The sequence below is a fragment of the Trichosurus vulpecula genome, chromosome 1, assembly GCF_011100635.1.
Source record: "Trichosurus vulpecula isolate mTriVul1 chromosome 1, mTriVul1.pri, whole genome shotgun sequence".
Taxonomy (NCBI): domain Eukaryota; kingdom Metazoa; phylum Chordata; class Mammalia; order Diprotodontia; family Phalangeridae; genus Trichosurus; species Trichosurus vulpecula.
Window position 1 is genome coordinate 12,162,714 of NC_050573.1, and position 104,049 is coordinate 12,266,762.

At 42.3% G+C, this 104,049-nt stretch overlaps 1 protein-coding gene across 1 annotated transcript; it reads right to left on the reverse strand.

The window, feature by feature from the left end:
• Positions 1–5,068: 5,068 nt before the first annotated feature.
• LOC118855542 (solute carrier family 5 member 4-like) lies at positions 5,069–62,408 on the reverse strand. The gene is given in 16 exon segments (XM_036765665.1): positions 5,069–5,218; positions 5,221–5,282; positions 5,966–6,068; positions 7,640–7,855; positions 8,299–8,314; positions 8,316–8,465; positions 18,586–18,736; positions 22,057–22,164; positions 30,143–30,278; positions 38,374–38,594; positions 40,909–40,989; positions 42,895–43,000; positions 54,293–54,397; positions 54,816–54,875; positions 61,473–61,577; positions 62,343–62,408. Coding segments are annotated over 16 exon segments (1,785 nt in total). The 5' UTR covers positions 62,358–62,408.
• Between the last annotated feature and the right edge of the window lie 41,641 nt (positions 62,409–104,049).

Here is a 104,049-nt window from a genome sequence, read left to right on the forward strand (position 1 = left end):
TTTTAAAAAAGCCAGGCAGTATCATAATAGAGATTCTCATTTTCACATGCAATAGTGTTTTGTGCTATACTTTGTGTACAGAAAGAATAATTTCTTCATGCCTGTTAAGTTCAGAATAAAAATATTTTAAGTAATAAAGACCAACCAGAGCAGCAGAGAGGACCAGGGAAGACCTCTTACAGAAGGTGGGCTCTGACTGAGCTTTGGAAATGTCCAGAGACAGTTGGTGATGTGGGACAGTATGGGGCTCCAGAATGGAGAAGCCAGAAGCCAGAGCAGAGATCACAGACTGAGAAAATGCTGCTGAGGATGAAGTCTAGCTTAGGAGGTGTGAGGCTCTGGGACAGAGGCAAGGGTGAGAGGTTATTCTCCCTCTAGAGAGAAGAATTTCAGAATTCTTAATGTTGGAGGTGGAGTACTTTGTGGAAGATGGAGAGATTCCTCCCCACTTACAGGTAGAGCACTACTTGTGTGACCTTAGAGAAATCACTTAACCTGCCTCAACGTCAGTTTCCTGATCTGTAAAATGAGGGGCTGAACGTTATATGTCTCTGAGCTCTGTTCCAAACCCACATCTAGGATACTATGACTGTCATGTACGGAGTGGAGGAGCAGGTCATGGGAGTGAAGAAGGTGGGAGACCAGGCTGTCCAGCCTGCTCAAAGGGCCATCAGCAAGCATGTCAAAGTCCCCAAATATAAAGGCAAAGAGGACATGGAGAGGAAGACCTTGAGCCAAGTGCTGGATTTGTGGGGCCAGTAGGCAACTGCTGGCCAGCCTGAATGGGGTGATTTATTGTATAAACCCCAAAAGGGGAGAGGTAGTTGAGTATGGTGACAGAGGAAGGGTCTGAAAGGGCTGATCAGGAGCAAGGAGCATTCCCACTGCTGGGGGCAGAAGAAAATGTGCCTCTAACCCTGGAAAGGATGACCAGGAATGTAGGCTCTCCTGATGGGGCTGGGGGTAGAGGAAGAACCAGGTCTCTGTGGAAGCCAGAAGATGGAGGGAGTATAAGAGAAAGAGGTTTGGATCACGAGGAGTTTGTAAAAAGTAGAATGGGTGCAAAATTTAGAGGGGAAGAGGGGGATGATTTGGGAGTGATGTACCTGGAGTGGGTGGGGATGACAGAAAGAGGTGAGGGATTATTTTCCTGGCTCAGGAAGGTAGAGGGCCTGGGGCAATCTGTATCATGTGACTGGAAAGATGAAGGTGTCATTTGTGAGCCTCAGCATGGGGAGGAGCTAGCACATTCTACCTGAGCCTTCTACTCTCAAGCGTGCTGCGAAAGCCTAGATTTTGAGTGGTGAGAGATCTTAGACACCATTTAAGTCCAGCTTTCTCACTTTGCAGATGAAGAAGTGATGGCATAGAGATTTAAGAAACTAGGCAGTTAGGTGGTGCAGTGGATGGAACAGTGGACCTGCAAATCTGGAAGATGTGAGTTTAAATCCAACCTTCAGCTGTCATGTAACCTTGGGCAAGTCACTTAACCTGAATCTCCCTCTTTGGGTGGGCACATCACATGAGGTAGAACAGGAATTCTGTTCCTCACTTTACAGATGAGGAAACAGATTCAGGGAGGAGGAAACATAGATAATGGCCATTGTCCCCACCACAACTCCACCACTTCCCTTCATCTATTAGAGCTCAATGCTCCCCCCACACTTCTCTCACCCGTGGCATCTCCCTGGGCACAATCTGGAGCCTCATGGCCCTGGATTCTCAGACCATAGCCCAGCCTACTTTCCCCACAATTTTTTCTCATGAGGTTGACCAATGACCTCCATCTACAATACCCTCAAGTGACCCACCCAGACTTGTTTGAAAACTCTCAGCTCACCACCTCCCTTGGGGCAGGCCATTCCACTATTAGTTAGCACTAGATGTGAGGATAGTTGTCCTCACATTAGGCTCCATTGCTCCTGCTTCTGCCACCTGGGATCAGGCAAAACAAGATTAATCCTTGGTACTGACATAAAATGGTATCTCCAGGTATTAAGGTTCTCTTAGTTGCCACATCTAATGGCCTCTTCTTGATCCTTATTCTCCTTGACCTCTCGGCATCATTTGACACTATTAGTCACTCTTCTTCCTCGATAATCTCTCCTGTCCAGGTCTTCATGACCCTGTTCTCTTGATTCTCCTCTGACTGATCTGACCCTTTCTCAGTTTACTTTGCTGATTCTTCATCCATGTTACATCCACAATGTATGGGTGTTTCTCAAGACTCATTCTTAGACCTCTTCTCTCTCCCTCCCTCTGTACTCTCTCACTTGGTGCTCTCTTTGGATTCCATGGATTTAATTATCATCTCTATGCTGATGATTCCTAGACCTGTTTATCCAGTCCTAGTCTCTCTCTTGAAGAAAAGTCATATGTCAACAACTGTTTTGGGATAACTCAAACTGGATATCCCATAGTCATCTTGAACATACCCAAAAAAGAATCCATTGTACTTCCCATTATCCCTTCCCTTCTCTGAAACTTCCCTTATTCTCTCAAAGTCGCTACCATCTCTCAGTCACATGGGCCTGAAACCTCGGCATCATTGTTTATTTCTCTCAAATCATGGAGCTGATCAATTGCCAAATTTTGTCATTTACTTCTGTACAAGATCTTTCTTTGACATCATTGTTTATTTCTCTGACCCCATAGAGACAATCAATTGCTGAATTTTGTCAATTATTTCTCTCTTTCTTCAGTTGTTTCAGTCATGTCTGTCTCTCTGAGACCCCATTTGAGATTTACTTGGCAAAGATACTGGAGCAGTTGTCCATTTCCTTCTCTGACTCAGTTTATAGATGAAGAAACTGAGGCAAACAGGGTTAAGTGACTTGCCCAGGGGAACACAGCTAGTAAGTATCTGAGCCCAGATCTGAAGTCAAGTCCTCCTTATTCCAGGCATGGTACTCTATCCACTGTGCCATCTAGCTGCCCAATACCTCTTACACATCCCCTTTGTGCATTTACTATGTGCCAAGCACTGTGCTAAGTGCTGGGGATACAAAGAAAGGCAAATAAAGTCCTTGCCACTGAGGAGCTCACAATCTGATGAGGGAGACACATGCAGAGAACTATGTACAAATAAGTTGGGTAAAATGGACATATCCTCACAGGGAAGGCACTATCATTGAGGGAGACTCTTTCTAAGGTCACCTTCCATGTATTCTGTATTTATTTTGTATGCTGTATGAAGTTGCTGATGACCCGAAGAACAGAAGACAGATACACTGTGAGTGTGAGGAGGCTGTGGCTTATAATTCATGATTAATTATGTGCAAGATGTTATCAGTGATAGGAATGATTGGAAAAGGAGGTGGGCAGGTCAAGCATCCATGGCAAAGCATGATGTCCAAGGGCAGCTGTGTAATAGTGAAGGGCCCAGGGAAGGGAAGGTCTCTAGCACCTTGGATTGATAGGCCTTCCATGGGGGGGGATTTATAGGAGAATGTGTAGATGCTTAATAAATACTTATTGCTTTATTAGTGAGAAGACCTGAATGGACTGTGATCAGCCTCAGTGGTAAGTGTATGCACTTGGAGAAGGCACATATAATGTCAAAGAGTACTGTAGGATTTAGTGGATGTTAGATTTATTTGAGACAACAGTTTTCATAGTATCACAGATTCTATATTTACAATATGGGGTGGGGTTTCCCCCTCCTTACCGCAGGGAGTGATTTTTTATAGAACCTCATATTCGAATACTTCTTATTGGTTCTGAGACATTTTGCTTCCTGTGTCTCAGAGAACAAAACTAGGTTCGATAGATGGGAGTTGCCAAGAGGCAGATTTAGGCTTGAAGTGAGGCAAAGATGTTCCTTCTGCTAGAGTCATCCAAAAGGCTGCTTTGGTCAGTAGTGAATTTCCCATAACAGAATGTCATTAAATAGAAGCTGGATGAGTCAGGAAGGGTTTAGAGGGGATTCTTGATCAGGTATGAGCTGGAGAAGATGTCTCTGAGAATCCATTCCATGAAACCCTTTTTATATACATTCTCTTTCTCTGTCTCAGTGTCTCTATGTCTCTGTATATATTTTTTCTCTCCCTCCATCCCCTCTCCTTTTCCCTCTCTTCTTTTCTATCTTCCTTCTTTCTTTCCTTCTCCTCCTCCTCCCTTCTTCTTCTCCTCCTCTTCCCTTCTCCTCCTCCTCTTCCTCCTCTTCTTCCTCCTTTTCCTGTTCCTCCTCCTCCTCCACTTCCTCCTCCTCCTCTTCCTCCTCCTTCTTTTCTCCTCTCAGTACAGATGTCCAAATGTGTATGAGGTTAGGAAGAGGCAAGGGGCTTGGGAATAGGCATTACTGTTAAAGCTACAGGTGTTTGAAATGGAGGTAGGGATGGAAGAGCACAGACAATGTTTGAGAAAATAGGATGGAATTTCCAGTTCAGGATTTGTCAAAATATTTAATACCAGTTGAGTGGCTGACCAGTGAGATGAGATCTGGTCCTCTGATCTGTTTTCTGTAGATTACCATGGTAAGGGGAATGAATGCCAGGGGGGCTGCTGCTGTTAGAATGGGAAGCTCTGAGACTCTTTGATTTTAGGAGAGACATTGCTGGACCCAAAGAGTTTGGCAGCTGGCATGTGGGTCACATTCTTGTCTCTGTCCCAAGGGTGGCATGCCTTCTCTTCTTTGTGCCCAGGTAAACAAGATTCCCTCTCAAAGCTATGATGGTGTGTGTGTACTATACGGGGTTGGAATTCATATAACCTTGCACCCTAGGCCACAAGACAGGAAGTGGCCAAGGATGATTTCATGTTCAGTCCAGCCTCTCTTTAGATGCATGCCTGAGTTAAAACATTCTGAAGCTCCACTTTTACCCACAAATAGATGTAGTAGTAAAAAATCAGCTGCCACCCAGCTATGAAATGACTTTCTAAGGATTTAGGATCAATGGGTCCTATTAAGGAGTTTAGGGACCCCAGGTTTGCAGATTTGCCCATCTATCTCATCAGCTTTCAATTATGCTTGTTTGTTGCCCTTCCACAGCCCAGTGAGGGGCTAACAGAGGAAAGGAAGATTGGTATTCCAGGCTTAGTTGACCTGCTCTGAAGCCCCAGGCAAGACTCAGGCAAAATAAGCATAGTAGAAGACACCCACTGCCATGACCAAGATGGCATTGACATTCACCACGTTCCTCCACAAGGGTTTTTCGGATGTGTCTGTCAGTTTCTTCTGCAGAGCAGCCTTCTCCTCCTCGGTCAGCTTGGGGCCTTTGTCTGCAGCCCACAGAATGCATTCCAGCCCCTCTTGCAGCACCCTTGGGATTCCTCTGGGCCATCTAGAGGAAAGGGAAGAGAGGCAAACAGTGAGGGAATGTGCTCACAATGGGCATTTCTACAGGGCATTTCAAGTTGGCAAAGGGCTTTACCAAGATGCCATTTGAGTCTCACAAAAGTGCTGGAAGGTGGGCAATACATGTATTATTATGTCCATTTTGCAGATGAGGAATCTGAGACTCAGTGAGTTAAGGTGACTTCTCTGCGGTCACACAACCAACGGGTGTCAGAGGCAGGATTCAAACTCAGCTCTCTGTGACTCCAAGAACACCATGCTAGCCAGTGCATCCTGCTGCAGTGAGCTCTAAAGGTGACTGGGAGGGAGCTGCTTTTCTGGCAAGTGATAGGACCCTAACAAAAACATAGCTGTTCCCTGACATTAAGGAAGCAACTGGAGGAAATGAGCCAGAAGGGAAAGGGCCCTCCAGAGTAACTTCAGATCTCAGGATCCTTTTCAAAGTTTGTACACCTTAGCGCCAGAAGGAAAAAGGGGTTTCCTTTTTCAAGGTGGCCTTGAACAGATGCACAAGGGGGCCCCAAATCCTTCTAAGGACAGACTTGTCTCAGTAGGTGGGAATTTGGCTCAGCCAGTGTGTCAAAAGGTAAGTCTTTCCTGGAAGTCAGGGCTTCTGAATGCCCAGGGGAGCTGGGCACACAGAGAGACAAACGAACAATTAAATGTCACCTTCTTCCCCTTGGTCTCCAGCTTCCTCTTGTCCATACTGCTCAGGATTCAGGTCTATGCGTTCTTCCTGGTTATTGTGGAGAGCCCAGCAAAGGCGGTACAGCTGTCCAGAGAGCACAGGCAGGAGTTAGCCATGTGACCATGGCAATGAGCAGCTCTTTCCACCAAAGATATTAGAATGAACCTCAGATCAAGTGCTGCCTGCCTCTGGGAAGCCTGCCTTGATTCTTTCCCTGCTCTACCTTCTTAGGGCCCTCTGGCTCTATCACCTTATATTCTAAAGACTCTTCTTGCTCTTCTTCTCGGAACCCTCTAAGAGCTCACATTCTGTGTTCTAAGGTCCCTCCCCACTCTATCATTCTATGTTCTAAAATGTCTTGTAGGTCTGACATTCTATGTTCTAAGAGACCTCCAAGAGCTCACATTCTGCCTTCTAAGGGCTTTCTCAGATTTGGCATTCCCTGTGGTAAGAACCCTCCCAGCTCTGGCATTCCCAGTTCCAAGGTTCCCCCTTAGCTCTGACATTTCCTGTTCTAAAGTTCCCCCTCAGCTCTAACATTTCATGTTCTAAGGTTTCCCCTAAGCTCTGACATTTTCTGTTCTAAGACCCTCCAAGAGCTCACATTCTGTGTTCTACGGGCTCTCCAAGATTTGACATTCCCTATTCTAAGGCCTCTCCCAGCAGTGACATTCTCTGTTTTAGGGTCCTCTAAAGCTCTGGCATTCCCTGTTCTAAGGTTGCCCCACAGCTATGACATTTTGTGTCTAATAATCCTCAAAGAGCTCACATTCTGTGTTCTATGGACTCCCAGACTTGATATTTCCTGTTCTAAGGGCTATTAAAGCTCTCATATTCCCTGTTTAAGGGTCCCTCCAAACTCTGGATTTCCCTGTTTTAAGGTTTTCTTTCACCTCTGATATTCTACATGCTAAGCACCTCCCAGTTTTGATGTCATATGTTCTATGAAATTTTTCCTGACTTTGAGACTCACTTTAGCTTTTTACAACTTCTTTCTCTGGTTCCTGGTTTTGCCCTCTGGGGCCACATAAAACAAGTCTTATTCATCTTCCATGTGTCTGTCCTTAAATTCTTGAGGACATCTATCACATCTCTCCCCTACCTCACCCCCAAGTAGTCTCTTTTCCCACCTCCATATTCTCAGTCCTTTAAACTTACCCACATTTGGGACATGAACTTCAAGCCCTCTGGCACCCTGTTCACTTTACTCTGGATGGTCTGTACTTTATCCACATCCTTTTAAAATTGGGTCTCCCATCACTGAACACAGTATTCCAGGTGGAGTCCCAGATACTTTACTCCTCTCAGTGAAGGCTAAGAAAACCCCAGCTTTCTTGGCAGGTGGATCAAATTGCTGCACCATAGAAGGCTTTCAGTCCACTAACCTCCACCCCCCAAAAAAAAACTTTTTTCAGAGCAACTTCTGTTGGGTCATGCCTCCCTCCTCTTGTAAAGTTGATCTCTGAGGACCCAAGTGTGAAGCTGCACACTTATCTCTACTACGTTTCATCTTATTATAGTCCAGATGTGACACGCAATGTTTTGAATTCCCCCTGTCCCTGAGAGTCCACGGTTATATGACTCAAAGCCTTCCTGATCCCGAATTCATAGCTGAGGCATGATTCCAAGATGAGTAAAGGCAAGCTCATACTTACATGTATGTCAGGAATAGGTTTTGTCAACAGAGAAATACCAAGTGCAACGAAGACAGTCAATGTGAAGAGGACGATGGCGAAATAGGAGTAATGCCATCCACAGATGATGTTGGGACACTGGCTGGGGACCATGCAGGTGCCTGTCCCATAGGAAAACTCGGCAATCATATGAATTAGACCAATCACAATTCCAAATATCAGTGCCCAGAAAGCCCCCTGCCAAAGAAAGCAAAGGAGAGTGGTTTCAGGGTGTTTTCAGCACAAGGGACCACGAACCACACAAAATGCATCTTGTGGAATGGAAGAATTATTGAAAACCAGAACTACAACAATGACAACAAAAAACAACATAAAGCTTTCATATGTGATTCTAAGAATGTCAAAATTAGAAGGAAAACTGAGTCCAACTGTGTTTGTTGTTCAGATGAAAAAACAAAGTTCCATATAACTGAAACAATTTGCCCCCAAGAAACCTGACTCCTAATTCAGGGCTCTTTCTGCCATACATTTATAATGGATGATTATTAGTATTATGTCTTATTGCTGTGAAAAATTTGGATTTGGGGACATCCATGAATGGGGGAGGAAGTGGCATTCAGTGGCAATCAGTTAGAGTCGTGACCATTTCTACACACTGAACTCTCCCCATTCTGACTCACCTGCTCGTTAACTCTTGCAGAAGATGGCAAGCAGGAACACGGCTGCAGCGGGGGATCCAATGTAGCTGGATATTGACTGCATATACTGGATGAGTTCACCATTTTGACCTGCCTGGACTATTGGGACCCAAGCAACGCTGAGGGCAATCAGGATGATGTTGAACAACCTATAAGCACATTTCGATCAATAGGATTATGAGCTATAACTAAGGCTAATAAGCCCCCCGTTGTGGCGGGCACATATTCCCTAGGAGGACCCTTCTTCTTTCCCATGGAATCTCATGACTTGTATTGCAAAGTACTCCAACAGCCCCTGACATCATAGGAATTAGAAAAGGGAAAGTAGGCTCTGGGAGAGGGTGAGGAAGTGGTATCCCTCGTTGTCGTTGTTCATCTTTGTTCTTGAAGAGGGCCAATAACATCACGAAGGTGGTGTCTCAATTTCTGTCCAAACTGGATTGAAGTCAGGCAGAGCTGCACAAAGTCGTCAGTCTCACTCTCCCCTCCAGAGTCATCTAAGTCCAGTGGCAAGACAAGAGTCAGGACGACTGATGATGCCTGGGATGTAGTGGATGGCCTTGGCATTTCTGAATTAAGGTCTTTCCCGGGTCTCAGTTTGTCTGAAGCAGCACCCATTTGATATCTATGGGCTAGGCAAGAATTGAGACAAAAGATGGCCTAATTTTCCACCAAAACAATATCGGTCTGGGTGGGAGCTTTCATGGAATTACCAATAATATTTCTGGTCATGGGGATTAAGGAAATAAGGGGAAGGGATGAAGATGGGTTTCCCCTTCTCCACACAGTCAGGCTACCTTTCCTGGTGGCTGCCTGACTTCCTCCCAAATGCCTGTGAGCGTTCATGTGGATTCTCTGGATAATGGTCAGTAAAGACATTCTCTCCTTATTGCTTATTTTTATTCCTTCAATTTATCTTCTTGTCTTATTGCTATAGCTAGAATTTCTCATAAAATAATAAATAATAGTGGTGATTATGAACATCTTTGCTTTACTCTTTCTTTTGATATTTTTTATTTTTAGTTTACAACACTCAGTTCCACATAACTTCGAGTTCCAGATTCCCCCCCTTCCCCCTCCCTCCCCAAGAGTTATGGAATCTGACATATCTTTGACATATAACTTCACATTGAACTTATTTACACAATAGTCAAGTTGTAAAGAAGAATTATGACCTATGGAATGAATCATGAGAAAGAAGAAACAAAACCAAAAAAAAAATAAAAAAAAAACAAACGAGAAAAAAAGGAAAGGGAAAAAAAGGCGAGCCTAACGTGTGCCTCAATCTGCATTCAGAATCCATAATTCTTTCTCTGTCTGTAGATAGCTCTTTTCATCACGAGTCCTTTGGAGCTGTCTTAGCTCCTTGTATTGGTGAGAAGAGTGAAGTCTATCAGGGTTAGGGATCATAGAATCCATATATCTGTGATTGTGTATAATGTTTTCCTGCTTCTGCTCCACTTGCTCAGCAATATATTGTGTAGGTTCTCCCAGGTTTTATGAAGTCTGCATCATCCCATTTCTTATAGCACAATAGTATTCCATTACCTTCATATATCACGACTTGTTCAGCCATTCCTCAGTTGATGGGCATCCCCTCGATTTCCAATTCTTTGCTACCACAAAAAGAGCCGCTATAAATATTTTTGTACATATGGGTCCCTTTCCCACTTGTGTGATCTCTTTGGGATACAACCCTAGAAGGGGTATTGTTGGGTCAAAGGGTATGAACATTTTTATAGCCCTTTGGGCATAGTTCCAAATTGCTCTCCAGAATGGCTGGATCAGTTCACAACTCCACCAGCTATGTATTAATGTTCCAATTTTCCCACATCCTCTCCAGCATTTATCATTTTCCTGTTTTGTCATTTTAGCCAATCTGACAGGAGTGATGTGGTACTTGATAGTTGTTTTGATTTGCATTTCTCTAATCAGTAGTGATCTAGAGCATTTTTTCGTATGCCTATAGATAGCTTTAATTTGTTCCTCTGATAACTGCCTGTTCATATCCTTCGAACATGTCTCAATTGGGGAATGACTTGTACTCTTACAAATTTGGCTCAGTTCTCTATATATTTTAGAGATGAGGCCTTTATCAGAGACACTAGTTGTAAAGATTTTCTCCCAATTTTCTGCTTCCCTCCTAATCTTTGTTGCATTGGCTTTTTTATACAAAAACATTTCAATTTAACATAATCAAAATTATCTATTTTGCATTTTGTAATGTTCTCTATCTCTTGTTGGGTCATGAATTTTTTTCTTTTCCATAAATCTGATAGGTAAACTATTCCTTGCTTTCCCAAATTGTTTATAGTATCAGCATTTATTTCTAAATCATGAACCCATTTTGACTTTGTTTTGGTATATGGTGTAAGATATTGGTCTATGTCCAGTTTCTGCCCTACCATTTTCCAATTTTCCCAACAGTTTTTGTGAAATAGTGAGTTCTTAGCCCAGAAGCTGGATTCTTTGGGTTTATCAAAGAGTAGATTGCTATAGTCGTTGACTACTGTGTCTTGTATACCTATCCTATTCCACTGATCCACGACTCTGTTTCTTAGCCAGTACCAGGTAGTTTTGATGACTGCTTCCTTATAGTACAGTTTAATATGTGGTATGGCTAGGCCACCTTCCCTAGCAGTTCTTTTCATTAATTCCCTAGATATTCTAGACCTCTTGTTCTTCCAGGCGAATTTCGTTATTATTTTATCCAGCCCTGTAAAATAATTTTTCGGTAGTTCAATTGGTATGGGACTGAATAAGTAAATTAATTTAGGTAAAATTGTCATTTTTATTATATTAGCTTGGCCTAACCACGAGCAACTGATATTTTTCCATTTATTTAGATCTGACTTTATTCGCGTGAAAAGTGTTTCATTATTATGCTATATTAGGAAGGCAGAATTTATGATTTCAAAGAGAATCTCATATGTGCCTAAAAGGTCTGGAACCACAGGATATAAGGAATTCTCTAGGCAGAAGGCAGGAGAACTAAAGCATGTATTTACACTCCACAGTAACAATCCCACAAACCAGCATCCCCATTTTGATATTTTCATCAAAAGCTTCCAGGCCCAATAAGTCCGCCTCACAAGGGTAACCAGGAGGCCACAGAGAAACGAGATGGTATAAGGCAAAATCATATACATGCTATCCCTCTATGGTAAGAAGATTACCCACTATCCTCCAGTCAGCTCTGCTACCGGCAGCTCAGCTTCGGCTGTAGGCGTCTCTGGCTCCAACCGGAAAAGGAAAGGAGGATCTTCAAGCTGTCCTCTCCCCTCTTATAGAGTTTTTGACGTCATCAAGCGCTGCCTGAACGACCAGGGCTGATTGGTTCTTGACTTGGCCCCTCCCCCTAGCGTAGACCAGGATAACACACCTCCCTTCAGCCAGCCACATGACTCATCACACAGGAAGTTCCCTGATCCTCGGCAGGGCCGCTGGGCCTCCTGCCCCGGAAGAGCAAGCCCCAGTGTCCAGGGATGCTCAAAGAGGTAAGCTGAGTCATTCAAAGAAAACAAAATCCATTCTGGTTGCACATGCTCATATAGGCCCTGGGTTTGTCTTGACAAAATATTTGACTCCCAAATATTTTATAGTGTCTACAGTAACTTTGAATGGAATTTCTCTTTCTATCTCTTGCTGTTGGGCTTTGTTAGTAATGTATAGGAATGCCGAGGATTTATGTGTGTTTATTTTATATCCTGCAACTTTGCTAAAGTTGTTTATTATTTCAAGTAGTTTTTTACTTGATTCTCTAGGATTCTCTAAGTAAATCATCATATCATCTGCAAAAAGTGATAATTTAGTTTCTTCTTTTCCTATTCTAATTCCTTCAATTTATTTTTCTTCTCTTATTGCCACAGCTAACATTTCTAGTACTAAATTGAATAGTAGGGGTAATAATGGACATCCTTGTTTCACCCCTGATTTATTGGGAGTGCATCTAGTTTATCCCCATTACAAATAATGCTTGTTGATGCTTTTAGGTAGATGCTGTTTATAATTTTAAGGAAGGCTCCATTTATTCCTATACTTTCTAGTGTTTTTAATAGGAATGGGTGTTGTATTTTGTCAAATGCTTTTTACGCATCTATGGAGATGATCATATGGTTTCTGCTATTTTTGTTGTTGATATGATCAATTATGCTGATAGTTTTCCTAATAATGAACCAGCCTTGCATTCCTGGAATAAATCCTGCCTGGTCATAGTGTATTATTGTAGGGATAACTTGCTGCAATCTTTTTGGTAATATTTTATTTAAAATTTTTGCATCAATATTCATTAGAGAAATTGGTCTATAATTTTCTTTCTCTGTTTTGACTCTCCCTGGCTTGGGTATTAGTACAATATTTGTGTCATAAAAAGAATTTGGTAGGACTCCTTCTTCACCTATTTTTCCAAATAGTCTATAAAGTATAGGAATTAATTGTTCTTTAAATGTTTGATAAAATTCACATGTAAAACCATCTGGCCCTGGAGATTTTTTCCTAGGGAGTTCATTGATGGCTTGCTCAATTTCTTTTTCTGAGATGGGGTTATTTAGGTATTTTACTTCCTCTTCTGTTAACCTGGGCAATTTATATTTTTATAGATATTCATCCATATCCCTAAGGTTATAAAATTTATGGGCATACAATTGGGCAAAATAATTCCTAATTATTGTTTTGATTTCCTCTTCATTGGAGGTGAAATCACACTTTTCATTTTTGATACTGGTAATTTGATTTTCTTCTTTCTTTTTTTAAATCAAATTGACCAAAGATTTATTAATTTTATTGTTTTTTTCATAAAACCATCTCTTTGTTTTATTTATTAATTCAATAATTTTCTTGATTTCAATTTTATTAATCTCTCCTTTGATTTTCAGTATTTCTAATTTGTTATTTAATTGGGGATTTTCAATTTGTTCTTTTTCTAGCTTTTTCAGTTGAATGCCCAATTCATTGATCTCCTTTTTCCCTATTTTATTCATGTGAGCATTTAGAGATATAAAACTTCCCCTAAGAACTGTTTTTGCTGCATTCCATAAGTTTTGGTATGTTGTCTCATTATTGTCATGCTCTTGATGAAGTTATTCATTGTCTCTATGATTTGTTCTTTGGCCCACTCGTTCTTTAGAATTAGATTATTTAGTTTCCAATTAATTTTTGCCTTATTTTTCCATGGTTCTATATTACAAATAATTTTTATTGCATCATGATTTTAAAAGTATACTTTGATTATTTCTGCCTTTCTGCATTGAATTGTGAGGTTTTCATGCCTTAGTACATGACCAATTTTTGAGTATGTGCCATGTACCACTTTTTTATCCCCATTCAGTTTTCTCCAGAGGTCTATCATATCTGCCTTTTCTAAAATTCTGTTCACCTCCTTAACGTCTTTCTTGTTTATTTTGAGGTTATATTTATCAAGTTCAGAGAGGGGGAAGTTGAGATCTCTCATTATTATAATTTTGCTGTCTATTTCTTCTTGTAACTCCCTTAATCTCTCCTCTAAGAAGTTGCATGCCATACCACTTGGTGCATATATGTTAAACAACGATATTGCTTCATTGTTTATGGTGCCTTTTAGCAAGATGTAATGTCCTTCCTTATCTCTTTTAATTACATCTTAATTAGATGCTTTTGCTTTGTCTGAGATTAGGATTGCTACCCCTGCTTTTTTTACTTTAGCTGAGGTGCAATATATTTTACTCCAGCCTTTTACCTTTACCCTGTGTGTATCTCCCTGTTTCTTCTTGTAAACAGCATATTGTAGGATTATGTTTTTTAATCAATTCTGCTATGTGCTTCCGTTTTATGGGAGAGTTCATTCCATTCACATTCACAGTTATGATTACTATCTGTGTCTTTTTCTCTGTCCTATTTCCCCCCTGTTTATGCTTTTATTTCTCCCTTTCCCCTTCCACTCCTCAACAAAGTTTTGCTTTTGACTGCTGCCTTCCTCAGTTTACCCTCCCTCTTGATTCCCCTCCCTTGTCTTATCGTTTTCCACTTGCTATTTTTCCCTACATTCTGACCAGTCCTCTCCCTTTTTCACCTTTCCCCTCCTACTGTCTGTAAGACAAGTTAGATTTCTATACTTATCAAGGTATGTTATTCCCTTCTTAAACCAAATCCGATGACAGTAAAGCTCAAATACTGCTCTTCTCCCTCCCTTCTTTCCCTCTACTATAATGTGTTTTTGTGCCTCCTCATTTGATGTAGTTTACCCCTTTCTACTACCTCCTTACCTCTTCTCCCAGAATCCTCCCTTTATATCTATTAATTATGTTTTTATCCTTATATGAGTTATTTTATACAGACATCCCAGTCTGTGTATCCCTTTCAATTGTCATAATAACTGTCCTATTCTCAAGATTCACACACACACACACACACACACACACACACACACACATATATATCTTACATAAGATGATATATTCCTATATAAAGATGTAGATAATTTACCCTTATTGATTAATAAGGTTTGTGGGGACTTTTCCCACCTGTTTACATTTTTATGTCTCTCTTGAGTTTTGTATTTGAATGATTCCATTGAGTTCTGGCCTTTTCATCAGGAAGGTCTGTAATTCCCTTATTTCATTGAATGTCCATCTCTTTGCCTGAAAATTTATGCTCAATTTTGCTGGGTAGTTGATCCTTCGTTGTAGTTCCATCTCCTTTGCCCTTCAGAATATCATATTCCAATTTCTCCTTTCATTTAATATAGAAGCTGAAAGATCCTGCGATATTTGATAATTCCATGATATTTGAATTGTTTCTTTTTGGCTGCTTGCAGTATTTTCTCCTTGACTTTGTAATTCTGAAATTTGGCTATAATATTTCTTGGAGTTTTCAATTTTGGATCTCTTTCAGGGGGTGATCGGTGGATTCTTTCAATCACTATTTTACCCTCTGGTTCTAGGACTTCTGGGAAGTTATCTTTGATAATTTCTTTGAAGATACTGTCAAGGCTCTTTTTTCATCGTGGATTTCCGGTAGACCAATAATTCTTAAATTGTCTCTCCTGGATCTATTTTCCAGGTCAGTTGTTTTTCCAATCAGATATTTTACATTTTCTTCTATTTTTTCATTCTTTACATTTTGTTTGACTACTTCTTGATGCCTCATAGAGTCATTAGCTTCCACTTGCTAAATTCTAATTTTTAATGAGTTGCTGTCTTCATTTTGCTTTTGAGTCTCCTTTTCCAATTGGTTGATTTTACCTCTCAGGGTGTCATTTTCTCTATTTAGATTCTGAATCTCTGTAGCCGTTTCGCCGATCTGATTTTTCAAAGACTTGATTTTGTCAGTGGTTTTTTCCCATTTTTCATTTTACCTCCCTAATTTGGTTTTTAAAATCCTTCTTTAGCTCTTCCAGTAATGCTTTTTGGGCTTTAGACCAGTTCACTTTCCCTTTTGAGGTACCAGATGTGGGTATAGTGTCAATGCTATCCTCTTTCGAATTGGTATTTTGATCATCCCTGTCTCTATAAAAAGAATCAATGATCCTTGGTTTTTTTGTGTTCTTCTTCATGTTGGGTAGCTTTTTCCCTGGCTTTCCAGTGGATTTCTGCTTTTGTGGCAGGTTTCTTGTTCTGAGGATTGTGAGTCTAGTTACTGGCTTTGTGTATTATAGTCTTCAGTCTCCTAAGGTGTGGAGGAGGGGTCTGGCTGCCTGAAGTCTCCTTTTGCCCTGGGGTGCTCTCCAGCACTGTTGCTCTTCAGCAATGGTCTCAGCTGTTTGTTGTCTGTGCTGGTGTCTGCCACTTCCCCTGGCTGTGCAAAGGTATGTCTGGGCTCCTTGTGTTGACCCCTCTGGCTCTGCTCCTCTGGGAATCAGGAACTCCCACTGCTCGGGCTACTGAAGCCCCACTTCTGTCTCCTCTATTCCAGAATTTTTCCCGAGGAATTTTCTGGGTCAGGGAGGGAGGGATTAGAGCTGTTTATCTGGTCATTATGTCTCCTGGAAATTCAAGAAGACTTGTTTCAAACCTTTCGGCTGCAAGCCTCAGGAGTAGATTTCTCATGACCAGAGGCATTTCACTGCTGCCTCTTGTCACTTTGACAGACCCATGTCCTGTGTTGAGAGGCCTGGGGATCTGTGCCGGTTTTGGGCACTCAGCTTTCTTCCAGCCTGGATCTCTGGCTGGTTTCCGAAGCTGCTTCTGCTTTGGTACTGCCTGGTGCAGCTCTGCATGCCGAGCATTTTCCCAGCCTACAGTTCTGTCCCTTCAACCTTTCAGACTCTCCTGGCTTGGAAATTTGCCCCACTAGACTGCTAGCGGCTTCTAACTCTCTCAAATCTGCTCAGATTCACTTTTTTAGAGGTATCTGACAGAACTTGTGACAGAGCTCTGGTAAAAAGCTGCTTTCATGTGGCCATCTTGGCCCCACCCCCTTTGCTTTACTCTTTATGGGAAGGCAGCTAGCTTATCCCCAAATGAAGGGATTTTTTTCAAAAAATACCTTACTAGCTCCTAAGGGAGTATTTTAAAACATTTTGAAAAATTCGTATATATGGAGTCCATAAAAAAATACATTTGGGATTAGGAGACCTGAGTTCAAATCTAAGCACTACTATTTATTAACTGTAACCTTGGCCAAGTCATCTGACCACTTTAGGCATCAGTTTCCTCATCTATAAGATGAGTGGGTTGGATTTGAAAATCTCTCAGTTCCTCTACCACAGCTCTGAAATGCTATGGTCTGGGATTCAAATCTTCCCTATTTCTGTTAAGGCACCAACATCAATGGAGTTCTCAAAGCTTGAAATCTCAGCATCATCCTTGAGTCTTCCCTCCCTATTGATTTCCACATGCAATCAGTTGCCAAGTCTAGCTGCTTCTACCATATCATTCATGTGCACTTTTAAAAAATTATTTCCCCCCAATTACATATAAAGACAATTTTTAATATTCATTTTTAAAATTTTGAGTTCCAAATTTTCTCCCTCCCTTCCTTCCCTCCTCCCTCTTCCAAAATGGCAAGTAATTGGTTCTAGTTATACATGCACAATCATGCAAAACACATTTCCTTATTAGTCATGGATTCACTTTCATTTTCCTACTGAGGCTACCACTAACCTAGTTTGACCACTATTCCCTTTTATTTGGACTATGGCAATGGCCTTCTATTTGGTCTCCCTGACTCAAAATCTCTCTCCACTCCAAACTATCCTCCAAAGATCAGCCAAACTGACATTTCTAAAACACAGATCTGACCATTACACTCCCTCCTACTAAAAAAGTCTTCTGTAGCTGCCTATTGCTTTTAGGATCCAGCATAAGTTCCTTGCCTTGTCATTTTTAAAGCCGTCTACAATCTGCTTTCCACCTACTTTTCAATTTATTAGCATACAATTTCCCTTAGCACACCCTCTATTTTAATCAAAGAGGTTGGATAGCTAATCCATACACATTACATTTTATCTTTAGTCTCTATGTCTTTGTATTACTGGTCCACTATGTCAGGAATACACTCACCGTTCACCTTCACTTTGTAGAATCTCTAGCTTCCTTCAAAGCCCAGCTTAGATGCAACTTCTTCCATGAAGGGTTACTTGATTTCCCCCTCCCTCCAGGCATCAGAATACTCTTCCCCCTGAAATCACTTTTTAAATACTTTTTATTGACTAATCTGGGCATATAGTGTATCCCTCCAACAGAATAGAAGATCTTTGAGGAAAAGAACTCTTTTTTCCCTTTTTATTTTCTATCTGCTAGTACCTAGAAGGAGTAGCTTACATATATTACACACTTAATATATGTACATTAAATTTTGGAATGAATTTCTAACTATTTGAGATTATAGAGCTAAGAAATCTTAGGCTAAACTTTCTATAATATAGCTGTGCATCACAAACATGGCTTCCTAGGTCTTGCTAGCCTACTTCTTCTATCCAGAAGGCCATCCATCTCATTCACTTCTGTATCGCTTATAAGATGCATAGGTTTTAGGGAAGAGAATTCCAACACACACTAGCCAAGATGTTCACAGTGCTATGTGAGCTAGGTAAAGCAGTGGACAGGACGCTAGGCTTAGATTCAGGAAGACCTCAATTCTAATCCTTCTCCAGACACTGACTAGCCACATGACACTTGGCAAACCACATATGCTCTCACAGGTTCAATTTCCTCATCTGTCAAGTGAGAATAAATATTAACAGCACCTACTTTATAAGGTTGTTATGAGGATCAAATGAGATAATACATGTAGATCCATTTATAAACCTCAAAATACTGTATAAATTCTAGCTATTATTATCAGCTCTGTTACCTTCCTGCTAGCAGGAGCTCTCTCTCCGATGCTCGCTTTTGGATTTTGGTGTAGATGTCGATGGTGAACAGCGTGCTGGCACTATTGAAGATGGAGGTGAGGGAGCTCATGAGTGACGCCAACATGGCTGACACCATCAGTCCCCGAAGTCCTTGAACAACAACCGAAAAAGAGAAAATTATCTTCTTCTGCACTTAGGGGCCAATGTTCATGTCTTTATGTTGTCCTTCCACAGTTTCTGAATCTTTGAGAATAATCCAAGTACAGAATGTCAGAGCCAGTAGTCTTAGAATGGAGAGTGGCAGAGCTAAGATAGAGTTTAGAAAGAGAATGTCAGACCTGGAAGGGACTTGCTATATGGAATGTCAGTATTGGAAGGGTCCATAGCACATAGAAGGCAAAACGAGGGCTAACCCATACTCAATTTTTATTAGCTACCTTGATTGCCTCAGCAGCTAGGGGACACAGTGGATAGAGGGCTGGGCATGGAGTCAGGAAAACTCATCTTCCTGAGTTCAAATCTGGTCTCAGACACTTAATAGCTGTGTGACCCTGGACAAGTCACTTAACTCTGTTTGCCTCAGTTTCTTTGGCTAGAGAATGAGATGGAGAAAGAAAACACTATTGGATTCATGAAGAGCTGGATACTAATGAAGACTGACTGAACACACACACACACACACACACACACACATAACTTCAGTGTTTATACTTTTGGGGAAACCTTTATATGAGCAATTTTTGTTTTGGAGATTTCCTGAAATAATTTCAGATGAGTTCGATGACCCAAAAATGACTCCAGAGACAGGGCATGTTCTAGACACAGCAGACATCTGGATTCTAGCCATTCTGCCTTACTAGCTGTGCGAGGCTAGAAAAGTTCCTTCACATATTTGAACCTTGGCTTCCTCCTCTGTGAAATGGGGTTAATCATACTGAATCATACTTATGCTACCTGCTTCACAGGAATAATTGGGAAGAAACTACTTTGTAATCTTAGAGAAATGGGAGACATGATTATCATGAAGCCATTGCCTCTCTCTGAGATTCACTCCTTATCTGTTTAATGAGGGCTTGGACTGACGGATTTCTAAGGTCCTTTCTGTACCTCAGAAGTCTATACAATCTGAGCCCATCAGCTTTGTTGTTATCCAGGCATTCATGGACAACTGTTATGGATCCCCTTTGACATCATATCAGAGGAATGGTCTGATTGACCTCTAGTACTCTTGGTTTCTATGATTAGATGAGTTTATAGGGATGCTGATTTTCTCTCTCTACTTTTTTCAGATAAGTAAAACATATCAGACCTTCTGGATTCTCCTGATGACTCACTGAATCATGGATTGAGACCTGGAAGGGACCTTGGAGGCCATCTGGTTCAACTATCTCATTTTACAGAGAAGGACATTATGAGGCAGACAGAGGTCAAGTGACTTGTGCAAGGTCTTAGAGCTCTTTAGTACCTGCAGGCTTTAAAGCAACATCTTGGGTTCAAGTCTCATTGAAAGTAAGGGAGAATAATTTACTCTCAATGCGGGAAGCTAAAATTTGTCCGGGGAGGCCAAGAAGTTTGATGAATGGTGGAGGAGTGGACCTGATAGCTGTGTTCATATATTAGAAAGCCAGTCATAAGAGAAAAGGATTAGTCTTATTTAGCTTGGCCCTAGAAGGCAGAAGCAGGATCCATGGGTGGAAGTTACAAGAGGGCAGAATTAGGCTTTGTGACAATAATTTTAATACACCTTACTCAATCCATGTTTAATCAGTTCATTGTGATTTGATGGCTATCAGTGACTATGTTAGTGAATTAAACATAATAGAATTGTTTAAGTTAGTTATACATATATTAATATGGTTACAAGGGTTATGAGTAATTACTATATATTAATGATTATTGGAAATGTAATAAAAATGTAATTGCTACACTACTCCCCCTCAAACCACTCTGTAAAAATTCATTTGTTGGTACAATACACCTCACCCCTGTGAAGCACTGCTGTCCACTCCCTTGTGACCTTTGCTTCAAACCCACAACTTTCTTGGACCCTAAGATAATGTTGGTCAAACACTAGCTTTTTATGACTTGTGGAAGTCCCTTAGATGCTACTGAAGGGATCTTACGACCTTTGCTGAGATGGCCTGAAGTTGATGACCTGCTGTGGAAGGTCTCATGATCTGTGAAAGTTGTGTTGACAAAGTGGTTATGATTGATGGGCATTTCCCTTAGCCATGCATAAGATTTCCCCACTTCTTTGGGGTAAATTATCTCACATAAAGGAGGCAATAAAAAGCTGTTATAATGGAAGAGAAAAGGGGAGAGGTGTAAGGGAATGAGTGAACCTTACTCTCATTGGATTTGGCTTAAGGAAGGAATAGAATACACACTCGATTGGGATGAAAATCTATCTTACTCTACAGGAAAGTAGGGGGGAAGGGGATAAGGTGGGGGGATGACAGAAGGGAGGACAGATTTGGGGAGGGGTAGTCAGAAGCAAATATTTTTGAAAAGGGACAGGGCCAAAAGAGAAAACTGAATAAATGGGGATGGGATAAGATGGAGGGAAATATAGCTAGTCTTTTACAGCATGACTATTGTGGAGGTACTTTGCATGATGATACGTGTGTGGCCTGTATTGAATTGCTTGCCTTCTCAGGGAGGAGGTTGGGGGGAAGGAGAGGAGAGAATTTGGAACTGAAGGTTCTAAAAACAAATGTTAAAAACTGTTTTTACAAGCATCTGGGAAATAAGATATACAGGAAATGGGGCATAGAAATCTATCTTTCCCTACAAGAAAGTAAGGAAAAAGATGATGGGGAGGGATTGAGGTGATAGAAAGGAGGGCAGACTTGGGAAAGGGGCAATCAGAATGCCATCTTGGGGTGGGGGGATGGGAGAGATGGGGAGAAAATTTGTAACACAAAATCTTGTGGAAATGAATGTTGAAAACTAAAAATAAATCAATGAAAAATAAAAAGATTTCCCCATTTCTGCAACTGATCAATCAATGAGTTGTAATGTTCTCCTTCTATTTTTAGTTCTTTCCATGTATATAAAAGTAGCTAGCACCCAAGGGGAGGGGTCCCTGATCATACGGAAAATCTGGGACCCACTGGGACCTCTGGTATCCCTAATAAATTGAATATGCTTGGAGCTCATTCTCAATGAATTTTGTTGCTGGTTGGAATTTTATGGCCCACAGCTTGATGTTAGGAAAGACATCCTAACAATGGGCATTAACCCAAAGTGGAACGGGCTGACATTGGAAGTTTTTAAACAGAGACTGAGTGACTCCTTGTTGGGTATAATGTAGAGGGGGTTCTTAATGTCAGATTGGAATAGGACCCCTGAGGTCCTTCCCAGCCCTGGGACTCAGTGAAAAAGGGCTCCAATACTTGCCAGAGACCACTGAATTCACTGCTTATGACACCCTATGGTGGATGACATGAAGATCCCACAGAGATACTAACCATTGGGCATGAGTTCTATCACCAGCTTTGAGTAGGCTATATTGGTGCAGCCTGCACTGGTGCCACAATGTTGCTCACATTCTGAAGGTACAACACAGGCGATTTCATCTGTGGAAAGAGCCAGAGAGAATTCCTGTCAGCTACAGTCTAAGCAGTGAAGAGAGCCAAGTCCTCTGGTGAAGTACCTGGAAAGGAAACTTCTGAGTGTCTGCCTTGGCAGGGACTGATGGGCTTCAATATCCTGGGGCCAGGACATTCTGCCTAGCAGCTCCCAAGTAGAAGTGACCCTCTTGAGACATGTGCCCAATTTGAGATCTGGGGATAACATCTAATAGGGCAAAAAACCCTGTCCCTCTGCTTCCCACTTTTTCATTGAAATCTCCCAGGATGTCTTGACAATTAAACACATATTAAAAACATATTTTATTGCTGTCCTTGTTATACCCCTTGAAGACTTCAAAATTTCTATCCTCTCCAAGCTAAATATTCGCATTCAAAAAAAAATGCACTCTAGGACCCAGAAAATATATATATATATATATATATATATATATATATATATATATATATATATGTGTGTGTGTGTGTGTGTGTGTGTGTGTGTGTGTGTGTGTGTGTGCGTGTGTGCGTGTGTGTGTGTATAGATGTGAAATTTGGGGGGCTTTGGCTCTTGCTTTTAACCTCTTTGCCAGTGTTTTTATCTCCCTGAATTTCTTTTTAACTGCCTTGGGAACTGGTTTTAATGGGGTATTTTAATGTATTTTTATCAAATGGATTATTTGTTTGAACCCTTGGGCTCTGATTGACACCTTAGGCTCTAATTGCATCACATGGGGATTAGAAACCCAACACTGGTGCAGCCTTAAGTTGCTAAAAGAGAAATCTTTCCCAATCCCTCTGTGATCCTGGGCTAGTCATTTTCTATCAGTGAGCCTCAGTTTCCTCATCTGTATATCTGTGGTGCCTATCTCCCTACCTCCAAAAGCTATTGTGAGGCTTAACTTGGTAAATATGCCATGTAAGTGAACTTCCTTTGTCACTTAAATCTCATTGTCAAAAGGGAAAAAAAAACCTGTGGCCCCAAGGCAAGATAACTACCAGAAGACTTAATGTCAACAGATTAGAGCTCTGCTCTGAACTGGAACAGTTCGTTGCTAACTTGGAGGGAAAGCAGAACCAACACATGGTTGGCAACAGCAGAGGAGAAAAGGAGTGGGCAACTTTCATAGATTTGGTGTGCAGCACTGCATTTACTCATCGGGCCAGAACACTCGCAAACATCAAGACTGGTTTGATGAAAATGATGAGAAAATTCAGAAGCTGCTAAGAGAAAAACAAGAACTCCACAGGGTTTACCAGCGGGTGAGTTCATTCATCTCTAAAAAGTCAGTGTTTAACTCCATCAAAGGCAAATTACAAGTGAAGCTGAGAGAGATGCAGGATTCTTGTCTCAGTAAGAAGACAGATGAAATTCAGTTTTATGCTGATAGTAACAATCCAAAGTGCTTTTATGATGCCCTGAAGGCTATTTATGGGCCAAAGACCTATGGTACATCTCAACAAACAGTGCTAATGGAGCCGCATTGATTAGTGATAAGGAATTGATCCTGGAGAGATGGGCTGAACACTTCTACAATGTTCTCAACAGAACGTCATCAATTAATGCTGAAGCCATTCACTGTCTACCTCAGGTTGAAGTCAATTTCTTTCTTGCCAAATTCCAACTGAAGACGGGGTTTTGAATGTCATTAAGCTTCTTTTCTATGCCCAGGAATCTGATGCTGATTCTATTCCAGCTGAGATACACAAGGCAAGGTGTCCGCTGCTCATACAAAAGCTGACTGAAATTTTCTGGGTTACATGGCAGAGGGGGTTGTCCCCCAGGAGTTCAAGGATGCCTCCATTTTCCATCTCTATAAAGGAAAAGGAAACAGGTCCTCCTGTGACTGTCACAGGGTGAGGGTGGGGTCCCTTTGTTAGTCATTGCTAGCAAGGTTCTTGCCAGAGTCCTCCTTCATAGACTGATCCTTCACCTGGCAGATGGTTATATACCCAAGAGCCAGGGTGCCTTCAGAAAGGGCTGAGGAATGGTCGATTTGATGTTTGCTGCCAGACAACTCCAGGAGCAGAACAGAGGTCTGTACACAATGTTTGTAGATCTAACTAAAATCTTTGTTATTGTCATTCATGAAGACTTATGGAAAATTATGTCAAAATCTGGTTGCTCAGAGAAATTCATCATTATTGTTTGCCATTTTCATGACAGCAAACTTGTCCAGGTCCTGTATATGGACAATGCTCTCACACTTTCCCAGTCACCAATGGAAGCAGAGTTGAGTTCTTGCTCCCATGCTTTTAAACATTGTGTTTTCTGCACTGTTGTCAGATGCCTTCAATGAAGATGAAAATAGCATCGAGGTTAGCTACTGCACTGATGATAAATTATTTAACTTGAAAAAGCTACAACCAAAATAAAGTGGAGGGAGAGTTTGGTATATGACTTTTCATTTGCAGATGATTGTGCATTCAAAGCAGCCTCTGAGGCTGAGATGCAACAAAGTATGAATTAATTCTCTGCTACTTGCGCTAATTTTGGCCTAACAATTACCAGCAAGAAAACAGCCAGCACCACACCATCCATATGTAGAATCATCAGTTACCACAAATGGAGAAATTTTGAATGCTATGGATAAGTTCACTTACCTTGGCAATATGTTATTCAGGCATGTACATGTAGATTATGAGGTTGATGCACACTTTGCCAGAGCTAGATCAGTTTTTGGGAGGCTCCAAGTAAAAGTGTGAGAGAGAAGAGGTAGTTCTATGTAGCCATTGTCCTGATGTCATCATGGTGTGCCATGGAACCTGAACAGTATGCTAGTAGCATGCCAGGAAACTGAATGACTTCCATTTGAATTATCTTAGGAAGATTCTGACAATTATCTGGCAGGGTAAGTGACCAGACACTGAGGTCCTTTCGGGAGCTAAACTGCCAAGCAATCAAACTCTACTGCAGAGAGTGCAACTCTGAATAGCTGGCCACGTTGTTCAAATGTTAAATGCACACTTGCCTAAAAGACTATTTTAAAGAGGACTCACACAAGGTAAGCACTCACATGGTGGTCAGAAGAAGCAATATAAGGACCCTCTCAGAGTCTTTCTGAACAACTTTGGAATCCATTGCATGACATGGTAGACACTGGCAAAAAATGCATGGCATCAAAAAGGGCACAGTGCTCTATGAGGGAAGCAGAATTGCAATAGCTCCAAAGAAACCTGAGATGCACACACTCCAAATGTTCATATGGAATATTCGTGCTCGCCCTATGGTAGAGCATTCTGAGCTCATATTGGTCTGATCAGCCACAGTCTGACACCCTGTAACTTGCCCCAAACATAGTGATGCCATTGTGGTCCTCCTCAAGAACAAAGGAAAACTGCCAACTACCACAGAAGTGCTGCTCAAAATGTTTGTTGTGTTGAGAACCTTCATCTCTGCCATTGGCCTTTCTGGGGACTCTGCTGATGCATGAGATTGCTAAGTCAAAGAATATGGCCAGTTTGGTCATTTTTCTTGCATAATTCAAAAACTGCTCTCCAGAATGGTTGGAGCAGGTCGTAACTCCACCAACAGTTTATGCATACCTGTCTTCACCCAGCCCCTCTACCACTGATTGTTCCCATTTTCGGTCATCTTTGCCAATTTTCATGGTTTGATATAAAAATCAAGTGCTGTTGTAATTTATATTTTCTTTGGGATTTAGAGCATATTTTCAAATGGCTATTCATAGTTTGAGATTCTTCTCTTGAAAAACTGTTTACTCATATTATTTGATCATTTCTCTATTAGGTAATGGCTTTTGTGTTATTCCCTTATACAGCATATCTTGGATGTATATGGTATGTGACTTTGTGTTTGCAGACGATTGCGCATTCAAAGCAGCCTCTGAGGCTGAGATGCAACGAGGTATGAATTGATTCTCTGCTACTTGCACTAATTTTGGCCTAACAATGAACACCAAGAAAACAGAAGTTCTCTACCAGCCAGCATCACACCATCCATATGTAGAATCACCGGTTACCACAAAAGGTAATCAAAGCAATCAGTGACAGGTGATTCAATTATTTATCTCACTATACAATTTCTACTCTTATTCTATTTCTATTAAAATTAGTTACAACAAAAGGTATTTAATTTTGTGTTCTACACACTGTCTATTTTGTCTTTCATGATTTCCTCTGCCTTTTGATTGGTTAAGAATTCTCCCCTGAGGGGGGTGGAGCCAAGATGGTGGCTGGAAAGCAGGGACTTGCATGAGCTTCCCCCCCAGGTCCCTGCAAACACCTATAAAAATGGCTCTGAACAAATTCTAGAACTGCAGAACCCACAAAATAGCAGAGGGAAGCAGGACTCCATCCCAGGACAGCCTGGATGGTCACTGGTTAAGGTCTATCACACATACAGCTGGTAGCAGAGTGGAGCAGAGCCCAGCATGGGCTGTGCCTGGACCGACCAGACCTGGAGCCAGGTGGAACAGGCCCAGCACCCTGAATCAATGAGATGTGGCAGTTACCGGACTTCTCAACCCACAAACACCAAAGACAACAGAGAAGATTAGTTGGAAAAGCTGTGGGGACAGAGTGAAAGGAGTTTGCAGTTTGGCCACTGTGCCAGGGGCATCAGAGGTGGTGCAGCTCTGAGGACAAAACCACAGCTGCAGTTCCTTCAGGCCCCAGGCCCACCTGGTGGGAGGAATTAAGTGGTGGATCAGAGCCAGAGGGCAGAGCCTGCTTAAGATCTGAGTCGTGGTCTGGGTTGGTGGTTCTTGTGGGAGGAGGAGTGCTGGTGTGGCATAGCTTGCTGTGTACAAATAGCTCTGGAAGCAACAGCACATTCCCTCAAGCTTGGAACAAAGTAATCTCTACTCTACAAGCAGTCATACCCTGTCGAAAAACTCAAGGGTCAAGTAGTTGGTTGGGAACATGGCCAAGCGGCAAAAACGGAATCAGATTCAGAGTCAGACTTTGAAATCTTTCTTTGGTGACAAAGAAGACCAAAACATACAGCCAGAAGAAGTCAACAAAGTCAAAGAGCCTACATCAAAAGTATCCAAGAAAAACATGAACTGGTCTCAGGCCATGGAAGAGCTCAAAAAGCATTTGGAAAAGCAAGTTCGAGAAGTAGAGGAAAAATTGGGAAGAGAAATAAGAATGATGCAAGAAAACCATGAAAAACAAGTCAATGACTTGCTAAAGGAGACCCAAAAAATACTGAAGAAAACAACACCTTAAGAAATAGACTAACTCAAATGGCAAAAGAGCTCCAAAAAGCCAATGAGGAGAAGAATGGCTTGAAAGGCAGAAATAGCCACATGGAAAAGGAGGTCCAAAAGACCACTGAAGAAAATACTACCTTAAAAATTATATTGGAGCAAGTGGAAGCTAGTGACTTTATGAGAAATCAAGATATCAAGAAATAGAACCAAAGGAATGAAAATGTGGAAGACAATGTGAAATGTCTCATTGGGAAAACCACTGATCTGGAAAATAGATCCAGGAGAGATAATTTAAAGATTATTGGACTACCTGAAAGCCATGATCAAAAAAAGAGCCTAGATATCATCTTTCAAGAAATTATCAAGGAGAACTGCCCTGATATTCTAGAGCCAGAGGGTAAAAGAGAAATGGAAAGAATCTACTGACCACCTCCTGAAAAAGATCCCAAAAAGAAAACTCCTAGCAATATTGTTGCCAAATTCCAGAGCTCCCAGATTAAGGAGAAAGTACTGCAAGCAGCCAAAAAGAAATAATTTGAGTATTGTGGAAACACAATCAGAATAATACAAGATTTAGCGGCTTCTACATTAAGGGATCGAAGGGCTTGGAATCTGATATTTCAGAGGTCAATGGAGCTAGGATTAAAACCAAGAATCCCCTAGCCAGCAAAATTGATTATCATGCTCCAAGGCAAAATACAGATTTTCAGTAAAATAGAGGACTTTCAAGCTTTCTCAGTGAAAAGACCAGAGCTGAATAGAAAATTTGACTTTCAAACACAAGAATCAAGAGAAGCATGAGAAGGTAAACAAGAAAGAGAAATCACAAGGGACTTACTAAAGTTGAACTGTTTTGTTTACATTCCTACATGGAAAGATGATGTGTATGATTCATGAGACCTCAGCATTAGGGTAGCTGAAGGGAATATACATACATATATATATATATATATATATATATATATAGACAGGGGGCACTGTGTGAGTTGGATATGAAGGGATGATATCTAAAAAATCAAATTAAGGGGTGAGAGAGGAATATATTGAGACAGGGAGAAAGGGAGAGATAGAATGGGGTAAATTATCTCACATAAAAGTGGCAAGAAAAAGCAGTTCTGTAAGGAGGGAATTGGAGGCAGGCAAGGGGGAATGAGTGAATCTTGCTCTCATTAGATTTGACCTGAGGAGGGAATAACATACACACTCAATTGGGTATCTTACCCCACAGCAAAGAAGGAAGAAGGAGATAAAAAGGTGAGACGATAGAAGGGAGGGCAGACAGGGGGAGGAGGTAATCAAAGGCAAACACTTTTGACAAGGGACAGGGTCAAGGGAGAAAATTGAATAAAAGGGGACAGGATAGGAGAGAGGGAAATATAGTCTTTCACAACATGGTTATTTTTGGGAGTGTTTTGCATAATGATATATATGTGGCCTATGTTGAATTTCTTTCCTTCTTAGAGAGAGTGGGTGGGGAGGGAAGAGGGGAGAGAATTTGGAACTCAAAAGTTTTAAAAACAGATGTTCAAAAAAAGTTTTGGCATGCAACTAGAAAATAAGATGTACAGGCAATGGGGCATAAACATCTATCTTGCCCTACAAGAAAGTAAGGAAAAGGGTATGGGGGGGGGAGTGGGGTGACAGAAGGGAGGGCTGACTGAGGAATGGGGCAATCAGAATATATGCCATCTTGGAGTGGGGGGGAGGGTAGAAATGGGGAGAAAATTTGTAATTCAATCTCTTCTGAAAATTAATGCTGAAAACTAAAAATATTAAATAAATAAATAAATAAATAATGAAACTCCAAAAAAAAAAATAAAAAAGAATTCTCCCTTGAGCCAGAGTTTAGACTGCAGTTTGGGTTGGTTTTTGTTACTGTTTTTAATCAGAAAGAGTGCCCTTTTCTCCGGAACCTTATGATCTGGGGATACATTTCAGACCATGACTCATTAGTAATATAACAAAATAACCCTGCAGAATTCCAGTGAGGAAAACCTCTGTTAGCTACAATCCAACTGATCTGCATCAATAAAGTCCCTAGAAGTTCATTTCCCATCTTCAAGTTCCCACATTCAGACCCAAATCATAACAGAATAGGTCCATGCCATGAATTGAGTAGAATTGCCAACTTCCAGCTGTGTGCTGGTTTTTCTGCTTCATCCCCTGCTTATCTGCCTGTATACCTACATCCCTCACCCCCAGAACTTTGAACCTTCTTATGGAGGACCAAGGCCCCTCTCTTCCACTTCTTTCTACTAAAGCAGGGAAGTTGGCACTTTAAAAATATGAAAAAAGAAATAACGGGTGTTTTTGGGGCCACTCATGATCAGATTGAAAATTAAATTAGTGTAGATGTCCTGTTCCACAAGGGTTCCATCACAACCTGAAAGTACCATACAGATCTAGATCAAGAAGCAGATCTAGAACCCAAGGGGGCCTTAGAGGCCACTTGGTTTAACCCCTTAATTTCATGGATTAGGAAGCTCAGGACCAGTGATGAGAGTGACTTGCCAGGTGGTAAGGGACAATCACATGGCTAGTAAGTTATAAGCTTAGATCCAAACTTGGGTCTCATTGACCTCAGATTTAGTGCAAGAATCTTCCCTTGTGCTATATCCTTCCAACTGCAAGTTCCCCTGAAAATAGTCCAAACCCCAAAATAAGATCTTGAAGAGAAAAGGATTTGCAGAGAAACACATGATAATAACACTCATAACTGACCATGAGGTAGAGAAGATGTATGACGAACACTTGGACCATCACTGTATTTCCCAGAGCATGAGGGTGAGCAGATGTCAGGGAAGACTTACCTGGGAACAGAATGCGGCTGATCATGCCAGGCATCACCATGAGGAAGAGGGGCAGCAGCTTCAGGTAGGTGCACAAGATGCAGCCAGCCTTCACATGGGACAGGTTCTTCCCTGAGAGGCACCTCTGCACAATTATCTGCCAGGGAAACAGAAAGTGTCAATAGTGAAGGATCCCAGGGCTCCCTTACTCAAGTTAAAATGCCCCCTTGCCTACAGAGGGCGATGTAGCCTGATCCTCATTTCAGGTAATGGGTAGAAGTTCCAGGTAGGCAGCCTTCAGCTCAGCCTAAGAAACAATGTTCTAGCAATTGAGCTGTCCAGCACTCCAGCACTGGAATGGACAGCCTAGGAGGTAGGTAGTGAGTTCCTCACCACAGGAGATATTCAATCAGAAGATGGACAACCTTAAATCTCCCATGACCCCTCTTCCCCCAGCTGCTCAGCTGAGAACCTTAAAAACCTCATATTTCATAGGATAAAAGGGAAGGCATTCACTCTGAGCTCCCTCTTCTCCCCTCTTTTTCATCTCCTATCACTCAGGTTCCTCCCTTAAGCCTATCTCATAGGCTGAAGTGGCCTTAATGCTTACCAAGATAAACCCCTCCACCTGCTCAAGTGATCCCATTTTTTACTATCTCTTCTAACACATTGCCCCCCTCTCTGTCATCCCCACTGTTTCAATTATTTTCCATTTCTCTCTGTTTACTGGCTCATTTCCTACTGCCTACAAACATGCCTAGGTCTCCTTTATGCTGAAAAAACCCTCACTTGATCATTATATCCCTACTGCTGTAGAGGACAGCACCTTGTGCCCAGTTCCTCAGGCTCCCATTCCAGCAGTCATCCTGGACTCCTCACTTTCTCTCCCCCTGCCATGTCCAAGCTGATGCCAAGTCCTGTCCATTTCACCTGTGCAGCATCTCTCAGATACAGCCCCTTCTCTCCTCTCACACTGCCACCCCTCTAGAACATACCCTTAACATCTCATACCTGGATAATTGCAGTAGCTGCTGGAGGCTCTGCTCATGTGAAGTCTCTCTCTAGTCCAACCTCTATTTGTCCACTAAAGTGATTTTCTTAAAGTACAGGTGCAACCATGTCACCCCCTACTCAGTAAACACTAATGGGTCCCCATTGCTGCTAGGATCAAATACAAAATGCTGTCTGGCATTCAAAGCTCTTCATCACCTAGCCTCCTCCTACCTTTTCAGTCTTCTCACCTTGTACATCCCACCCATGTTCTCTTCCATCCAGTGGCCCTGGCCTCCTAGCCCTCCCACAAACATGACCCTCCATATCTCAGGTCTGGGCACTTCCTCTGGCCTATCCCCTGTGCCTGGAATGTTCTCCCTCCTCCTACTGAACTTCCTGACCTCCTTCAAATACCAACTAAAATGTATCCTTCTACAGGAAGCCTTCCTAGACACTATTTTTAAAAAAAATTTATTTAATATATTAAGTTTTCATCATTGATTTTCACAAGAGTTTGAATTACGAATTTTCTCCCCATTTCTACCCTCCGTCCCACTCCAAGATGGCATATGTTCTGGTTGCCCCATTCGTCAGTCAGCCCTTCCTTCTGTTACCCCACTCCCCTCCCATCCCCTTTTTCCTTACTTTCTTGTAGGGCAAGATAAATTTCTATTTCCATTGCCTGTGTATCTTATTTCCTAGTTGCATGCAAAAACTTTTTTTTGAACATCTGCTTTTAAAACTTTGAGTTCCAAATTCTGTCCCCTCTTCCCTCCCCACCCACTCTCTCTAAGAAGGCAAGCAGTTCAATATGGGACACATGCATATCATTGTGTATAACCCTTCCACAATACTCATGTGAAAGACTAACTATATTTTGCTCCTTCCTAACATATTCCCCCTTTATTGAATTTTATCCCTTGACCCTGTCCCTTTTATAAAAGTGTTTCTTTTTGATTACCTCCTCTCCCTAACTGCCCTCCCTTCTGTCATCCCTCCCTTTTATCTTCTTCCTCCTTCTTTCCTGTGGGGTAAGATACCCTATTGAGTGTGTATATTATTCCCTCCTCAGGTCAAATCCAATGAGAGCAAGATTCACTCATTCCCCTTCACCTGACCCCTCTTCCCTTCCTACAGAACTGCTTTTTCTTGCCACTTTTATGTGAGATAATTTACCCCATTCTATCTCTCCCTTTCTCCCTGTCTCAATATATTCCTCTCTCACCCCTTAATTTGATTTTTTTAGATATCATCCCTTCATATCCAACTCACACAGTGCCCCCTGTCTATATATATGTATATTCCCTTCAGCTACCCTAATGCTGAGGTCTCATGAATCATACACATCATCTTTCCATGTAGGAATGTAAACAAAACAGTTCAACTTTAGTAAGTCCCTTGTGATTTCTCTTTCTTGTTTACCTTCTCATGCTTCTCTTGATTCTTGTGTTTTAAAGTCAAATTTTCTATTCAGCTCTGGTCTTTTCACTGAGAAAGCTTGAAAGTCCTCTATTTTACTGAAAATCTGTATTTTGCCTTGGAGCATAATACTCAATTTTGCTGGCTAGGGGATTCTTGGTTTTAATCCTAGCTCCATTGACCTCTGGAATATCAGATTCCAAGCCCTTCGATCCCTTAATGTAGAAGCTGCTAGATCTTGTATTATTCTGATTGTGTTTCCACAATACTCAAATTGTTTCTTTCTGGCTGCTTGCAGTACTTTCTCCTTAATCTGGGAGCTCTGGAATTTGGCAACAATATTGCTAGGAGTTTTCTTTTTGGGATCTTTTTCAGGAGGTGATCGGTGGATTCTTTCCATTTCTCTTTTACCCTCTGGCTCTAGAATATCAGGGCAGTTCTCCTTGATAATTTCTTGAAAGATGATATCTAGGCTCTTTTTTTGATCATGGCTTTCAGGTAGACCAATAATTTTTAAATTATCTCTCCTGGATCTATTTTCCAGATCAGTGGTTTTCCCAAAGAGACATTTCACATTGTCTTCTACTTTTTCATTCCTTAGGTTCTGTTTTATAATATCTTGATTTCTCATCAAATCACTAGCTTCCACTTGCTCCAATCTAATTTCATTATTATTTATTTATTTAATATTTTTAGTTTCAGCATTGATTTCCACAAGAGTTTGAATCAAAAATTTTCTCCCCATTTCTACCCTCCCCCCACTCCAAGATGGCATATATTCTGATTGCCCTGTTCCCCAGTCAGCCCTCCCTTCTGTCACCCTACTCCCACCCATCCCCTTTTCCCTTACTTTCTTGTGGGGCAAGATAGATGTTTATTCCCCATTGCCTGTATATTATATCTTATTTCCTAGTTGCATGTAAAAACTTTTTCTTTGAACATCTTCTTTTAAAACTTTGAATTCCAAGTTCTCTCCCCTCTTCCCTCCCCACCCACCCTCCCTAAGAAGACAAGCAATTCAACACAGGCCACATGTGAATCATTATGCAAAATCCTTCCACAATACTCATGTTGTGAAAGACTAACTATATTTTGCTCCTTCCTATCCTATCCCCCTTTATTCAATTTTCTCCCTTGACCCTGTCCGTTTCATTTCTTTTTACAAATGTATACACACACACACACACACACACACACACACACATAAACATGTGTATATATATATATATATATATATATATATATATATACATACATATATATGTGTATATGCATATTCCCTTCAGCTACCTAATACTGAGGTCTCATGAATCATACACATCATCTTTCCATGTAGGAATGTCGACAAAACAGTTCAACTTTAGTAAGTCTGTTGCAATTTCTTTTTCTTGTTCTTTTTCTTGATTACCTTTTCATGCTTGTCTTCATTCTTGTGTTTGAAAGTCAAATTTTCTGTTCAGCTCTGGTCTTTTCACCGAGAAAGCTTGAAAGTCCTCTATTTTATTGAAAATCCATATTTTGCCTTGGAGCATGATACTCAGTTTTGCTGGCTAGGGGATTCTTGGTTTTAATCCTAGCTCCATTGACCTCCAGAATATCATATTCCAAGCCCTTCGATCCCTTAATGTAGAAGCTGCTAGATCTTGGGTTATTCTGATTGTGTTTCCACAATACTCAAATTATTTCTTTCTGGCTGCTTGCAGTATTTTCTCCTTGATCTGGGAGCTCTGGAATTTGGCGACAATATTCCTAGGAGATTTCTTTTTGGGATCTATTTGAGGAGGTGATCGGTGGATTCTTTCAATCTCTATTTTGCCCTGTGGCTCTAGAATATCAGGGTAGTTCTCCTTGATAGTTTCTTGAAAGATGATATCTAGGCTCTTTTTTTGATCATGGCTTTCAGGTAGTCCAATAATTTTTAAATTATCTCTCCTGGGTCTATTTTTCAGGTCAGTGGTTTTTCCAATGAGATATTTCACGTTGTCTTTCATTTTTTCATTCCTTTGGTTCTGTTTTATAATATCTTGATTCCTCATCAAGTCACTAGCTTCCACTTGCTCCAATCTCATTTTTAAGGAAGTGTTTTCTTCAGTGGTCTTTTGGACCTCCTTTTCCATTTGGCTAATTCTGCCTTTCAAGGCATTCTTCTCCTCATTGGCTTTTTGGAGCTCTTTTGCCATTTCAGTTAGTCTATTTTTTAAGGTGTTGTTTTCTTCAGTATATTTTTCAGTATTTTTTTGGGTCTCCTTTAGCAAGTCATTGACTTGTTTTTCATGGTTTTCTCACATTCTTCTCATTTCTCTTCCCAATTTTTCCTCTACTTCTCTAACTTGCTTTTCCAAATCCTTTTTGAGCTCTTCTATGGCCTGAGACCAGTTCATGTTTTTCTTGGAGGCTTTTGTTGTAGGCTCTTTGACTTTGTTGACTTCTTCTGGCTGTATGTTTTGGTCTTCTTTGTCACCAAAGAAAGATTCCAAAGTCTGAGACTGAATCTGGGTGCGTTTTTGCTGCCTGGCCATGTTCCCAGCCAACTTACTTGACCCTTGAGTTTTTCAGTGGGGTATGACAGCTTGTAGAGTAAAGTGTTCTTTGTTCCAAGCTTGAGGGAATGTGCTGTTGTTTTCAGAGCTATTTGGACACAGCAAGCTCTGTCACACCAGCGCTCCTACTCTTGAAAGAACCACCAACATGGACCACAACTCAGATCTTAAGCAGGCTCTGCCCTCTGGCTCTGATCTGCCACTTAATTCCTCCCAGGTGGGCCTGGGGCCAGAAGCAACTGCATCTGTAGCTCTGTCCTCAGAGCTGCACCACCTTCAACGCCCCCAGGGCGGTGGCCAAACCTCGAACTCCTTCACTGTCTCCCCACAGCTTTTCCCACTAACCTTCTTTATCGTCTTTGGTGTTTGTGGGTTGAGAAGTCTGGTAACTGCCACAGCTCACTGATTCAGGGCATCAGGGCCCGCTTCTCCCACCCCCCAGTCTTTCTGCTCCTGGTGCAGCCCACGCTGGGCTCTGCTCCCCCTGCTCCCAGTGCCCAGCTCTGGGTGATAGACCTTACCCAGTGACCATCCTGGCTGTCCTGGGCTGGAGCCCTGCTTCCTTCTGCTATTTCATGGGTTCTGCAGTTCTTCTCTGTTGTCTTTGGTGTCTGGTAACTGCCACAGCTCATTGACTCAGAATGCTAGGGCCTGTTCCACCCAGCTCCCAGTCTGGTTGGTCCAGGCGTGGTTCACTCTGGGCTCTGCTACACTCTGCTCCCAGCACTGTGCGTGATAGACTTTACCCAACGACAACTAAGCTGTCCTGGGCTGGAGCCCTGCTTCCCTCTGCTATTTTGTGGGTTCTGCAGTTCTAGAATTTGTTCAGAGCCATTTTTATAGGTGTTTGGAGGGACCTGGGTGGGGGAGCTCATGCAAGTCCCTGCTTTCCAGTCACCATCTTCCTCAACACTCTTAATCCCAGGTTCTTCCCTCTGTTAATTATCTCCAATTAACCTGCAGACAGCTTGTTTGTGTGTAGTTGTTTGCATGTTGTCTCCCCCCACTAGACTGTGAGCTCCTTGAGGATGGGGATTTTTTGCCTCTTTTTGTACCATGAATGCTTAGTATAGTTCCTGGTATATAGTAGGTGTATAATAAATGTTTATCGACTAGCTGGTTGTGGCATCAGAGCATCTGGGTTCAAATCCCATCTCTTACAACTACTCCACATGTGACCTCAAGCAAACATTTAAATGTCTCTGAGCACTGGTTTCCTCATCTGTAAAATGAAGGTATTGGACTCTATGATCAGTGTGATCCTCTGAGTTTTGCTGCTGATAGGGGGACATGATAAAGGGCAGATCGTGGTCCAAATGATGGGAGAAAGGGGAGGAGAACAATGACCTTGCCTTTCACAAATATTTGTGCAGAAAAAGGCTGAATTCAAGGTAGGGAAGGGAAATGAGGAAATAATTTTTGAGAACATGGAGTACAGGCTGAAAATATGGTTTAAAGGGAGTTTTAGATGAATTAACGTATGATTATTGCATACTGGCTCATTGAGGCAAGCTGTGGATGCTTGTGGACACATTCCTAAACTTCTGAGGTTAGTGTCCTGAAAGACAACCATAAAATCATCACAAACTACCTCTTGTTGCTTCTAATCAGAGAAAGACTTCAGAGCTGAATGAGTCTGACCCTGGGGGGAATTATAGCCATCATTCTGTGACAATCTTTCTGTTTGGGATTCTTAATTGTGTGACATTGGGCAGGTCCTTTCCCATATCTAGACCTGTTTCCCCTCTGCAAGATGAAGAGGATCTTAGGAGACTCTAAATTTATGATCCCATGAAATTTGAACTGTAGCTGAATAAAAACATGAAGAAATGAGTGTGTATGTATTCAAGAAGATAGGGAAAAGAGAAAAGTGTGTGTACGTGTGTGTGTGTATAAAGGAAGAGAAGGTAAGGGAAAGAAGAAAGGAAGAAGAAGGACGAGAGAAAGACAGGGAGAAGAAGAAAAAGGAGGGATAGAGGAAGGGAAAAGTGAGAAAAGATGAAGTCAAAAAGGAAACAGAGAGAGGAAAAGAAAAGGAGAAGTTGAGGAAGTGAAGTGTAATAGATCTTTGAAAACTGGAATTTGGTGTCTGTTAGTTATTGGTCTGCTTGTTTCCTAGAAAATAGAGCTTTTCAAAAGAGGAGTGGGATATCTCAGGAGCCAGATAGTGCCCCATCACTGAAGATATTCAAGCAAAGACTGGATTGTTGGCCAACTCAGCTCTGAGATTCTGTGACTCAGTGCCTCAGTGGTTCTGTTCCCTCCTTCCTCTCACTTCACTTTGTATTCATGGTGCTATTGACTTCTTAGTTTCACTGCCACTTTGACATTGCAATATTGATATCTGAGTCCTTGGCTCCATCTCTCACTCCCTGGATAGCTGTGACCTTTGGCAAGCCATTGCCCTTCTGTGGGCTTTAGTTTTCTTCTTTGTAAAATAAAACTGTTCGTTTTTGCCCTGCCTCCCTCAAAGCATTCTTGGGACTTTCAAATGAAAGACTGATTGGGAAATACTTTTGAAAGAACAAAGTTTTTTTTGTACAAACAAGGACATCATCTTTTTCTCAGGTAGCCTGAAAAAGCACTGGCCTTGGAGTCAGCTTTGGGTTCAATTTTTTATTTCCAGAAAGCAATCAAGGTCAAGTGACTTACCCGGGGTCATGCAGGGGTTCAATTTCATCTCTTCAACTCAATTTACCTCAACAAATAATTATGAAATGCCCACTGTGTGCTAGTCTCTAGGGACATAGAGTTGAAAATGGATCAGTCCCTCTGCTCAAGGAGTTTCCATTCTTCTCAAGGGATGCACCCAAGTAAGGCAAGGCAAAGTATACACAAAGGAATTTCCAATGGTAGAGAGCAGTTAACAAGATGAGGGCCAGGAAAGGTCATGAGCAGAGCTTTGAAGGAAGCCAGGATTTCTAAGAGGCAGGTGAGGCAGGGAGGGCATGAGGCATGTCTTACACACACCTTCTGGGTGATCTTGGGCAAATCCCCTAAGCTCTCTAAGCCAGTTTATTTATCTGAATAATGAAGGGGTTGAAGTGTACAGTGGGATGACCACTGGCTTTGGGGTCAGAGACTTGGGTTTGAATCCTGCCTCTATCTTTCACTAGCCATATGACTCTGGGCAAGTCACTTAACCACTCCAGGCCTCAGTTTTCCTATTGGTAGAGGAGGTGGCTGGGCTGGAAGATCTCTAAGGTCCCTTCCAGTGCTAGGTCTAGGATCCCATTCTTTCTATTGTGTAGAGAAACGTGAAATGACCCTTAGGTCTCTCCTCTCTCAGGGACTTCTCACCTGGTCTGCACACCAGTACCAAACAGAAACTAGGTGCATTCCAATGAAGATTCCTGGCCATGGCAGTTCACCAGTGATGGGATCCTGGAAGAGGTGGAAGGAGTCTGCTTTGGGCATGTAACATTCTGGGTTCAGAGTTACATTGTTGTCTGTGATGACAGATGGGATGGCTTTCATGTACTTCTCAGTGAAGGCTTCATACCCTCCTACTTCTGCAAAAGCTAAAAAACATCAGGGAAAAGTTAACTCTCAGTGTTCAATGGGAGCCAAGAGGCCACATCAGGTGAACCTGTCCTCACACCATGATAATTATGTCCATTTACAAATGTAGTGTCCCAAACCTATTGTCCCTCCAACTCTTCTCCCTGGCAAAAGCCTTTCCTGATCCCCTCCAGGTCATCCTGTTTCCCACCTCAAATTATCTTGTATCATGGCATTCCTGTTTGTTCTTGAGTTAATTAGCACCTCTCATTATACTGTCCCTGTGCTTAGCATAATGCCTGGCACACAGCAGGTGCTTAATAAATGTTTATTGACTGAGTGATATAGGTACAAGAAGGTTTCATCATAGGCCACTGATGCACTATGGACTTTGTTAGCACAAGACCACTTCGTCAGGGCCACCAAGCCCCAACAGTAGACAGAGTACTATGAAGTCCCACAGTAGGGCCTACACTCTCCCAGAAAGCATAGATGATTGGACAAGTTTTCCCTAAACCATTTTCTGAACTCTAACCCTAGACAGGGACTATGTAACTCACAATTAGACTTTCATGGTGTACTCTCATACCTCTCCAAAATAGCAATTATGTGGAAAAGATAAAGCAATGTTATCTGTCTCCACTGTGTAGGACACCAAGAACCCATACAAGGCAAAAACTCAATGAAATACTAACAGAGAAGGCTAATATTTACTCCCATGCTATGCTCACCCAGAACACCCTCCCTCGCCTCCCACCAAGCAGCAAAGCTGAACAAGTCTACTCACGGGCTTGCAACAGAACTCAACTATACATTCTGCCACCTTCCTCCATGCTGCCAAGGAGAACCAAGCTAAAGAAACTTGATCAGGTTGTGATAGAAGCAAGGGGGATCATGGCAACATCAAGGAGAGGTGCCACAACAGAGTTTCAGCAGACAATGGGGCAAAACATTTGTGTGTGTGTGTGTGTGTGTGTGTGTGTGTGTGTGTGTGTGTGTGTGCATGTGTGTATGTGTGTTCGGGGGCAGGGGGAATTTGTCCATTCCATTAAACCTGAGGGAAAGAACAAACTGGGGAAAAATCTGTTTTCCTAGAAGTCATCTGAAGCAAATATTAGTGAACTATGAATTGCCCAGTGTGGGAGGATATTGAGACAGCTTTGAGGGCCAGCTCCCAGAGAAATTGCCATCAAAGGGAAAGGAGTCAAAAAGTGAGCAATAGAGGAAAAAAAGAGAAAAAAAATGAATTAACCAAAATCTCAGGAAGAAGAAAAATCAATAAAGGCCTTGAGTAGAAGCAAATTGACCAATAAGAAATATATTAATAATAGAAGGGAAAATGGTCCCCAGTCACCAAAAAACATTCAGGCATCTATTTATACACACTGCCAGATAAGGAGGAAATGAATCTTTTTTAAGGGTGTGTTTGACTTTTCCGCATGGAGACTGGCATGCATTGGTAGGAGAGTAGGACCCAGGTTCCAGGGGGCAGGGAATGTTTGGTTTTTCATGATTTGTCTTATCTTGATTAAAAGTTATTATTTCTGCATTTGTCTTCTATTGAGTAAATGTTATGATTATTATTGCACTTGCCTTGCTGTTCAGGTAAAATTTTGTGTTTACAAATTAATGGTGTCATGGTAACTAATTTAGTATAAATGGGAAGTGAACCAGATGGTACGCATATAGCGTTGCATATAGCAGAAATATATACATGTACACACACAAACGCACACCAGTCTTACCCTTAGGACGGAGATAGGGAGAGAGAGAGAGAAGGAAGGAGAGATAGACAGAGACAGAGAGAGACTGGCCACACCTTTCTGAACATTACCCTAACATACTAAAGTGGAGATAGGTGGAATAAGCAATCCATCCCTGGAACAAGAGAAAACCTGGGGAGAGCTGGTATTTGAGACCACACGTGGGCCCCGGCTAATTATAGATGTAGGACTGGAAAGACCCTCAGAGGTCAACTAGTCCAATGCTGTCATTTTACAGAAAAAGACACTGAGGCAAAGAGAGTGGAAGTGACTTGGCCTGGATCACAGAGTTAAATGCCAAAGCTGGTATTTGAATCTATGTCCAGCGCCCTCTCTACTAGACCACACTGATCTCCCTGATAAAGTGAACTCTTCATCTCCTCCCTAGAGTCCTTTACTGCTAAAAGCACAGATTTCTAGAGAGCAGGAATAGAAACCCCAGAGGACAGGGACAGACAGACAGAGGCAGGAACAGGCTCCTTGGGTCCTGGATCTCATCCAACACCTCCCACTGCTGAGGGCCACCCTCTATCTGCCAGGGAGGTCTCTGCCCACCCTTGGCTCTACTTACCAAAGCCAGTAAGGATGAATGCACTGACCAGCATAATGACCATCTGCAGGGAATCAGTGTAAATCACAGAGGCCAAGCCACCTGCCAAGGATGAGGAGAGAAATGAGGACGTTTGGATTCCAGGGGAAGGAGCACATTGCAGTAACACAGAAACCATTGTTGCTTTAATGTTGTGTATCTCTTCTCTCATCTCCCTGCACTCCTGGCTTTTTTCCATGGCTTGGGCTCACCCACCTCGAAGAGTCCTTTGGTCTTGTGTCCCCCTGGTTCTCCTCTCTTATATCTTCATGCCCTGACCCAATACATTTCCACAATGGCCAGGAATCATGTATGATCTGGTATAGTACATGTAGCAGTGACCATGGAGTCATTGCTGGGTTGAAATCCTGCCTCTGGCCCTTATTAGCTTTGTGGCCCAGGACAAGTCACATGAACTCTGTGATTCTCAGTTTCTTCTTCTATAAAAGTGAAGATAATAGTAACAGTATTATACATGGAGAGAAAGGTGCATTAGGGGTCTGAGGACCTGGGTTCAAATCTGTACTCTGTCAAATCAATCAAGGAATTCATCAATAGGTATTCATTAAGCACCTACTGTTTACTAGGCATTAACCTGTCTTGCCTTGGACAGGTACATTCACCTCTCCAGGCCTTAGTTACTCTCTTATAAAAGAAGGGAGTTGAAACTTAAGAGCCCTAACGTCCCTTCTAGCTCCCCATCTATGGTCTCACTTGTAGTGCCCAACTCACCCAGGGCTGTTGTGATGCTCAGTAAGACAGTGTGAAGCCCTATGTACCTGTCAGTTGTTGGTATCCATGAGATTTAGAGCCTCCAGGACCACTACGTGAAACCCCATTTTGTCACAGAGGGAGAAACTGAGGCTCAGAAAAGGGCACTGACCCACCTGAAACCACCCAGGTAGAAGAGGTGGAATTTGGAACTAAGCACCATAAATCCAGATATGTGCTCTTTGTATGATGCTGCATTGCCGGGACTGTTTGGGTTGGTTTGACCTTTTAGGTTGAACCTGGCATTCAGTGTGTGCATGTGTGTGCGTGTGTGTGTGATGCTTCTGGGTCCCCTTTCAGTGAGCATTCACTTGCTGCCTTGGACTGTACACACCTGACCCTTCCCCGCCTTCCTCTAAAACCTTGACCCCTGCTCTTTGGCCCCCCTCTCCAAACCACAGATGTCCAGGTCCCAGCAACTAGGTCATGGGGCTGCATTCTTTTGGGTTGGGCTGTATCCAGGTCAGAGATTGGCAATGAATAGGTGCTGTGTCCTTGTAGTATAGACCCATAGGATTGTGACTCAATGATCCCAGAAGTCCCTGGCTGCTCTACAACCTTTGTTTTACAGGTGAGGAAACTCAGGCTTGGAGAAGTATCCTGACTTGCCCAACATCTCACAAAAGCAGAACCAGCATTTGAACCCAGGCCTCCTACTGCCTTCCATTATACCACAGTCCTTCCTCCTTATCTTAGTAACAGAAGCACAGAATCTCAGAGCGGCAACAGACCTCAGTGGCCATTGAGTCTGGCCCATGCCTCACCCCCCCCCCCCCGCTCAAATACCTACAATAATATTCCTGACACATGATGATGCAATCTCTGCTTGAGGATCTCCAGTGATGGTGCACTCACTACCTCTGGAGGCAGGCTGTCCTACCTTGGGGCAGCTCTCACAGTCACAAAGTTCCCTCATCCATTCAGCCCAGATTTGCCTCCTCACAATGTCCCCTTATTGTTTTTGGTTCTGCCTTGTGGGGCAAAGCAAAACAGACCAGTCTAATCCCTCTGCTCCATGACACCCTTTCAAATGCTTGAAGTTAGGGATCATGGACCCCCTAAGTCTTCTCCCTTCCTGTCTAAACACCCCAAGTTTATTCAATCAGACTTTCTATGGTAGACACTCTCTTGGGGAGTCCAGGGTCCTAGAGGGCAGTGCTCAGATAGAGAGTCCCCAGCAGAGGCTGAAGGATTCGCCTGCAATAGTGAAGATCCCCGTGATGACCAATAAGAGGAAGATGGCTACGTAAAGATCCAAACCGAGGGCCAAATTGATGAATATGGCTCCTGAAAACATGTCCACCTGGGAATGAGAAAAGATGTCAAGATCAAGAAGAAAAGAGGCTCATGGCTGCTGAGGGGCTAATGATTACAGGAGATAGAAATTCCCCCAGGTTGGAGACCTGGACTCTGAGTCAGAATCTGTGTCTTGTCCTGGCTATGCCACTGTATTACTGTGCAACCTTGAGGAAGTCTCCTTCCCTCTCCGGACTTCACTTATCTCATCTGTACAAAGAGAGGCATAGACTAAGATGATGGAGAAGCAGTGTAGCATTCTATTGGAAAGTGGACCTGATTTGGAATCAGAAGATTTGCCCTTGCACCCTGGCTCTCTGACTTAATGCCTGGATGGTCTTGGCTATTGGCTTCTCCTCCCTGGGTCTCAGTTTTCTTCTCTGTAAAATGGGGAGGTCAGACTAAGATGATTAGAAAGTTATGGAGTTCAGAGGACTACACAGAATTGGGAATCCCAAGACTTGAGTTTGAATCCTGGCTCTGTGATTTACTCTCTCTGCGATCTTCCTGACACTCTACTTCAGCTTTCTCATGCGTAATATGAGGAATTCAGTTTTGCTGGATAGTTGATCCTTGGTTGTAGTCCCAGCTCTTTTGCCCTTCGGAATATTATATTCCAATTTCTCCTGTCTTTTAATGTGGAAGCTGAGAGATCCTGCGTGATCCTTACTGTAGTTCCATGATATTTGAATTGCTTCTTTTTGGCTGCTTGCAGTATTTTCTCCTTTAGTTTATAGTTCTGAAATTTGGCTATAATATTTTTTGGTGTTTTCAGTTTGGGATCTCTTTCAGGGGGTGATCGGTGAATTCTTTCAATGACTATTTTGCCCTCTGGTTCTAGGACCTCTGGGCAGTTGTCTTTGATAATTTCTTCGAAGATACTGGCAAGGCTCTTTTTTCATCGTGGATTTCCGGTAGACCAATAACTCTTAAATTGTCTCTCCTGGATCTATTTTCCAGGTCAGTTGTTTTCCCAATCAGATGTTTCACATTTTTTTTTCTATTTTTTCATTCTTTACATTTTGTTGTACTACTTCTTGGTGCCTCATAGATTCATTAGCTTCCACTTGCTCAACTCTAATTTTTAATGAGTTAGTGTTTTCATTTTGCTTTTGAGTCTCCTTTTCCAATTGGTTGATTTTGCCTCTCAGGGTGTCATTTTCTCTCTCTAGATTCTGAATCTCTGTAGCCATTTCACCAATCTTTTTTTCCATATTTTCTTTCAGCTCCCTAATTTGGTTTTTAAAATCCTCCTTTAGCTCTTCCAGCAGTGCTTTTTGGGCTGGTGACCAGTTCATATTACCTTTTGAGGTATCCGATGTATCTACAGTGTCATTGCTGTCCCTCTCCATATTGGTATTTTGATCATTCCTGTCTCCATAAAAAGAATCTATTGTCCTCGGTTTTTTTGTTATGTTCTTCTTCATGTTTGTTGGTTTGCCTTTTCCTGGCTTTACAACAAATATCTGCCTTTGGGGCTCAGGGTTCTCTGTCCCAGCTTTCTCATTCTGGGGATTGTGAGTCTAGAATTATAGTCTTCAGTTTCCTGAGGTGTGGGGGAGGGGTCTGGCTCCCTGACGTCTCACTCCATATGGGTGCTCTCCAGCACTGTTGCTCTTCAGCAATGGTCTCAGCTGTTTGTTGTTTGAGCGGATGTGTGGCACTTCCCCTGGCGGAGCAAGATTACACCTGGGCTCCTGGTGTTGACCCCTGCCGGCTCTGCCCCTCTGGGACTAATGAACTTCTACTATTTGACCACTGAAGCCCCACATCTTTCTCCTCTGTTCCAGATTTCTTTTTTTTTCCCCGAGGAATTCCCTGGGTGGGGGCAGGAGGGATTAGAGCCGTTTACCTGGCCATTATGTCTCCCGGAAGTCGCATTTCATTCCTTCAGGCTGCAAGCCTCAGGAGTATGTGTTTTCCTGGCTGGTGGTTTTGCGCTGCCTCTCCTCGCTTCCACAGACTGCCATCCTGTGTTGGGAGGCCTGGGGATCTCTGCTGGCTTCAGGCACCCAGCTTTCTCCCAGCCTGTCTCCCACGTGAATTTCCTGGCCGGCCGCTTCCACTTTGGTCTGGAGCAGCTCCCCACATCGAGCCCTCTCCGAGCCTACAGATTTGTGCCTTCGGCCTTTCGGACAATTTTACCTAAATTAATCTATCTATTCAGTGCCATACCAATCGAACTACCAAAAAATTATTTTATGGAGCTGAACAAAATTATAACAAAATTCATCTGGAAAAACAAGAGGTCTAGAATATCTAGGGTATTAATGAAAAGAAATGCTAGAGAAGGTGGCCTAGCCATACCACATATTAAACTGTACTATTGAGCAGCAGTCATCAAAACTACCTGGTACCAGCTAAGAAACAGGGGTGTGGATCAGTGGAATAGGATAGGAATAAAAGACGGAGAAGCCAACAACTATAGCAATCTACTCTTTGATAAACCCAAAGAGACCAGCTTCTGGGCTAATAATTCACTATTTCACAAAAACTGTTGGGAAAATTGGAAAATGGTAGAACAGTAACTGGGCATAGACCAATATGTTACACCATACACCAACATAAAGTCAAAATGGGTTCATGATTTGGGAGTAAAGGCTGATACTATAAGTAATTTGGGAGAGCAAGGAATAGTTTACCTATCAGATTTATGGCAAAGAAAAGAATTCATGACCCAACAAGAGACAGAGAGCATTACAAAATGCAAAATGGATAATTTTGATTATGTTAAATTGAAATGTTTTTGTATAAAAAAGCCAATGCAACAAAAATTAGGAGGGAAGCAGAAAATTGGGAGAAAATCTTTACAACTGGTATCTCTGATAAAGGCCTCATTTCTAAAATATACAGGGAACTGAGCCAAATATATAGGAATACAAGCCATTCCCCAGTTGAGAAATGGTCAAAGGATAAGAACAGGCAGTTTTCAGAGTGAGAAATTAAAGCTATCTATAGGCATATGAAAAAATGCTCTGGATCACTATTGATTAGAGAAATGCAAATCAAAACAACTCTTAGATACCACATCTCTCCTGTCAGATTGGCTAAAATAACAAAGCAGGAGGATGATAAATGCTGGAGAGGATGTGGGAAAATTGGAACATTGTTACATTGCTGGTGGAGTTGTGAGATGATCCAGCCATTTTGGAGAGTAATTTGGAACTACGTCCAAAGGGCCATAGGAATGTTCATACCCTTTGACCCAGCAATACCACTTCTAGGGTTGTATCCCAAAGAAATCACACAAGCGGGAAAAGGACCCATATGTACAAGGATATTTATAGCGGCTCTTTTTGTGGTAGCCAAGAATTGGAAGTCAAGGGGATGCCCATCAATTGGGGAATGGCTGAACAAGCTGTGGTATATGAAGGTAATGGAATACTATTGTGCCATAAGAAATGGGGATGATATGGACTTCGTAACAACCTGGAAAAACCTACACGACATAATGCTGAGTGAGAGGAGCAGAGCCAGGAGAACATTGTACACAGATATAGGGATTCCGTGAGGACCAACCCTGACAGACTTTGCTCTTCTCAGCAACACAAGGTGCAGGCACAACTCCAAAGGACTCATGATGGAGAATGCTATCTACATCCAGAGAAAGAACTATGAAGTTTGAATGCAGATTGAGGCACACTTCATGCTCGCCTTTTTCTCTTCATTTTTGTTTTTGTTTTTGGGTTTTTTTTTGGTTCTGTTTCTTCATTCTCATGACTCATTCCATTGGTCATAATTCTTCTCCGCAACTTGACTAGTGTATAAATTAATTCAATGCGAAATTATTCGTGGTAGTTATATGAGATTCCATGCCGTCTTGGGGAGGGAGAGGGAAGGGAGGGGAGACAATCTGGAACTCAAAATTATGTAGAACCCTCTGTTGTAAACTAAAACTAAAAATAAATATTAAATAAAAAAAGATGAGGAATTCAGACTCAGATGATGGGGAAGTAGAGGGAAAAGCCCTGAGTTGGGAGGAGGAAGGCCTCCATTTGAAGCTCAGCTCTGTCTGTTACTACCCAAGTCTCTTCTCCTTTAGAAGCCTCAGGTTATTCATTTGTGAAGTGAAGGAGCTGGATGTGGTGATACCTCTAGCTTCATTTTCCATGAATGCTTCAACACTTGCAGAATGAGTGATGTTGTCTGTGGGTGGTCTCTCCACCATTCCAGAAGGCAGCGCCTCTGTGCCTCAGTAGACAGGTTTTGACAGGTTGTATTGGCTGAAACAAATTCAGTTCTTGTGCAGTATACTTAGACTTATAGGTCCCCTTCCTGATGTGATGGGGATGCAGCAGGATGATAGATAGAGGCCTTGAATGGACTGGTAGGAACCTCAGAGGTCCCCTAGTCCAAAGCCCTTGTTTCCCAGAGGAGGAAATGGAATTTCTGAGAATTTGAGTGATTTTGCTCAAAGTCACACAGCTGAGAAAGCACAACTCTAAGCCCAGCCTTCTTTCCCTGACATCTTAGTGGCCACGAGACCTAGGAATTTTTGTGGTTCAGTCATTTTTAATCGTGTCCAACTCTTTATGACCCCACTTGGGGTTTTCTTGGCAAAGATACTGGAGCAATTTTCTATTTCCTTCTCTACCTCATTTTACAGATGAGGAAACTGAGGTAAACAGGGTAAATGACTTGCCTAGGGTCACACAGCTAGTAAGTAGCTCAGACCAAACTCAAACTCAAGTAGATGAATCTTCCAGACTCCAGGGCCTTGCTAAGTGCACCATGGCACCATCTGACAGCCCTAGACCTATGAATGCTGTGTTACAGGGGTGGGCAACCTGCAGCATCAAGGCCACATGTGGCCTTCTATGTCCTCAAACGCAGCCCTTTGACAGAATTCAAACTTCCCAGAACAAATCCCCTTAATATAAGCATTTGTTCTGTAAACTCAGACTCAGTTAAAAGGACCTAGAAGACCAAATGTGGCCTCAAGGTTGCAGGTTCCCCACCCCTGTCTGTTTTAAATAGTGAGCAGGACACCCACACAACGGAGAAATGTGCAGCGAATTAGAGGTCCCAGTCTCTCACTGGAGACCCTGCATGTGGAGCTCTGAGACTCTATGAAGCAGGGTAGCATGGTGGAGAGAGCCAGATAGCCGTGGGTGCCAGTCCTGTTCCTGTCCCACAGGGGCTCTGTATGTCAGACCACTTCTTCTCTTAGTGCTTCCAAGAACTTTCAAGGACTCTAAGTCACAAAGAAGTTGCACTGATGGAAGGAATTTCCACACTAGAAGTTCCTCACATAAGTGGAGACCCCATTCTCCCCTCCTCCCACCAAGAAAGAAGTGACATCAAATGTATGAGTGGACATTATTTCAGGATAGCATTTCATTCAGTTGTATCACTGAATAAAAAATAACATGTGTCATGAGGAAGGTGGGAGCTGTGGGGATGGCCGGGCCTCCCAACACACCCTTGGTTCTGGCCGAGTCCTGATCCAGCTCAGAGAATTATGACTTTGTGATTAGAAGCTCACTACTGGTCCCTCCATCCCCCACTTATCCCTGCCCTTTGAAATGTCCATTAGCAGCTAAAACATCTGTAAGAGTTCTCTCCATCCTGAGAAATTACTTTACTACTTTTGTTTCCCAACTCTGCATGTCTTAACAGAAAGAAAAAAACTAATCTCAGAGATCATCGGGTGCCAGCTCCATATTTAACAGAAGAGGAAACTGAGTCAGACAGAGATGTCAGACAGACTTGGCCAAAGTCAAACAGCCAATGAGTGACAGGGTCAGGATTTCAAAATTTAAGTCTTTGGGTCCCAATCTCAAGGGCTCTGGTACATGGTCTTCACCATTCAATGTGCCCTCCCAAATAAACCTCCTTTTATTCTGCTTATACTCTGTGACCTTGGATGAGTTCTCAGTCTGTACCTTTCCCCCATCTGTAAAAGGACAAGAGCCAGTGGACTCTTAGCTCCTTGCCAGCTCTAGGATGATGCTGTGAAAATATTAAAGTCACATTGGAGTCTGTGGCTTAATTAGTAAACCCAATGAGAATCTCTTATCACCCAGGGCAGAAAAAAGTGAGCAAAAGGTCATGTCTTTGAGATTAACAGCTATTAAAACCTCTCACCACAAGCTGAGGCAAAGGCGAACTTCCATATGTGTGGCTGCCATTCCAACATTATCAGTGGGGAGCTGCCATTCAAGGCCTCCCACAATCTGGCCTCACCTGCCTGTCCAATCTTATCACTCCTCTTCCCCACTATGAACCTTTAGCCCCAAGAAGACCAAGCACCTCCCCACCCCAACTGACTCCCACCTCCACACCTTTGCTCATACTGTTAAGCTGAAAACTGGAAGGGGCTTCAGAGCATCATCTTGTCCTTTTTGCCAAGAGGCCCAACTTTGCTCAGAATGTCCTCCTTTGATGTCTCCTCTTTCCCTATTAATGTCCAATGCTCTATTCTGGAGAACCTGTTTCTTACCTCTGCCCAGAATTACAAAATGCAAGAATTCATAGCACAGGAATGCAACCCATAAACCAGGGGTTCTAAATCTGGGGTCCATGCATGAATGATAGTTGGATAGATAGATAGATAGACACAGAGACAGACAGACAGACAGATAGATAGATAGATAAATGAATGGATAGATGGGTTTCCTTTGCAACCATATGCATCTCATGCTATGCATTTCAAAGCTGAGTCTGAGAAGGGGTCCCAAGCCTTCACCAGACTGACCATCCTAAGGGGGCACAGCACCAAGAAGGTTAAAAGCCCCTGCCATACCTGAATGTGAACCCCCATCTCAATGGACCCTCCAAGTGTTCCTTTAGGCTCTGCCTGAAGACACCCCATTCTCCTTTGGTATACTCTGTTAAGCAGTTATTCCCTCTATCACCCCAGCATCTGCCTTTCTGTGTCTTCCTCCCATTCTTCCTGCTTCTGCCCATGGGGCCAAGCTGAACAAGGCTAATGTTTCTTCTTTCTGTCAAGTGAGTTTACTCCTTATCTCTTCCGATAGAACCTAAGTTCAGTGAGGGAGAGCACTGCTTCATTTCTGTCTCTGTGGCTGGAGTACCCAACACATACCCTGGATGCCACTGGCTAGGGCAGAAGTGATAGGGGCTATCGGTTCCCTAGGGTGTCCTGACTCTGCTATTTCTGCCTGCTTACCCTGTAAAGCTACATTGTGCTTTATAAGTCAAGAAGATTGAAATAGGTCCCATAAGCTCTGACTAGCTGTGTGACATAGAGGATCTCATTTGGCCTCTCTAGACCTCAGATTCCCCCATCTGTAAATGGCGGGGATTGGATGAGATGGCCTTTAAGCTCTGACATTCTATGAGTCTAGAAATGCCCAGACATGTGGTCTGGGCAGTTGTCTGCTCCGTCAAGAAGAGGAGACCTCAGTGCCAACTGAAGTTAGTCTGCAGGAGGGATCTGATTTCTTCTCCTTGGCTAGAAGGAAATGCTAGATGCGGTAAAGAAGGTCAAATATATAAGGAAAAGCTTCCTAATAACCAAAGGCTTCCCAAAGTGGAATGGATTGCCTTGCCTCTCATATTCCCTACCAACATTTAGCCTGGGTGCCTCCTCTCCCACGAGGCTCGACTTGATTTTCTCCTCAGAGATGTTCCTAGCCCCATGATTCAGTGATTCATACCACTTATCCTCTGGACACTCTCTAGCTTATTGAAGTCTTTCATGAATTATGGTGACCAGAGCCGAACACAATACCCCAGGTGTAACCAAGGAAAGAACAGAAAGCCTGCTAACTCCCTCCCCCAGAAACACAGGCTTCCACAGTTGGAAGGGACCTCAGAGCCTGTCTACTCCAACTTGTACTTACCATAATACCTAGCACACAGTAGGCACTTAATAAATGTATGTTGACTGACTGACTTGTTCTGACCAAAGATCCCGTCTAAGACACCTCCAGCAAGTAGTTATCTAGGCTCTACTCCAAGACCTCCAAGGAGGGGAGCCCATTTTTCTATTGAATCCAATGAACATTTATTAAACTCCTACTGTGTTTTCAACTCCTGAGACCCAAAAATCTTTGTGGAGGAGGCGACAACTGAGCTAAGCATCAATAGGGAATCTGAGAGACAAGGATACCCATTCCACTTTTAGACAGCTCTATTAGGAAGGTTTTCTTGACATAGCCTAAATCTGTTTCTCTTTACAACTTATGACATTTCTTTCCAGTCTGGGAGAGAAAATAAAAACTCTTCTGCTGGACAGTTCATCCTCTGAGACACCTTCAGCTATTATTTGGGTCTCGCCTTACCGTCTAGACTGTGTTTGAGGTTTTACAGACTCATAGATTGTCAGAGCTGAAAGGGACCTAAGTCCCATTGTTATACCGACAGAGAGCAAGACACACCACAGAGTTTAAGTTTTAAATGGAGAAGTTTATTAGCCAGCGACCGTTTGGGGAAATAGAGTCTCCCAAATCAAACAGCCACGTTTGAAGCGAAAGGGTAGTTTATATAGAGAATACAGGGTTCAGTGGTTAATTATCTCTTGAAGTTTCCATATGTTATTTTGCAGAATCAGCAAGCCTGTGTTATTTCACTTTTTATGACCATGATACAAGAAGAGGACCCTCCTGAATAGATTGTAAATACAACATATCAGATAGCTGACAAAGTGTCAATTGGAATTACAACCCAGGATCCCTGTGTCCATCTTGCCATAACTCCCACAACAAGGAAGGCTCAAGATAAGGCAGAAGTCATATAATTCAAGATAATGTCTAGGGCCAAGGCCCCCATCCTTAATGGCCATGGACAGACCGAGGGATGTTCCAGCTCAGTCTGTTGACATAAGATAGAGACATCTCTGAGCCCACTCAGACAAAGGAAGATCATTAGGCATTAGGCTTTTCCTGGTAATTAGCTTACATTCCTTGGAAAAGTCTTAGGGGCCCAGGACACTCGCCAAATGGCAGGAACTCAGTCTGTTTTTTTCTTATGCTGACTGGGGTTTGTAGTTAGGGGCAGGGTTTTTCTAGCAATAGCTGGCTACTCAGGTATCACACCATCTTCCTCACTAGACTGAAAGCTGCCTGGCAGTAAAAGCTGTGCTTTATTGTTCCCAGAAACTCCTAACATCCCCAACTTTGCCCCAAATTGTGTCTGGTGCAGTGCTTACAAACACAAGATAGGATGTCTGAACTAAAAGGAACCTTAGGTATAATCTAGACCAGAAGTTCTCAAACCTTTTGGTCTCAGGGCAAATTACACTCTTCAAAATTACTGAGAACTTCCCAAAGAGCTTTTGTTTATGTGGCTTTTATGTACTGATATTTATCATATTAGAAATAGAAACATCTTATCATTATGAAGGGAGGAAGTATTTATTAAGTACTTACTATAGGACAGACAAGGGCAGCTAGGAGGCTTAGTGGATACAGTGCTGGCCCTGGAGCCAGGAGGACCTGAATTCCAATCAGGCCTCAGACACTTCCTGGATATGTGACCCTGGACAAGTCACTTAACGCTGGTTGCTTCAGTTTTCTCAGCTATAAAATGAGCTGGAGAAGGAAGTGGCAAACCATTCCGGTGTCTCTGCCAAGAAAACTGCAAATTGGTTCACAGTGGGTCAGACTCAGCTAACCGACAATACAACAACAAAAAATGGGCCAAACATTATGCTAAGTCTTTAAAAATGTTATTGAATTTGATCCTCTTGACAACTCTGTGAGGTAGGTATTATTATGATCTCCATTTTCCACATTGAGGTAAGTGAGGTAGAAGTTAAGTGACTTACCTACAATCACATAGCTAGTAAGTGTCTGAAGCTGTATTTGAACTCAGGTCTTCCAGACAAGAGCAGCTGGGTGGTGCAGTGGATAGAGTGTTGGGCTTGGAGTCAGGGAGTCTCATATTCCTGAGTTAAAATCAGGCTTCAGACACTTCCTAGTTGTGTGACCCTGGGAAAGTCACTTAATCAATTTCCTCATCTGTCAAATGAACTGGAGAAGGAAATGACAAACCACTCCAGTATCTTTGCCAAGAAAACCCCAAATGGGTTTACAGACTCCAGGTCCAGTGCTTTATTTACTGTGCCATCTAGCTGATATTGTGAACACAGTTTGGACCTCATGGATCTCCAATATGGGTCTTTAGCACCCCACAGGGATATCTAGACTACATTTTGAGAATTGCTGATCTATTTCAACCCCCATGTTTCATGAGAATAAATTGAGGCACAGGAAGAAAGGACTGGTGCAAGTTCATACATCTTGCTTTGGTAGTAATGGCTCATTAGATGCTGGTTGAACTGGGTGTGGGAAGCATCACACCTTCAGGCTGTGGCTCAGTCACGGGCACCTGACATAGTTAGAAAGCAAATGTCTGGACCAGTCATTTTTCTTCAGAAGAGTGAGACATGTACATGACCTGGGAACTTGATGTAAGAGACAGATAACGAAGGTAGTTGACCAAGAATCATGACATTTTAGACCTGGTAAGGCACATGAGAGATCATTCTGGGAAACCCACATAATGGGCTAAATAAATCCAACAACATTCTCCTGGAGGCCTCAGAGGTCTGTGTTCTTTAGTGGGAAGAGCCCTGGAATTTGTGTCAGGACACATGAATTCAAATCCTGACTGTTAGTTGCTGTTTGTGTCGCTTTGGGCAAGTCTTTTAGCCTCTCTAGTCCTCCGTTTCCCTATCTATAAAATGACTAGACTGTACTAGATCATCTCTATGGTACCTTCCAAATCTATATAATTCTATGATCCTGTGATTCTTTCTCCCAAACCAATGGAATCCACTGGAAGGTAAAAAGGTGTTGACCATACTATCCTACCACCACCAGTAATCAGGAGCTCTTCCTCCTTAAATATGCCAGTTATAACCCCTCAGATGCACGAAAGAGTCCACATGTTGCTCACTTGCAGCAAGCTCCACTGTTTTCCTAGCCTCGGAGCTAATGAGCTGCTATCTTGGGGGCTGCCAACTTGGTGAGAGAGATCACAGGGCCCACCAGGTTCAATTATCCAATCTGTTAACAAGCCAGCCCCCTTGTTCTCTGTTCCAGGACCAGAGACAGCTCCTCCTTCTTTGTGTTAGTATTCTTCATTCTATTAAACTCACATAGCCAGACCACCAACATTTTTAAGGTACACAATGATAGCTCCCAGCTCTCTCACACCAGGCTTTCTACATTTGGTAGCAGCCCCCAAATTCAATTCCACAAACATTTACCAAGCAATACTCTGTGTCAGGAGCTGTGCCAGGCAGTGGAGAGAAAGAGATTGTATGCAGTCAGCACCTGCCCTCAGGAAATTTACATTCTACCAAAAAGCAGAGGTAAGATGGACTCACCGAGATTTCTGTGACTATGCATGAGAACAGGGAAAGGACAGAGAAGAAGATCTGAATCCTTTTCCCTCCAAACCTCTTCATCAGGTACTCAGGCATGGTTACCACCTGCACAGGTAGGAAGAAGCAAGAGTCACATTGCACCACAAAGCATCATGAGAACATTGGGCACTGGGACCTTTCTGAAGCTCTGCGCCAGCAATCCGGCTAATTCCATTCTCCTGATGCTAGAGTGGGAAGGCACCAGGCCATCATGGAATTTGGATCCAGAGACCACAGTTTAAGCCCTGTCCTTCCTGTGACCTTGGGTAAGAACTTTGGCCTCTTTGGGTCTCAGTTTCCTCCTTTATGAGATTAAGAAGATAAAATAAAACCTCACAATCAATGTATGAATGTTGTATTTAAAGAGATTTTTAAACTTTGAAGCATTATATAACATGAGCAAATAGCCTTCCAAGTGTGTTGTGGAGAGAATTGATGAGGCAGGGTTTTGGGACAGAAAGCGCCCCTCCCTTTGGGTACTCACTCCAGCCTTGATGTAAATGGGGACAAAGATCCAGCCTAGGACCAGTAGCAATAGAAATCCCTGCAAGAAACCAAGAAGGGATCATACAGGAATCAGGCTTATCTTCTCACTGGTTTTGCCCAACCAATGCTTCATTCCCCAAGATCCTGGGTTTCTCCCCTCTATTGACCTGGTGTTCACATGACATACTTTAAAGGGACATTGGGAAATATGACTGTCAAGAAAGAACTCTCTTATAGCTTTGATCAGTGAGGGAAAAATGGGCTCCACCTTGCAAAAGTCATTCATTTGAGTTTGACCTTTTTAGTCTTTAATAGGGAGTCTGTAAGATTCCCCTGGGGCAGCTAGGTGGCATAGTAGAGAGAGCGCTGTGCTTGAAATCAGGAAGACTCATCCTCCCTATGAGTTCAATCTGGCCTCAGACACTTACTGGACATGTGCCTCAGTTCCCTCATCTGTAAAATGAGCTGAAGGAGGAAATGGCAAAGTATTCCAGTATCTTTGTGAAGAAAACCCCAAATGGGGTCATGAAGGGCTGGATAGAACTGAAAGATAACTGAACAACAAAGGCCAGCTATTAAAATGGAAACAATCTCTGGAAGGAAAATATTAGACTTTGGTCTAGTCCTTTACTTTCTCTGGGTCTCAGTTTCCTCTTCTGTGAAAAGAAAGAGTTGGACCAGTTTCATAGGTTCCCAAAGTGGGAGATACCACCCCCTAGGGGGTGCTGGAATGATCCTGGTTAGCGGTAGTAGGTTCAGGTGCAATTGGCAGGCATTGAACAAAAGTAAGGGGCCTGTGGAAGTGTAAGGAAAGAAGAGAAGAGAAGAAAAATTTGAAAAACCGTTTGTACATGTTTCACCTGTTGTGTAACACTGTTAAAGTCATAGTGATGACATGATTTTCCAAACAAGCCCACAAAATGCAAGTTATAACTGATCAGTGGTCAAGTCTGCTGACAGGTCTTCAACAAGTGTTGGTCAGCAAGTGTGTCACACATTGTCGGAAAGTCCAGCATGCATCTGCCGGAATATGTACGTGTTTTGACTTGTTTACAATGCATGCTATACAGTTACATGACTCAATATTGTATGATCAAAATTTCAATGCAGGAAAAAACCCACAAATTTACCACAAATTATTAAATTTAACATGTGTCATTTGAAAATTAAAAAAAACTGGAAAGGCACAAATTTTGAAAAAAAAATGTTAAAGGGACAAGGAAAGTAGATGTCCAGGAGAGTGCTGAGTAATTTTTTTTATTTAAATTTATTTATTTAACATATTTGGTTTTCAGCATTGATTTTCACAATAGTTTGAATTACAAATTTTCTCCCCATTTCTACCCTCCCCCCCACTCCAAGATGGCATATATTCTGGTTGCCCTGTTCGCCAGTCAGCCCTCCCCTCTATCACCCCCCTCCCCTCTCATCCCCTTTTCCCTTCCTTTCTTGTAGGGCAAGATAAATTTCTACGCCCCATTGCCTGTGTATCTTATTTTTTAGTTGCATGCAAAAACTTTTTTTTTGCTTTTGAACATCTGTTTTTAAAACTTTGAGTTCCAAATTCTCTCCCCTCTTCCCTTCCCACCCACCCTCCCTAAGAAGTCGAGCACTTCAACCTAGGCCACGCATGTATCATTATGTATAACCCTTCCACAATACTCATGTTGTGAAAGGCTAACTACATTTTGCTCCTTCCCAACCCATCCCGCTTTATTGAATTTTCTCCCTTGACCCTGTCCCCTTTCCAAAGTGTTTGTTTTGATTACCTCCACCCCCATCTGCCCTCCCCTCCATCATCCCCCCCTCTTATTTTTTTTATCTTCCTCCCTCTTCTTTCCTGTGGGGTAAGATACCCAACTGAGTATGTATGGTATTCCCTCCTCAGGCCGAATCTGATGAGAGCAAGGTTCACTCATTCCCCCCTCACCTGCCCTCTCCCCTCCTCCCACAGAACTGCTTCCTCTTGCCACCTTTATGCAAGATAATCCACCCCATTCTATCTCTCCCTATCTCCCTCTCTCAGTATGTTGCTCTCTCATCCCTTAATTTCATTTTATTTCTTTTAGATATCTTCCCTTCATCTTCAACTCACATATATATATACATACATATATACATACACACATATATATACATACATACACATGCATACATATACACATAGATACATACATACTTACACATTGACTTATATATAATATATATATATACACATAAACATATATATATATATGCATATTCCCTTCAACTACCCTAATACTGAGGTCTCATGAATCATACACATCATCTTTCCATGTAGGAATGTAAACAAAACAGTTCAACTTTAGTAAGTCCCTTGCAATTTCCGTTTCTTGATTACCTTTTCATGCTTCTCTTGATTCTTGTGTTTGAAAGTCAAATTTTCTATTCAGTTCTGGTCTTTTCACTGAGAAAGCTTGAAAGTCCTCTATTTTATTGAAAATCCATATTTTGCCTTGGAGCATGATACTCAGTTTTGCTGGGTAGGTGATTCTAGGTTTTAATCCTAGCTCCATTGACCTCTGGAATATCGCATTCCAAGCCCTTCGATCTCTTAATGTAGACGCTGCCAGATCTTGGGTTATTCTGATTGGGTTTCCACAATACTCAAATTGTTTCTTTCTGGCTGCTTGCAGTATTTTCTCCTTGATCTGGGAGCTCTGGAATTTGGCGACAATATTCCTAGGAGATTTCTTTTTGGGATCTATTTGAGGAGGCAATCGATGGATTCTTTCAATTTCTATTTTGCCATGTGGCTCTAGAATATCAGGGCAGTTCTCCTTGATAATTTCTTGAAAGATGGTATCTAGGCTCTTTTTTTGATCATGGCTTTCAGGTAGTCCAATAATTTTTAAATTATCTCTCCTGGATCTATTTTCCAGGTCAGTGTTTTTTCCAAGGAGATATTTCACATTGTCTTCCATTTTTTCATTCCTTTGGTTCTGTTTTATAATATCCTGATTTCTCATAAAGTCACTAGCTTCCACTTGCTCCAATCTAATTTTTAAAGTAGTATTTTCTTCAGTGGTCTTTTGGACATCCCTTTCCATTTGGCTAATTCTGCCTTTCAAGGCATTCTTCTCCTCATTGGCTTTTTGGAGCTCTTTTGCCATTTGAGTTAGTCTGTTTTTTAGGGTGTTGTTTTCTTCAGTGTATTTTTCAGTATTTTTTTGGGTCTCCTTTAGCAAGTCATTGACTTGTTTTTCATGGTTTTCTTGCAGCCTTCTCATTTCTCTTCCCAATTTTTCTTCTACTTCTCTAACTTGCTTTTCCAACTCCTTTTTGAGCTCTTCCATGGCCTGGGACCAGTTCATGTTTTTCTTGGAGGTTTCTGTTGTAGGCTCTTTGACTTTATTAATTTCTTCTGTCTGTATGTTTTGGTCTTCTTTGTCAGCAAAGAAAGAATGCAAAGTCTGAGACTGAATCTGGGTGCGTTTTCGCTGCCTGGCCGTATTCCCAGCCAACTAACTTGACCCTTGAGTTTTTCAGTGGGGTACGACTGCTTGTAGATTACAGAGTTCTATGCTCCACGTTTGGGGGGGAGGTGCCAGCTCTGCCACACCAGCACTGCTCCTTCCCCAACCCCCAACCCGAACTGGGCTTAGATCTTCATGAGGCTGTGCACCCCTGCTCTGATCCGCCACTTAATTCCTCCCGCCAGGTGGGCCTGGAGCTGGAAGTAGCAACAGCTGTAGCTGCCCCACTTCCGCTGCCCCCAGGGCTGGAAGCCGAACCAGGAACTCCTTCCATTCCTGCAGCTTTTCCCACTAACCTTCTCTGCAGTCTTTGGTGTTTGTGGGTTGAGAAGTCTCGTAACTGCCGCAGCTCACTGAATCAGGGCACTAGAGACCCCTCCGCCTGGCTTCTGGTCTGGATGGTCCATGCCGCTCAGGCTGGGCTCTGCTCCACTCCGTTCCCAGCTCCCAGCTCCCAGCTCCGAGCTCAGTGTGGGATAGACCTCACCCAGAGACCATCCAGGCTGTCCTGGGCTGGAGCCCTGCTTCCCTCTGCTGTTTTGTGGGTTCTGAGGTTCTAGAATTGGTTCAGAGCCATTTTTTATAAGTTTTTGGAGGGTCTCGGTATGGAGCTCACACTATTCCCTGCTTGCCAGCTGCCATCTTGGCTCCGCCCCACCAAGTAATTTTTTTTTAAAGTGGGTGGTAGGCCAAATAAGTTTGGGAACCTCGGAGTTAGAAGATGTCTATGGTCTCTTCCAGCTTCAATAGCCTAGAATGCAACTTGATATCATAGACAAAACTTGATGTAGAATCAGGAGACCTGGGTTCATGTCCTCTCTGATGCTTACTGGCTGTGTGATGTTAGCTGAGTCACTTTCCCTTTTTCTGCCTAGGGTTCCTTTTCTCTACTGCCATACTGGCTGACTTTCTGCACCTCATATACATGCCCCATGTTCCATCTCTCTCTTTACCCAGTTCTCCATACCTAGAATGCCCTTCCTCTTTACCTCTGCCTTGGAGGATGATTCCTAGCATTCTTTAAAACTCAAGTCAATGCTACATCCTTCCTGGTTCCTCATTTTCCCAGATGTTGGGCCCCCTATTTCCTAGTATCTGAGGGTGTTGTTTAACCCAGAAGAATGTACCCTCTGTGAAGGCAGGGGCTGTTTTCATCCTCTTTCTACATGTACAGCACTTGGCATAGTGCCTGGCACATAGTAGGTGTTTTTAAAATGCTGGTTGAATCAATAAGATGATTGGAAACTGATGCCATCCAGCTAGAACAGTCTAGAAGTGATCAAATGTCAGCATCTTAGTGTGAGTTAGTTTATCAGATTCTTTCAATAGGGGCAATTCTCTGAGATCATGGTCCAGAGGGAGGTTTATGGGAGTGGACCAGAGGACACATGCGTTTGGTGTGTGGCTAGGTGCATAGATGACTCAGAATTCTGGGATGTCAAATGGCATAGACCTCAGAGATCTCTGACCTAATCCAGACCTGACCAAGGATCCCTGTTCCAACATTGCTAGCAAGTGGTCCTTTCAGCCTCTACTTGGGGACCTCCAGTGGAGGGGAGCTCACTACCTCTCAGAGTGGAATGACCCACTTCTGGACAATTCTCATTATTAGGAAGTTTTTCCTTACAGCAAGCCTAATTCTGACTCTGCAAAGCTGGAAAGGTCCCTTGAGTCCAAGCCTCTTATTTTACAGATGAGGAAACTGAAGCACAGAGGGTAGAAAGGACTTGCCCACAGTTGTCCATGTTGGCTTATATGATCATGGATTTAAAGCTGGAAGGGATTTCAGAGGTCATTTTCCCTCATTTCATGGATGAAGAAACTGAGGCCCAGGAGGATTAAAACCCAATGTCACTCACATGAGCTGAAAGGATAGGCCCTCAGACTGAAGCAGCTCTAAGGTGGAGGAGAGAGAACTGGATTTGTAGCCTGCAGTTCATAGACCCACAGGAAAAAACAACAAAAATCCCAGCTGACTGTGGTGATATGGCCAACCTTGGTCCCCCAAAACAAATAGGAGAATGCACTGCCCTCCGCTCCTTGTTTGTAGAGGTGGGGATCTATGGGGGAGGGACACCGAATATACTGTCAGATTGGCTGACATGTTGCTTGGCTTTGCTGAGCATTTCTCGTCTTTTATTCTTCATTATGGGATGGGGGGGATGGCTAGTTCAGGGTAAGGGGAAAGGAGGTGAGACATACTGAAAGAAGAAAAAGGACATCATTTTTTAAAAAAATAAAAAGAAACTCATTTTGAAAGAGCTATTATGGCCTTCAGAGGTTCCATGGTCTGCCTCCCTTCTTTTACAGTAGAATCCAGTGTCACACAGAACACCCCACGCCCAGCTCCGAGCATGCTCACTGGCTTGTACCCCAGGCCAGAAACGTTCTCCTTTATCATCCCAACTCTGAGTTTCCATGATTCCCCCTGAGACTTAGCTCAAGTGTCACCATCTGGAGGAGGCTTTTCTTGGGCCTCCTCCCTCCCAGGTTTCCCCCACTCCCACTAGGGCCATCCTCCTTACAATTGCCTTCCACCCCCACCCTACATATTCTGGATGGATCTAGTCAGGTACCTGTTGTGTTCTCACAATAAAATGAGATCCTTTGGAAGCCCAGTGGTCAGCACAGTGCCTGGCACACAGTAAAGTGCTAATATATGCTTGTTGACTGACTGGATAAATGGATTCCTTTAGTTTAAAAAGGAATTCTTCCTGCATATGTTAGAAGAGGCTTAAGAGAAAATCACCAAATACTTTGGCCTCATAATGAAAAGATGGGACTCATTGGAAAAGACCTTGATGTTGGGAAAGATTGAAGGCAAAAGGGAAAGGGGACAGCAGACAATGAGATGGAGAGTGTCATGGAAGCAATGACCATGAACTTGGCCAGACTTCAAGAGATTATGGAGGATGGAAGGGCCTGGCATCCTATGGTCCTTGGGTCACGAAGAGTCACACATGACTGAATGACTGAACAACAAAACGAAATCTGTAAAACGGGAATACTGTTACTTGAATAGCTTATGCATTAGGGTTGAGGATTCAAAGGGCTTTGTAAGTCTTAATGGTGTTATGGAAATATAAAGGATTGTTGCTATTAAAATAACTCCTAATTTCAAAAAGGAGAGAGAAAAACACCAAGGATTCATCACGTACGTTTGTTTCAAGCGTGGCAACAGCAATTCCTGAGGCTGCACCAGTCCCAGCCAGGCCCACAAAACTGGTACTGCCAATGTTACTGGCAAAGAGAGAGGCACCAATCTGGAAACCAGAGGAAGAACATGCTGACATCAGACTGTGAAACCATCAGAGCCTTTTATAGGAATGCAGGATCATGGATATGAGAATGGAAGGGACTTTTGGGAATATCTAATGCAACTGCCTCATTTTACAGAGAAGGAAACTGAGGCCCAGAGGGGTGGGCTCCTGCCCTAGGTCACACAGGTAGGCAGTACCAGAGGTGGGATTCAAACTCATATCTTCTTGGGGCTCTTAATGGTGCTTGGTGGCTTGGCCCCCTCCACTCTTCCATAAGAACAGGCTGCTTCTCTTTTTGGCCCTGGCAAGTCTGCTATCTGCCACTGGTTCTTGATCTACTAAGCTAAAATATGACCCTTCTTTTCATTCATATTTCTGTTGAATAATAATGGGGGCTGAAAAATCCTGGACCAAGAAATAACACTGAAGAAAGAGCAGAGGAAGAGATTGGAACCAGAAGATTCACTGAGCCTTTCTCTCAAGCACATACCCTTTTCCCACATTTATTCCTCTCCTGGTTTCTGGGCAAAGTCCCAGGGCTCCTTTCCCCTATGCCTCACTTACATTCTAAACAAGTACACTAAAGAGAAGTGGGTCAAGCTCTGGATGAGGTCCAAAAGGAAGCCCAGCCTATCTCCTCTTGATTTTATTTCAGAACTGAGCTGGTCCTCACGTGAGCTTCAGGCTTCCTGAGTAAGGAGCTTCAGAGAGGGTGTAGAAAGCCACTGTTCAAATCAATAACAAGGTGACAGAGTGGGACATACTCACTGGCCACCACAACATGTCTCTGCCAGCCAGGAAGAAGCCTCCCACTGTCTTTCAATTGGTCCTCAGCGTGGCCTGGGTAGAAAGGAGCAAACAGGGCACAAGATATCAGAGTTGAAGACTAGCAGAGCTGGCACACAGACTACTGAGAGGTGAGTCCCCCTACAAGAAGCAAAATGAGATTCTTCTCACCATCATGCAGTTGTATTGTGATATGAACAAATCTCAGTATTTGTTGTTTTATCAATTAGTCCTGTCTGACCCTTCATGGTCCTATTTGGGGTTTTCTTGGCAAAGATACTGGAGTGGTTTGTCATTTCCTTTTCTAGCTCATTTTACAGATGAGAAAACTGAGGCAAATGGAGTTAAGTGACTTTCCCAGGTCACACTGTGTTTGTGATCAGATTTGAACTCAGATCTGTCCAATGTGAAGACCTGCACTCTATCCCAGCATGGATTCATTAAAAAAATCTAGAGTCACTGAATCTCAAGACTCAGAAGGAGTCATCCAGTCCAGCTTCCCTTCCCAACTCTGGTCTCCTTTCTCTTCAAATAGGTTTCAATTATTTATATTGTTAAAACAGCAAAGCCCTTGTAAGAAGCACTTTGTCTCTGACAAAAATTCAGAAGAACAAATGTGAAGCTAAATTAGGTAAAGATTGATCATTGCTGAGGTTGTGTGTTGGCAACCAAAAATGGGCTCCTTAGCACTTAGTCAACAAGTGGCCTTGACTAGTTTGGCTTTTTCCCCTGAACTGAATGCCGTTTGTATGTTGGACTGGAGTAAGCTTGTCGGCCCCTTCACCTTGCTTCCCTTGCTTAAGCTGATGGAAAGAACCTGTGCTTTCCCGGTCAACCCCTTCACCTTGCTTAAGCAGATTGAAAGAACCTGTGCTTTCCCCGGTGTACCTTACACCCCTGCAGAAGCTGGATCCCGTTGGAGCCAGAGGCTGCTATAGCTACAGCTACAGCCGCAGCCGCAGCCACAGCTGAAGCAGGAGCTGCCAGTAGCAGAGCTGACCTACGGGAGGAAGCTGAACAAAGACTTCAGGCCAGTGGGTAATCTTTTTACCATAGAGGGGGAAGCATGATTTTGCTTTACGCAACCATGCTTCTCTGTAGCCTCCTGGTTACTCTTTCAAGGCGTACTTATTGGGCCTGGAAGCTTTTGATCAATATATCAAAATGGGGTTGCTGATTCATGGGTTGGTTACTGTGGAGCCTAAATATATGTTTTGATTCTTCTGCCTTCTACTTTGAGAGCTTCTTATATCCGGTGGTTCCGAACCTTTCAGACATGTTTATGATCCTCTTTGAGATTATAAACTCTGCCCTCCTAATACAGGTTGTCAGGAAGATGTCTGTCTTGTACCTGGGTGGCTCAGTCCTTATTACCTCTGGGATGAGATAGAAAGTCTTCTGTTTTGTATTTCAAGCCCTACACAACCTTTCCCGTTTCCCCTGAAACTTTTCAGTCTTAGACTTTGTTCCTCTCCAGATACACTGACCTCCCTGCTGTTCCTCAAACAGGGCCACGTAGTTCCAGCTTCTGTGCTTTTTCATTGGCTGTCCCCATGCCTGGATTTTTTCCTGTCCTCACCTACCCCTGTTAGCTTTCCTGGGCTTTTTTTTGAGACTTAAATCTTAGCTCTGAAAGGTTCTTCATGAAGGTAGAGCCTTCCCTCTGAGAGGACCTTTCTTTTACATGGTATTTGTCTTTAATGGACCAGACATGGCAGGAAGTCCATGGGAGGAATAGGGTCAGACACAAAAAGGAAAAATGGTTGCTTACCATTGAAAATTGTGTATCTCATGACCTTTTCATTACCAACACTGTCTTCTTTTACCTAAATGCAATAAAACTTCGTGGATGCATCCTCACAGAAAACATTGGCATTTAATAGACTATGCCATTGTAAGGAGAAGAGTCATACAGTTTGTGAGAGTGGTGAAGGAGATTTGTGGTGCAGAGTGCTGGACCAACGATATATTTATCCTCTCCATACTAAATGTTCCCGTTCAAAAATAAGTGGTGGCACCCAAGGCAAGACAACAAGATGTAATGTCAACAGACGAAAGCACTGCTCTGAGCCGGAATACTTTGTTGCTAACTTGAAGGGAAAGTTGAGTCAGCACACAGTTGGCAACAGTGGAGCAGAAAAAGAGTGGGTACCTTTCAGAGATTTACTGTAAAGTACTACATTACTAATCTGGGCCAGAACACTCACAAACATCGATATTGGTTTGATGAAAAGGATGAGAGAATTCAAAAGCTGTTAAGTGAAAAATGAGAACTCCAAAGGGTTTACCAGCATGAGAGTTCATCTGACTCTAAGAAGGCAGTGTTTAACTCCATCAAAAGTAAAGTACAAGGGAAGCTTAGAGAGATGCAGGATCCTTGACTCAGTAAGAAAGCAGATGAAATTCAGTTTTATGCTGATAGTCACAAACCAAAGTGCTTTTATGATGCCCTGGAGTCTATTTATGGGTTAAATCCCTATGGTGCATTTCAACAAACAGTGCTGATGGAGCCACATTGATTAGTGGTAAGGACATGATACAGAAGAAATGGGCTGAACACTTCCATAGCATTCTCAACAGACCATCACCAATCAATGCTGAAGCCACTGACTGTCTAGCTCAGGTCAAAGGCAATCCTTCTTTTCCTGAAATTCCAACTGAAGAAGAGGTTTTGAATGCCATTAGGTTCCTCTTGTGTAGCAAAGCACTTGCTTCTGATTTTATTCCAGCTGAGCTTTACAAGGCAAGGAGTTCACTGCTTATACAAAAGCCGAGGGAAAATTTCTAGGTTATATGGGAAGAGGAGGTTATCCCCTAGGAGTTCAAAGATGCTCCCATTGTCCATTTATGTGGCAGTAAAGGAAATAAATTTCCTGTGGCAACCACAGAGGGGTTTCTGTCTCAGTTACTGCTGGCAAGATTCTTGCCAGAACCATCCTTAGTCAGCTCATCCTTCGCTGGAAGATGGTCATCTACATGAGAGCCAGTGCAGCTTCAGAAAGGACCAAGAGATAATTGACATACTGTTTGCTGCCTAACAACTCCATGAGAAATGCTGGGAGCAAAAAAGATTTCTGGACACAATCCCTCCATTCTGGAAGCAGAGTTTCACTTTAGCGTGGAATTAAACATGAAAATATAGGTTGGAAAATTAAGCAAAGAGCAGAAAAGGAACCTGACTATAGAAAATTACTATGGTGACAGAGAAGATCAAAACACAAACTCAGAAGAAGACAACAAAGCCAAAACTGCTACACCAAAAACCTAAAAGAAAAATATGAATTCGTTGCAGGTCATGGAAGAGCTCAAAAAGGATTTTTCAAATCAAGTAAAAGAGGTAGAGGAAAAATGGGAAGAGAAATTAGAGAGATGCAAGAAAATAATGAAAAAGAGTCAATAACTTGGTAAAGGAGACACAAAAATACTGAAGAAAATAACACCTTAAAGAACAGAATAGATCAAATTGTAAAAGGGACGCAAAAGTCCACTAAAGAGAAGAATGCCTTGAAAAGCAAAATTCGTCAAATGGAAAAAGAGGTACAAAAATTCACTGAAAAAAAGAACTCCTTTAAAAATAGAATTGGCCAAATGGAAAAGGAAGTAAAAAATCTCCCTGAAAAACAATTCCTTAAAAATTAGAACTGAGCAAGTAAAAGCTAATGACTTTATGAAACATCAAGAAACAATACAACAAAATATAAAACCTGAAAAACATTGAAGAAAATGTGAAATATCTCACTGGAAAAACAACAGACTCAGAAAATAGATCCAGGAGAGTTAAATTTTGAATTATTGGACTACCCAAAAGCCATGATAAAAAAGTGCCTAGACATCATCCTTCAAGAAATTATGAAGAAAAACTGCCCTGATATCCTAGAACCAGAATGTAAAATAGAACTTAAAGAGTCCAGTGATTGCCTCCTGAAAGAGACACCAAAAATGAAAGCTCCCAGCCATATTATAGCCAAATTCCAGAGCTTCCAGGTCAAGGAAAAATATGGCAGGCAACCAAAAAAAGCAATTCAAATATCATGGAGCCACAATTAGAATAACACAGGGTTTAGCAGTTTCTACGTGGAAGGACTGGAGGGCTTTGAAAATTATATTCTTGAAGGCAAAAGGTCTAGGATTACAATGAAGAATCACCTACCCAGTAAAACTGAGTATAATCCTTCAGGGGAAAATGGATACTCAATGAAGACTATATAAAAATATAAATATAAAGAGGACTTTCAAGCATTCTTGATGAAAAGACCAGAGCTGAATAGAAAATCTTGCTTTCAAATACAAGACTCTGCAATGCCATCCCAATTAGATTTCTAAAAAAATATCTTAGTCAGAAAAAAAATAACAGCATTCATTTGGAAAAGCAGAGGGTCAGGATCTTCAAGGAAACCAGGGGGAAAAGACGTGAAGGGACTAGATTCAATAGTATCAGACCTTAAACCATATTATAAGGTAAGAGCAATGGTAAAGTGTAAAATGGATAATTTTGATTATTTTAAAATTTTTTATTAATTAACTAATTTATTTTTATTTTTAGTTTACAACATTCAGTTTCTCAAGTTTTTCAGTTTCAAATGTTCTTGCCCTCCCTCTCCTCCCCCCTCCCCACCCAAGATGGCATGCAATTCGATATAGGTTCTATATATACCTTCACACTAAACATATTTTCACAATAGTCAAGTTATAAAGAAGAACTATAACCAATAGAATGAACCACAAGAAAGAAGAAACAAAAGCAAACAAACAAAGGAGAGCAAATAGTTTGCTGCAATCTGTATTCAGACTCCATAATTCTTTCTCTGGATGTGAATCACTTTTTCCATCATGAGTCTTTTGGAGTTGCCCTAGAACCTTGCATTGCTGAGAAGAGCCAAGTCTATCAAAGTTAGTCATCAGAGATTCCATGTGTCTGTAATCGTTCTGTAATCGTAATGTGTTCTCCTTGTTCTTCTCCCCTCACTCAGCATCAGATCATATAAGTCTTTCCAGGTAATTATGAAGTCTGTTTGCTCCTCATTTCTTCTAGCACAATAGTATTCCATCACATTCATATACCACAACTTGTTTAACCATTCCCCCAACTGATGGGCGTCCCCTTGATTTCCAATTCTTTGCCACCACAAAAGAGCTGCTATAAATATTTTTGAACATACAAGTCCTTTTCCCACTTGTATGATTTCTTTGGGATACAGCCCTAGAAGTGGTATTGCTGGGTCAAAGGGTATGAACATTTTTATAGCCCTTTGGGCAAAGTTCCAAATTGTTCTCCAGAAAGGTTGGGCCAGTTTACAACTCCACCAACAATGCAGTAGTGTTCCAATTTTCCCAATCCTCTCTAGCATTTTTGATTTTCCTGTTTTGTCATGTTAGCCAATCTGACAGGTGAGATGTCATACCCACAAGTTGTTTTGATTTGCATTTCTCTAATCAATAGTGATTTAGAACATTTTTATATGACTATAGATTGATTAAATTAAAAATTTCCTCTATAAATAAAATCTATGTAGCCAAAAATAGAGGGAATGCAGATAATTGGAGAAAAAAATTCTCATAGACATTCTCTCAGAGAGAATGTGACTGGACCAGAATATTGTTGTGGTGTAGGAAATGATCTGGTTGCATTTAGAAAAATATGGAAGGACTTGAACTTATGAAGGAAGATGCTATCCACCTTCAGAGTAACAGATTACAAGGGGAAATAAGCGTAGCACAGTCTTACATGTTTATATGTATGAGTGTATATGTGTATATATGTTTATGGATATCTATGTGTGTATATATATATATACATACATATATATATATATATACACATATATATACACACATACACACACACACAAATATATCTGTGCTTAATTGTAGCCTTTGTGGGATGGGAGGAGAAGGAACAATTTTTCCTCTACTTCTCTAGCTTGATTTTCCAAATCCTTTTAGAGCTCTTCCATGTCCTGGGACCAGTTCATGTTTTTCTTGGAGGCTTTTGGTGTAGGCTCTTGCACTTTGTTGATTTCTTTATGCTGTATGTTTTGGTCTTCTTTGTCACTAAAGAATCCAAAGTCTGAGACTGAATCTGGGTCTGTTTTCTCTGCCTGGCCATATTCCCAACCAACTAACTTAACCCTTGAGTTTTTCAGCGAGGTATGACTGCTTGTAGACTAAAGAGTTCTATGTTCCCTGTTTGGGGGGGATGCGCCAGCTCTGCCACACCAGCACTCCTCCTTCCCCAAGAACCCCCAACCTGGTCTGGGCTTAGATCTTCAGCAGGCTCTTCACTCCTGCTCTGATCCACCACTTAATTCCTCCCACCAGGTAGGCCTGGGGCCGGAAGCAACAGCAGCTGTAGCTGCCCCAGCTCCTCTGCCCCGAGGGCGGTGGCCGAACCGCAAACTCCTTCCACTCCCACAGCTTTTCCCACTAACCTTCTCTGCAGTCTTTGGTGTTTGTGGGTCGAGGGGTCTGGTAACTGCCACAGCTCACTGATTCAGGGCACTAGGGCCCGCTCCACCTGGCTCCTGGTCTGGTTGGTCTGAGCGGCTCACACTGGGCTCTGCTCTGCTCCCAGCTCCCAGCTCCGAGCTCCGTGTGGGATAGACCTCACCCAGAGACCATCCAGGCTGTCCTGGGCTGGAGCCCTGTTTCCCTCTGCTGTTTTGTGGGTTCTGAGGTTCTAGAATTGGTTCAGAGCCATTTTTAAAAGTTTTTGGAGGGACTCGGCGGGCAGCTCACACTAGTCCCTGCTTTCCAGCCGCCATCTTGGCTCCACCCCCCCAGTGCATTATTATTTTGGAAAAGGTTTCACATGCTTCACCAGATTTTCTATGGTTAACAGAAGCTGCTAAAGAATTTAGCTGCTCTAACATTTATTGCAGCCTTGGCTCAGTCCGAGACAGGTGAATAGATCTTAAAGGCTCGAAATTTTTACTCCAGTAAATTTTACTTCTGTGTTCATTCCTTAAAAGCTTTTTTGAAAGTGAGAACCCTGAATCCTCCAGCCAAGGTGAGTGGGACTCTGGAAAAGATCCAGTGGTGCTTTGTCCCTTCTCCACCACCCTGGGAAACTCAAAGTGTCTCTTTTTCAGATCTATGCACTTTGTGAATTTGCCTAGTGCCAGATAGCATAATAAATTCTAACTTATCTTAAACATCAAATTTAGGAGTAACACATTTTACTCAAATTTAAGGGGAAAAGATTCCCATTTTCTTTCTTATCTCTCTTCACATTCCGAATTTGGCCAGAATTGGAATGAAGGGAGAAAGAAAGTGCATTTTCTTATTTCAACAACTTTAACAATAAAAAGAAAGTCAGATAACACACTCTCTTCACACAGAGACACATAACACAAAACAGATACAGGCAGAAAATGACAGGATGCACAAAAAGGATTTCTAGACATCAGGAATTTTTCTTTTCCCTTTCAATTTTGATAACTCCCAATTAGCTAGTCTACCCCCTAGTGGGTTATTGTCACCTATCCCTGGGCTAAGGCTCACAAGATGTCCCCCCAACCCCAATATCATGCTTAATTGTTCTTTGTACCATAGGAACTTTTCCTTCTGGAGTAAGACATATTTTTAAAATATTCCATATGGAAAAGGCTGACATTGGGAAGTGTTCTGGTCCCTCTTCCCTTAATGTTTTACTCATTTGTTTTCTGATAATCTCCTGTCTTTCTAAATCAATTGTACCTTCTTGCTTTTGCTCTTCTGTTATACAAAAACCTCTTTCTGTTACAATTTTTCTTAATACTTGCAGATACAGATCCCTATCTTTAAATTGTATCCGTCCCATAGTTAAATTTTCTAAATCTACTTTTCTAACTCTCCAAATCTCTAAAATTTCTACAATCCCCCAATAAGGCTAGTGAAGTAATTCTCTTATCTTTTATTTGAATACGCTCCAGAGCCTGTATTGGTAAGATATTACTTCATCTCTCTCTCAAGTCCTCGACTTGTCCCTATTCCAGGCACCAATTGTGACAGCAGTGGCATGAATATATGATGAAGTAACTGACACAAAAAGACAAAGACATGGGGCTAGGTGAGTTGTATAGTCAAGCTATAGACTGATTTTAATGGAGGTACTGACAGTATTATATGCAGGTTAATTGCTGGGTCATCCTGACTTCAAAGAAGAGTACAATGAAGCATTGGTTAAGTTTTTTATCTCCTTGTTCCTGGGAGCAGGACACTAATTTTCCTCAAGGCTAACCCAATTGAAACATTTATGTTCTCTCCTGTATAGATAACCAGACTGAAACATTTCTGTCATCTCCCATATAGATAATCAGCTACAAAGGTGGGTTTTCTTTGCCAAGTCTTCTTATCCTAAAACTGGCCTTGCTATGCATAGACCCATTCTCAATTGATCCTGCCTTGCAGAGATCTAAGAAATCTAAACAGGATACAGCTGGCTCCCCACAATAATGACGATGTTGAATATGATAAAAATGGTGTAATCCTCTTGCTCCCTGCCCTGGTCAGAGGATATTCATGTACCATGTTTTCTGAAGGACACAGATAAACTGGCGAGCATATAGCAATGATGGATAGAAGGAGAACATGGACCAAGATAATCAGTGGATGGATAGATGCATGCATGTATCAGTGGGTAGATAGATGAGGAAGAAGATGGGTGAAAGAATTGACACTGATGATGAGGAGGATGTGTAGATAGAGAAATAGGAGATGAGGAAGAGGATGGATGAATGGATGGATGTGGAGGAAGAGTGGTTGGGTTACTGAATATGATGAGTAAGACGTGTAGGGTGTGTTCAGGGAAAAACACTAGTACCTCTGGTGTGATGGCTGCCGAGGTGTTTTCAGGGATACTTTTCTACATTTTGTGTCCACATGCTCCACCCAAATCTGTGGCTCTCTTAGAGCCACACACAGTGGCCACACCTGAGCAAACCATTTTGGCAGACAGGCTAAACCAGGCTGAGGGAAACCAAGGGGTTTCAAACCCATTGGTGAGTTAGGGGGCTGTCTACCCCAAGCATGTGAAGACTTCCCCTGGCAGAACGGGCAGATGAGAACAGTTTGTTCCAACGGCCATGAGGGCAGCTGAAGCAGACACTGTGGAGTGCTTAGAGCTTAGTTAGACATCAAAGACACCAAGGTCATTCACTGCATCTTGAGCCATCACCAGTTGCATTGATTCTGTCCTGCCTCTGGACTGTGATGACTGGAGGAGAGAGTGAGGCTGATGACTTCCTGCAGCTCTGCCTCACTTAAATCCAAGTTATGCACAAATCAAAAGATATCACTCATACCATAGTTAGTATGGATGTAAGTGGGTATGATAATGAAGATGGATGGATAAATAGAAGGATAGGTAGATAAATATATGGAAAAATGAAGGTGAAGACGAAAAAGAAGAAGGCTAGATGGCAAGGAGGATGGATGAATGAATAGATGGTGATGAGGAGGAGAAGGAAAAAGATAAAGAATAGATAGATGAGAGGGAGAAGGATGGATGGATGGAAGGATGGATGGATGGATAGATGGATGGATGGATGGATACATAACTCTGCACCATGTAGCCCCTCAAAACTGTCATCCGACTTCCTTATGTAACCCAAGGATCTGTAGGCCTTCCTATCTGACCCACTATTGAATGATTTAGAATTCTAGGCCTTTCCATCTGTCCTGCACTTGTATCTCCAGATCTTCGCTTTGTGCTTGGCACCTAATAAGGACTTCATAATGCTTTTGTGTTCATTCATACATGGCAAGCATGGGCAGTTGGATGGATAGGTGGTGATGGTGATGAAGACAGATGAATAGACAAGAATGAAGATGGATGGATGAGTAGATGATATTGAGGATAGAGAGTGATGAGGAAGAAGAGAATGAATGGTGATGAGGCTGGCAGCTTATATCTTAGAGCAATTTAAGATTTGCAGATCGGTGTACATATGTTATCTAATATGGTGGCAGCAAAGGGCTTTAGCTTCATGCCTTTTCTGATGGGTTGAAGGAACCAGGGATGCTTAGCCTGGAGAAGAGGAGGATCAGGGGGATCATGGCCAAGTATTTGAAGGACTGGCATGTGGAGAAAAGATGAGCTTTCCTCTGCTTATCCCCAGAGACAGAAGCAGAAACTGAGGAGAGACACTGCAAAGAGTGGCCAAACCTGGTTTGTCTGAATGGGCTATGTCTCTCCACTTCTCCCTTGCCCTCTTACATACATACGTACACACACACACACACACACACATTCACCCACACTCACACTCTCACACCCATACCCACCCCCACACACATAAACTCACAAACTCACACTCACACATATACACACCCCCCTCACACACAGATGCATACCCACACTCACACAAACTCACACATGCTTACACACTCACACAAATATACTCACAATCTCTCACACCCACACCCACACCACACTCACACACATAAACTCACAAACTCACACTCTCTCACACACACATACACAAACACAATCACACACTCACACTTTCACACTCACACTCACACCCCCACACTCACACACAAACTCACACTTACACACGCACTCACACTCATACTCTCACATGCACGTTCTCCCACACATTCACTCTCTCTCACACAAACACACTCACAGTCTCTCTCTCTCACAAAGACACACACTCACAGACATGCTCACATACTCATCCTCTCTCTCTCACACACACACACTCACACTCTTACACCCCCACATACCCACACTCTCACACACTCACACACACTCTCTCACACATTCACACTCTCTCACACACACTCACACTCATAAAATCACAAATTCATACTCTCACACACATTTACACACAATCACACACTCTCAGACACACACAACCACAATCACAATCACACATTAAAACTCTCACACCCATACCAACACACTGACACATAAACTCACAAACTCACATTCTCTCACACACACTCACACTCTCTCACACATTCACACACACTCACACTCTCACAGACACACTTACACACCCACTCTCAGACACATACTTACACAAACACACTAACACACACTCACATATACTCTCACACAAATCATAAACTCACATTTTCTCTCACACACTCTCACTCACACACACAAAATTGCACACTCACACATTCTCTCACACACATTCGCACACATACTCTCACAGAAACACACACACTCACACACTCTCACAATACACACTAACACCCACACTCACACACACACATTCTCACACTCACACATTCAAACACACACTCACACACTCACATTCTCTCTCTCACACACACTCACAATACACACTTATACTATCTCACAAACACACACACACACTCTCACGTACATATTCTCTCACACACATATACTTTCTCTCACACATATACCATCATAGTCTCTCTCTCGCTCTCACAGACACACACTCACACACATACTCACACACACACTCACACTCTCACACACACTCACACACATGCACTCACACTCTCTCTCACACAATTCACACTCTTACACCCACACACACCCACACACTCACAGTCTCACACATATTCACCCTCTCTCACACACACACTCTGTCTCTTGTACACAGTCACTTACCACACACACACACACACACACACACATACACACACACACACACACACACACACAGTATCCTTTCTATTGACATCCATCTACTTCCCTAGCAGAGAGTAGCACCTCCAGGGAAGGAAGCAGTTGCTTCCATCTTTGGATACCCACAGGCTTCCATGAGTTGAGCTCTCAAGAAACCTTAGGGTTGCTTCTGTGCCCCACCTTACCCTGCCCTACCCCACAGACTGAGCTGGCCCCTGTCAAGCTTGTACCAGGACATAAGGCAACACAATACATGGTCCAGAGACTGTCAGACATGAGGCACTCAGGTGCCCCAGTCCCAGCAGGGCAAAGATGCTGGCTCAGCTAGAGGCTAACCTGAGTGGTCCACCTGTCCTGTGGCTCTTCTCTTCTCCCTCTATACTCTTTCCCTTGGTAACCTCATCAGTTCCTCTAAGTTCCATTATCATCTCTATGCAAATGATTCATAGATCGATTTATCCAGCCCTAGCCTCTCCCCTGAGCTCTAGGCCTGCATCACTACCTGTTTTTTGGATATCTTAAACTGGACTCCACATTGCCTCCCAGGAGGTAGTGATTTCTCCCACACAGGGGGTCTTTAAACAGAAACTAGATGGCTAATGTATGTGTTATAGATAGGCTCCTTGCTCAGATATAGTTTGGATCTGCAAAAGTTAGGATGTTCCAGAAGCTTTAGTCCACTTTTAAGTTAAATCATAAATGAAATCAATAAATCATAATGAAATCAGTAAGTGAAATAAATCATAATGACATCACTAAATCAGTAAATGAAATAAATAAAATAAATAAATCATCGTTAAATCAGTAACTCACAAATAAAAGCTACCAGGATCTTTAGAACCAGAGAACAGAGTGAAAAACAGAATCTAGCAATAGTTCAGAGCTGCAATAGATGGGGTTACCCTGATCTGGTGTCCTTATTAAGTCTGGTGTCAATATGGTGAGCCATCTGTGGGAGGGAGGGAGGGGAAGGTAGATCAGACTCCCGTGAGAAGGAACAAACTGGCTTGGGTCAGATACAAGGCAGGTCCAAGCTTCCATGCCAATCAGCAGAGGGATCAGGCCTGTGAGTGACTGCTGCACTCACATGGGAGTTGAATACACTCAAACATACAATATTTGGTATCAAAAATCATTCAACACAGCAGGGAAATAGACAGAAAGAAGGAGGGGTCCATCAAGAAGGAGAATAACACTGGGTAGGGGGTAATCTCAAGCAAAGCCAATTTCCTGATCCAAAAGGTGGGATTAAAAGGAAATGAAAAGCAAAGCACTGAAAACTAAGGAGGGAGTGAACCTCAGTTACAGAATGGCTGATCAAAGAGTGCCCTAAGAATGTAATGGAAAGTTATTTGCTGTTAGAAATGATAAAAAAGAATATTTCAGAGAATTCTAGGAAGTATGAAACTACAGGGCCATTTATACAAGGTCCATAAAGAAATGCAACTTTGAAAGACTTCAGAATTGGGATCAATAAAATGATAAGTTATGCCTCTGGCAGACTTTTGATGAAGCATGCTACCCAGCTCCCACCACAGATGTGATGGATTAGAAGAGCAGAAAGAGACAACACTTCTGGATGTGAACTCTATGTGGTTTGTTGTATTTGACTGTTTATTGCTTACAAGTTTTCTCTGCCTACATCTCACTCCCCATTTTTGATTTGATGAAGGGTTGGCAGGGAGAGGAGTGGTATTGATGGTGCTGTGGAAAAAAGGGAAGAAAAGAAAAAAGAGGAGGGTCCTCAATACATTTTTAAAAGTACATGGAGGATATCAGAAGATAACTCAGAAAGAAACACAGAGACAGGTTTGAAAGAAATGGATTCAATTTGTCACATACTTTTTAGAAAGGCAGGAGGTGTGTAAGAGAGATTCTCATTTTCTTATGCAATGGTCTTTTTTGCTATACTTTGGGTACAGAAAGACTAATTTCTTCATGCCTGTTAAGTTCAGAATAAAAATAATTTAAATAATAAAGGCCAAGCAGAACAACAGAGAGGACCAGGGAAGACCTCTTACAGAAGGTGGGCTCTGACTGAGCTTTGGGAGTGCCCAGAGACAGTTGGTGATGTGGAACAGTATGGGGCTCCAGAATGGAGAAGCCAGAAACTAGAGCAGGGATCATAGACTGAGAAAATGATGCTGAGGAAAAAGTCTAGGTTAGGAGGTGTGAGGCTCTGGGACAGAGGCAAGAATGAGAGGTTATTCTCTCTCTAGAGAGAAGAATTTCAGAATTCTTAATGTTGGAGGTGGAGTACTTGTGGAAGATGGAGAGATTCCTCCCCACTTACAGGTAAAGCACTACTTGTATGACCTTAGATAAATCATTTAACCTGCCTCAACTTCAGTTTCCTGATCTGTAAAATGAGGGGGCTGAACTTTATATGTCTCTGAGCCCTGTTCCAAACCCACATCTAGGATACTATGACTGTCATGTATGGAGTGGAGGAGCAGGTCATGGGAGTGAAGAAGGTGGGAGACCAGGCTGTCCAGCCTGCTCAAAGGGCCATCAGCAAGCATACCGAAGTCCCCAAGTATAAAGGCAAAGAGGACGTGGAGAGGAAGACCTTGAACCAGGTGATGGATTTGTGGGGCCAGTAAGCAACTGCTGGCCAGCCTGAATGGGGGGATTTATTGTATAAACCCCAAAGAGGAAGACATAGTTGAGTATGGTGACAGAGGAAGGATCTGAAAAAGCTGATCAAGAGGAAGGATCATTCCTACTGCTGGGGGCAGAAGAAAAGGTGCCTCTAACCCTGGAAAGGATGACCAGGGATGTAGACTCTCCTGATGGAGGTAGGGGGAGAGGAAGAACCAGGTCTCTGCAAAGGCCAGAAGATGGAGGGAGTGTAAGCAAAAGAGGTTTGGATCAAGGGGAATTTATAGGTAATAGAATGGGGGCACAATCTAGAGGGCATGATGGAGATGATTGAGGAGTGATTTACTTGCTTCTCTCCCCTGGGATCAGGCAAAACAAGATTAATCCTTAGTACTTTGCAAACCTTCCAATGGTCTATAAATGGGTGCTATAGAGGCAGTGTGGATAGGGAGCAAGTCCTCCCTCTGACACATACTCGCTATGTGACCCTGGATGAGTTAACATTTCAGTGCCCTACAAAGAATTGGAAATTGAGGGGATGCCCATCAATTGAGCTGAACAAGTATGTAGAAGGCATTGGAATACTATTGTGCCATAAGGAATGATGAGCAGGTGGATTTCAGAAAAACCTGGAAAGCCTTACATGAACTGATGCCGAGTGAAGTGAGCAGAACCAGGAGACAGTAACAGCAACATTGTTCAATGATCAACTTAGAGAGACTCAGCTTTTCTCCACAATACAATGATCTAGTTGGTTGATTGGTTGTGGTCCTTCATTCTTGAAGAGGACCAAAATGACATCACTATGCTTGAGTCAAGATTCAATATGTCCGACTATGGCTGATCAGGCCAATATGCGCTCGTAATGCTCTACCACAGGTCAGGTACAAATAGTCCGTGTGAACATTTGGGATGGATACTCCAAACTTGGGCATCTTGCATTTTCTTTGAGCCATTCCAATTCTGCTTTACTCATAGAGCACAGCACCTTCTCTGATGTGCAAATGCCATGCTGAGCAGTCCTGTGCCAATGGCTCCCATGTCACACAATTCAAAAGTTCTTGAGAGAGACCTTGAGAGTGTCCTTGTATCGCTTCTTCTGACCACCATGTGAACAGTTGGCCTGTGTGAGTTCTCCATAAAATAGTCTTTTTGGCAAGCAGACATTTTGCATTCAAACAACGTAGCCAGCCCATCAGAGTTGCACTCTCTGATACAGAATTTGAATGCTTGGCAGCTTAGTTCAAGTAAAGATCTCAGTGTCTGATACCTTATCCTGCCAGGTGATTTTCAGAATCTTCCTAAGACAATTCAAATGGAAGTGATTCAGTTTCCTGGCATGGTGCTGGTAGACTGTCCAGGTTTCATAAGCATACAACAATGAGGTCAGCACCACAGATCTGTAGACCTTCAGTTTGGTAGTTAGTCTAATACCTCTTCTGTCTCATACTTTCCTTCGGAGCCTCCCAAACGCTGAGCCAGCTCCGGCAATGTGTGCATTAACCTCATTATCAATGTGTACATCCCTGGAAAGTACACTACCAAGGTAATAATCTAAGACAATTCCAAAAGACTCATGAGGAAAATGCTATCTACATCCAGAAAAAGACCTATGGAAACAATGCATATCAAAGCACACTATTTTCACTTTTTTTCTTTCTTGCGGTTTTTCCCTTTTGTTATGATTCTCTTCACAACATGACTAATGTGAAAATATGTTTAATATGATCGTACATGTATAGCCTATATGAGATTGCTTGCCATCTTGGGGGTGGGGGAAAGGAGGAAGAAAAAATTCATAATTCAAAATCTTATAAAACTGAATGTTTAAAACTATGTTTACATGTAATTGGAAAGAATAAAGTACTCTTAAGTGGAAGAACAGTACCCTAGTGCAGAGGTCTCCAAAGTATAAGACATGACTTAACCCCAAGATTTGAGTCCCAAGCCCTCGATTATTCAACCAATTAAAGGGTGGAAAAGTTGGGCACATCCCATCTCCCCATGACAGGCAAACATAGGCTTGTTTCCAACACAACGACATTGAAGCTCAACACTCCCCTTCTCTGCTCCCTCCCAGCTAGGGTCTCTCTTAATTGGGTCCCACAGGCTTTAATAATCTAACTGGACCCAGGCACCTGTAGCAGCTGTTTAGGCAAAATTCTTTCCCAGCCCCCACTCCTAGGTCTTTCAGTCTTCTCATCCAGGACACCTGGTATCTGCCCCAGGTCTTCCTTAGGGGACAGTCTCCACAATCTCTGCAAAACAAGAGACATTGGTTGGGTCTGACAATGTTACTCTCCTCTACTCAAGGAGCTGCAACAGCTCGCTGTTATCTTCAAGAGTGAATATAAATACCAGTCTTTAGCCTTTAATGCTCTTTGTAACCTGGACCCTTCCTACCTTTCTAGTGTTCCTATACCTTACTCCAGAAATATCTCTAACGTGCCATAGAAACCTTAAAATGCTGTAGAGATGCTAGTTATTCTTATTAATATTAATAGTATTATTTCCCACATGCTACACTATCTATTTGAGTTTCCTCACAGAAGACATTGCATGTCCCATCTCCATGATGTCCCCTATATGTTAACCCTCTGATCCATCACAGTAGCCTTTTAGTTTCTCCATCTTCCTTCAAGATTCAGCTCAAATGCCACCTTCTGCATGAGGCTTTTCCTGATCCTTCCTGCAAACCCTTCCTTCCAAGATTACCTCCCATTCCTCCCATTTATATTGTATTTCTCATGAATGCATCATTTTTTCCATGATGATCTCCTCCATCAGAATGTGAGCTACTTGAAGACAGGAACCTTTTTTTAGCCTTTCTTTGTATCCTCAGCTCTTATCACAATACCTGGCATCTAGGAAGTATTTAACAAAAGTTCACTGACTGATTTACTTTCTAATTGCCCTAAGACAGCTCTAAAAAGATAAACATTTAAAGGCCAGCAAGAATGAAGAAGACTGATAGATTACAAAGAGCACACAATGAGATTGTCAAAAACTTACAGAAATATATTTGGAATAAGCAGGCATCATTTCAGCAAGCAATAGGAAATAACATGCTTGCAACAGGTATATACCATTGGAATTGGTTAATGGAAGCAGAAGTGGCCGTCCTCCATATGGAAGCTACCAAAGGACTAATATCTGAGGGTGGAAACCAAAGGCTCTCCATGGCCAACATCCATGTGAACTTAGCCAGTAATGAATCAATGAAGAGGCTATCTTGCCCACTTATATAGTGTTTTAATTTTGAAAAATTCTGAACATGACAAACAGACTCCAAATAAGTATTTCCATGTATAAAGAGAATGGAAAAAGAGGATTGTCCAACCATGAATCTCTTTTATGTAGAATTGTTTTTAAAAATATACATATGCAATGAATTCAACAAATGACCCTAAAAGGAAAATGATGACTATTGGAGATGGTGTGGAACACTAACGCTCTATTGGTGTAGACATGAGGTAGGACCTCAGAGTCATTTTAATTTGCATTCCTCTAATTATTAGTGATTTGGAACCTTTTTCAAATGGGTTGTTGATAGCTTGAGTTTCTTCCTTTGATATTTGCTGGTTCTTATCCTTTGACCATCTAACTTTTGGAGAATTGCTAGCAATCTTATACGTTTGAATATTTTCTTATAGCTTAGGTTAACATGTCTTTAGAAAAAAAAGTTACTGCAGGGATTATCCCCAGGTATCTTTTCCTTCTCGTTTTGACTGCATTAATTTTGATTGTGGAAAAGCTTTTCAATTTTTTGTAATCAGATTTGCTCATTTTAACTTCTATGGTTATAGTGTGACTTACTATATCCAGGCCATGTATCTATTTAGAATTTACTCTAGTATATGGTATAAGATGTTGATCCAAACCTTATTTCTGCCAATCTGCCTTCCAATTTTCCCAGTGGTTTTTCCCCAATACAGAATTCTTACCCCAGTAATTAAGGTCTTTACATTTATTAAAAATATCTTGTTGCGGGGGCGGAGCCAAGATGGCGGCTGGTAAGCACAGACTAGAGTGAGCTCCGTACCCGAGTCCCTCCAAAAACCTATAAAAATGGCTCTGAACCAATTCTAGAATGGCAGAACCCACAGAACAGCAGAGGGAAGCAGGGCTCCAGCCCAGGACAGCCTGGATGGTCTCTGGGTGAGGTCTATTCCACACGGAGCTGGGAGCTGGGAACGGAGTGGAGCAGAGCCCAGCCTGAGCGGCGTGGACCATCCAGACCAGAAGCTGGGTGGAGGGGGCCCTAGCGCCCTGAATATGTGAGCTGAGGCAGTTACCAGACCCCTCAACCCACAAACACCAAAGACTGCGGAGAAGGTTAGTGGGAAAAGCTGCGGGAGTGGAAGGAGTTCCTGGTTCGGCTTCCAGCCCCGGGGGCAGCGGAGGTGGGGCAGCTACAGCTGTTGTTACTTCCGGCTCCAGGCCCACCTGGTGGGAGGAATTAAGTGGCGGATCAGAGCAGGAGTGCAACAGCCTGCTGAAGATCTAAGCCCAGTCTGGACTGGGGGTCCTTGGGGAAGGAGGAGTGCGGCTCTGACAGAGCTGGCACCTCCCCCCCAAACGTAGAACATAGAACTCGTTAGTCTACAAGCAGTCATACCCCACTGAAAAACTCAAGGGTCAAATTAGTTGGTTGGGAATATGGACAGGCAGCGAAAACGTGCCCAGATTCAGTCTCAGACTTTGGATTCTTTCTTTGGTGACAAAGAAGACCAAAACATACAGCCTAAAGAAGACAACAAAGTCATAGAGCCTACAACCAAAGTCTCCAAGAAAAACATGAACTGGCCCCAGGCCATAGAAGAACTCAAAAAGGATTTGGAAAAGCCAGTTAGAGAAGTAGAGGAAAAATTGGGAAGAGAAATGAGAAGGATGCGAGAAAACCATGAATCAGTAGATTCTTTCGATTTCTTTTTTACCCTCTGGTTCTAGAATATCAGGGCAGTTTTCCTTGATAATTTCTTAAAAGATGATGTGTAGGCTATTTTTTTGATCATGGCTTTCAGGTAGTTCAATAATTTTTACATTATCTCTCTTGGATCTATTCTCCAGGTCTGTGGTTTTTCCAATGAGATATTTCATATTGTCTTCCATTTTTTCATTCTTTTGGTTCTGTTTTATAATATCTTGGTTTCTCATAAAGTCGCTAGCTTCCACTTGCTCCAATCTAATTTTTAAGGTAGTATTTTCTTCAGTGGTCTTTTGGACCTCCTTTTCCATGTGGCTAATTCTGCCTTTCAAGGAATTCTTCTCCTCATTGGCTTATTGGAGCTCTTTTGCCATTTGAGTTAGTCTATTTTTTAAGGTATTATTTTCTTCAGTATTTTTGGGTCTCCTTTAGCAAGCTGTTGACTTGTTTGTTATGATTTTCTTGCATATCACTCTCATATCCCTTCCCAATATTTCCTCTACTTCTCTTACTTGATTTTCCAAACCCTTTTTGAGCTCTTCCATGGCCTGAGACCAATTCATATTTTTCTTGGAGGTTTTTGATGTAGGCTCTTTGACTTTGTTGACTTCTTCTAGCTATATGTTTTGATCTTCTTTTTCACCAAAAAAAAGATTCAAGAGTCTGAGTCTGCATTTGAGTCTGCATCTTTTTTTGCTGCCTTACCATGTTCCTAACCAACTATTTGACCTTTCAGCTTTTTGTCAGATTATGGCTGCTTGTAGAGTAGAGAGTGCTTTGTGCCAAGCTTTAGGGGCTGTGCTGCTATTTTCAGAGCTACTTCTACTCCACTGTCACAGCAAGCTCTGCCACAACAGTGCTCCTCCCTCCCCCAAGAACAGCCAACCAGGATGGCAATCCAGATCCAAGCAAGGCAAAGCAAGCCCTGTACTCTCACTCTAGTCTGCCACTTGATTCTTCCTACTGTGTGAGCCAGGGACTCAGGAAGTAGCTGATGCTGGAGTTCTGAAAGCAGCCACAGGAGCTTCCTACTGCTTCTGTGACAACTGCCACACCACCTCTGTCAACCCCAGAGTTGAGGCCTGACTGCTTTCCAACCTGATCTAGAACTTTTCCCACTAACTTGCTCCATGGTCTTTGGCATTTGTGGGTTGAAAAGTCTGGTAACTGCCACAGCTCAATGATTCATGGCCCTAAGGCCTGCTCTGGGCCAACTCACAGTCTGGTCTATCCTGGCACAGCCCATGCTGGGCTGTGCTCTGCTCCCAGCACAGTGCAATAGACTTTTCCCAGGCTGTCCTGGGCTGGAGACCTGCTTCCCTCAGCTATTTTGTGGGTTCTGCAGCCCTAGAATTTGTTCAGAGCCATATTTTTCAGGTGTTTCGAGGGCTTTGGGGGCGACCTTAAGGAAGTACCTGCTTTCCAGTTGCAATCTTGGCTCCACCCACTTCTCCATTTTTTTTTTAGCTTTTTTTTAAAATTTATTTATTTAACATATTTGGTTTTCAGCATTGATTTTCACAACAGTTTGAATTACAAATTTTCTCCCCATTTCTACTCTCCCCCCGCTCCAAGATGGCATATATTCTGGTTGCCCTGTTCCCCAGTCAGCCCTCCCCTCTATCACCCCCCTCCCCTCTCATCCCCTTTTCCCTTCCTTTCTTGTAGGGCAATATAAATTTCTACGCCCCATTGCCTGTGTATCTTATTTTTTCGTTGCATGCAAAAACTTTTTTTTTTGTTTTTGAACATCTGTTTTTAAAACTTTGAGTTCCAAATTCTCTCCCCTCTTCCCTTCCCACCCACCATCCCTAAGAAGTCAAGCACTTCAACCTAGGCCACGCATGTATCATTATGTATAACCCTTCCACAATACTCATGTTGTGAAAGGCTAACTACATTTTGCTCCTTCCCAACCCATCCCCCTTTATTGAATTTTCTCCCTTGACCCTGTCCCCTTTCCAAAGTGTTTGTTTTGATTACCTCCACCCCCATCTGCCCTCCCCTCCATCATCCCCCCCCTTTTATTTTTTTTTATCTTCCTCCCTCTTCTTTCCTGTGGGGTAAGATACCCAACTGAGTATGTGTGGTATTCCCTCCTCAGGCCGAATCTGATGAGAGCAAGGTTCACTCATTCCCCCCTCACCTGCCCTCTCCCCTCCTCCCACAGAACTGCTTCCTCTTGCCACCTTTATGTAAGATGATCCACCCCATTCTATCTCTCCCTATCTCCCTCTCTCAGTATGTTGCTCTCTCATCCCTTAATTTCATTTTATTTCTTTTACATATCTTCCCTTCATCTTCAACTCACCCTGTGTCTGTTCTCTCTCTTTTACATATGTATATATATATATATATACATATATAAAAGCACACACACACACATATATATATATATATATACCTACATACACATGCATATATATACACATAGATACATACATACATACACATTCACTTACATATATACATAAACATATATATATATATATACATATATATATATATATATATATATATACATATTCCCTTCAACTACCCTAATACTGAGGTCTCATGAATCATACACATCATCTTTCCATGTAGGAATGTAAACAAAACAGTTCAACTTTAGTAAGTCCCTTGCAATTTCCGTTTATTGATTACCTTTTCATGCTTCTCTTGATTCTTGTGTTTGAAAGCCAAATTTTCTACTCAGTTCTGGTCTTTTCACTGAGAAAGCTTGAAAGTCCTCTATTTTATTGAAACTCCATATTTTGCCTTGGAACATGATACTCAGTTTTGCTGGGTAGGTGATTCTAGGTTTTAATCCTAGCTCCATTGACCCTGGAATATCGCATTCCAAGCCCTTCGATCTCTTAATGTAGAAGCTGCCAGATCTTGGGTTATTCTGATTGGGTTTCCACAATACTCAAAGTGTTTCTTTCTGGCTGCTTGCAGTATTTTCTCCTTGATCTGGGAGCTCTGGAATTTGGCAACAATATTCCTAGAAGATTTCTTTTTGGGATCTATTTGAGGAGGTGATCGATAGATTCTTTCAATTTCTATTTTGCCCTGTGGCTCTAGAGTATCAGGGCAGTTCTCCTTGATAATTTCTTGAAAGATGGTATCTAGGCTCTTTTTTTGATCATGGCTTTCAGGTAGTCCAATAATTTTTAAATTATCTCTCCTGGATCTATTTTCCAGGTCAGTGGTTTTTCCAAGGAGATATTTCACATTGTCTTCCATTTTTTCATTCCTCTGGTTCTGTTTTATAATATCCTGATTTCTCATAAAGTTACTAGCTTCCACTTGCTCCAATCTAATTTTTAAAGTAGTATTTTCTTCAGTGGTCTTTTGGACCTCCTTTTCCATTTGGCTAATTCTGCCTTTCAAAGCATTCTTCTCCTCATTGGCTTTTTGGAGCTCTTTTGCCATTTGAGTTAGTCTGTTTTTTAAGGTGTTGTTTTCTTCAGTGTATTTTTCAGTATTTTTTGGGTCTCCTTTAGCAAGTCATTGACTTGTTTTTCATGGTTTTCTCGCATCCTTCTCATTTCTCTTCCCATTTTTTCCTCTGCTTCTCTAACTTGCTTTTCCAAATCCTTTTTGAGTTCTTCTATGGCCTGAGGCCAGTTCATGTTTTTCTTGGAGGCTTTTGTTGTAGGCTCTATGACTTTGTTGTCTTCTTTAGGCTGTATGTTTTGATCTTCTTTGTCACCAAAGAAAGAATCCAAAGTCTGAGACTGAATCTGGGCACGTTTTCACTGCCTGGCCATATTCCCAGCCAACTAATTTGACCCTTGAGATTTTCAGTGGGGTACGACTGCTTGTAGATTACAGAGTTCTATGCTCCATGTTTGGGGGGAGGTGCCAGCTCTGCCACACCAGCACTGCTCCTTCCCCAAGAACCCCCAACCCGAACTGGGCTTAGATCTTCGGCAGGCTGTGCACCCCTGCTCTGATCCGCCACTTAATTCCTCCCACCAGGTGGGCCTGGAGCCGGAAGTAACAACAGCTGTAGCTGCCCCACCTCCGCTGCCCGCGGGGCTGGAAACCGAACCAGGAACTCCTTCCACTCCCGCAGCTTTTCCCACTAACCTTCTCTGCAGTCTTTGGTGTTTGTGGGTTGAGAAGTCTCGTAACTGCCGCAGCTCACTGAATCAGGGCGCTGGGGCCCCCTCCGCCCAGCTTCTGGTCTGGATGGTCCATGCCGCTCAGGCTGGGCTCTGCTCCACTCCATTCCCAGCTCCCAGCTCCCAGCTCCGAGCTCTGTGTGGGATAGACCTCACCCAGAGACCATCCAGGCTGTCCTGGGCTGGAGCCCTACTTCCCTCTGCTGTTTTGTGGGTTCAGCTGTTCTATAATTGGTTCAGAGCCATTTTTTATAAGTTTTTGGAGGGTCTCCGTAAGGAGCTCACATTATTCCCTGCTTACCAGCTGCCATCTTGTCTCCGCCCCCCTTCTCCATCTTTTTAAGAATGAAGTTATCACTAGGACAAATCTTGGAGTTAATGGCTGCTCTGCTTTCAACAGATGTCCGGTTCCAGCAGATGTCAGATAATTGAAGTCCTCCATCATTAGTGTAGCATGACTCTATGCCAGGCTTGTCATCTATTCTGTAAACTCTTCATCTAATTCCTCTTTTTCACCAAAGAACTCTGTAACTTCTGTTTTTCTCTCCCTTGACCTTCACGCAAATACTCTCCATGATTCTTCCTTCTTTTCATTCCCGGATTTCCTCAATTGAATATGCCTTCTCTATACACAGTGTTACTCAAGTGCTCTCTCTCTCTCTCTCTCTCTCTCACACACACACACATACACACACACACACACACACACACACACACACACACATACAGACAAACACAAACACATACATTTCCCTATTCTGTTTCTTTTTAATCAAGTCCAAGGCCATGGTCCAGTCACAGGTTTCATTTTGCCAACTCTTGGCAATATCTGTGAGGTCAAATTTGCCTCCTTGTGTTAAGACATCTACTTCTCATGCATTGCCTAACCTTTGGTCATTGAAAATATATATGCTCAAAGGGGATGACACCTAGGGGTGTTGTCACAAACGATTCCTACTCAGGGAGGAAATGGCCAAAATGACTCCCTTTCTGTTCTAATTATTCTGTGAAAAATGTGTGGCACAGAGAGGCTCACAGTGTTGCCATTTGGTTTGGAGAGCTATCAAGTAACAATGCTTCACCTTTGGGTCCCAATTCCCCTAGTTGGGGATTCTTGGTTTACACATAAGGGTTGGCATTTATATAGTGCTTTAAGGTTTGCAAACACTTTACAAATATCATAACATTTGATCCTCACAACAATCCTGCAAATTAAGTGCTATTCTTATTCTCATTTTGTAGATGGAGAAACTGAGGCACTGCAAGGGTTAAGTGACTTGCCCAGAGTCACACAGATAGCAAGAGTCTGAGGCTGGATATGAACTCAGGTTTTCCTGATTCCAGGACCAGTACTCCATTCATTGAGCTATCACACCTTTATTTCACCGCGTCTGGTTTTTCTTTTTGGGGATCAAGACTTATCTGTAACATATATTCTTAGAAAATTGCCTGTGAGGCTAAGTAACTTGACCAGTCATACAATTAGGTATTTCTTAGAGGTAGGTTAGGTTTATCCCAACTACAAAGCCAGCCCACACCATGCCACCCAGGGCACCTCTCTCAACTACACCCAGTCACCGCCCTTCCTCTGCCCAGAAAGGGAAGGGAGGGAAGAGGCAGGTCAGGGATTCTGGAGGCAGGGATTCTGCTTCCTGGGCAGGACTCAGTCATATGGGTGATAGAAGCTGCCCATGACCACACCAGGGTGGCATTGGTATTCACCACAGTCCTCCACAAGGACTCTGTCCACTTCCTTTGCAGGGCAGCTCCTCCTCCTTGGTCAGGTTGGGGCCTTTCTTTGTTTGGCTCTAGCCCAAAGAACACATTACCAGCCCTCTGGAGATACCTTCAGGATTACTTGGGTTTTTCTGGAGAAAGAGATATGGAAGTAGTTAGGAAATGTTCTAATAAAAGAATAACACTTTAAAGTTTACAAAGGTCTTTCTGTATATTATGTGATCATCACAACAACTCTTGTGGTCAGGGACTGTTATGATATGCACTTCACAGATGAGGAAACTGAGGCAAGCAGAGGTTATGTGACTTGCCCAGCATCACACAGCTAGTATCTGAGGATGGATAGAAACTCAGGTCTCTCCTGACTCCTAGTCCTCTACTCTAGCCATGGCACCACTTAGCTTCCAACATTCTACATGCAGTCTGACTAGGACAGAGTTCCTGGACACCTTGCCTCTCTTGATGTAAAAGTTAGAAATGGTGACAGGGACCATGAAGAGAGCAGACCACAGCAGACAGCTACCACAGACACCTCCGGTGAGCAGGGTTCATAGAAAGATGTCTCTAGAAGTACTTACAAGATTTTCAGGATCTCCATAACCAATTTCCAATAAAGCCAACTGTTTCCTTCCTCTGGGTTGGGTTTATTTGTACGGTTGTCTTGCAAGACAACCATAAATAGATGGAAACAGGACTCCCCAGTCCTCCTAAGGACAGATCTACCTCAACAGATGAGAAGTTGGGATGCTCTCTGTCCTAGCCAGTTTGCCAAGAAGTCAACTCTTTGCAACAAGGCAGGGTTTCTAAGAGCCAAGGAGAGCCAGGTGCACAGAGAGACAGATGGTCAGTGAACCAGAGATCACCTCCTTCTACCCAGTCTCCAGCCTCTTCTCTTCTGTGCTCCTTAGAATCCTGGTGCATGCTCTCCTCTTGGCTGTCACAAAGAGGCCAGCACAGGCCGTATTATTAGTCATGTGGCCTGGCAGTGGGCATATAGTGATGTTCCAAAGAGCATGCTAAGTACCAACTCCTTCTGGAAGCCTACCCTGATGCCTTCAAGGAGGGGAGGGACAGAATCTATCTCTCCTCCTTAATTACCTTAAGCATTTTCTTGGTCCCTTTCTTGTGGCACCAAACAGTCAAATTATACTCCTTTCCCAGTGGGTATTGTCTCCCCAACTCAGGGACAACTTGATGCAGTGGAAAGAGGGCTGAGTTTGAATTTCAAAATCTGGAGGTTACCACCTGTGTGACTTTGGCCAAGTGACTTCACTTCTCAAGAGTGAAATTTCCTCATTTGTAAAGTAAGTGGATATGGCACAGGAGAATGAGTACCAGCTCAGAAGTCAGAGAGCTGGGTTCTAATCCTGCCTCTAATGTTTATCATCATTTCCCCTAGACCTCAGCCTCAGTTTCCTTCGTCTGTAAAATGAGAGAGTTGACCTAGATTGAGGTCAGTTATCTATGAGATCAGATGATGTCCAAGTTCTCTTACAACTCTTAAAACCCATAAATCCTGTGAACTGCCCATCTTGGAGCTCAGGGTCCATCACTTAGAGGTAAGTCACTGTATCCCCTTCCCCTTGATGGTGGCAGAAAGCTGTTCAGCAAGAATACTAGAACCCCAATGTCTCTCACCCTGCCTTGAAGTCACTTTGGCCCTTGTAGGCAGACTGAATATTGTAACTATCACATTTCTTAGGCATCTCTATACCAGATACTGTGCTAAGCACTGAGGAAAAAGGAAGAAGTTCCTCCCCTCAAGGAACTTTCATTCCACTGAAAGAGACACCACAGGCATGCCAAGGTCACACATGACCGAGGACCAAAGCCTTGAGGCTCACGTGGGTCATGCTTGATTCTAAGGGCCTGCCCTCAGATGGTCAGTTTCTTTCTTTAATGCAAGAACTTCAAAGTAAAGTCTAGGCATAGTCCAAGTCTAAGGTTCCCCCAAATGCCAATAACAATATCTTTGGTTCTCAAATGGGCACTCAGTGTACTTCATTAGGAACTTAGTATGGAAAAGTCTTTATTTCACCAGAGCCCATGAACAAATATAGAAACCTAAAACACCTAAACATCTTTCCTAGCTCTTACAGTCTCTAATTCCCCTCCTAGCTCTGACATTACATGTTCTGAGGTCCCTTCTAGCTCTGTCATTCTTTGTTCTAAGGTCCCATCCAGAACTGACATTCATGTTCTAAGCCTCCTCCCAGCTCTGACATACCCTCTTCTGAGTCGCCTCCCAGACCTGATGTTGCACAATTCTATTAGAATTGCCCTTTGAGCACAGGCCCTGTGCTCAGGTATTGAAACCCAATTAGGTGTACCTATAGATAAACATGTTCATATCAATCATTCCCAACAGCCAAGAGCCACTCTCTGGCTAATACCCACAAATGACTACCCATTTATTTCACAGTGCCTTTGTTACCCTATTCTTTGCCAACTTAATGGTTTGTTTGTTTAACTGATGCCCTGTGTGATTATTGAAGGCTTTTATCTTAACAAAATGTTATTCATTGAGCTGACAAAATTGAGCAAACCCTGCTTGTGTTTAGTCTTCCTTTGCCAAAGCTAATTATGGGTTTTTCAAGCACCCTTTGAACGTGGTGTTGAAGTCTAATGAGGGGAGTGAAAGAAGTGTATCATTGAGCAATAATAAAGGGGTCAACCCTTGCACGATCTACTCATTCAATGTTTGACCAGAGATTTTAATGGCTCTTTGCCATGACAAACACGTGAACAGTTTCACACTGTTTATGATCTGTGTTTCAGCTAAATCACAGCATCTCAGAGGTAGAAGGAGCCTCAGAAACAGTCAGTCCTCTAGTCTATTCAAAATCTACCTCATCTCTGATGAGTAGTCACCCAGCCTGTGCTCGAAGACCTCCAATAAGAAGCGAGGCACCACAGCCACCACTCACTGTGGGACAGTCTCACTGTTAGGAAGTTTTCCACCAAAATTTGCCTCTGTCTAGCTTGGCCCCAACCTTCTTAGTTCTTCCCTCTGGGTCCAAGCGGAACAAATCTAATTACTCTTTCCCATGATAGCCTTCCAGCTTAAAAGGTATTTAAGAATGAAGCCATCATGTTCCCCCTGAGTCTTCTCTTCTCCAGGGAAAACCTCTCCTCAGTTCCTTCATTAGATCCCCATATTACACTGACTCAAGGTCCTTAACTGTCCTAACTACCCTCCCCTAGACACACTCCAGCTTATCAATGTGTTCCCTAAACTGTTGTGCCCAGGACTGAGCACAATCTTCCATATGTAGTCTGACTAGGGCAGACATGACAACACTAAGACACTATGGCTCTATTTATGTAAATCTTAGAAGTGACTTTTCCAAGGCCACTTACTAGCTGCATGACTTTGGCAAGTCACTTGTCCTCACTGCATCTGACATTCTCCTCTATGAGACAAGGGGGTTGGACCCCATGACCTTTGAGTCCTCAGAGGACTCTGAGCTTTGAATCTTTGATCCTAAGATCATGTTGACTTTTTTAACTTCCACATTACATTACTGACTCACAGGAGCCTTAACATCCTCTTAAAGAGCCCTGTGGATTGTTGGTGGATTCAGGATCTGAATACTTTCAGTGGGGTCTGACATGGGCTGAGGAAAACAGAACAAGAAAATTCTGAACAACTGCAAAAAAACACAAGAAAAGAAAATTCTGCTACTACACCCAAGGGCATCAATAGCATCTTTGTTGAGTTTGTGGCCTTCTTGTGGTTGTTAATGTTGTTCTTCATTTGTTCTTCATTCTCAAAGAGGACCCATGACATCATGAGGGTGGTGTCTTGATTTGTGAAGTGAATTGTATTTAAGCGAGGCAGAACTGCACAAAGTCATCAGCCTCATTCTCCCCTCCAGAGTCATCAGAGTCCAGTGGTAATACAAAAGTCAAGACTACTGGAGTTGGTCCAGGATGCAGTGGGTGACTGTGGCCTTTCTCAATTAAGTTCTTTCCCAGGTCTCAGTTTGTCTGAGGCAATATTCAATGCCATTAAAGGATGAATAAGAATTGAGATAAAAGATGGCCTGGTTTGTCATCACAAAAGAATCAGTCTGGGAGGGGAAGACCCTCTGAGTTTCTGGCCAGAACAAAAAACAACTGCTATTTACACTCACTCCTAGTTATCAGAAGACAAACAATGAGCCAGAGAGGCATGGCCTGGAACCCATTATTGGCAATTCTGTGAAAGCTGGGGTGATTTGGGTTTAAAGGTGTAGTCAAGTAGGTCCATTTGAATCACAATGGGTTTTTCCAAAGCCTGTTTTTTTCAGAACTATATTTCAAGAAATCAAAAATGAAAACTGCACAAGACAAAGAATTAAATGTCTCAGCTTTTTAGGAAAAAAGATAAAATAAATAGGAAATTTTAAAAATCTAGCCCCCAAATGCCAAGATATCTTACCAGATATAAGCAACCAAAATTATCTTCTTTTGGCTAGAGCACCCACATATAAGAGTATGACTCCCCATGGGGTCAAGGGGACCACTTTGAGAAGAAGAAGGAGAAGAAGGAGGAAGAAGAGGAGGAGGGAGGAGGAGGAAGAGGAGGAAGAGAAGGAGAAGAAGAAGGAGGAGGAAGAAGAAAAAGAAGAAGGAGAAGGAGGAGGAGGAGGAAGAGCAGCAGCAGCAGTAGCAGGAAGAAGAGGAGGAGGAGGAGCAGGGAAAGAGGAAAAGGAAGAAGGAAGAAGAAGCAGCAATGCCCAACTCAAATTGATGGGTTGGTTCCCCAGAGGGCAGCTACTACTACTCACAAATTATTGTTTGTCCTTCTGCTCCTACTTGACCTGTAAGCCTACCTCTATACAAAGAAGGCCCTAGACTAGGTAGTCTCTTCAGCCCCTTCCTCCCAGTTCTGAAGGGATGCTCTAAAATTCTCCTTTCCCTTTCAAATTAGCAGTCTTGTTAGTGAACAGTCTGTCATTGTAGAGTGAAAAAGGTCATATTTTGAGATTCATTAGTATCATAATGTAAGAAACAGAGGAAGAGGCATTGTTTTTGCAAGAGGTCACAAGTCCCAGATTAACAGAAACCAGCTAGAACTGGTTCAGGGGTTAGAACATCTCCAGGAGGGTCAAAAGTCATAGCTAAAAGGCAGAGTGCATGCTTAATGATCTTATAAATATTATCTCCCCAACCCCAGATGGAGCCAAGACTTAATTTGAATACACATACAATATATGTATGGAGGGGGGGACATGTTAAGGGGGTTAGAATGAACAAGAAGATTCAGGAAGTTGTACACCTCTAAGTACCAACCATTGGGAAAGGAGGGGGAGACCTTGCATTCAGGAAAGTGTTTGGGATGGATTTTACGAATCCAAGATTAAAAACAGAGGCATCTCAAGGTGAAAGTAGAAAAGAAAATTTATTACGATCCCGTGGGAAAGGGCAACTTGGACACCAAAAGGACTTGGGGTCCTCTCAGTGTCAGAGCGTGCTGGACACAGAAAATTGGGGTGTTTATATAGGTCCCTAACCGCAATTCCCCCTCCCAACCTCCTTCCTCTCAGCTTGCAGACATAAGCTTTGAGGGTGCAATCTGGAAGTGATAAATCTATCCCAGGGACAATGGCAAGGAACAAACAGTATGGTTATTTTTGACAAGCAGGTGACGGACATAATCTTCCCACCATTCTTATCCCATTCTCCAATCAATCTGAAGTGATAAATCTATCTTAATGACAATAACAATGAACAAATGGTTTGGTTATCTGTGACAGGCAGAAGCCAGTTGTTGGTTAACTGATCTTCACATCTGTGGCAAACTAGCCTTTCCCATCACCCATACATCTGTGATGGATATCCCCAGCACCCTTACACCTTGTCTCCCATCATTCATACCTAACTGGTCTTGCACGTCTACATTGCACCTGGCTTTCCAGCTTTTCATCCATTTTTCTGCTGAGTTGAGGGTCCCTTATCCTGGGGTCAATAAACAGAGGGTGAGCATCCTGTGTCCTATCCTTACTTTCAGAGGATTTTATGGTTTCTGACTTATTCACCTCAACCCTTCTTTCTTTCAGGCCTCTCACCATTAGGTAAATAAACAGGATGTGAGCATCCTGTGTCCTGTTCTTAACCTCGGGGGCCTTATGGTCACTAGCTTAGCTTATGGAGGGGAAAACATCTAAGTAGAGAAATGGCTTTACAGAAAGGAAAATATCTAAGTAGAGAAATGGGACTCACTATCCTACTTATTTACTCACTATCCTACTTATTTCTATTTATCTAATTTGTTCCCTTTTGTGAGAGGTCTTCACTCATTCCACACAAAAGGGATGAAGGTACTGTAGTTCACCACCAGGGGGTGTGTCTCTCTTTGTAGAACATCTGGGCTTGCAACCTCACATTAAAAACTAGAAGTTTTCCTGGCTTCTACAATGAGTGTTGTTCTTTCTAAAGCAAGCATGTTTCTCACAATAATCACTTATAACCTGCTAGGAATTGAGTGACTTCTGCAGGAGGCATCTGGTGCCCTAGCCTTCCATGATCTGGCCCCATGCTCCTTTGTGTATCAAGGGAGAGAAAAGAGCTTGGAGGATGTCTATCCCAAATGCCTTATTTTAGGCCCAATCATACTACCAACCTCCTCTGTGACACTGGGCAAGTCACTTCCTCTCTCTGGTCCTTACATTCCTCACTTGTAAAATAGAATTGGACTAGATAACAACTATTTTTTCTAGATCCACTTAAGTTTTACAAGGCAGCATGAGATAATGGACAGGACAATGAATTTGGATGCATGAAGGCCCGGGTTTGAATCCCACCTCAGACATTTGCTAACTGGGTGACACTGGGCAACTCTTTGAACCTCAGTTTTCTCATATATAAAATGGGTACCATAATAGAACACTGTACACACATTCATCATCATCATTGAAAGAATCAATTGAGATTATGCAAGTTAAGCATAAGGGCAGCTAGATGATGTGGTGGATAGAGCATTGGGCTTAGAATCAGGAAGACTCATCTTCATGAGTTCAAATCTGGTCTTAGACACTTATTAGCACTGTGACCCTGAACATAACCCTGTTTGCCTCAGCTTCCTTATCTGTAAAATGAACTGGAGAAGGAAATGGCAAGCCACTCCAGTATCTTTGCCAAGAAAACCCCAAATGGGGTCAGGAAGAGTCAGACATACCTGAACAACAACAAGGTAAAGAATTTTGCAAACCTTAAAGCAATGTAGAGATGCCAGCTGTTATTATTAACGAAGGTTGTAGAAGGATTATTCACCATGTTCTGAAAAGGAGCAAACCATGGTCCACAAGGGACTGTGACTTTCTTGGAATTATATAGACAGTTAATACTTAAGGTGGAATTCAAACCCAGGCTTTCTTTCATCCAAGTCCATCACTCTATCTATGATGCCAAACTACTTTGGTTCTTACAGGTGAAGAAGCTGTAGGAACTTACCCAGGGTCTCCTTTCCTGGAATGCCCTGCCCTTCACTCTCTACCTAGCCAAGTCCTACTCAATCTTGAAAGCTCACTTCAAGTCCTAGATCCTTGAGGAGGCTTTCCTCGATGACTCCAGCCAATGTTGCTATCTCCCCTTCCTGACTCTCCATGGCATTCACTGTCTGGACCATGGATTCTGGCCCCTTATCTAATGGGAGTAAGAGCAAGCATATATAATCATGGATGTAGAACCAGAAAGTACATTAAAGGCTATTTAATCCAGTTCCATTATTTTATAGATGGGAAACCTGAGGCTCAGAAAGGTTAACTGACTTGATATGGTCATATAGCTAATGAATAGACTTTAGGGAGTACATCACATATAATTTGGCTTTTTATTATCTTGTCTTGTGTTGGGTATCTTTGGTATCTTGTCCTGTATTTTTCCCCACAGGCTAAAATCACTCTCCTCAGCTCTGTCTCATAGAATGTATGGCCTTATATGGAAGAGGACTGCCACCTTTCTTCTCTTTGGAGCTCTAGCACCTAGAATAGTTCTTGCAACTGTGTAAGCACTCAATGTTTGTCCAATTGAATTAAATTAAATGCTTCAGGATTTTAAGTCCTGACTTCCCAATGAAACTGAATGGTTCTCAAGGATAGGGAATTCTCTTATAAGATCTTATGAGATCTTATAAGATTAGGATTTAGAAGTGGAAGCAGCCTTAGATATTATTTGGTCAACCTCCTCTCACACCAGTTTACAGAGAGGAAAATTGTGGCTCGGAGATGGGTAGAGATTTGCCTCTGGTCATGCAGCCATCAACAGGTACACGTTCTATTGAGTGCAAGAAGCTTCACACAAAATGATAGGAAGTGGCTTATAGCCAGGTTGACACAGCAAGAAAGCAAGAACCTGGAACATCTTTTTCTTCTAAATTATGAAGTTCCTGCTTGACCTAAAAAAATTTGCTGATGAAAGCAGATGGAGAAAGTAGCATGCCAAGAATCAGAAAATAATAACATTTCTGAACTGGGATGCCCTCTTAGGAGCATCCAGCCAACTCCTTCATCTTCCACTCTAACCTCAGGATAAATCCCTATAGAGACTGGATGGACACCATGTTGGAGAGAAAAAATTGGTTTGGGTGTGGGTTGAACTGGATGGCCTCTGACATCCCTTATTCAGAGGTTCTGAGAGTGTGTGGTTCTGATGTGTTCCTCTGATCAGGTGCCATCTGGAGGGTCATTGTTGGTTCTGAAAGTGACATTTTAGGAAGGCCATGGGCAAGCTGGGGATCATCCAGTGAAGGACAACGTGAATGATGAAGACCCTCAAATCAATGCCCCATGAAGATCAGCTGAAGGAATGGGGGATGTTTAATCAGAAGAAAAGAGGACTCAAGAGAACATGACAGCTGTCTTCAAGTATTCAAGAGAATCATTAGAATTGTTCTGCTTGTACTTTTTGTAGCAGCACAGAATTAGAGACAAAATTGATCCCTATTGATTGGGGAATGGCTAAACCAATTTAAACATTGGAATGTAATGGAAACAGTCTTCCTGAATCCAACCCCACCACCTAGCTACCCAATAACCACTGCAATAATGTAAATGAAAAGAAGAAAAAAGAAGCTGTTTCTTATGGAATTATAATGGCAAAGCTTTGTCCCAAAATGAGAAGATTCACCACCCTCCCTTCTTTGCAGAGATGGGGGACTGGGAAGCTTAGGAAGCATAGTGGATAGAGCACTAGACCTGCAGTCAAGGAGATCTGAGAGCAAATCCTGCCTCAGACACTTACTAGATGTGTGACCCTTGGCAAGTCACTTGACCACACTTAACCTCAGTTTCTCCATCTGTAAAATGAGGATAATAATAACACCTACTTTGTTGTGGGGATGAAATGCAATATTTGTAAAGTGCTTCATAAACCTTACAACACTATAGAAAGGCTAGTCCTTATTATCATACCAATAGACTCAGGTTCCTGATTGATTTTACTGAACTGAATTTTGTTATTTTCTTTCTTTTTTAGTCCTTGTTACAAGGAGTGGATAAATAAATAGGGAAGAGGGTAAGGATATATTTTGGAATGAAGATGATGTAAAAACAAAAGACACCACTTCACATGGCTTTATTTTTTAATTATTTCAATTCTATTGATATCTTTGGGGGTTTTTATCACCTTCATTCCCAAAGCTATAAATACAAATTAATTTTAGGAGAAAGAATTATCTCCTTGGCCTCAGAGGGCAGAAACAAGAGCAGTGGGTGAGTTATAGCAAAACAGACTTAGCCGGGCTGTCAGGAGAACTTCTACAGAATCAGAGCTGTCCCATGGGCTTTGGTGGGTTCGCTCTTAATGGAGATCCCCAAGCCAAGTGGGTTGAATAGTAGGTATTTAATAAATGGCCAATCCCTTCACCTCCTCTGCTTTTCAAGGGAAAGTAAGATAACCATCTGAAGGTATATTGAAAAAGGAATCCTGGGTCAAGTGCAAGTTGGACAACACAGCCTCTGAAAGCTCTTCCCACACAATGATTCAGATATTCTGTATCTCCTGAACAATCCCTCTACATAGTACAAATGTTGTCTCAGTGATGCTAGAAGACATCTCTGCTGCCATCTGCTGTGTATTGTAAACATTTGTTTTGTCTTTTCTGTGCTGATACTACGTAACTTTAGCATAATTTATTATGTCCATACATAATGGGTTGCATGCATGGTACTCTAGAAGAATGACCTAGAACAGAACTAGATCATGTGGCCCAATCTCTAGGTTTTTATATTTTGCTGTTGTTCAGTCATTCAGTCATGTCCAACTCTTCCTGACCCCATGAACCATAGCATGCCAGGCCCTTCTATCCTCCACTATCTCTGTCCAAGCTCATGTTCATTGTTTCCACGACACTACCAAACCATCTCATTATCTGCCATCCCCTTTTCCTTTTGTCTTCAATCTTTCCCAACATCAGGGTCTTTTCCAATAAGTCCTGTCTTCTCATGTGGACAAAGTATTTTAGCTTCAGTATTTGACCTTCCAGGGAATAGCCTGAGCTAATTGCTATAAGTATTGACTGATTTGATCTTTTTACTATCTAAGGAACTCTAAAAAGTCTTCTCAAGCACCACAATTCAAAAGTGCTGATTCTGCAGTGTTCAGCTTTCCTTATAATCCAACTCTCACAACCACACGTTGCTACTGGAAAAACCATAGCTTTGACTTTATGGGCCTTTGTCAGTAAGGTTAATGTCTCTGCTTTTTAGTATGCTATCCAGATTTTCCATAGCTTTCTTTCTGAGAAACAAGTGTATTTCAATTTCATGGCTGTAGTAGCCAATCTGTAGTGATCCTTGAGACAAAGAACACAAAATATGGCACTGCTTGCATTCCTTCTCCCTCTGTTTGCCAGAAAGTGATGGGATGAGTTGCCAAGATCTTGGAGTTTTTATGTTAAGCTTTAAGCCAGCTTTTACACTCTCTTCTTTTACTTTCATCAAGAGGCTTCTTAATTCCTCTTCCCTTTCTGTTATCAGAGTGGTATCATCTGCATATCTGAGATTGCTGATATTTCTCCCAGTGACCTTAATTCTGGCTTTTTATTCATCCAGCTGGTGTTTCAGAGCTGCCAGCACAGGTTCTTTTGATCTGCTTTAACTAAGGAAAGTAACTTCAAGGGGTTAGCAATCTTAGTTTAATCAAACATACATATATCTTTCACAGTTCAGGGAGAAAAGATCAACCCCCTGAACTTCAAGTCAAATACAAACAGAAATTACAAAGATCAACAGACAGACCTTGTCTGATTCAAATCACAATTCATAGTTACCAGAGAATCACCAACGTCTATCTGGGTTACAAAGCCAGGGGGCAGTTACGGCTTGCCCAGAGTCTCAACACTCCTTCCATGAGTGTGCCCCAGAAAAAAAAGCTAACTCCAGAGTTTTTATACTCTGTTCAGGGCTGGAAGGACTCACACCTAATCAGCAAAGGGGTGTGAGATGAGGGTTTTAAATCTAGTTAGCAAAAAGGTGCCAGGAGCTTTGCACCTAGAAAGACTTAATCAAAGGCACTTAATTAATTTAGCATTCTAAAACAGTAAAAAAGTCCCATCTTGATTACCAATACTGTGATGTACTCTGCACATAGTTAAATAAATCAGGTCATGATATACAATCTTGCTGTATCTCTTTTCCAATCTTAAACTGATCTATTCCATGTTCAGTTTCAGTTTGCTTTTTGGTCCTCATATAGATTCCTCTGGGAACAAGTAAGATGATCTGGTACTCCCATCTGTTTGAGGACTTGCCACATTTTGTTGTGATCCACAAAGCCAAAGGCCTTAATGTAGTCAATGAAACAGAAATAGATGTTTTCTTGGAACTCCCTTGCTTTCTCCAGGATCCAGCACATGCTGGCAATTTGGTCTCTAGTTACTCTTCCTGTTTGAAATCTAGTCTTCTCTAAGAAAGAGCAAGGGGTGAAGCCCAGATAGTGGCTGGAAAGTTTAAGCTCCTCTGCCCCAAAAACCCTCCAAACACCTGTAAAAATGGCTCTGAAAAAATTCTAGATCTGTGGCACCCACGAAATAGCAGAGGGAAGCAGATCTCGAGCACAGGATAGCCTGGATGGTGGCTGGGAAGGGTCTATCGCACTGTGCTGGGAGCGCAGCACAGCCCAGAGTGGGCTGTGCCAGAACCAACTGGAACAGGAGTCAGGTGGGCAGAGCAGGCTTTAGGACCATGAATCACTGAGCTGTAGCAGCTATCAGACTTCTCGACCCACAAACGCCAAAGACAATAGAGGTTAGTGGGAAAACTACTGGATTGGGGTAACAGTGGTCTGGCCCCAGCCCCAGGGGTGGCAGAGGTGGCCCGGCAGCAGCAGCAGGAAGCTCCTGTGGCTGCTTCCAAAGCTCCAGCTGTGGTTGCTTCCTGCCCCAGGCCCACCCGATGGGAGGAATCAAGTAGTGGATCAGAGCAGGAGTGCAGGGAGTGCTTTGCTGATTCAGAGGCAGGGTTCTCTTGCTTTGCCCTGCTTGGATCTGGGCTGCCATTATGGTTGGTTGTTCTTGGGGGAGGAGGAGCACTGCTGTGGCAGAGCTTGTGGTGACAGTGGAGTAGAAGTAGCTCTGAAAACAGCAGCGCAGCCCCTAAAGCTTGGGACAAAGCACTCTCTACTCTACAAGCAGTCATACCCTGACAAAAAGCTCAAGGGTCAAGGAATTGACTGGGAACATGACCAGGTAGAGAAAAATGGCTCAGTCTCAGACTCAGACTATAGAGTCTTTTTTTTTAGTGACAAAGAAGATCAAAACATATAGCCAGAAGAAGTCAACAAAGTCAAAGAGCCTACATCAAAAGCCTCCAAGAAAATTATGAATTGGTCTCAGGCCATGGAAGAGCTCAAAAAGGATTTGGAAAATCAAGTAAGAGAAGTAGAGGAAAAATTGGGAAGAGAAATGAGAGTGATGCAAGAAAATCATGAAAAACAAGTCAACGACAGAGTTAGGCTCAAAAAATACTGAATAAAGTAACACCTTAAAAATAGACTAACCCAAATGGCAAAAGAGTTCCAAAAAGCCAATGAGGAGAAGAATGCCTTGAAAAGTAGAATTACCCAAATGGAAAAGGAGGTCCAAAAGAACACTGAAGAAAATACCACCTTAAAAATTAAATTGGAGCAAGTGGAAGATAGTGACTTTATGAGAAATCAATAAATTATAAAAACAGAACCAAAGGAATAAAAAAATGGAAGACAATGTGAAATGTCTCATTGGAAAAAACCACTGGCTTGTAGAATAGATCCAGGAGAGATAATTTAAAAATGATTGGACTACCTGAAAGCCATGATCAAAAAAAGAGCCTAGGCATCATATTTTAAGAAATCATCCAGGAGAACTGCCCTGATATTCTAGAACCAGAGGGTAAAATAGAAATTGAAAGAATCCACTGATCACCTCTTGAAAAAATCCCAAAAAGAAAACTCCTAGGAATATTGTCACCTAATTCCAGACTTTCCAGGTCAAGGAGAAAGTATCGCAAGCATTCAGAAAGAAACAATTTGAGTATTGTGGAAACACAATATCAGGGTAACACAAGATCTAGCAGCTTCTACATTAAGGGATTGAAGGGCTTGGAATATGATATTCCAGAGGTCAAAGGAGCTAGGATGAAAAGTAAGAATCACCTACCCAGCAAAACTGAGTATAATGCTCCAAGGCAAAATATGGATTTTTAATAAAGTAGAGGACTTTCAAACTTTCTCAGTGAAAAGACCAGAGCTCAATAGAAAATGTGACTTTCCAATATGAGAATCAAGAGAAGCATGAAAAGATAAACAGGAAAGAAAAAGAAAAATCATAAGGGACTTACTAAAGTTGAACTGTTTTGTTTACACTCCTACATGGAAAGGTGATGTGTGTAATCCATAAGACTTTTCTTAGTGTTGGCATAGTTGAAGGGAATATACATACATACATACATACATACATACATACATACATACAAATATATATGTATACATATATACATATATATATATATATATATATGTACACAGAGGGCACAGGGTGAGTTCAATATGAAGGGATGATATCTAAAAAAAGTAAAATTAAAGGGTGAGTGAGGAATATACTGGGAGAAGGAGAAAGGGAGAGATAGAATGGGGTAAATTATCATCTCACATAAAAGTGGCAAGAAAAAGCAGTTCTGTTGGAAGAGAATAGGGGGCAGGTGAGGGGGAATTAGTGAATCTTGCTCCCATCATATTTGATTTGAGGAGGGAATAACATACACACTCAATTGGGTATCTTACCCCACAGGAAAGTAGGAGGAAAGGAATAAGACGGGGGGATGATAGAAGGGAGGGCAGTTGGGGGAAGAGGTAATCAAAAGCAAACACTTTTGAAAAGGGACAGGGTCAAGGGAGAAAATTGAATAAAGGGGGACAGGATAGGATGGAGGGAAATATAGTTAGTCTTTCACAACCTGTCTATTATGTGTTTGCATAATGATACATGTGTGACCTAGGTTGAATTGCTTGCCTTCTTAGGGAGGGTGGGTGGATGGGGAGGGAAGAGGGGAGAGAATTTGGAACTGAAAGTTCCAAAAGCGGATGCTCAAAAAAAGTTGTTTTTGTGTGCAACTGGGAAATAAGAAATACAGGCAATGGGGTATAGAAATCTATTCTGCCCTACAGGAAAGTAAGAGGAAAGGGGATGGGGCAGGGTAGTGGGGAAGGGAGAAGGGAGGGCTGACTGTGAAAAGGGGCAATCGGAATATATGCCATCTTGGAGTGGGGGAGGGTAGAAATGGGGAGGAAATTTGTAACTCAAAATCTTGTGGAAATCAATGTTGAAAACTAAAAATGTTAAATAATAAAATAAGAATTTTTTAAAAAATTAAAAGAAAGAAAACTAGCCTGCTTTCATGGTAATTCTTGGTTCATATATTGCTGAAGCTTAGGTTGCAGAATCTTCAGCACAACCTTGCTAGCTTGTGAAGTGAGCACAATTGTTCAGTAATTTGAACATTCTTCAGCATTAGCCTTCTTTAGGATTGGGACATAAAGTGATCTTTTCCTATTCAATGTTCACAGTTGAGGTTTCCAAGTTTGCTGGCATATGGAGTACAACACTTTAACAGCATCAACCTTTAGGGTTTAAATAGCTCAGTTGGAACATCATCACCTCCCCTAGCCTTATTGTTAGCAAAGCTTCCTACAGACCACTTGACTTCACTCTCCAGGATGTCTGGCTCTAGATCAGTAACTATGCCTTTGTAGTTATCAGTACTGTTAAGATCTTTCTTTTACAGTTATTTGGTGTGTTCTTGCCACCTCTTCTTAATATTTTCTGCTTCTGTTACATCCCTACCATTTTTGTTTGTTTTTTTTTGTCGTGCCCATTCTTGCATGAAACCTTCCCTTGATATCTCTAATTTTCTTGAAGACATCTGTTGTCTTTCCCATTCTATTGTTTTCTTCTCTTTCTTTCTATTATTTACTTAAGAAAACCTTCTTATCTCTCCTTGCTATTCTCTGGAATTCTGCATTCAGTTGGGCATATCTTTCCCTTTCCCTTTCCTTCTTTTCTCAGTTGTTTATAGAAACTCATCAGATAGCTATTTTGCTTTCTTGCTTTTCTCTTTCTTTGGAATGTTTTTGTTGCTGCCTTCTGTACAAAATTGTGAGTCTCTGTCCATAGTTCTTCAGGTACCCTTTCTACCAGATCAAATCACTTCAATCTATTCATCACCTTGAATTTTCGTATTTTGCTGTAAAGTAAACATTCTTGTTGATCTATAGAAGATAGACATATAAAAAGATAAATAGATGTTTGTGGAAATATGTCATTTTTTGTTAATTGCATTAGGATAATTCCACCATTCCCTGTTTTTTCCTTACCTTTTTAGATCACAGTTTGGTATTTTGTAAAACATAACACAGGCAGTAGTGATGTGTATGTGTATGTGTGTGTTTAATTTTTTGTTCCATACTCCTAAGTCCTTGGCCTCCCCTTGATTTTCTCTACAGTAATTTTGCACTTCTTGAAGGTTTCAATAGTATGTCTTCAAGTCTTTCCTTACCCACTGATTACCTCTCTTCTGCCAACAAACATGCACAAATCTCACTCATCCTTCCCTTGGCCCTTCCATTTCTTCAAGTTATTGTTCAATATCATTTCTCCCTTATATAATTAAACTCCTAGAAAAAGCTATCTGCACTCTATGCCTCAATCTCCTCATCTCTCACTTTTCGGCATCTTGCATTACAGCTTCTGACCCCACCATTACACTAAATTGCTCTCACTAAGGTTGCCGATAATTTCTCAATTGTGAAATCCAATGCTCTTTCCTCAGCCCTTCTGAATTCTTTACAATGTTTGACACAGTTAACCACTTCCTACTTCTCCTGGTTTCTGTGATACTTCTTTTCCTTGTCCTTTTCATTCCTGTTTGACTGCTCCTTCAAAGTCTCCTTTATTGTATCATTACTCCTATCCTCACCTCAAAAAACCCCAGGGATCTATCCCTCAGACCTGGCTCTTCCCTCTCCCATCCCGTGTTCAATCAATAAAGTTCTGCCTCTTGAACACCCCTGTAAAAGGGAGAAAACGCTTTTAGCAACCAGAATCTGTGAGTTATGCTTCTTCCACATGTGCTTTCTAAGATTAATCCCACTTCTCTTTGGCCTCCATACATACAGATGGGACAGTTTATTACAGAATTCACAAAGGGAAGTGTTTTGTGCTACCTGCTCTTATTGTATCACCTTAGTAAATATTCCTTTCTAAAAGCT